The sequence below is a fragment of the Grampus griseus genome (genome assembly GCF_964374135.1).
Source record: "Grampus griseus genome assembly, chromosome: 17".
In the NCBI taxonomy this organism is placed as follows: domain Eukaryota; kingdom Metazoa; phylum Chordata; class Mammalia; order Artiodactyla; family Delphinidae; genus Grampus; species Grampus griseus.
The window spans coordinates 16,820,075-16,964,253 of record NC_139011.1 but is presented as its reverse complement, the minus strand read 5'-3'; positions in this window follow the sequence as shown (position 1 = coordinate 16,964,253).

Here is a 144,179-nt window from a genome sequence, read left to right as displayed (position 1 = left end):
ACTTCACCTGAACCCTCAGTGACCACTCAGTAAGGCAGATCCCACGTTCCCTAGTGTCACATTTCATCCAACTCCAGAGAAGAAGGGTACGTGGCGCCACCAGAGCTCGACCTGAGGCTCCAAATTAGACTCCACCTAACTAATTGGGGAAGCTCAGTTAAGGCACTGGAACAAGCGGCAGTGGTTTAAGGGTGAGGTGGGCGGCAGGCGATGCACGGTCAAAATGAAGCAGTCAAAGATATCAGAGATGGAGCGAAAGGCTTATGATGAACACAGTTGTCTCCTTAGGGTACCACATCTCACGCCTTCCAAAACATCCAGCTACTATACTACAGTATCAGACATCCTTTTCATTTATTCATGTTTTATTTTCTGAGAGGGTGAAGATAACTTTTGCTCCTTCCTCCAAAAGATAATTACATGCCACATCAGATATAGAATGTCCTTCAATATGTTAACTAGTTGTCATGTCCTGGAAGCCAAAGGTGGAAAAAAACAAACAAATAAACAAACTATACTGCCTGCTACCGAGGTAGTTTTAAGGCTGTCATTGGCATTTATTAAGTCCCTCCTCCATTACCCATTTTATTTTATTTATTTATTTATTAAATTTATTTATTTATTTATTTATTTTGTGGTACGCGGGCCTCTCACTGTTGTGGCCTCTCCCGTTGCGGACCACAGGGTCCGGACGCGCAGGCCCAGCGGCCATGGGTCACGGGCCCAGCCCCTCCGCGGCGTGTGGGATCTTCCCGGACCGGCGCACGAACCCGTGTCCCCTGCATCAGCAAGCGGACTCCCAACCACTGCGCCGCCAGGGAAGCCCATCCATTACCCATTTTAGATTCTCCTCACCCTCAGGCAGTATTTGGTGTTTACCATATCCTGAAGGAAAGTGCTCTAAGCCAGCTGGCTGTCCTCCAGCTGTGCCTCAGCTGAACCACCAACAAGCTGTTTTATTATTCCATCAGGCCAGCTGTTTCTGTGTGATTGGGTACACGGTCTTGGGCCCAGAAGTGAATTTCCTTATTAATAAAAGTGTACCTTGGCCCAGAGCAGCATTATGTATGAGAACATATTGATAAATGAGGCATTTTGTAAATCTTTCAATGGTGGAGGCATTTCAGGCAAAAAAGTACCTGTACGTGAAGTATAAACTGAATTCTCTAACTACAAATGGCTCCCCACTCTAAAGCCATTCTATTTCTGGCTGCTTCCTTTGAGGAATGTTGTAAGTCTCTGCTGATGTCTGGTTGGGCATTTTATAGTTGCCATAGTGATGAGTGGATTAAGATGGCATGGAAGTCTGCACCATCTGCTTATGCATTTAGTGATGCCTTTCAAATATCTCAATATATACACTATTATCTCAAATATATTTCCATGGCATGATGGAGTTGCTGCTGTGCAGACTCAATGTTAGGACTAGTGGATCCAAGAGCTCTTAGGTCGCTTAGTCATTTAAAGGTCCATGGTCAGGGGCTCAGTCTCTACTAGCACATCAGGAGCCATATTTCAAATGGAGAGTTGTTTCCTACTATAGAAAGCATGACTTTGATGTGGAATCCTATAGGTTTGCATTATGATGTTCTTATTGGGCCTTTTAAGGACTTATAGCATCCTTATTCAGCACAGATACCTCTTATACTATCACACCTGTTAGATCATACTGGTTAAGGGGTAGAGCCAACTTCAAACTAGCAGCTTCTCATGTTACCCAATGAAGCATCAAATATTCTCCCAGAGTTCCGTTATCTTTTACTTTTAAAATATAAAATGTCCATCGATGGTGGCAGGAAGTACAAAGTACGGCAATTCATATACTTTAGAGAGGACTGTTGACAAGCCCCAGACCAAAGAACTCCGAAATTTTTAATTAGCATAGAGTGTATGTCTTACCAGAACATCTAAGGATTCAATTATCCTGATATCTATATATGACCAGTTTGAGATCCTAAAATCATTTGACCGTAACTTCTCACTGGACAAAGATTTTGAAGGATGTTATTAATAAAATGAGTAAAATCTTGTTTTGTCTATGCTTTGAGATTTTTTTGTTTCCTGTCATTGGCTTGGAGTTATTTTGTTATTGTGTCTAAGCTTTGATGAGCTCTCAAACTGGGCAAGGAATACAGTCTATAGGGATAATCTGATCTAGGAATCAAGACAAGGTTTAAGAGAGTGTCTAGAATCTAGTGACAGAAGACTGTGTGCACAACCTGGCTATGGGGCATCTCTGAAGTTCTAGGTACCTCACACATTATTCATCAATAAAATGGGACTACATGATCTAATTGACCATGTGGTAGGGTTCACGTTGATAGCAGGAATAAAAGTATTTGAATACTTAACACATGATAAACATGCAAGAGATTAAATTGGTTACTAAATAAGCTGTGTTGAATTTCCCAGCTATCTCTTTGTCTAAGAACAAACCATCACTTGTTCTGTGAGTGTATTTCTTGGGATACGTAGGATCAATGTGAGGTTACTCAGAAATGTCCACGTTGTGGAGGCCACATCACTTTGACAAGATAGGTGACTTCCTGAATGAGAAAGTCATTTGTGCCCTCAATGCTCTGGATAGAGGTAGTCTTCAAATAGAAAACCTGTTCTAAGATACCAACCTATTCATAGGCCACAGCAGGAAAATAGAAAAACACTGAGGTATTTAAATGTTCAGGAAAAAGGTCCCTTGTTCTAGGGAACTACGTCTGCCATGTGGAAGGTGACCAGGACCTATAAAATAGTGATAGATCCAGACGGAAGATGTCGTGCTGAAAAGTAAAGTCAGTGTATTTATGTTCATTGGCTTTTCTTCTCTATAGTTATCTTCGCTTCCAGTGCTGTCCTAAGATAAAGATGTTCAGATACAAAAATTGGTATGCAAAGTCAGAGGATAAGCTGTAGACAAATTAGAGAGATATGCACATCTTCTCTGTTTCTCTACACTAAGAAACAGAGGACAGGCTGATCTCTTAAAGGACAGGCTGATCTCTTAAAGGACAGGCTGTGTCTTAAAGGACAGGCTGATCTCTTAAAGGACAGGCTGATCTCTTAAAGGACAGGCTGTCTCTTAAAGGACAGGCTGATCTCTTAAAGCTGGGGTAAAATTTACCAAGGGGGTAAGTCGTCCTCAATGTGGAGTCTGGAAGATAGTGAGAATCAGGAGCCCTCTGAAAGTTCTTTTTTTCACCCTTCGAATAGAAAGACATCCCTCATGGCATTAACACTAGCCTTTTACAAGAATTTATCTCAAAACAGGCAGGAAAGATATTTGTCTTGGGCCCTAGCCATTGACTAAAACATAATTACCTCACCTGATAAACCATTGTATATTTGCCAGGAAGTCATATAAAAGATAGCAGTAATGAACGATGAGTTTTATTCTCTCCTCTATGTATAGCAGAGTTGGAAAGATATCTATTGATGGAGGTCCAAAGGTTGTGAGGTTCTGGACAAGGCAGAGTGTGATGTAAAATTGTGAAATCCCGATTCCACTTCACATGCCCATTATATTTTTGGAATCCACAGAAGAGTGGTGTAATTTCATTCAAAGTTCACCACATCTCTCTGTTACTCCCATTTTTCAGATGAGTGAACCAAGGATCAGGGAGAGCCACTGACTTGCAAAAGTCAACTAACTCTTACATGTAGACCCAATCAAGACCCTAAGCCTTCTGATTCTGGATTTTACGACTTTCCCATATGTACCAGCTATTTCCACAGTAGTAGCTGGGTGGAGAATAAGAGATGAGACCGAAGTCTGTGCTGAAACTTAGTATCAATATAAACATTTCCCTAATATGGCCTTAGAGACTCACAAGTCTCTAAGTCACACGCCGCAAGCAATTTCTCCCAGTTGACTGGAAACTATGTGACATATATGAAAGAAAATAGAGCACAAAGGATCTATAACAGAAATCCAAGCACTGACACTGAATCCAGAACTCCTACTGTACACAGTCGAAAACCATGCCTAAAGTGTATTAGAGACACCATTTCATTCCCCTCCCCTCTGTCTCTTGTCCTCTATATAAAAAAGTCAGTGAGGGAAGCCGGGAAAAGGGGCTGCCTTCAGATTCCCTTTCAATCTGGAATGAACATTGTACAAGTCTGTACTGGAAGAGCTGTGAGGAATCAGGGTGGGGAGCTGAGAAAGGGAATTTGTCCTTGTTCTGCCAAAGCAAGGTGAGCTGTTGACTGTAGTTTGTTGGGGCTCCACTAAAATCCAGGCTGTGCTGGTGTGTTGGCCTAGTGGATGCCCACGTGCTTTTCCTGACACATGAAGGAGGACACTGGAAATATAGCAGAGGAACAGGAATCTGTGCACAGATTAGGTTTGAGCCAGTGCCTGCCTATGGCAGTCGTTCACAGAAAAGACCTACATGTCATGCAAGAGAAGCTTGAAGGGCCCTTGGCTCTAGGTCAGAGCAGCAAGGGATGCAAATGTTTGGTGACTAGTTGGAGTAAATAAAATCTTTCTTGTAGGAAAAAAAAAAGTATTTGGCAGATCCAGTGCCCACAGGATCTCAAAGAAAAAAAATGTGCAGTTAATTAGACAATTCTGAAACAGACCCTAACTCTGGCATTGACCCTACAATCAATGCCATCTTGTTTCCCCTCTCAATTCCCTCAACTGCCTCTTGGATGTAAATTCACTGAGTATATGCATCTTGTTGAATCGGGATTAGCTAATTTGTATTTTTGTTTTACTTTAGCTCTGAAGAAAACATACTTGGGAACCTAGTAGGACGATCAGGGTTGAAAGTATAGCCAGCAACTAGCTTTTTTAGATGAGGAATTTGAGGACCATGGATGTGAAAGACTATTTCCAAGGTCATCTAGACCATTAGTGACTGAGCTAATAATAAGAGCTACGTTCATAGGGTGTTAATAGGCACCAGGGCCTGCAAAGCACTTCACACAATGTTCTCTTAAAATTACATCACAATTCATTTTCTGCAAATAAAGAATATGAGAATTAGAGAAGGGATTTGCCTAAATGGTAATAGGTCACAGAGATGACTTTCAGCCCCAAGATGTGACATGAGCCAGCCATGCTCAAGCCTGAGTATAAACTGAGTTCTAGGTTAGATTTCCAAAGCACTCAGTTTGCTGACTACTTTCCAAGAACAGAACTGGAGAGATATGGTCCCATAAGAGATTGGTTATGGGGTAAAATTAATAGTTAGAAAGAGAGAGGAAGAAAGACTTCCCTTCTCATTTTCACTTTTCCTTTCTCTCTCTCTCTTTCCCTGCCATGTATCCTCAAGCCAGCTGGCCTGGATAATTATTAAGTTAAAAAACAACAACAAAAAGCATATTCCAGGTGTTGGAATTCTATTTTTCAACCTGTTTAATATTTTCACTAACTTCATTTCATTTGGAACCCTTCTAACTTTTGATAGGATCTAAGATTATTAAGCATCAGAGAGAATCTTACATTTTCAGGACTTCCCTGGTGGTCCAGTGGTTAAGACTTCACCTTCCAATGCAGGGGGTGCGGGTTTTGATCCCTGGTCAGGGCCCACATGCCTCGTGGCCAAAAACCATAAGAAAACAGAAGCAATACTGTAACAAGTTCAATAAAGACTTTAAAAAAAAATGGCCCACATCAAAAAAATCTTTAAAAAACAAAAAGAATCTTACATTTTAGAGCACTGCATTATCTCAGCTCCTGGATCATTCTTTGAAAGCGTAGCCTCTGTTATATAACTCCTCTATTAAATAGACTCTCTCCTTTTCCTTTTGATCTCCAATTTAGTGCACTACTCTTAGCCTAGATTTTAGGACCCTCCATTATATACACTCGTCCTCCTTCCCGTCTGGATCTTCTAGTGCCTTGTGACTAGGTGTTTCACATGGGCTCTCTGAACTTTTCAGAGTTACATGTCTCATTACTGATCTCTGAGACCTCAATTATGCTATTTCCTCCTAACATACAGTCGGCTCTCCACATCCAAAATTTCTATCCGTGGTTGGTTGAATCTGAGGATGGGAAACCCGTGGATTCCGAGGGCTGACTGTATTCATTGTACTAACCTGTTACATATAAGGGACTTGAGCATCTGCGGATATTGGTATCCATGGGGGCTCCTGGAATCAATACACAGAGGATACTGAGGGAAGACTAATAATAAATACTTCTTTCCCTACTTCCTCTTCCACACTCTCTTTCAGTTAGACCCCACATATCCATCACACCACAGCACAAACACCATCTTCCACAATCAGCTTTTCCTGTCTCATCTTCCCAAAGCGGGATTTGCTAACTTCCTTTTGTGAATTCCCATAGAACTTCTTTTCCTGTTTAATTACCACTGGTCAGGTTCCCGGATAAGCAGAGTCTGAGATGGGGATATCCATGAAGGAATTTTTCTGGGGAGTTCTCTAGGGGTCAACAGGCCTAGGGAAGTGAAAGAAGAGCCTTGGGCTGTAATAGTGTCTCTGCAAGGGCCACAGCCAATCCCATGGAGAACTTTGGAGCTATGAGGACACTTCAGAATTGTTCTGAATTATTGCAAAACGGACAGGGCCCTAACATCCCCCTGGGGCAAGGATCAAGGGCAGTGGCAGATAGGCAGGTTTAGTGTGAACTGTGAACGCCTCAGGGAATGAAGGCTTCTGCCTGACAAGGAAGGGGGAGGGGTAGAAATGTGAGTGGCACACACACACACTCTCCACTACGTCAGCGTCTGAGGAATCTGGCATACTCTGCTTTGCCGGCCATGTTTTTGGGTCTTGGAAACTAGAAATTGTGTCCCAAATATCTCTTGCAGCTGTTAGTTTAGTACATAAGAGGTGCCGGTTAAATAATTTGCTGAGATGAACTTATTTTGTGCTCTTCCACAGAACTTTCACTTTAGAGACATATTAATGAGGTATTTCAGACATGTACTATCTCTACTTTACACAGGAGAAAATTGAGGCATAGAGTGACCATTGGAGTTGGTCAATGGCACAATTAATTAAAAAGTTTCAGTGAATAAATCTAGGTCTCAGGGCTCTCAGGCGGATTGTCTTTGCAAAAAATAAAAAATAAAAATCAATTAACAAAATATAAATAGTAGCTCAAAAAGGGCTACAATAAGGTCAAAGGTTAATAAACTTGCTCCCTAAACTCCTCAAAAATTTCTGCTTCTGGACCTCCCTGAGGTGCCTCAACTTGATAAGTTATTAGACTTCCTTTTGGCACATGTTCACATGGAAAGAGCCAGAACTTTCAACTGAGATTTAAAACAACTTTGGCCTATTGCCCAGGGCTCATACTGTGGAGAGAACAAAAAGCATCCTTCAAGACTCTTTAAAACAACCACAACGAGGAAGATGACCCAAAAGCACAATTCCCGAAATTATTTTCAAGAGACTCACTACAGTCATAAAATCAGGTGAAGTCGTAAAGAAGCTTTCCTTAAAACAGCAATATCTCTTTCCCTCTCCCATTTCTGTTCCCTGCCCCACCCACCCGCTATAACTACATTATTACACCCGCCCCACCACCATAAATCATAGCTTTAGCAGAGAAAGTCACCTGCAATGTAGCCTATTTCTGTGAAAACACTGGCAAGCACCGCATTGTCGGGCCCCAGCCATGTGCATGAATCTGTTTATGTTGCACAGATGTGGCCTGTTACTTAGACGAGTTTCTCTTTCATTGTCATGCCTGAGAACCCCAGATGATTAGGGCCAAGATCAGATCTGGTTCTACTACCTGCAAAATCAAGTTCTGGGCATTGTCACCTTGGCTGGTTCCCTCCTTTTCTCTGCATTATTGTTGAATGGACAGAGACATGTACATAGAAATCACATACAAGCACTTGTGCCCTGGCCTTATTTTCTGAGTTGTTAGAACAGTTCTATTCTTCCATTCAATATCAGGCCAAGGGTCCTTAAATGAGGCTTTTTCCATGTCATACCCTTGCTCAAAGGCTGTCAAACACTCCTGACCATAAGCATAATACCAAATCCTTAACCTAGACCTCCTGACTCTCTACAAACTAATTTCAAGCTGCCCTTTAAGTTCCATTGTCTACTTCTCCGTGGTACAAGTTCTACATTCCAGCAAAAGCATCCTATGGGTTCAGACATTAGAAGCGCTTCCCAAGATTGCCAGTTCAGGTCTCCTCAAAATACTCTGGCCAATAGCATGCACTTCACGATTCCCCAAACCTGAAAGTGCAATTTCAGAAACCAAAGTCTGTATTCTGTCGTTAGAGAAAGTTCAACAGATTTCAAACTCTTGCTTCTCAATTTACTGATATGTTTCAGTGACAATTAATGCACATTCTAGAAGTGGAGATGCCACTCACAATTTTCACATCAACCATATTCATAATTTATATTTCCATGTACGTCACACACACACACACGTTACATTTTCACAGTTGCATGGCTTTTTGATGCTTTTTTTTTCCCCTGCAGAGAAACCACTTCTTACCTACACTGGTCGAAATTCTGAGACTTCAAAGTCCAACTCAGATGCCATCTCTTCCTTGAAGACTCCTGGTGGCCCGCTCTGTGGTCCATAGGTGGTTTACAGGACTTTCTGCCTTGTATTATTGTTTGTGCTACATCTCATCCTGTCTCTGTTAAACACTAAACTGGACAAGGGCGGAAGCCTAATGTCAACCATTCTTCTGTTCCAACAATATCTGGCACAATTCACTGGACGAAGTCAACGTTCAATGAAAAGTTGAAAAAGCATTAGTCATATCTTCTAATAGTCACTGAAGTATAAACAAAACAAATTTGGGAAATACTTTGAAATATTTTTACCTATTTATTGAAGTTTTACAAATGTAAAAGGTACAACTCTTAAGTATATAGGTTGAAAATTTGCAGAAAGTGGTGAAAGGCTTGTAACCATCTCTGCGATAAAAATACAGAACATTATTTACACTTGAGAAACACCCACCTCCCCTTGCCCCACAGCAACTTCCAAAACTAATTACTATCCTGATTTCTCTCGCCTTAAAAAATTTTTTGTCTGCTCATATGAGTAGAATTGTATGATACGCACTCCTCTGTGTGTCCTTTTTTCTTTTGTTTGTTTTTAGCATATTATTATGATTACAGATTTTATTCATTTTGTTGCTTTGTGTAATCTTATCCTTTTCATTGCTAAATGATCTCCTGTTGTATGAATATGTAATGATTTAATGATGCTGATGGACATTTTGGCTGTTTCCAGTTTTGGCAATTACGAATAAAGTTGCTCTGAACATTTGTGTACATGTCTTTCAGTACAACATGTATGCGTTCTGTGACATATTTGGCAAGGGCTGAAATTGCCAAGGCACTGTGTGTGCACAAACTCAGCTTTACTGGCATTAACTTACAGTTTCCAAAGTGATGTTACCAAACTGAACCACCATCAACATTGTGTGAAAGATCCTGCTGCTTTATTTCTTCACCAACAGGCGACTGTCAGATTTTTTAAACTTTAGTCATTCCGGGGAGTTTATAGGGGTAGGTTAGCATGGTTTTAATTTGCATTTCCCTGGTGATAAATAATGATATGGTGTTCTCTATGACCACTTGGATAACTTTATTTGTGAAATGCTTATTTAAGTCCTTTGACCCATGTCTATATGTATTGTACTGTTGCATTTGTTTCATTAATTTCTAACACTTGTTTATATATTCTGGATACAATTTCTTTGTCAGAAATATGATTACAAATAGCCTCCTCCACTCTGTGGCTTGCATTATAGCTCTCTTCATGGTGTTTTCTTGATGAATAAAAGTTATTATTTTAATTAAGTCTAGTTCATCAATCTTGCACTTTATGATTAGTGATTATGCATGAGCATGTGTGTGTGTGTGTGTGTGCTCTCATTCAAGAGATCTTTGGGAAATTCAAGATAGTGAAGCTTTTCCTCTATATTGTCTTTTAGAAACTTTCTAATGTTACCTTTCAATTTTAGGTCTAAGGTACATCTGGAATAAATTTTGGTGTATGGTATGAGAAAGGTGTCAAATTAAACTTTTCATAAGAGATACAATTAATCTTGAGGTATTTATCTAAAAGACCACTCTTTTTCCATTGTTCTGCCACAGCACGTTATTGTAGATCAATGGATGCTTGGGTCAATTTTGGAGTATTATGTTCCATTTGTATATATGTCTTTCTTTGTGCTAAAATCATAGTTTTAAAGTACTGTCTTATTGTTGTTTTATTTTTAGATCTGTTAGTGCATGTCTTCCAACACTGTTCATCTTTTAGATTTCTTTGATACTTTTAGCCCTTTGGATTTCTATATATATTTTAGGATTTAGTGTGCCAATTTCCACAAAAATAGCCATATGTGATTTATAATTAGAGTTTCATTGATTCTATAAATCAGTGTAGGGAGAATTGATATCTTTTAAATATTACATCTTCAAATATATGAATCTGATATATACATCCATCTATGTAGATGTTTAAAATTTTTTCACTTAGTAATATTTTATAGTTTTTAGTGTAGAAGTATGGAATGACTTTTGTTAAGTTTAGTCTGAGGCAATTCTGGTGCTATCATAAATGAAATGTTTTCTAATGTTCAATTTCTTCTCGTCTGTTATCAATGAATAGAAATGATAATTGAATTTTAATGTCATCTTATATCCAACAACTCTACATCCAGTTATTACATTTGGCTTTTTATCTGTAGAATTCCTTTGCATGTTTAATATATACAATTAAGTTGTACATGAATAATGACAGTTATATTTCTTTTCAATTTTCACACTTTTAATTTATTCTTACTTTGCTGAACTTGTAATGATATAAAAATATTGATTTGATGTGATATTACCAGGTATCCTTACCTAAACTTCATGGATATATTTAATATTTAATAATTAAATAAGATCTAGAGGGTTTTTCTTTTGGTAGCTCTATCTTATCAGATGATTAATGGAGTTTCTTCTTATTTCTATTTATATTTTGTCATGGATTTATCATTGGTGATGAAATTTATTAAAGGCTTTTTTACATATCTATTGAGATCTTCATATGGTTTTTATCTTTTTATGTTAATTTATGATTTATTCTCAAATATTAAACCAACATCTCATCCTGAAATAAACTCAATGTGATCATAATATAATATTATTTTTCTGGATTTCTGGATTTAATTTTCTGAGACGTTGTTTAGCTTTTCTTGCGTGCATGCTCATGAGATGTTGGCCTATGATTTCTTTCACTTTTTTGCATGGTTTTTGTCAAGTTTTCTGTTAAGGTCATGCTGGGCCCATAAAACAAGTTTGCAAATGTTTCTTATTTTTTTGTCCTCTGGAATAGTTTGTTTAAGACTGGTGGCTTTTTTTTTTTCTTAAATGTTTAGGAGAATTCACCAGTGAAGATATTTGACTAGATTTATTTGCAGAAATGTTTTCAATTAAGAATTCAACAATTTTGTTCATATTTTCTATTTCTTCCCATGTTTGCTTGAGCAAATTTTTAATCTAAATTGTCAAATGTATTATAATGAAGGTTTCCCAATAACTATTTTATTTTTTAAACTGTCATATATGTAGTGATGTGTTCTTTTTCATTCTTTAAATGGATAAACTTTATGAGCAGTTTTAGGATTACAACAATATTGAGCAGAGAGTACAGTGAGTTCCCATATATTCCTTGTCCCCACACACATGCAACCTCCTCCAGCGTCAATGTCCTGTGCCAGAGTGAGACCTTTATTCCAGTTCCTGAACTTACATTGACACATCATTATCACTCAAAGCATGTAGATTACATTAGGGCTAATGCAAAGTGTTGTGCAGTCTATGGCTTATGACAAATATATAATGACATATATCCACCACTGTCGTATTATACAGAATGGTTTCACTGTCCTTAAAATACCCTGTGCTCCATTTGACCCCTCCATCCCTTCGAGCCCTTGACTATCGCTGATCTTTTTACTGTCTCCATAGTTTTGTTGTTTTCCAGATTGTCATATGCTTGGAATTGTAGAGTCCGTAGCCTTTTCAGATTGACATCATCCACTTAATAGGCTTTAGGTATTCCTGACAGAGAGAATAGCATCATATTTGCCGTTTATAATATATTTTTCACTTACTTTACCTTTCTTTACTTTCTTTACTTTGGCTTACTGTCAAAAATATAGCCTCCAAGATAAATCTGGAAGAGATACCATCATTCCCTTTTTCTTTTTTTTTTTTTTGCGATACGCGGGCCTCTCACTGTTGTGGCCTCTCCGGTTGCGGAGCACAGGCTCTGGACGCGCAGGCTCAGTGGCCATGGCTCAGGGGCCTAGCCGCTCCGCGGCATGTGGGATCTTCCTGGACCGGTGCACGAACCCGCGTCCCCTGCATCGGCAGGCAGACTCTCAACCCCTGTGCCACCGGGGAAGCCCACATCATTCCCTTTTTGACAGATGAAGAAATAAAGAATTGAGTGTCAGATACAGTAAGTGACATAACCAAGTTTACATAACCAGTCAATCAACAGATCAGGGACTTGAACTTGTCTGTGCTTAGGACTGTTGCCAGAACCTCTAAGAAGATCTTACTGGCGCAAGGCAGGGAAAGCAACTTTGTTGATGGTCATGAAAAGCAAAAACAAAGTACCTCAAGGTGTTGAAATGCTGTAAACAAATCTGAAATTAACAGTAATGAATAAATAGAATGATGAGAGTAATAACAGAGGGTGTTTTATGATTTTAGAAGACTTGATTGTCACTAAGTCTGTCATTTCAGGGTTTATGACCTTAGGCAAGATCATTGTATTCCTTAATTATCAGTTTCCTCCTTTGTGGGATGGTGACAAATGACATCAGCACCACCAACAAAAGCAAAAAACATGGATTGCTCTAAGAATAAAGTGAAACTACATATGCAAGAACGCTTCAAAATTATAAAAAATGTCACTCAATCCCTAGCTAATTTTATGCCAATTATTGTCCCTCTTAGTCTTGCCAAAATTGTCATACTTTAAAACACAGTTGTTTCTTGTTTCTATAAAACAGATTCCTATATAATAGGAGAAGTTTGGCTTTATGCATCACTTTATATCTCTTTGCTTATTTTCGGTATTGAGTAAGTACACATGTCCATGGGCCACAGACTGCTGGAGTAATAAACCCGGTGCTTGAAGAATTATGATTTCAGGTGGGGAGCATGAAGCAACTGTACTGACATAAGTCTGTGTTCCTCCAAATATCCTAAATCATAAATATTGTGGTGCTGAAATTCAGCAGAGACATTACATACACTCTATGCCAAATTACTGTTCAAAATAATTTCCCTCTAGAATTACTGAAAGTTAGCAATAGAATGAGCTAAACTATTCTACTGCTATTATCATCTTTTAAATAATAGTTATAATAGCGTTAATGTAATATAATGAATCTCACATGAACTCATTTTATTAGAATTAGTCCTGTTGACAAAGAACATTAAAACAATATTCAATAAAGACTTCAATAAATGGAAACCTAAATAAAATTTTTCTCCATATTTTCTAATTTAGGTAGTAGAAGAAATAGGAGGGAAATAAAAAGAAAGGAAAACAAACAAAAACCAGGAAAAGAATGAAGAAAGAAAATGTTGATTTTTTATGGAGGATCCATGATAAGAATCTGAGATTGGATGGGCTCAAAGTTTTGGCACATATGAAAAAAATATTCTGAAGCAATAATATGAATGGCAAGTGTTTTCCTCTTTATATAGAATTGGGCAATCATTGTTGAGTTAAGAACAATAATTAACAGGAGATATTACAGAATCACAGGATTGGACAGGAAGAAGGTGGGTGCCCTGGATGAGAACAGTATTCAAAATGCTTTCTATTCACTAGATCATTTAAACCTTACAATTACTCATTTTGAAAGTTATTATTTAAACCATTGCACAGATGAAGAAATGGGGTCCTAAGAAGTTAAATTATCTGTCCAGGGTATGATGGAGCCAGGATTCAGATCCACCCAATTCTGCTTGAATGTAAGTTCTTGCTTGTTTGTTGATATCATACTGAACTAACAAAGGTAAATATAAAATTCATAAAATTTAAATGGAAAGGAGTTTGTGTTTTTTCACACTAAATGCAATATGAAGCCATTAAAGGACTTCAAATAAAATTACATAAATTACTAATATCCATCAAAATGGAACCTAGGATGAATTAGGTATTCCATTTTATAGAAAATAATGTTATTTTATTAATATGTGTAATGTAGCTAAATGACCGGAAAGGAATAGGTAAGAGGCATGATGAAAACAAATAGACATTTCTAAATTAAATTCTGAGATCATCTCAAAATGGATGAATCTGTGAAAAAGAGGGAATTGAAATCATATTATCTTTCTCGACTTAGTGAATTAGATACAATAGAAAAACATAAGTTGAAATAAGTTTGTTACTTCTCTTAAGATAACTAGTAAAGAAAATAAATAAAAATATAAATTTCAAGTGATTACATGAAAATAAAATACAGAAAACTTTATCAATCCAAAAACATGTGAAAAGCAAGACAAAATACTAGAAAAAATGCTAAAATGCTAAAAAGCATGTCAAATAAAAATCGTTAAATAAAATGGCCAGAATAATTTCAACTATGCCAATAAACAAATTAAAGATGAATGGATTATCTGTTTAGTAAAAATAACATCACACTAGTTAAGGAAACAATATTCAACTGTATCTTATATATTGTATAAAAGATAAAGCTAAATAAAAAATTGTAGAAAAGAAACATAAAGGCTGAAGATAAAGGGATACATATTAGTCAGTCTGGAATGACTTGGTGGCTTAAGCAACAGAAATTTATTTACCAAAGTTCTGGAGGCTGGAAGTCTCAGATCAGGGCGCCAACCAGGTTGAATTCTGGTGAGAAGCCTCTTCCTGGCTTGCAGGCAGACACTTTCTCCCTGTGTTCTTTCATGGGAAAGAGAAAGAGGGAGAGAGAGAGAGAGAGGAGAGAGAGAGAGAGAGAGGGAGAGAGGGAGAGAGAGAAAGAGAGAGGGCACTTTCATCCCTCTTCTTATAAGGGCACTAATTTCATTATGAGGACCCCAACTTCATACTTCATCCAAACCTAATCATCTCCCCAAAGACCCCACCTCCAAATGCCATCACATTGGAGGTTAGGGCTTCAAAATATGAATTTGGAGGGGACACAATTCAGTCCCTAACAGCATGTAAACAAGTTATACTAAGGGTGATATCAGTAATAGTATCAGTCAAAATATAATTCAATATGAATTAAAAAAATCTATGTTACGGAATATCCTATTGTTATTAAATGACATAGTTCCAAGTTATTAGAAATGAAAAATATTTGTGACATGTTTTTAAGAGAAAAACACAGGTCATACAGTGCAATGTGTAACATGTGGTTTGATTTATATACATAGATATGCATTTATTATTATATATAAATATATAAACATAGTTGAAAGGCACACCAAACTGTTGACAATATCTATATGGCTGGGTCCTGGCAGGAACTGATATAAAGTCCATTAGTTTCTGTATCATCACGAGGTGATGTCAATTCAGTCACATTATCACCTAGAACATAAGCTTTAACATAACTTAATCACCATCCGTACTCTTTGTATATAATAGCTGGAAAAGTGGGACTTTAGAAACAAAATAACATATTAATTCACTGGTTCTCCCTGCCTTCTCCAGCTGGTATGAAGCCTAAATTGATAATTATAACTTCCTTCTCCTACCACTTGTTTTACATCTCCTTTCCCCTCTTACAGCACCTCAACTAGTCAAAGTTTCTTACCTGAGGTTGACCCTAAACTTTACTTCCAGAAGATGCAAATCCTGAGAGGTCCTATTTCTATTGCATTAAGACAGTTTCCACCAGACCATTATTATCATAGGCACCACAGCTAATTGCCTGCATGCCCCATGCGATCCTCCATGCCATACCATGTATGAGCAACTTACTTCCTCTTGGTAATCGGGATCAATCACCCAGTCCTAGAAAGTTATCATTTCTTAGACTGTTAGTTCAGCAGTATAAAGAGTTCAAAATGCCAGAGATAGTCTTCACTTCTACTTTATAAGAAAAATGGCAGTTAGCCCTGGTGCAATATCCTCCTTGGAAACAAGAACCCCTGAAAGTATCATTTACCAGAGCAAGGAAAGAAAGCAAAAACAGTAGAGTATCAGGTGTAACAATGAAAGTGGCCCCTCCTAATTGTATCCCTTTCACTTTTTAGTGTTATTTTTGAATTCAGTGTTTTATATCCTTTTTTAGGCACACAGGGTGAGCATTTTTGGGTGTTTCTAATGTGCTTTTAATATTATTAGAAAGCACAAATTTAGGACTTTCATAACACTTGTGTGGAATTTGAAATGTTTACCCCAATCCCTTCCTGGTGAATTATTAGATCATTTTAAAATAGTTCCATTAAGACTAATGCTCTAGTGAGTAGCTTCCTACATAAATCTTTATATCAAATAAACAGTATTTGGTGTAGAGAACGTGGCAATTGACTGTAAGAGACAAGAGTACTAGGAACAAAGCCATGAAGGCAAATGGTTACATTTCGGAAAACAATGATTCTCATGTGCCTGAAGTTTGTGCATGAGTGCAGGACTTAGCCTTGCAAAGCATTTGCTCTGTGAGGGTGATAAAATGGATTTGTGAGAGTTCATATGTCATAGTGACAGTAATTAGAACAGCTGGATTGAATCTCTGGCCTCACCATTTACCAACTGTGTGAATGTCGGTGCATTCACTTTCCCATATGTAAAAAGTGGACAATCGTACTGACTTTATTGGAAGTTTATGAGGTTAAATGAGATAATGTAGGAAAAGTGTTAAATATCCGCCATATAGAGAGCTATGAACAAATGTTTGCAATGATTATTATCATTATTACGAACTTCACCATCGTTAGCAGTGTCAATTTTACTATTGATGCCCACTTAACAAGTTTCATGCCCAAGGTTTCCATTAGGCTATGAAGAAAAAAATAATGATAACATTGTTAAAATAATTTTTGCTTTGATATCTGGTAGATTCAATATCAAATTACTCACTCTGTGGCGATGGACGTATTATTCAACATCTCTGAAGTTCAGTTTCTTCAACTGTAAGATAAGAATGTAAACATCAAATAATATACGATTGCTCTGGGAAAAAAGTAAGGTCCTTATTAGAGCACCTGATCTAATAGACACTTGATAGATAATAGTTTTGTGATTAAAAATATTATTAGTATTTTTGCAGTTGCTGCCTTTGTGTGTGTATGCGTGGTTAGAATGTAAGTCTTCCTTCAATACAATGATTTCAGTATAATCAGGACTCCAGAAATCCCAGGAGGATCTCCACTAACAATCCATCTTTATTTTACAATGAAAGATTCAGAGGAGAAAAAGGGCCAACACTCCAGAATTAATATCTCTGAAGGATAGTTTCCCTTCAGTCAATTGAGAGTCAGTTGTAATAAAGGAAAAATGGTTATTTTCCTGATCAGTTTTGCTAATCATCACAGACAGATGGAACATTAGGAAACCTTGCAGGGAAAAGAGCAATGGTCAGATGGGGAAATGGTGGCTTTCGACACCGGCTGCCAGCGCCACCTTGCCTGAGATTTAGACCTTTGTGTGTTTTCCTGCCCACCGGTTTGAGAGTGTGAGTCGGTGATATTTTGGCCTCCTTCAATCAAACTTTCCTTCCACAAAAATGGGAATGACCTGAAGACCATCTTAACTACCCCCCCAAACTTCCCTGATCAGTCTCTAGATAAAGTATCTTTTCCCGGCTCCCAGTTTCCTTTGTTATCTTCCAAAGAGGCAAAAACATATGCTTCATGAAATCAACAATGCATTCCCACTCTGTGGGTTTTTATTGTGGGACTAGATAGAAAAGGGAGACAAAGTCAAGAAATCAGTCTCAGCTGAGCATCGTCCAGCCCTAGGTGGAAATACTTTCTACCTGTGTGTATGAGGCAGATCTCACTGCTGTGGGCATCAAGAGATCACCAACTCACAGGAGGAGCAGCTTCTCTCCTTTTATTACAGCCTCTACAGAGGTACTTGTGACAATGTTCCATTTATAAAGAAATATGGATATTTGCATATTCACTTGTAATAGTAATAATTATAATAACGGGTAACAGTTACAACACTTTCTATGTAGCAGCCTCTGAATTAGTGTTTCCTAAGATATCTGTGATAAAGGATCAGATTTTATATTAAATTAAATAATATAAAAATGAAACGAAAAGACATTCAAAATGCACGTGCATTTTGAATTATTAGATTTAACATACATAAAATTACCACCAAACTCATTAAAAATTTCTGAATGTTTATTTAAATTTCCACACTTTTCATGGAATGGTCACAGGTTGTGAACCAGCTCTATTTGTGAACCATGCTTTGGTGGTGCTGCTGTAAACAGAGTGTGCATATTATAACGTGATTAATCCTTAAACTACCTTATTATGTAGGTGCTTTTATTTTCTCCATTTTGCAACCAAGGAAAATGAAGCATGAGGCATTAAATGACTTATTCAAGGTCATTCATCTTATAAATGTTAGGCAGAATATGAACTCAAGATCCAGAGTTTACACTCCTAACCACTATACTATATTGAAGAAATAAAAGTTTCTGGTATGTTTCTAATACCAAATAATCAAAGACAAGAGTTACTGCAGTTCTGTATATTTGTGTCACACCCTGTACTGTCTAAAGTACTTTTACGTATATTTGATCATTTGATACTGACAGCAGTCCTGTGAGTAAAAACGACAAGAATCATTTTCTCCATTGTCATATGTGGACACTTGGGTCCCTGAGATGTTAACTGACTGGTCTAAGGTAAAAGACATGATTTGAGCTGAATGTCCGGACACCTCATCATCTGTTTTATAAGAATCATACAGTAAGGGATGTGTGGTTTAGACAAGAGAGACTAAGGCACCAGGAACCTTTCCTACTAAAAGTAGCAAAAATCTGTATGGTGGAAATAACGAAACGTAAGATGTATGACTGTGCTTATAAGAAAAAAAAAAAAACAGTTGCTAGAAATCAGAATAAAGATGTTACTTAAAAGCAGAAAGCTAGGCATGTGACGAGGCTCTGGTTGCCTTGGTGCATTTACAGTTGGTTTACTCTAGAACAACTAGAAGTGGACATAGAAGTGAAGCCTCATAGATAGTTAAAGCATGGGTGTAACTTTAAGACCTTTTGTTTTCTAACATGATCTTCAATCTATATAGCTTTCGCATTCATGTCAATTAATTTTTGCAAAAGCAATATTAATTAGAGTGACTATACCCATTTGAGATGAAGATACTGAAAATGACAGGGTTTAAAGAGATCGCCAAAGCTAAGAAGTAAAAGGGTTGGAATTGAGTAGTGTTCTTTTGGCTTGAAATCCCAGATTCTTTCCTATTTGTAGCAGTGTCTACATAATCTTCCTGTTTTATAGATACTTCTATGATTTCCTGCGTCATAAACTGCAGGGACAGTGGAGGTAATGTATAGGGTGGGTAGAAATGGATTAGTTAAATTTCAGCTTTGGTCAGGTAACAGTTTAAGGAAAAAGAATCTAAATAATAGAAATGTCCTTTACAAAGAATATGAGACCTAGGTTATAGCACAAGTTTGACTATCAACTAATCAAGTAACAATAGGCCAAATTTTAATTTTTTCATTAAAAAAAAACTTGAGAGCTTGTTATACACAAATACTGAGATAGGACAGGAGGATAAGATAAATGATATATGGCCTTAGTTTTTTCATGGGATTCATGGCCTATTGCAGTGGGCTCATTAGCCTTTATGAATACCATACTCCTTCAAGAATTTATTGAAAACTTTGGATTCTGTCTACAGAAAACTGTAGAGGTGACATAGACTTGTACATACAATTCTGCTTACAATTTCAAGGGTTTATAGATTGTACCACTTTCTGAAATGAAAGGCATCCACAGGCGCTCTTGGGAGCTCTAAGCATCACCCAGGTAAATCACCTCAATTTGAAGAGGTGGAAAAGAAAAAATGCATAAGCCAATTGGTAATATTAAAGGTATGGATTACTAGTCCCAGCGGTGGCCTACAGAGGAATGGTGAGCTCTGCTAACAAGAAGTCAGGAGTGGCTTCCGAAAAGAGGAGATGCTTGGGCTAGATCCTCAAGAATGAGCTCAGAAGTCACGAAGTCTCTTTGGAATTTCAGATTCTTAAGTTGTAAAATATAGGGTTAGAAGATCTCTGAGGTTTTTGCTAGCCATGATATTTTATAATGTTATGGAGTTCAAAAGATGTTCATAAGCTGATGTCCTCCCACCCACTGGCACCTTTTGACCTCAATCTTTAACACCACTATTATGCTACGGTCTTTCTCCCAAAAAGGCATGGTCAGAACTGGTTTAGAAGAGAAAGGAGATACGTTATAAGACTTCCTTACACGTTTGCAAGAAAAAGTCCATGACTCTTGAATAGAGACAGGAAAACCCTCTTTTTCTCCCCAGTTCCTGTCTTGAGGATGTCTCAATTGGCAGATCTTTTGCCAATAGGTAAAGGAAGGCTTCCATCTATGCTGCTGGAATTGTGGACAGGATCACCAGAGTGCCCACGTAGGGCAGGAACACATGAAAACATTTCTCAGAAAACAGCATTTCTCCCTTCTCAGTTAAGACAATGTTTTGTTTTTGTTTAGGAAACATAGAAACTGAGAATGAACAAGCTGGATTGGGTCATCTAATCTTTCCTCCTGGGAGTGGATGAGTTGCTGCAGCATATTCATTCAATTCTTTTCCAATTTCACATGGAGACTCCAGGGGGGGTTTTCACCATACTCTCTGGACGATCACTCTGTGCTCTAAGTCAATATTGCATGAAGATTGTTATGACATTGGAAGGAAAAGTGAAAAGAACCTCCAACAAAAACATTTGTTGAGGGGGTCAATTTAAAAGGAGTTAACTCTGTACATAGATGTTAAAACTGAATAAGCATAAGGGGCACTATATTTCCCTATGCTGAAAAAAGTAGTTTCATAATTTTGATTAACCAAAGATAAAAATGTAATTATGCTTCTGTTTCCTAATTGCAAGTGCACTATACTGTGTGTGTCCAAGACTGAGAGATTATTGAACTTTGTAAGTTTCTTGATTTTTTAAAAAATTGTGGTTTTTTTAAACATATTGAATATGATAATAAATGCTTTGAGCTTACAAGGAATTCATTATCATGTGTATGTTCTAAAAGGTTAAATGTATCTGTATTCTGAGTTTTGTTGAATATTTGCTCTGTGCCAAATTGTTATGTTAAGCATCTTACATGAATTTTCTATGTCAAACCTCATAAAACAGTGTGATGGATTTTATCCCTTTTCCAGGTAAATAACAAAGAAACAATCAACAATTGAGCTTTACAAAAGCTAAACCAATGTGCTCAATTTCATAACTACATGTGGCTAGGTGGAATTTTGTGGTCAGTTCTATCTGATTCCAAAGCTCTGAGCCACTGTCTTTTACTTTACATTCCCCATTCTACCTAGCAACACATTAAGTAATTATCAGGTATTTAAAAAATGTTTTTCCATGCACTGTTCTTTTAGATAGAGAAGAGCAGCATTTGCTATTGGATTTTATGTTTATAGGAACCTTGCTTCAGTTTAGAAATATATAGAGTGTATATTGCAGGTCCCTCCCATGACTGACTTGTACACCTGCTCCATTTCTTTGACCTCAGGCACGCCACGTAACACTTATGTGTCTGCCTCAGTTTCCCATCTCTAAAATGGAAATTGAGTACATCTTTCATGAGGTTGTTGTGAGAATTTAATGATTGGATATGTGAAAGGCAGTTAGAATATGATTTAGAACTAACATAAAATTAAATATTAATTACAATATATTTTATTAGTACATAGTTATGGTTATACTAATATCTTCATTAATGCGTTCATTGTTCGGTATATGTTTACTATTTATATTATATTATATCCATGTACTTTATTTATATTAATTATTACTCTCAGTACATATTTCACCTGTGGTCATTTGATCTGAAATCTCTTCATTACCTGTGTATTCCTTTAGATCCTAGAATCTCTTTAGTTTCGTACGGTCTGCTAATTGAATGGAAATACCTCTAAGAGGAATATTAGTTTAGTCTTTATTTGCAATCTAATTGTGCATTAATATATCAAGTTGTGTCCTTTTCTACCCAGAGTCTGGAGAAGGGATTCCAGATGGATGAATTTAGCAGCATACGGTAGACACTTGAAAGAAGATGCAAGGGGGGACAATGGGCTAAAATTAGAGCAAATAGCTGCCTAGGAAAAATGAGCGTTCCTTCTTCACAGTTTGGTTCATGTATTCCCTGGATTAACTGATATTTAATATATGGGGTGATTGTCCTTTCACACATGAAAATGCAACTTTCACTCATCCCCTCTGAGTACAAGTTTTTTGGATTTTTTAGCAACTTCAAGGATCAGGCAGTTAAGTTAATAAGCTGACATTAAAGTGTTTTTTTGGCTGGAATTCTATAATTGTATATTGTATCCTATAATTATATATTGTATACATTTTCAATGTTATTTGAAAAATAAAATTTATTTTTATTAAAAATAAAGTCATATTCAATATTAGTACTTAAAATTTATGCTCATAATGGAGTATTGGGAAAATGCATTAAGTGGAAACAAAGGAAAATAGTCACTTACAGTGCCAATATTCAAAGACAAGCACACAACACTTTTTTGTATTTTTATTTTATTTTTTTATTTAAGTATGAATGTTTGTCCTGTTCTCTTGCTCTGTTACTTTTTTATGCATATGATAATTTTGTAATTTTTTTCACATATTAAATATTATACACATTTTTCTTATTGTTACATAATGTGTAAAATAATTTTAATGGCTGCATAAATTTGTTCAGTAGACGTGGTTTCCATATTTTATTTAACCATTTTTCTAATTGCTGCACACTTATTTTGTATGTAGTTTATATATCATTTTGATTTATTGTACTTATAAATAATACTATGATGAGCATTTTGTGTATAAACAAATGTATTGAGCCCTGAATGTGTGCTAGGTCCAGAGCCTGGCCCTGTGGAATCAGTACTGAATAAGTCATGGTCCAGCCTATGAGGACCTTATAATACATTGGAAAAGATTGACAAATAAATCAGTAAACACCTTTCTCTGCACAACTTGGTAAGAGCTTTAATCTGATGTTAAAAATTTGCTTTTGAAGCATAAAGGAAGAGCATTTACCTCCAGCAAGGGCTTGAGACAACTACTTGGATGAACTAATGCCTGAACCAAGATTGAAAGTTGAGTAGAATTTAACTGGAGAAAATAGTGGGAACAGAAGAACTTTTTTTCAAGAGGAAAAGCGATTGTGCAAATGTACATAGCTCTCTGAGCAATATGGACTAGTCCAATATGACAAGAGAAAAAAAGAAAAACAACTAGTAATAAGTTACATATCTTACTTGCTAGGTGCCGTGTTAACCACTTTACAATCATTAGCTTATTTAATCCTTATAACATCCTTCTGTAGTAGATATTATTATTATCTCCATTTTTAGATGAAAAAACTAAGGCTAAATCAAATTTTGTAACTTGCTCAAATACAGTCAATATGCAATGGATCTTGGATTTTACTCCCAAAATCTAATTCCAGACACCAGGTTCAACCATCATTTAATTTAGCGGTTGGAGATAATATTGTGAAGGCCTCAAGCATTAAACTGTGTCCCCAAAGCAAAGAGAACAACTTAAATATCTTCAGTAATACAGTAGTTGTCAGTAGATCTTTTGATTTAGAAATATTGCTAGGCAATTATAAAATTTATATGGAGCATGTAAAAATAAATGAATGGGTCTGAAATTAAGGAAGAGGTTTTTGAAATATATAGGAGAAAGTTTAAAAAGTAGGATAGACTTTATTGGGCTTAGTTATAGATTGGTCATGGATGTCTAAATTCATTTCTTTACAAGAAATTCCTAAAATACATGTGTTTGTTCCTAGGGTACACATATTTTTGAGAATCTTGAGTGTATTTTCAGAGGTTTCGTGTGTGTGTATGTGTGTGTGTATGCCACTTATTAAGCTATTTTTTTCTCAGCCAAAATCCCTTTTATAATCTGCTTTGTGATGCTGGGTCTGGTTCTCTATAAGCCATATTCCTCCTTTGCCAGCTGGATTTCTGTAAGATATTTCACCCTGGCAGGAATGTCTTGTTCTAGTATTCAGCATCTGTGGTGTGTTTTAACTCCAAGAACCAGCCTCACTGCACACTATGGGAAGTAACAGCACCACGTAGGTTCACCTGTTGTCTTGAGTCTGAAGGTCAGCTCTGTAGGGTGTCTTCTCCAAGTTTCAATGCCCCAACAACTTCTTCAATTTGTCCCCAACTCTAGGAAGAGTAGTACATCTTTCAGTTCCTTATCTCTGTGTTACCACAGTATATTTTTTTGGCATTTACCATTCTCCACCTCTTTATATTAAATATGCTCTGATAAAATAACTGGTGTGAGTTTTATATTCCTGACCAGATCCTGACATACTTTTCAATTAGGTGATGACTATTTCTCTGTTAGTAGCAACATATTTCTGAATTAATTAAAGAAAAGCTTATCACAAGTAAAATATTTGTAGAGGATGCTGTAAAGAGAAAAGTCCTCATAAGAACTCTATCACCTTCCATTTTTTCCATTAATCAATACTTAACCATGAACTAATACTCTTACCAATCTATTAACTAGAAAACATTTACATAGTCTATAGCTTTGAACCTAATCTGTTGGTTTTTATTTTGGTGGGCCCTTAAATTTGCATACATATCATCCAGACTTAAAAATCAATTCACTTCTTTGATTTATTAATGTTAAAAATATTTCCAAAATCAAAGTTGTTTGGTTTGGAATTTCTAATAGTAAATTTGTCTTTGGTGTAAATACAGAAGATAAAAAGATGTTTAAACCTCTAAATATTATAATGGAATCTGAAATTATGTTAAAGTGAATGATAAATTTAAATGAAGCAGAAAACTAAGAGAGATATTAATAAGTTTCTGTTTGTTTAAGTACTTCAGCTGGGTCCAGAAAAATTTAAGATAGATAGCAGAGAGGCCATGGGTATCACAGAACAGACAAATAGAGCTGCAGAATGTTAAAAAGGGAGTTAAGCTACAAAAAAATACAGAAAACTGTATTTTTCCTCATTTTAATATTTCTAATACTGGTAAGTGAATTATAATTTATATAATTATTTAATATAGAATTTCTTTATTTTCCTTTAGAATATATTATTAGATTGCTGTTGCATTTTAGCATTTGAATGCATCTTAAAGTCAATGACGTGATGAAAATGAATATATATATTTATGGTCATTTATCCATCATTTTGTATATATTTTAAATTTTGACTACCCCCTTACTCTTATGGATATGACTGATTTATAATAGTACATATCATGTTATCTTTTTTCTACCTAGGTCTTCTATAGTAAGAAACTAACCTAACTCAAGGAAAGAGATAAAAAACTAAAAAAAAAAAAAAATTTTAAATGTTAAGGGAAGGATATAATTTGGGAGGGTATGAATATATGTAATTTTCCATGAAGCCTGATTTTCTATAAATGTATTTTCCCTTCCCAGTTATTAGGAGTTAAGGTCCTTGAATTAATCATGCTAAGTAAATTCCATTTGAAGAACTAAAGAACATCTAGTGAAAAGTATAAAGAATGAGCTAAAATGCGTTTCAGTAGATTTTCTAACATTTTCTTCCTTCGACTTAGTTATTTTCAGATGTTCACATATCTCTGGGACGCAGGCACCCCACCTTGGAGACCATTACATTGCAAAGGTCATGAAAAGATTAGTATAATGATTTCCTTTACATTATGACTCTTGCATTAACAAGATTTTGAGTTAGTTATTAATAATTTTTTTTTTCCTTAGAACTGATGTGGAGGAAAATTTGGGATAAAGTTCAGTTGAGAAGAATGAAAAAAATGAGTAAAAAATTATCTCTGTTTTCTTGAAGCCTAAAATCTAAAGGAACAAACTGACATGAAAGCACTGGAGTATAAAAAAGGCTTAATAGAATACACAAGAAAGAAAAGAACAAATAACTTGCTGTACGAATATAAGGGAGGAAGAAAATCATTCTGCCTGGAGGCCCAGAACCGATTTCAAAGAGAAGAGCCACATTTTCCCACAATATTATCAACCCAGTCCAATCCATACACTACTGTCTAGGTTGTTAGCGGTAGATCCTAGGACATTCTTTATCAGAGACATGACATTTTGATATTCTGGAATAATTAAAAAGAAACCAAATATGTCAGGATCACAGAATTTTTGTTAATTGTATTGAAAAATGGAAAGAATCAGCCCAAGAGTATTTTTACATAAACTAGAGAAAATCCTTTCTCTCACTGCTATATTTCACAATATCACTTCAATGTCAGCCTATTCTGCAGGACATCATGATGGGAGAGGAAACGTCTGAAACCTAAAGAATAAATCTCAATGCTACAGTGTAAGGGCAGTAAGGAAAAGTGAAGAGTTAACTTTGATCAAAGGGGTTTTCTAGTGCCTCTCAGTTCATACCATGCAGTTAACTGTCAAGCTCATCTAAACATTTCAATATAGAAGGAGACAGACATTTCTGTGTATTTAATAAGGAAGTGGGAAATGTCCATTTAATTAAACAAATATTTATAGATTCAAAAATATGCTAAGAACTCTGATCAGAGCTACAATGAAGACCTATTTCCAAGGAACTTAGAATTTACCTGAAGATGCTTCGTATCTAGAAATCATCTGCCTGTCTATATCTATATTCCCAGGAAAAATCAGTATGGATACTTCAACTTCTGTTTTAATTGTACTGGAAAGTATTGCTCATTTAAGTACCAGCTACACTTATAGACCCACTCCAGCCAAGAAGAATACTAGGGGAGTAGGGAAACTGACTCAAAAAAAAAAAAAAAAAAAGAGCAGCCTAATAAAAGATGTTATTGAGTCCCAAGCAAAGTTATAATTCTCCTGAGGTCTAGCTGTTTTGATTTTCAAAAAGTTTTCTTCTTGTTTTTGACCTCCTTGTATATTCTTGCCATAATCCTCAGTTTGTTGTGAACTAGTTCTTGCCAATAAATAGCTTTATAGTTAAGAAATGACTTGCTCTGGTGTTCACCCTCACTTTCTTTACTTGTCTTTGTCATGGGATTTTTCCTCTCCTAAGCCCTGTTTGTACTTGATTTTGTGGAAGAAGGTCCAGAGCAACTCATTTTCTCTTGCCTGCAGGGGAAGGAAGATTTACAAGGCTTGCATCAGTCAGTCAGAGGAGAGGTGTCAACTGGCCGATTGCTTCTAAGTCACTTTCAAATTGAAATAAGAAATAGCCTTTACAAGTTATTGTGAAAGCTTCTGCTATCCAAGGTTACCACTCTCAGTATTTAAATTTACCGCTGAGAGCACATCTGTCTGGCTTTTCTCATAAGCCCCATCCCTGTAGCGCTAATGAGAACCTCATGCCTTCCAGTCTGAGAGCAGGATTTGGAATCATTTCTCCCTTGTTAATGTAAAGCATGTCAATCTGGGCCCTATGCAGTATGATTGGCTTTTCTTGCTGCTGAATCTGGCTCGTAAGTGGTTTTGTATCATCTACAAGGTTTCATGTCTTAGTATCATATTGATTCTTAATTCCCTTAATACGAAGATACTAAGCTTCCTCTCATATCCTGGTGAGATCTGTAAGAGATAAAGGTGAGCTTTAAGAAAAAGAAAAAGTCCTTTTCCAAATGCCTATCTTCTCCCTGGTCTTACAAATGATTGTGTTTGGTAAGAGATTAAAGTTGGTATGGACAGCCAGCAAACACAGGAGTAGATTTATAGCCTCTAAAACAATACATTCAAAGATTTCCTTTCAGAAAGCATAGCCCAGAGGCATCCCTTTGATTTTTCTGAGTCTCTAAGGAGTTGCTTCAGAAGCAAAGACATTATGCTTCTTTCCTAAAAGATTTTGATATTTTATGGCTTTATATGAAAATACTGAGCAGGTATAAATAGTCAAGGATCCTTGCAGCCTTTCCTTGTCTGAACTGTAGGCACGCTCGGCTCCAAAAAAAAAAATTAAAAAGTAGCATCAGCTACTTGTATTCTTGTGACTTTACACAATTCATTATCACAGTTTACTGTGTAAACAGCCATTAGCCGCACACTTTCCTGTTCTCGGGAGAAAAATGAGAATTTTTCGTTTAGGAAATTTTTCATGTGGGAAATTACGTATACCCACATTTTGGGAGGTGATAACTTAGTAGCAGGGAGAAATGAAACCAGTCGTCTACGCTTCCCCTAATATCAAGAAAGGTAAGTAAAAGAAAGATGTCACTTGAGGAAAGCCTTTAAGTCTTTAGTATTTTAGGACTTTGCCTATAATATTTTTACTAACTCTATGTAATTGTGAACAGCTGCTCCGAGAAGAGGTGCAACTTTTGAAGTGTTCTGGATTGTTCAGAAAATTCTAATCTCTGAAGAAAATTCCTTATGCAACACTGTCTTCCTATAATGTAGACAGTTATCTGCGTCACCCTCTAGAATGTGACCTCTATTAGAACAAGAAGCATCTTAGTTATTTGATATTATGTACAGTGAGTGCCTAACATAGTGTGTGCCAGGTAAATAGTAAGTTTAATAAATTCCGGTTGAATTGAAAAATCCTTGTTCAATTGTTGATTTCTTTTTGCAGTATTGTACAAACACAACTTTGTTTCTCTCTGTATGAATAATGAATCTAATTCAATTCTCTGTCCTGGTCACCTATCTAACCAGAGAATGGGGGTGATGGGCTATGCTTTAATGCTATTTTTCTGTGTTTGTTGTCTCCACCCCAAATTGTGGTTTTCTTGAGTGTAAGAACAATGTCTGTTTCAACTTCGTGTCCCCAGCATTGAAGATGTCCATGTAATACTTGTTAAGTGAAGGAGTGGAATGATCAGATAGGATAAAACCATGGTTCTTACACAGGGATTAAACTCCTGACATACGCATTAGCACAAAAGTCTAAATAATAGGCAGGCATAGTAATAGATATGACAGTTATGGCCCATTAATTGGTATCGCATACAAAATAGATGGTGTCATGGATCTATATGGTCCATTTTATAATCCATTGTCCTTGACCTAAACTCATCTGTGAAGTGTTTCGATATTAATATACACCTTGTATAAGTATCAACCAGGCTCAGCAGCGTGAGACGTGCATGGAGCAAGCAATGAACAAGGCAGAAAGAAATAGTCAGTGGTTGATATTTTTTCTAGATCTGTGCTGTTTACCTCAACCGTTCTCTTGTGAGAAAGATCCTTCTTTTCATGGTGAGAATAGCTATTATCTGTTGAGTAATTACACTATATCTGATGATATGCTGAGAACTTTACATGAACACCCTTGTGTAATTCTCTTCTCATGCTTACGAGATAAGTACTATTATAACCTCCTTTAAAGAGAAACAAAACAGAAGCTTTGAGTATTCAAGTATCTTATCCATTGCATAGCAAAAAGCAGGGTTGGAGTTGAAACACTTTTATTTTTCTGATGTTATAGTGAAAACCCCTGAGTCTTCTATGTTAAATTCTGCTGATGGGGCAGTAAAGCCTGTGCTGTGTGATCATAACAAGTATAACTAGGGTCAGTGCCTGAAAGTTACAGAGGGAAGAGTTCCACTTCAAAGAAAGAAAGATATTTCCAAAGACTAGAGCTATCCAAACTAGGTTCTCTTTCTAGCATAATGCCTGATGCGTCATAGGTGCTAAATAAAGATTGATCACATGGGGCAGGTCACCTCCAGATGCAGTGAGATGATTCACTGTAACTCTTTAAATTGAAGCTGAACAAATCTTTTAGAAGTGGGGCCTTGCATCACAAGATTAAAATTAAATAATCTCTAAGTGGTTTCCAAATCTGTGATCTAATTAGCTTACAACTACATGACAAACTAGAATAAAAAAAAATAAGAGAGGAGGGAGGTTGAAAAAGAGAGGGAGGGAGAGAAAGAAAAAGAGAGTTGCAGGATCTAATATTCAATTATTTCTAGGAACCAGGAGTAAATAGCCTAAATTCTTACAGATTTGCCAAACCTGTTTTGATGGGTCATCCTACCTTGAAGGGAGGTAGCAGGAGATATATCCTCGATTTATACAAGAAGTTGAGGCAGTGATGGAACTAGTCAAGCCTCCCATGAATCCCCCAAATAATTCATAATTAGGTTCTCCACAAATCCCCCTTTCCCTATTGCCACATGTAATGCAATGAAAGCCAGCACACAGCTTTCTAACCTCCCAGGGTCTGATTGCCCCATCCTCATGTAAAAGAGTATTCTCCTGGTGGAGTTCTTCAAGAGTTTCAGAGTTTAGAAACCAAATCAACTGTCAGCAAACTTTCTCAAATAGGTTTGAGGTTATATTCAGCAAGCCAGCCATCTGGACAACTGAGAATCAGTGTTCACTTTGCTGTTCCTTTGCCAGTTTTGTGTAACATACACCTGCTTCTGTGCTGATCAAGGTTGACATTTATTCAGTGCTTTTGGATCTTCTTCCAAAAGAAGAGGGTCTAGACTATTTCAATAAAATTAATTAAGCTGGCTAGCATGGCATAGATTATAAAGTACTATATTATTTCTTACTCAGCCAATTCATTGGCTGATTTTCTTGTTTTGATTAAACTACCTTCACCAGAGAAAAGTCTCTTTGATTTAGATTTTTGAAAAGAGACATCATTCCCTCTAACTAGGACCTAACTCCAAGGAACTTCCAACTTCTTAGCATATAACGCCACTTCCCTTTACCTGTTATCTTTGTTGCCAGCCCACTGTGAATGTCTTGATCATGATTGATTTCTTTGGGACCATGAGTTGCTTAAAGTTCCAATTGCTGAATGATACAGGCAGGGAGGCCTTGTCCATTGACTAGCAAGATGTATGATGTGGATACGAATCTTTCCCCAACTCTGGGGAACTTTGCTCCCACAAGACAATTATAAATGTCCAATGCGCTAAGAGCTAAAGTTCAGAACATAACAAAAGTTCCATGTTTGGGTAAGAATATGCACACCAGTGTTGAAAAAATAAAATTTTAGAACAGTGGAAGCTAATATATAAAACCGAAATTTTTACTAGTTACTGAACGGCTATCACTTGCACGGTGCTGTGGTAAATGCTGTGATGTGACACCCAGATCTCCCTTTAGCATGAAGTGCTTAGCTGCTGTGAGTATAGGCTGCTAACCCACAGCTGATTACTTCCCTGGGAATTGCTTCAGTGGAAGCAAGCTTTCTTGCCCAAGTTTGTAGGCTGTCCAGCAGGCCAGACCACACCCAATGAATGGTCCATGCAAGAGTATAATGGGCTGCTCCCTTTGTCTCAAAGTGGGCAACTCTGAAGCTCATTTCTAGAACACCCTGGGTGATGAGCGAGGTCTCCATTGCAATTGTGCGTCATAGCTCAATATTCTTCCTCTGGCCAGCCTTGCTCTCCTACTCCTTTAGAGATCTTGTTGCTAAGACTCTTGCCCAATAATGTCCTGCTTAGAAATATCCATCTGGGAGTTGTTTCCCAAGGAAGCAACTTGATCTAAGAAAAATACTCTTCTTGGTACTAGATGGTAATAGAGTTGGTTTTGCTTACAAAGGTGGATACTGATGTACCTCTGCTTACTTACAATGGTCTGGAATAGACAAAATGATAAGTAACTAACTATTCTATAAAAAAGAAGCCCACTCGTCCCCCTGCAATGCAGAATTCTGCTGTCCCTTTTCTTTGTTTCCGTGGTATTCCATGCAAACTTATACTTCTATTGTATTCTATTCTAATTTCATTTTGTTGTTGTAAGTCTCTTGAAAAAAGTTGTGAGCATTTTGGAGGCAAGGATTTGTCCGTCATCTGGAATGCTGCCTGCAATATGGCAGGTGCTAAACAATTTGTGTGGAATGAGGAATGAATCAATGAACAAGAGATAAGTAAGACAATTTGAAAGTTGAATGCAAAAAAATATGCATATAGAATGATAAAAATTCAGAGAAGAAGTGGAATTTAGATTTGGCCTTGAAGAAATTTAGCAGTTTGGGGGCATATGGGTATTTCAAACTGAGAAAGCAACATTGACTGTCACACAGAAATAGTGATTAAATTACATATTTGTGTCATAATAATGAAAGCCTATTCAAGCTAATTTAAGGAACAAGGCGTCTAGAGACTAGACCTAGAGATTGTCATACTGAGTGAAGTAAGTCAGACAGAGAAAGAGAAATACCGTATGATATTCCTTACATGCAGAATCTAAAAAGAAATGATACAAATGAACTTATTTACAAAACAAAAATAGACACAGACTTAGAGTTGAACTTTTGGTTACCAGGGGGGAAGGATGGGAGAAGGGATAGTTAGGGAATATGGGATCAACACATACACACTGCTGTATTTAAAATGGTTAACCAACAAGGACCTACTGTACAGCACAGGGAACTCTGCTCAATGTTATGTGGCAGCCTGGATGGGAGGGGAGTTTGGAGGAGAATGGATGCCTGTACATGTATGGCTGAGTCACTTTCCTGGGCACCTGAAACTATCACAACATTGTTAATCAGCTGTACACCAATATAAAATAAAAAGTTAAAACAAAACAAAACAAGGAGTCTTTACTGAAATACAACAATGTATTTCTTGGAACCACCAGCCAGTATTTCAATAGCATTCCATGAGGGCTTAGAACCAGGAATTTTAATATCGGAAACATCAGTTGCTTTGATCGTTTCTCTAGAAAACAAGCTCGCATCTCTTTTGCCTGCTCACTCTTTTGTTTCTTTGCAACCCTTTACCTTCAGGCAGCTTTGACCCCTCCATTCAAGAACTGAAAAGAGATTATATGAGGCTGTGACTAGGTGAAGAGAGATAATTGCCCCAGCAGTGGCCAGATAACAATTCCTGATTCAGTTTTTGTGGTCAGCAGGGGTGGTGGGAGATGCTTTGGTAATGGAGCATAAGCTAGTGTATGATGGGCAGAGGAGTGGATATGACAGATGAGGAATTCTGGGAGGCATTTGCTAAGGTGCAAAGCTCATCGTGGTTAGAAGAATGTCCATTCTAAATAGGTAATTATTACGAAATTCAACAATTTGCTTTGTCAAATTTTATAATCCAGGGTGTGTGTGTGTGTGTGTGTGTGTGTGTGTGTGTGTGTAAAACATCTTGGATTAAATATTTAAATTGTGGCAGCAGACTTCTGTTCAAGATTATGTTTAGATCAAACTAACATTACAACCATTCTGAGTTCCTTGAGTGAATTTAAATGCTAGAGAGGAGGGCTTCCCTGGTGGCGCAGTGGTTGAGAGTCTGCCTGCTGATGCAGAGGACATGGGTTCGTGCCCTGGTCCGGGAGGATCCCACGTGCCGCGGAGCGGCTGGGCCCGTGAGCCATGGCCGCTGAGCCTGCGCATCCGGAGACTGTGCTCTGCAACGGGAGAGGCCACAACAGTGAGAGGCCCGCGTAACACACACACACACACACACAAAATGCTAGGGAGAAGTCGTGTTAAATAGAGGACCTAGCTTTGTAAGATGACTTTGTCCAGGCTAAAGAGTTGCCACATATAATCCTCAAAATGGACAGATTTCAAAACGAGCAGCATCTGTAGAAGCTTTATATGTGCCAAGACCCCAAAATATGAGAGTGAACAAAGCATCACTTTCTATCTTCAAAAACTTATAGACTAGCATGTGTCAGTGACAGAAGCTCTAGGGGAGCAGTGACACATAAACAAAATATTACAATATGCTAAGTGACGTGACAGAAAGAACAAAGTGCTCTGGGAGCGACTCTCCCTGTAAAGGTCAAAGATGTCTCAACAGAGGAGGTGGCATTGGATCTTAAATAACAAGTAACATTGGCCAGATGGAGAAGTGGGGGGAAGGAGAATTCAACAAAGGGAACAACATGTGCAAAGCCAGGGCATCATAAAACATCATGAAATGTTTGTACAATGAAAAAAATTTTTTTGGAAAAAATTTAGTAACAAAAACAAAATAGGTTATTTTGGTGTGTGTGAGCATGGTAAAGAACGGGTAGAACGATGTGACAAGAAGGAGGATGTCGCCAGAAGCCACTGAGAGACAGTAACTTCCAGTTGACCCACAAGCTGGACCCCGGCAACTGGAGGCTTCTCATCCCCTGACCTGTCTGTGGAATATCTGCTCTCTCTACCATTTCCACAGTGGGAGGTGTTTCCAAGGATGTGTTCTTTTTTTCTTTTTCGTTGCACCCTGCGGCATGTGGGATCTTAGTTCCCCAATCAGGGGTCTAAGCTGTACCCCCTGCTTTGGGAGCACGGAGTCTTAAAGCACTGGACCACCAGGGAAGTCCCAACAAAGACATAGTCTTGAGAGAGTAAGATGTTGTTGAGACCATCAGGAGAGTGTACATGACTGAACTTTATAATCTATGCCAAACTAGTCAGCTTAATTCATTTTATGAAAAAAAATCTAGACCTTCTTCTTAACCTCTATATAAACTTTTAACATTCTGATGGGCGAATGCAGAGATCTGCTAGTCTTGTGGCTGGCTGACAGAGACAAGAGCCATGTATATAAGTTCCCTTGCTTATGAAAACTACCACCCACCAATCTGGAATGGTTTGCCTCTGTCTTTGGCCTCTCTCTGCCTTTCGTGTACAAGGGCCAGTGTGTAAACCAACAAGAACTTTGAGAAGTTTGGAAGGATAAAAGAATTCCTGTACTTTATCAAAGCACTCTGGATGAAAGATTTTTAGGCTACTGGATGCCAATAAGAGGGAGGAAGGAGGAGGGAAAAGAAGGAGAGAAGAGAGAAAGAGGCGCAGGGAAAGATTTCCAGTATGAAACCGTTTAAAAGAGGACTAAAAGTGAAAAATACTTGAAAAAGTCTGCTCATTTCCATAGAGCAATAGGAAACCACTCCTCTGCAGTATGTGAACCTCCTTGCTGCAAATGGCAACTCAGATTCTTGTTTAATGATATAAATCAAAGGACACTTATGCATTGAAAACTTTATCTATAGGATGCCAAATAGTCTGGTCATATTTTCTCATTGCCTTTTCTTTAAGATCTTCAAAATAAAAATAAAAACAAAAATTAAAAGTTAGCTCAAATGTCCTGTGTGCATAATTCACCCTGAACACAATTCTTTTCAGAAGGGAACAGGTCCCTGTGTACCACCACGGGGCAGCCGGGCATTGTGGAGAAGGACATGTAATCTGGAGCCCTAAATCCTGGGTTCAGAATCCTATAGTTCTTCTCCTTTATCTTCCCCTTGTTGCTGTTGTTGTTGTTTGTATATTATTATTTTTTTTTGATGTAGAATTGACTCACAATATTATATTGTAAGTGATTCGATATTTTTATAGATTATGCACACCATACAAAGTTATTACAATATTAGTAACTGTATTCCCTGTGCTGTACATTACATTCCTGTGACTTTTTTATTTTATAACTGGTAGTTTTACCTCTTAGTCTGCTTCACTCCTTTTTTACAATCACCTGAGCAACATATTAGTCTCTCTGTGCCTCAGCTCCTCATTTATAAAATCAGAATAAGAAAAGTACCTCTTTCCTGGGATTGTTGGGATTAAATGAGTTAATATATGTGAAGGGTTTGGAACAAAGCCCGGCACATACTAAGTGTTAGGTAAGTTTTCCTTATTATTGTAAGGTGAATTTTTATTTTTATTTTTTTTGCGGTATGCGGGCCTCTCACTGTTGTGGCCTCTCCCGTTGCGGAGCACAGGCTCCGGACGCGCAGGCTCAGCGGCCTCGGCTCACGGGCCCAGCCGCTCTGCGGCCTGTGGGATCTTCCCAGACCGGGGCACGAACCCGTGTCCCCTGCATCGGCAGGTGGACTCTCAACCACTGCGCCACCAGGGAAGCCGTATAAGGTGAATTTTAAAAAGCTTTTATTTCCTGCCTTCTTTTCAACATCACTTGGAGTAAGTATAGTTCTTTGTTTCTCCCTTAATGGTTTCTCTGTGTCTTTCAAACAAACCCTATTTTGGGAAGAAATCTTCCAGATAAATGGCTCCAGACTGACTTGAAGAATGTCACTTCCTGCTGGGGCGACAGAACAATTCCTAGTGATTGACCCTCAGTGACTCTCCTTCCCTCCTAACAGTTCTCAGGTTACAGCCAAACCTAGAAGAACAAAAGGTTTAAGGGCAGATGATTGGAAATGCTAATTGTAGCCACTAACTTTGGCACCTCCTTGTATATATGGTCTTATACTCTTCATTAGACATTATCCATAAGCAGGTCTTGTCTTCCCAAAGAATGTCAAATTTTTCACAGGCAGATTCCTCCCTACTTTTCTATTTGCCATCATACCTGTCAGCCTGTTGGCCGAAAGCAGGTGTCCAGCAATACATGCTAAATAACGCTCAATTGTAAAGCTTTGGCATGCAGATTCACTTGTTGACTGATTTATACGATAGCGTATCTATATCTTCTGTTGCACTGCCCGTTTAAATGTTTCAAAGCCCCCCATTTCCTTTAACCACAAACTTAAATTTCTGCAGATTTTCCACAGTCTGCATAATCAATTCTACTGCACCCATAGTTTACTATAACAACAACATAACAGCTAATATTTATTGGTTGCTTACTAGGTGGTGAGCATTGTTCTAAGAAATTTATCTTAATTTTGTTATTTATTACTCACAATAAGTTTGTGAGCTAGGCAATATTATTACCCTCATCTTATAGATGAGAAAACGGAGGCACGGTGTTTTGAAGAAACATGGCCAGTTCAGTTACGCAGTTTAGCAAGTAGAGCTGGGATTTGAAATCTCCCCAACCCCCAAAGAGTGATTCTGGTTTTCCCAACTAAATTACTATCCCAGTGCATCCACAGGCAAACCAGTCTTTTTTAGGAATGTACCATTATCATTCCCCTCTCCCTACTTGTACTCCTATTATTTCCCTGACGATAAAAGACAGGGTATCTCTATGACTCTCTCTTTTTTTTTTTTTTTTTGATTTTTCTTTTTCAGGAAATAACTTTTTACTTTCTATTGGAGTATAGTTGATTAACAATGTTGTGTTAGTTTCAGGTGTATAGCAAAGTGATTCAGTTATACATGACTCTCTCTTGCTGTCTACTACTAACAGCCCTCCCAATACTCAGACCATAAAGTTTTTCCTATTATCTTAAATATTCTGAACTATATTGTTTAATTAAATACCCTCATATATTTCTTATATATGTTCTACCAAGAGTTTCCTTTGCTAGGCTCGTCTCCCTGGAAATATATCCGTCCTTCCTCCACTTTATAGCACTGAGCCCAGTGCTAAACCTGTATTCAACACTCAATACAGACAAAATGTGGTGGATTCTCAGTGTAATTGTAAGCATACTGGATCCTGAATTCCATTATCAAATAGCAACCTGGTGGGATGTTTCCACCCACGACACACGAAAACTCTGACACACTGAAACTACTTTATCCTGTCTCTGTGCAGCTCTCCATGGTGGCAACTGCAGGCACAAAAGTGGATTGCCAGACTGCCGTGAATTGAGGAAAGCACACACTAGTGATGGGCATACTTCCGTGTAATTAAATGACACCTATCATAGAGCGACACATCAATTTCCTCAGGAGTGAAAAAAAAATCACTCATATTTAGAGAGTCTGTATCTTTTCCAATATCTATTCTAACCTAGATGATAGGCAGGCTGGAGATGATGTAACAAAGAGCTCGGAGTCACAATGAGCAAGGTATACACACTGTCTCTAGAATCAGTTTTAAAAAGTTATTTAGTCTTACGTGTTTGCTTTTTCTCTCAGCTCCAGCGGTAAAGGTCTGAATTTCGTAACTGCAATACCCCTGCATCCAGCGTGCCTGTCAGAATTCCCTTTGGTAGCAGTTAGCATTTATTTTACAAGCCTTTATTTGTTGGGAGAAGTTTTGGCTGGAATAAGCTAAAGTAGAGAGTGGGGCAACAATAAATGGATTCAAAGTTGAGCAAAAAATTAAACTCTATGACATTGTAAAGCAAACTAGTCTATGTTAGAGATGTTTCTCCAGAAGCTTCTATTGCTTTTATATCTGATGTTTTTAATCTAGACTCAAGGCCAAGAGTCCTTGCTACCCCTACTCACTGATTCCTCCTTGTGAAGTAACAAACACACAGAATAAAAATTCGGGAACTGCTTTGTAACAAGGTTGACATGTGGTTAATCAAGTATCATGTGGACTTTAGAAAAAAGTTTATACAACCTGCTCAAAAATAACAAATGAACATATATCAAGAATCAAACAAAAACCAGAGCTGAAAAAGAGAGAACTTCAGAGATTCTCTTTTTAAGTGCATTTATGATGAAGAGGATTAGGTTAGAAAAAACACTAGTCTGGTGGGCTTTCGACTGAATTGCAGTTTAACTCAGGGCCAAATCTGTCCCCCTGCCAACTGTATACTGGGCTCTATCAGCGACCTCTGCCACTTGATGGAGTTAAGAGCACATTGGGACATAAGGTTATTGAAGAAAAGTCAAAGGTTGATCTCCATGGTTAGAAACCATTAGGGATTAGAGCAGGAGTGTGAATGAGCAGGAAATTTTAAAAATGGCCTGTGGGCCCTGTCACTTTGCATCTTGTCTTGATTTAATCTCTTTCTGTGGGTTATCCACGCCCACGCCCCATTCCCTCAAGCATTATTCTACTCTTTTGTGTCCTTAAACCATCTCTACTCACATCTGTACCACATAATTGAGACCACATAGGAACCAAGTAGGGATGATGTAAAATTCCTAGGTTTAAAAAAAAAAAAAAAGCGTATGTGACTTGAGTTAAAAAAACAAAAATAGTGCTAAGACAGGATTCAACCTTAAAACACACTGAATCAAATTCTCCCAGGGCAGACGTGGCTTCCTGGGGAAAAGGAAACTTACTGTGTTTACTATGGAAAGCCCTGCCAATTCTTTTATGCCATCAGAAGTGGCTTATGCCTAAGAGTATAAATCATCGACTCTTTCAGCTAACACAGTCATTCTCATTCATGCTTCTACATCTTTATTTATGTTTCTTCCCAATGCCCCTCTTGATTATCTTTCCTGGTATTCTGTATTCCATGCCTAAGCAAAACCTCTCATGGTACTGGAGCATTGCTTCCTCTGGAAAGCTACGTCAGCTCCAGTTTCGTCAGTCTCTGACTCCTCTGAACTTCCAAAGCACAAGTTATTTTTGCCTTTTCGTCCTATGGACACTTCACATTCTGATGTAACATACGAGTCCCTCTTAGAAAGAATGAAAAATGTTTTTTAAATTCATAACACATGGGGGATTATAATAGAAACCAGTGTATGGAAATACAGTTATCAAAATATTTTTAAAATTTGTGATATAATATATGATTCTTTATTAAGGAAAAGATCTAGTTGAAAGTCTAATTACTATAATGTCAAAGTATGGTGGCTTAATACTTTAAAACATCTGCAACACTGAAGTATGATATGACAAACTAGAAATCTAATGACAACTCGCGAGTATTGCTAAGACCACCGTGTGTGTGTGTGTGTGTGTGCATGTTTGTGTGTGTGTGTGTGTGCGTGTGCGTGTGCGTGTGTGTGTGTGTGTGTGTGTGTGTGTGGTGTTTTCCTACATTCATAATGGAAGAAAATGCAAGATTTCAGTTAGAGCCTAGTGAATATTCCTGAATTCTACCAGGTTGAGAACCCCTGATTTATAACTTAGAGAAATTCCTTATCATCTGTCTTATTATTGCAACTAGTTGGTAAAATCATGATACTGACACTCATTTTCTTTATACCTTCTTCAGAGAAGAGACTAGTTCTTAGCCCTTTGTAGTAGCTGAACCAGAAGTTTTTGAGCATAATGAAATGAAATTAAACACCAACTTATGTGTAGCTAAAAATGTGCCAAGCCAACCACAAGCATTCCCAGAATTAGTTTTATTTTTCTTTGACATAATTTCTATTTTGCTTTGTAATATACGTCATTGCTTTCATTCCTGTCTCTTCTGGTAAATTGTGTATTCTTAGGGATGGATTCTGCAACAGGTTCTCTCTGTTCAGGTAATGAGAGCTTAAACTCAAGTGGCCATAATAGGACATCTGTGGAATAGGTTAATATAATATAATGAAAAGGAAGAATTGACATATTTCTCAAGAGGGTAAGGAGAGCCAAAGTTTGATGCAAGATTTTGGACTAGAGATTCTTGGAAAATTAGTAAGAAAGCTAAAGTACAATGAATGTGGTTGGGGGCTCACAACATAATATTCTTCCATTCCTTTCTCAATTGAAATTACAATGTCTTCCTCCTTTAGAATACAGCACAATCTGTAATCATATGAAAGGTGAACTATGATAATACAGAAAATTGGCTTTGAAAATTCTAAAACATGAGTCACATTTCCACATAAGTATTCTGAAGAAACCATATTTTTTTCTTTCAATCATAGTAGGTAAAAACAAGATCAACTAAAATCACCATCTTGTGGTGAGATTTATGCTCATATATTGTACTTTCCATCTTTATTCTGGAAGGTGGCAGGTAGGGGCTTTTGGTGGGAATTTAAAACATAGAAGAAAGGGATGTTGTGATGTTTTCTTCATCTATTCTATGTAGGATTATCCATGTTGGACAATTAGAATTAAAATATATCTTTCTAGGGAGATAAATTTATGTGTGTTGAATTTGCAGTGTTGAGACCACATGCAGATCACTGGGAAGTTAGGAAAAAAGGACTGGAATTCCAAAGAGAATTAAACAATTGCTTCCTTGTCCAAGAATGTAGATATTTTTTGTTTGCCATACTTTACGTAGTGCAAGGTATATTAATCGGAGTTTCTATAATGTAGTCGTTAAGAGCATAGCCTCTGGAATTAAACAGACTGAGTTTATATTTCAACTTACTACCTATAATACACTTAGTATGATGTCTGGACCATAAAAGGTACTCAATGAATATAAATATATTGTTACTGAATGGTTGACTGAGGTCATAGGCTGTGATGAGGTTTTGAAAATCTTCCTTTCAGAAGATAGCTGACTTCTATAAGGAAAAGAAAAAAAAGTAATGCGTAAATTTGCTGAAGATATTGTGGAAAGAAAATGGAATAAATTATCCTTGTGGAAGAAACCAAGAGTAAGATAAAAGAAAATCAGAAGAGAAATTGTAGAAGGAGTTACTGGAGAGCAGAAATGGAATTATGATAATGTGGTAACACTTAAGTCTTATAGAGACAAAATTTCAAGAAAAATTAAATCTGAGAAATTTCACTGAATTTAATAATTGGAAGAATATTGATAAAAGTGCTGGCTTACCAGAGTTCTGGAAATATGATTGAGGAACATGAAGGAAGTTGAAGCAGTAAATATAGAACAAACTCTTTGTCAGTGAAAGAAATTAAAAGAGTAGAGAGTAGATGGACGTGTGGCAAAGTCATGAAAACTTTTTGGTTTTGCTTTTGGTTTTGATTTTGAGACCAAACAAAGGTTAGACAAACCTTTGGAGAAGGGGTGGAGAGGACTAAGGATATGAACAAAAGATGAGATAATTGATAAAGCTATGTCTCAAAAGAAATGGGAAAAAGTGAATGTAGTCAAATTGAAGGATGACTTTTAGAAAGGGGGAGAGACACATATCTTTCTGACTCAAGAAAGAATGATTTAAAAATGGATGGAGTTAGAATTGAAGGTCATAAACTGGTAGATGAAGAAATTCCAACCAGATGACCTGAACGTATTCACTAAGGTGTAAGGTGTAAAATACAAAGAGACGTGCACTGCTGTCCTCCTGGTCCAAGAGCCAACCCAGAAGGGTCAAACTTAGTGCTCTTTCCCATAGAAATTCCTGAGGCCAAAGAAAACAGGTTGGCGTGTAGCTTTCCCGCTAAGTATGAAGAATGGCATGAATGAAGAATAGTGACTGAAAGTAAAAGGGACAATGTACAAGGAAGTACTTCAAAAACAAAAGAAATTTCTAAGCAAATGGTGCATGGATATGGGTCAGTTAAATCAGGTTTGCCTACTTCACACTTAAATATAAATTCTAAGAGTTAATGGATATAAGTGTAAAGTTAATTTCATTAGACCAGATGGAGGGATAGGGTGACGGAAAAGAGTTACTTTACTTTTTTACATGTTGGCATTCCAAGAAGCCACGATTTACAAATGCCCCATATGAAATACAGCTTTTAAAATACTGAGACCCGTTGGACTTCAATAGAATTCTGACACGTACGTGTAGAACAATTCTAATTCCTTCCGGTTTCCCATTCTTCTCTTGCATTATGCAGTGCTGACAGTGCAGCCACATTTCCCAAGAGCTCCCTTTTCCTCAGCCCAGATGTTGCTCCAGTTGTGAATTTTAAAAACTGAATATTTCAGATTTACCCATTGCTTTCTTTTCACGATGTGACTAATTCAAACTATGGCCGAAGGTTTACCAGGTCTCTAAGACAAAGAGTCAAGTAACTGCCTTGCTCTTCCGTCCATGAAGAACTTCTCAGGGAGTCAGGGGTTGTCCCTCAATTACTAGATACTTTTCTGTAACAAGTCAAGTACCAGTTGAGACACATTTTTACTTACAAGTTAATTTTATTTTTTTTATTATTCCTGACATGTGCACCATTCTTTTACCTTAGAGGAAAATGCATTATATTAGATAAGTGCATATTGTAAATTTTATTTTACAGGACATCTTTCTTCTCAGAGTGAAAGAATAATCCTAATGTATTTGTGCTGAACACTCTTTACATGTAGATAGAGGTGTTTTATTTCTGACACTTCCCTGGGTCAATCAGGTGTGTCTTTGATCTCCTTGCAGACTACAGGCTTGAGGTTTGAATGTAAAATGCTAAGAGATATTTACATCCATTCAGATTACTATTTTTAGAAAAGCATGGATGGTAGAATGGGTAAGGGAGTGGAGGAGAGTAAAAAATTCTAAGGAAAACAAATGCAGACCAGATGTTAGTTGGCAAGTTTCCACTCTGCAGACACTGGGCTGCCAGATGAGGTTAAAGAGCATGGATACCAACTTAATTTAATAAAGAATTAGATGCTCTTCAGTGGTAAGGCCAGTGCTAATTGAGACAAATAATGATGATACGAAATTGCATTTTCTTTTCTTCTTTATCCCTGTCCCTCATTTTTATTTGGGAAAAAATAAATATTCTTAGACATGATCAGGATTCACAATGACTCCAACTTGCCTGCACTTTAAACATCGAAAGACTGTTGTAAAGAAGGCTTAATGTCCCTATGATTTCACTTCTCTGGGGTTCCTTCTAAGGATGGGGGCATGGCTCAAGAGCCCCATAGGAAGGAAGAAAATGAGATAAAAGGGAATACTATGCATAATTAACACAAGAACTTGGGTCCATCAATATTCTTTTGAACACATGCTATGTGTCCAGTATGTGTTTCACTCAGGTTCAGAGAAGCTCCATATTGCAGTTATATTTGTTCAGGTTCTAGATGGGAAAACTTGAGTACAGATATACTATGTGATCTGATGAAGTTCCCAGTTCTGAGTGGCAGATGAAAATTTTAATCACAAGTCCCTTTACTACTAGCCCAATGTATTATTCCTCTTCCCCATACTTGTCATATAGCTGGTATCAGCATTGTATTAGTTTCATGTAGCTGCTGAAAATTACCGTAAACCTAGTAGCTTAAAATAACACATATCTATTGTTTTACTGTTCTCTTCATTAAAAGTCTGATACAGGTCTCACTGGGCTAAAATTAAGGTGCCAGCAGTGCCATGTTTCTTTATGGAGACTCTAAGGGGTAATTCATTTCCTTGGTTGCTTTTTTATTTTATCTATCATCTATCTATCTATCATCTATCTATCTATTATCTATCTATCTATCTATCTATTATCTATATATCTATTATCTATCTATCTATTATCTATCTATCTATGATCTATCTATCTGTCTATCTCTATTTTCCATCTATCTATTTTCTATCTATCTATTATCTATCTATCTATTTATTATCTATCTATCTATCTATCTATTTCAGCTTCTGTGGACCAAGAGCATTCCTTGGATTATAGCCACCTTTCTCCATCTTCATAGCCAGGAATATTGCATCTCTCCTTTATTTTTTCATCACATTTCCACCTGACTCTACTAACCTACCTTCCTCTTCCACTTTTAAGAAAAATTGTAATTATTTTAGGCTCATCTGAATCATCCAGGATACTCTCACTATCTCAAGGTCCCTAACTGAATCACATCTGCAAAATCCCTTTTACCATGGAAGGTAATATAGTCACAGGTTCCAATGATTAGCACTTAGACATCCTAGGACATTATTCTGCCTACCACAAACATATAACCTCTCAACTCCTTTAATGAACCTTCCCCACTACCCCATCCAACACTGTTCCCAGGATTCATCTTGCTATTCTGTTTGTGCCCTTTCTTCTTTATTCAGTTCTGCCTACTAAATGCCACTCTTGATTCTTATGTTTTAGAATAGATCCATGGTGAAGGAGTAATCTTCTTGATTCTCTTTATGGCTTGTGCAAGTGAGTGTGATACTTCTTAAGGAGAGAAGGATACAGAATAAGGTCTTTTCTGCGGATAGTTCATAACGCAGACAAAATACGTGGGCAACATTTCTGTTACAGGCTGACTTCTGGGAAAGCAGGCTCTGAGATGGAGTTTAACATGCAAGTTATTCATTAAAAAGTTAGAACCAACATCTGAGGAAGGGATGAAAAGGAAACAGAAGTGAGCAGGGAGAGAAGTTGAGCTGTGAAGTAGGACTCAAAACATCCTTGAATAACCCAGTGGGGCACTCCAGAGCTAGAATGGTTCTTCAGAGGCATCGTGAGTTGGGCTGGAAAAGCAGGTTTTTACTTCTGCAGTGACTGCTTTTCGAAAGCATTGACTCTCAGTTGCTGAGGCTCGTCCTTTCTTTAAGGAGGATCTGGGTGGTACATCACAGTGTCCACCAATTTTCTTCTTTTCTTATGTTCTCCTCTTTTCTCTTCTTGGCTTTGTTTTCTTCTTCCTTTTTATTTTTACTTTGTTGTTTTCCTTCAACTCGCATTTCCTTACCTCCAGTAGTTTTGTGTCTATAGAGTTTTCTGTGCATAAATATTAAATGTGCTCATTTGGGTTATGCAGAAGACACGGGGCAGGTTTCATGGCTTACATGGTATGCCCCTAACTCAAGATATTATACAATAGCATATAATCACATCATAGAAGGTAACTAGGGCCAAGAGTATATTTAGTGTGGTTTATAGCCCTCCAACAAGTTGAAATCTTTTTTTTTTTTTTTGCGCTTCGTGGGCCTCTCACTATTGTGGCCTTTCCCGTTGCAGAGCACAGGCTCCGAACGCACAGGCCCAGCGGCCATGGCTCACAGGCCCAGCCGCTCCACGGCATGTGGGATCCTCCCGGACCGGGGCACAAACCTGTGTCCCATGCATAGGTAGGCAGACTCTCAACCACTGCACCACCAGGGAAGCCCCAAGTTGAAATCTTTTTGTGTTTAATCTCACAGATTTTCCTTTGAGATCTGATCAAAATATGCATGTTTCTCCATATTTTATTCCTTTACTTGTTTCCTTTTATCATGGTATCCTTCTGCATTTCACCATCCACCCAAAGACAACTATTTTAGTGTATGTAATGGGTATAGTTTTGTGGTGCTTTTTGTGTTGTTTCAAAGACAGTATGGTACTGGCACAAAAACAGAAATATAGATCAATGGAACAGGATAGAAAGCCCAGAGATAAACCCACGCACATAAGGTCACCTTATTTTTGATAACGAAGGCAAGAATATACAATGGAGAAAAGACAGCCTCTTCAATAAATGGTGCTACACGTAAAAGAATGAAATTAGAAGACTTCCTAACACCATACACAAAAATAAACTCAGAACGGATTAAAGACCTAAATATAAGGCCAGACACTATAAAACTCTTAGAGGAAAACATAGGAAAAACACTCTTTGACATAAATCACAGCAAGATCCTTTTTGATCCACCTCCTAGAGAAACGGAAATAAAAACAAAAATAAACAAATGGGACCTAATGAAACTTAAAAGCTTTTGCACAGCAAAGGAAACCATAAACAAGACCAAAAGACAACCTTCAGAATGGGAGAAAATATTTGCAAACAAAGCAACTGACAAAGGATTAATCTCCAAAATATACAAGCAGCTCATACAGCTCAATATCAAAAAAAACAAACAAACAACCCAATCCAAAAATGGGTGGAAGACCTAAACAGACATTTCTCCAAAGAAGATATACAGATGGCCAACAAATGCATGAAAGGATGCTCAACATCACTAATCATTAGAGAAATGCAAATCAAAACCACAATGGGGTATCACCTCACACTGGTCAGAATGGCCATCATTAAAAAATCTACAAACAATAAATGCTGGAGAGGGTGTGAAGAAAAAGGAACCCTCTTGCACTGTTGGTGGGAATGTAAATTGATACAGCCACTATGGAGAACAGTATGGAAGTTCCTTAAAAAACTAAAAATAGAACTACCATATGACCCAGCAATACCACTACTGGGCATATACCCAGAGAAAACCATAATTCAAAAAGAGTCATGTACCACAATGTTCATTGCAGCTCTATTTACAATAGCCAGGACATGGAAGCAACCTAATTGTCCATTGACAGATGAATGGATAAAGAAGATGTGGCACATATATACAATGGAATATTACTCAGCCATAAAAAGAAATGAAATTGAGTTATTTGTAGTGAGGTGGATGGACCTACAGACTGTCATACAGAGTGAAGTAAGTCAGAAAGAGAAAAACAAATACCGTATGCTAACACATATATATGGAATCTAAAAGAAAAAAAGAAAAAATTGTTCTGATGAACCTAGGGGCAGGACAGGAATAAAGATGCAGACATAGAGAATGGACTCGAGGACACGGGGAGGGGGAAGGGTAAGCTGAGACGAAGTGAGAGAGTGACATGGACATATAGACACTACCAAATGTAAAATAGATAGCTAGTGGGAAGCAGCCGCATAGCACAGGGAGATCAGCTCAGTGCTTTGTGACCACCTAGAGGGGTGGGATAGGAGGGTGGGAGGGAGACATAAGAGGGAGGGGATATGGGAATATATGTATACATATAACTGATTCACTTTGTTACACAGCAGAAACGAACACACCATTGTAAAGCAATTATGCTCCAATGAAGATGTTAAAAATAAAAAAAAAGTATATTGTTATTTTGTGCACTACATTGACTACTTCTCTCAAATAACCGAGTAAAACGATTCTTCCACTAATGTTGCCATGCTTTATCCAACCCCAGCAGCCAGCACTTAATTACATAAAATCAGAAGTCAAATATTATAACTCTATGCCTTTAATGTTTCTTGCCTTCAACAGTTTTTTTATACCCTCTTGCTAGCTTCCTAGTTCAACCTGTGATTCTCTAACTTTTCAACTGCAGCAACCTCTTTCTACTTCCAATTTCTGCCTACAGTTTACTCCCAATCATTTCCATTCTATAAGTTTCCAAAAGGACAATCATCCTGTTCCACAGGTCTAAATATGCTTGGAAATCTTTAATATGCCTTTGTTGCTTATTTTATTTTCACAAAATATCCTGTTTCTATCAAATATTCACCAAATACGAGACCTTGTAAAACATACAAGTTTATACTACCCAAATGTATCTTTGGTTTTCTTGTTACCATGTCTGTGTCTATGTGAGCCTCTTTGCTTGTCATGTTCTCCCTGAATATGACGTATGAATCTTTCTTATACTTCAGAGATTTTCTCCATAATCCCTGCTCTCTAAATCCTCCCTTTATTTCTCTCCCAGATATCTTCTCTCCCCCGCTTCTGTCTCTCTCTCTCTTTCTCTCTCCCTCTCTCTCATTTTTATAAGTGCTTGCTTTTACACTCAGGTAGTCCAGAACACGTTCTGTTTTGTATCATATGAGCCAATCCAATCAGAATATAAACCCCATGAGGACAAGGACACAATCTCTTATACAGTACACTCTGCACATCTTATACAGGGCTCTGAAAACATTAAATGTTGTATAAATTACTGTTGAGTTGCATTGAAAATGTAAATACTTTTGCTGATTGAACTGAGCTTAGCCTAAAAGGAGTTGGAAATTGTGAAATAAAGAGTCATTAAGTATTTAGAAAATCGCCAGAGAAGAAACTACAGCCAGAGTGTTCATCCTCAGAGGTCATATTTGGTAACTATTTGGTTATTTTCTAAGACACACTCATTATTTTTACAGCTGGAGAAGCCTGAGAAAATGTTCGGTTTGAGAGATCACCTTTTTCACAGGCTGATGCCAAGCTAAAATAAATTTCATGAAAAAAGAAATATTCCAAAGCAAACCAGGAAATAACAAACAGAAAATGCCCTTTTTTTTATACTTGTGAGTTTATTTTCTTAGCATTGACCTTTTTCCTTTCCTCTAGTTTGCTGTGTCTTATTATTAGGAAAAATTGGCACTAATTATTGGTTTATTCTCTACAGATGCCCATTTTTCATATGTTGCAGATTCTGTAGTGTGATTATTTATCAGAAGCACTTTGCTACTGGAAATCTTTTCTCTCTCTATTCCTATTTAGATCCAGATTGGACATATTTCCCCCCTGCCCCCAAGCTCCTTTCTCACACAGCAGTATATCTGGGTGTCTCATGGTATCAGTGACCATATTTTCTCACAAATAGAGTAGAATTTGGTGACATAAATAAAATTTAGAGTGACAAAGAGTTAAAAAAAGAAAGAAAGAAACTCTGGACATTAGTATAGCATGTGTAAACTATAAAAAAGCTTTTGCAAAACTCTATTGTAGAAAACATGTATCCTGACTCCACCATCTACTGGTAAATATGATATATATCCTCCTTGGAGATTAAACATGCTTGTTAGTATTTAAGGTTCTGAGAAGTCCTACATAGAGAAAACCTGTTAAAATATTTTTTCATAACCAGGGCTTTATTTTTGCCTTATATTAATTTCCTCTTTTTTAAAAATGGACAGTTTATTAGCATTTATAAAATACCTGAGAACTGAAAATTTATACCAAATTAGATTTAGCTTCAGATAAAAATGACAAGAATATTATAGTGTTTGTAAAAGATGGCAGTTTAATTCTCTTTTATGGGTAAATAAGTGCAAAAGTAGACATTACATAGCTAGTATGGTGGCTCCATAGTGTTACTGGGGACACAAGGTCCTATTTTTCCAGCCTATCATTATAACATGTTTTTCTTTCATGGTCATTTCATAGTAAACAATGGTTGATGATGTTCTGATGCTTAAATTGGTGCTGGATCCCAGAAGAAGGAGGAACAACAAGATGACAAAACTGGGATGAAATCCTTTTTAAGGGAACTTTCTAGAATTACCACTGGCCATTACTACTTACAGTACTTTGAATGGTACTTGGTCACATGGTTACATGTAGTTCCAAAGGTGGAAGAAAATGTAGTCTTTAATCCTGGGTGGGAGAAAGGACAGTTTGGATGTAGTGGAAAACTATCAATCTCTTCGAAAATTACTATAAACCTAAAGGGTTGAATTAAGTTACCATTGTGCTGATTAGCCTAATTTTCCAGCCTTCCTTTATTTATAACTTCTGGTAGTTTCTTTTTGCATGTGGAAGATAGAATGAAAGGATGATGCAATATTGGAGGCAGGGAGACCAATAGGAAGCTTCTATGCTGTTCTAGGTAAGAAATATAAATGTCTTTGATTGCAGGAGTGTCAATAATGTTAAGTGATCAGATTCAGGATATGTTATGAAGGTACATCCTCCTGGATTTTCTGATTTATTAGATGTACAATATGAAGGAAATAGATGAATCCAAGATAATTTCTAGGTTTTAAGACAGAACAACTGAGTGAAAAAAAAGTGCCAGTTACTTTGATTAATGAAAGCTTGTGGGAAGTCAATCGGGACATGTGGAGAAAAATAGCTCTTGCCAAAATACTTTTGAAATGCTTACTGGACTCCCAAAAGCAAGCATAAAATAAGCATATGCACTTATGACTATAGGGAAGAAATGGTGTCAGGGGACAGAGCCCTGGAACACCCTAAAATTTATTGAAGAGGTAAAAGATAGATAGAAAAAGATCATGAGAAGGAGCATCCAGTGAGGCTGAAAAAGTTTGGGTCACACAAACCAAGAAAGGAAAATGTTTTTAGAACAAAGGAATAAGGTCATCAACTCAAATGAGTATGTGAGTTTTGGTAAGATAAGGACAGAATATTACCCGTGGGTTCTGACAATAACGAGTTCACTGGTGGCCTGGGTGAGGGAGATTTTAGTGAGATGTTGGGATTAAAAGTCCCATCAGAGTGTTCTGGAAAGGGATTGAATGGCAAGGAAGAGGAGTCAGGAAGAGTAGGTGATATTAAAGAGCTTCGTGTTGAAACGTATCAGGGACTTGGGATCCTAGCTAGAGGAATCAGGAGGTCAAGATTTCGTTGCATGTGCGTTTTGTTTGTTTGTTTTAACAGGTCTGCTCTTAAAACATGCTTTTTTATGCCCATAGGAATGACTAATTAGGAAGAGAGTAATCTGTGACACAATAGAGTAAAAGAAAATGGGTGTACTGGTAAATGTCAATGGTACCAAGATAAACACAGAATTATAATCAATTTTTCCAGACCAGAAATACTTCACATAATAAAATAAAATGATAACATAGGTTGGATTTCAGGATGTGGTACAACAGTTAAGACTGACTTAGTCCATCATGCTCCACAATTAATGATGTGCAGTTGATAAAGATGAAGAATTTGCCCTAAAAGAAGTTGAGAAGAGTCCAGAAAAAAAAAAAGTGTTATGTTTTAGCTACTTCTTCAGAAGAAAACTGACACAATTTCTAGAGAAAAAAAACAGAAGAGGGAGGTCATGAAGTGCCCTCCATCTCTAAAACCACTCTAGGGGACACAAAAGTGAAAAGGAGTCTATGGTTTGAGATGATCTTAATCATTTATAAAAGATAAGGGGTCAACAACTATAGAAATGTGGGTAAAGATTCAAGACTGCAGATGAGGCTCTTCTTGAAATCTATAGTATGAAACTCACTATGAGGATACAAGGGAGGTCAACCCCAGTGAATCTCATGAAAGTGAAATTAAAAATATGTGAAACGTGTGTGAAAGCAAAGGTTAAAGCATATCTCCAGTGAAAGTGATACAAATAGTCTGAAAGGAGTTATAATAAAATCAATGACTTTAGAAGGTGAGTTTTTTGGTGTTGGTCCAGCCCTCTCCCCAATTTTGAACAGTTAATAGACAAAATTCCCTATGCAGAATTATCATGTTGCAGAAGGACACTGTGTGACTTGGGGGTATATCTGTGTCACCAAATCAACAAACCATGTTTGCAGGACACCGGGTGACTTGGGGGTATATCTGTGACACCAAATCAACAAACCATGTCACAGATTCTAATCAAGATGCTTACTATGATGGCTTCTCTGTAGTTTCTAGTTCAAGGCACCTAAATGGCTTCAGCATACAAATCGATGGGTCACTAAAAAATATTTGGAAATAATGTGAAAACTAATTCACAAATTTCTGTTCAGATCATTTTGGTTGATAATTTTATATTCTCAAGTACACAAAAAAATATTCCTTGGGAGTTGTTTCTGTTCAGTGTTTGAATTTCATAACACTTATTAGACTTACGCAATCTTTCAAATTCCTCCTGCTCCCCCACACCCTGCCCCAGAGTATTTTCACCTTTCACATGTGGATTTGCTTTTCTCTCAGGACATCTCAGGGAGGTGGATTGGATGGCCATATTCATCTGCATTTTATAAACCAGAAGCTTCTTCAGAATGGGAAGTACTTGAACTCCTATAGCCAAAGAAACCTCCATGAATGGCCTGTGGAAGACCTGTCATTCCAGTTGGAACTACCTATATCTGGTCATATCTGAACTCTTTAAAAACATGTTCTTTAGCAAAATTGCTTCAAATATTAGAGATCTGGCATTTCAGCCATGCACACTTATACATGCAAATACATTGACATGGAAGACATGTTGCAGAAAGGGAGCAAAATATAAATTCATACAGCAGCTACATAATTTATGTGTAAGCTTATGTATTTCTTTATAAGACATAGAGAAAGTATAGATACTTTAAAATATCCTCAAAGATCTCACTTTATCAAAACTAACTGGACTTTAAATTCACAAATAGTTTTCTCTCATACAACAATTAAAAGCTGCTGTTACTTCTCAGAAAAAGAAAGAAAAGAAACAAGAAGAAAATAAATTTGAAAGAGATTTTTCCTTCTTTTAGTTATACTTTTGGTATACTTTTCATTCTGAGCTTTTATTGTGGTAGTCGTAAAATAATCACTTTCTGATTATTTTTCTTCACAGTCTTAATTTTCTTCTCTTTACTTAATTATTAATTATAATTTTCATTGTCTTTTACATAAATAAGAAGGAGTAATTTTGAGATACTAAAATACGACTCCAAAGAAACTTCTACTGAATGTCTTTTCTTGTAAATTAATGTTTAAACAAATTGATCCACAGACATACAGTTTGAAAAATCTCAAGATTGGTTTTGAAAATCTTACTGCATACTTTAGGCCCTAAAAATGAAGCACCAGATGCAGAAAGCTAAATCGCACATTTTGCAATCTAAAAATCTTTACCTCAGAAAAAATACTTGATTCCTTGTCCTCTTTTACCACATAGTTGGTTTATGTGTGTGTTTGTTTTAATATAGAGCCCAGTTATGACATAATATTTGTTTTCTCTTGTATTCTCCCAACTGGCTGAAAAGTACCCAGATGAATAATCTGGCATCAGTTTTCTGTTCCTGTCTCTGTAGCCTGGCATTAGCAGTTGAACTGCTCACTTAACTCTCTCCTCCACTCCAGCTTCAAGGGCTCCATGCAGAACTGTACCTTAGCACCAAGTACTATTTAGTTGCCTACAAGAAAAACTCTTTTGCTCAGAAAAACTCCATTTGTCAGTGAATGCACCTAAATACCATCATTTGTGATCAAAGTGTCAAATGGAATATTTTGGGAACTGTGTGTAAATTTTCTGGCACCCTCTGCTTCTAGGCGAATATTCTGTGATATTGCATTCTGAATGTAGATTTCCACAGAACACAGAAGAATGCCAAAGTCCTAAGTACCATGTGGTCTGGCCAATCCATGAAATAAAGCCTTTTCAAATTGTATAGAAATATATGTTAATTGAAAGCACTTTCACAGTTGTCATATTTTTTTCACAATAACTCTGTAGGATAACGGTAAAGCAGACAATAATTATATCCATTTTATAGATGGAGAGACTCGTGATGATTCCCATCTCAATTTTCTTTTTTCTTTTAATATCACCAGTGTTCTCTCAAAGAACCTTGATGTTTCCTTGGAAGTTCATCTATTCATTACTTTTCAATAGAATCCATTGAGATGTTACTAGGATTCATCTTTACCCTTCCATTTCTGGAGTTAACATTCTAGATTACAGGGCTTCCTTTGTGGCACAGTGGTTAAGAATCTGCCTGCCAGTGCAGGGGACACAGGTTTGAGCCCTGGTCCAGGAAGATTTTACATGCCATGGAGCAACTAAGCCCGTGCACCAAAACTACTGAGCCTGTGTTCGAGAGCCCACAAGCCACAACTACTGAGTCCGTGTGTCACAACTACTGAAGCTTGCGCTCCTAGAGCCCATGCTCTGAAACAAGGGAAGCCACCGCAATGAGAAGCCTGTGCACTGCAACGAAGATTAGCCCCTGCTCGCAGCAACTAGAGAAAGCCCATGCACAGCCATGAAGACCCTACACAGCCAAAAATAACATAAATAAAATAAGTTTATTTTAAAAAGTTCTAGACCACAGATTTTTGCCACGTGCCTAGATTACTTCCATAACTTTCCAGATGTTCTCCCTAGCTCTATTCTCTTCTCCTTTTAAGTGGTGTCCAGAAGTTAGACAGTTATAGGAGAGTGGTTAAATAAAAAATTAAAAAGTTCCAGAGAAAGGGAATGCTAGCTTGTCATATTCTTGAGAAACTATAAGACATTTACTATCACTGGAGACTGGAGTACAAAATCAGGACTTGTGTGAGATGGGGCTGGAGAAGAAAATGGGAGTAGGTCATATAGACATTTACAATCCATGTCAAGGAAGGTTTATCCTGAAAGAAAGGAGGTTTTAAGAGTTTTATATGTGAAAATGACATAATCAAATATGGATGCTTGCAAATTCAATCAACACCCAAATTATAAAATGAGATAATATATTAGTGCATAAGGAGAACAGTACACTACAAAGGTTGAATGATAATTGGAAGACTGTGTCAGTAAACTAGTCAAATGATTATGGTATTCTGTATTAAATTACTGGCAATGGAGTGAATAAAATAGATTGCTTTAAAAATACACAGGAAATAGATTTAAAGTACATGGTTAACGACTGGAAGTAGAAGTAACTATTGAAAAAGTCAAGAATAATTCATAAAGTCTCACTTTAGAACTAGTTTATGATGATGATTTCCCCTGAATAGATAATGCAGTATTTAAATTCCAATATGGAAATGATGAGTTTGAGATGATTGTGTGCATCCAAATGGAGATGTCTTATGGACAGCTTAATGCACAGGACTGAGGTCCAGGAAAGATACAAACTTAGGTGTCATCTGTATAAATGGAGCAGCTGTTGAATGAATACACACATGGCTATAGTAGGACCTCGTATGTGCAGGATGCTAAGAAGCATACTGTTTATACTTCATTGGTCTTGTCTACTTTGGACACCAGTTTGAGGTCAAATATATAAAATAATTCTTTATCCATAAGGGGTAACATAAATTTTATCAAAACAATAAAAAGTGTAGTGCAAAGCATTAAAATTAATATATATGGTCATGTACTTACTATGAACAAGGCATTATTTTATTTTCCAGAAAAGATATTTTATTTTATTCATTTATTTTTATTTTGTTGGAGTATAGTCACTTTACATTGTTATGTCATTTTCTGCTGTACAGTAAAGTGAATATGTATCCTCTCTTTTTTGGATTTCCTTCCCAGTTAGGTTACCACAAAGCACCAAGTAGAGTTCCCTGTGCTATACAGTAGGCTCGTACCTGGTACGATTTCAATTTTCTTAAATTTACCAAGGCTTGATTTGTGACCCAAGGTATGATCTATCCTGGAGAATCTTCCAAGAGCACTTGAGAAGGAAGTGTATTCTGTTGTTTTTGGATGGAATGTCCTATAAATATCAACTAAGTCCATCTTATTTAATGTATCATTTAAAGCTTGTGTTTCCTTTTTATTTTCATTTTGGATGATCTGTCCATTGGTGAAAGTGGGGGTGTTAAAGTCCCCTACTATGATTGTGTTACTGTCGATTTCCCCTTTTATGGCTGTTAGCATTTGCCTTATGTATTGAGGTGCTCCTATGTTGGGTGCGTAAATATTTACAATTGTTATATCTTCTTCTTGGATTGATCCCTTGATCATTATGTAGTGTCCTTCTTTGTCTCTTGTAATAGCCTTTATTTTAAAGTCTATTTTGTCTCATATGAGAATTGCTACTCCACCTCTCCTTTGATTTACATTTGCATGGAATATCTTTTTCCATCCCCTCACTTTCAGTCAGTATGTGTCCCTAGGTCTGAAGTGGGTCTCCTGTAGACAGCATATATATGGGTCCTGTTTTTATATCCATTCAGCCAGCCTATGTCTCTTGGTTGGAGCATTTAATACATTTACATTTAAGGTAGTTATCAATATGTGTGTTCCTATTATCATTTTCTTAATTGTTTGGGGTTTGTTTTTGTAGGTCTTTTCCTTCCCTTGTGTCTCCTACCTAGAGAAGTTCCTTTAGCATTTGTTGTAAAGCTGCTTTGCTGGAGTTGAATTCTCTTAGCTTTTGCTTGTCTGTAAAGCTTTTAATTTCTCCATCGAATCTGAATGAGATCCTTGCTGAGTAGAGTAATCTTGGGTGTAGGTTTTTCCCTTTCATCACTTTAACTATGTCCTGCCACTCCCTTCTGGCTTGCAGAATTTCTGCTGGAAGATCAGCTGTTAACCTTATGGGGATTCCCTTGTATGTTATTTGTTGTTTTTCCCTTGCTGCTTTTAATATGTTTTCTTTGTATTTAATTTTTGATAGTTTAATATGTGTCTTGGTGTGTTTCTCCTTGGATTTATCCTGTATGGGACTCTCTGCACTTCCTGGACTTGATTATTTCCTTTCCTATATTAGGGACATTTTCAACTATAATCTCTTCAAGTATTTTCTTAGTCCCATTCATATTCTCTTCTTCTTCTAGGACCCCTATAATTGAAATGTTGGTGTGTTTAATGTTGTCCCAGTGGTCTCTGAGACTGTCCTCAATTCTTTTCATTCTTTTATCTTTATTCTGCTCTGTGGTAGTTATTTCCACTATTTTATATTCCAGGTCACTTATCCATTCTTCTGCCTCAGTTATTCTGCTATTGATTCCTTCTAGAGAATTTTTAATTTCATTTATTCTGTTGTTTATCACTGTTTGTTTTTTCTTTAGTTCTTCTAGGTTCTTGTTAAACGTTTCTTGTATTTTCTCCATTCTATTTCCATGATTTTGGATGAACTTTACTATCATTACTCTGAATTCTTTTTCAGGTAGACTGCCTATTTCTTCTTCATTTGTTCAGTCTGGTGGATTTTTACCTTGTTCCTTCATCTGCTGTGTGTTTCTCTGTCTTCTCATTTTGCTGAAATTACTGTGTTTGGAGTCTCCTTTTCACAGGCTGCAGGTTCATAGTCCACTCTGGTTTTGGTGTCTGACCCCAGTGGCTAAGTTTCTAAGGTTAGTTCAGTGGGTTGTGTAGGCTTCCTGGTGGAGGGGACTGCTGCCTGTGTTCTGGTGGATGAGGCTGGATCTTGTCTTTGTGGTGGGCAGGACCACATCCTGTGGTATATTTTGAGGTGTCTGTGACCTTATTATGATTTTAGGCAGCCTCTCTGCTAATGGGTGGTGTTGTGTTCCTGTCTTGCTAGTTGTTTGGCATAGGGTGTCCAGCACTGTAGCTTGCTGGTCGTTGAGTGGAGCTGGTTCTTAGCATTGAGATGAAGATCTCTGGGAGAGCTTTCACTGTGTGATATGATGTGGGGCCAGGAGGTCTCTGGTGGACTAATGTCCTGCACTCGGCTCTCCCACCTCAGAGGCTCAGGCCTGACACCTGGCTGGAGCACCAAGACCCTGTCAGCCATGCAGCTTTAACATTTAGGAGTCCAGCTGCTGATGATCAGAGTGCCATCCGTGAAATAGCTCCCACTCCTCAGGGCAGAGCAAGAAATGTCTGCTCGTAGGTGGTAGCAATTTCGTTCTACAATTTCTTTTTCCTTGTTAAGTCACCTTTTCCCTTAAAGGAAACAGTTTACGACTTCTCTTTGGTATATCCAAATTACCAGAATCACTATTCCAACCTTTTGGCCCTGTTATTAATTAAATAATGGTCACTTGAATACAAGCACAGTGATATTGCGATGGCCAATCTGATAACCAAGATGGCTGCTAAGTCTGAATTCATTTTTTAGTTCTACCCTTTCTTGATGGAGTCTTCAGCATTTTCTATATAGAGTATAGTCATTTGCAAATAGTGAATTTTATTTCTACGTTTCCAATTTGGATGACACATTTCTTTTTTGTTGCCTAATTGCTCTGGCTAGGAGTTCCAATACTATGTTGAATAAAAGTGGTGAGAGTAGATGTCTTTTTTCTGATCTTAGAGGAAATGCTTTCAGTTTATCACCATGGAGAATGATGTTCACTGTGGCCTTGTCCTGTATGGTTTTTATTATATTGAGGTACATTCCCTCCATACACTTCGTTAAGGGTTTTCTTTTATTTTTTAATCATAAATTGATGTTGAATTTTCTCAAATATTTTTCTGCATCTATTGAGGTGATCATATAATTTTTATTCTTTATTTTGTTAATGTGGTGTATCACATCAACTGATTTGCAGATGTTGAAACATCCTTGCATCCCTGAAATAAATCCTACTTGATCATGGTGTATGAACCATTTAATCTATTGCTGAATTCAGTTTACTAATATTTTCTTGAGGATTTTTATATCTATATTTATCAGGAATATTGATCTTTAATCTGCTCCTCCCCCCAAATATCTATCTCTCTCTTCCTATCTTCTCTCTCTCTTGGCATTCTTTCCTAGTTTTGGAATCAGCATAATGGCCTTATAAAATGTATTTGGAAGAGTTCCCCTTTCTTTTAATTTTTGGAAGAGTTTGAGAAAAATTGATAATTAATTCTCTTTGAACATTAGGTAGAATCCACCAGTGAAGCCATCTGGTCCTGGACTAGTTTTTTGGGAGGTTTTTGATGACTGATTCAATCTCCTTATCAGTAATCTGTCTGTTCATTTTTCTATTTCATCATGATTCAGTCCTAATAGGTTATATGTTTCTAGGATCTTATCCATTTCTTGTAGATTGCTCAATTTTTTTGTGTATCATTGTTCACAGCAGTCCCTTATGATTCTTTTTACTTCCGTGGTATCAGCTGTGATACTCCTCTTTCATCTTTGATTTTATTTATTTGAATATTCTCTCTTTTTTTTCTTTTCTTGCTGAGTCTAGTTAAAAGTTCATCAATTTTTGTTTATATTTTCAAGGAACCATTTCTTAGTTCCAGGAAGTCCAGAAAGTTCCAAATAAGATGAACCCAAAGAGACCCACACCAACGCATGTTATAACTAAATGTCAGAAGTTAAAGATAGGGAGACAATATTAAACTTAGCAAGAGAAAAACAATCTGTTACATACATGAGAACCCCCATAAAACTATCAGAAGATTTTTCAACACAAGGCCACTCCCTTCTAGGCCTCTTTGCAGGCCTAGAAGGGAGTGGCATGATATATTCAAAGTGCTGGGAAAAAAAAATAATCTACCCAGCATAGTTGTGGCTCAGAATTTAAGGAGATATAAAGAGTCTTCCAAATAAAAACTAAAGTAGTTCATCACCACTAAACCAGTATTATAAGAAGTGGTAAAGGGACTTCTTTAAGATGAAGAGAAAGAGGGGCTAATTAGTAACAAAACACATATGAAAGAATAAATCTCAATGGAAAACTAAATATATTGTAAAGGTAGTGGATTAATTACTTATAAAGCTATTATGAAGGTTAAAAGACAAAAGTAGTAAAAGTAACTATGATTACAATAATTAGTTAAGTAATATACAAGATAAAAAGACATAAAATGGGACATTAAATACATAAAGGAAAGGGGGAGAAAGTAAACATGTTGAGCTTTAGAATGAGATCAAAGTTAATTTGTTATCAACTTAAAATAGACTGTTACAAATATAAGTTGTTATATGTAAGTCTCATGGTAACCACAAAGCAAAAACCTATAGTAAATATACAAAAGATAAAGAGAAATGAATATAAGCACACTACCAAAGGAAGTGAACAAGAGAGTAAAGATACAGATAGGAACTACAAAAATAGCTAGAAAACAATTAACAAAATGGCAATAAGTACATATCTATCAATAATTATTTTAAATGTAAATTGACTAAATTCTCCAATCAAAAGACATAGAGTGGCTGAATGGATAAAAAGAAACAAAATAATACTCATCTATATGCTGACTATAAGAGACACACTTTAGATGTAAGGACACACACAGACTGAAAGTAAAGGGCTGAAAAGAGATATTCTATGCAAATGGAAACCAAAAGAAACCTGGAGAGGATATTCTTATATCAGAGAAGTTGAACTTTAAAATAAAGACTGTAGTAAGAGTCAAAGAAATGCATGACATAACAATAAAGAATTCAATCGAACAAATATTATTTTCATTCATGATAGGAGCAACTAAATATAAAAAGCAAACATTAACAGACCTCAAGTGAGTAATAGACAGCAATACAATAATAGTAGAGGACTTTAGTAACCCACTTATATCAATGGATATATCATCCATAAAGAGAATTAGTAAGAAAACATCAGCCTTAAACAACATGTTAGAAAAGGTTGACTTAGATATTTACAGGACATTTCATCCAAAAGCAACAGAACACACATTCTTCTCAAGTTCACATGGAACATTTTCCAAGATAGATCACATGGTAGGCCATAAAACAAGGCTTAATAAATTTAACAGGGTTGAAATCACATCAAGCACTTTTTTCCAACCACAGTGGTATGAAACTGGAAATTAACTATGTGTAAATAACTGGAAAATTCACAAATATGTGGAGGTTAAACAACATGCTACTGAATAACCAATGGGTCAAAGAAGAAATCAAATGAGAAATAAAAAATATCTTGAGACAAACAAAAGTGGAAAAGTAATATACCAAAATTTATAGGATGCAGTAAAGAAAGTTCTAAGTGGTAAGCTCATAGTGATCAATGAAGAAAGAAGAAAAGTCTCAAATAAACAACATAACTTTGAACCTTAAGAAACAAAAAAAGAACAAGCAAAGCCCAAAGTTAGTAGAAGGAAAGAAATAACAAAACTTAGAGGGGAAATAAATGACAATAAATTTTTTAATAGACAAGATAAATGAAACTAAGAGCTGGTTCAATGTGCCTTTATAAACTGAACAAATAATTTTTAGAAGTTGATTCTCACCTGCTCTGATTCTTTCAGAATCTAACTATAAATTTTATTGGTGGAGGAATGGAGAATACTATACTAATCCCTAGAAAGTATTGTGAGGATCCCACTTTTAGTAGTGTATTTTACAACAATATATTTATGTCATTAATAGATGGCTCATGATCTAATATCTATCCTTGAAGCATAGGTAAGATTCCAGTACATTCAACAGCTATATATCTTTTTTATATATCTTAATATGAGAATTTGAAAGCAGATATGGTATCCTATTCATTTTTGTGTTTTAAAGCTTCAAATCCCACGACACTGTACCAATGTTACCCTGTCCCTCAGAGCATTAAATAGTGTCAGGAATATAGTTGATATTTAATAAATGTTCACTGAATGAATTAATAATTTAATAACATAGTAAATTCGTGCAATTGCCCTGAAAAGGAAGGGAATGAAACAGCCAGCAGTACTTCCAGGAAACAACTGAGAAACACACTTTGGCACTCACCATTTAATCATCTTAGCCTCAGTCTTAAGAAATAAAACTTAGGGCCCAGTAAGCATAGCTCAAGCCAACTACATTTTCACTCCCTAGGTCACTGATTACCTCACTAAATCTCTCACTTTGATGAATATGTGCAAGCAATTATTATTATAGGATGCAAGAAAGTGAAACTTTTTGGAAAGTTGTTGTTTGTTTGTTTGTCTTTATTTTTTTGGCTACATTGGGTCTTAGTTGTGGCATGCGGGATCTTCGTTGAGGCATGAGGAATCTTTTCTTGAGGCGTGTGGGATCTTCATTGTGGTGCATGGGCTTCTCTCTAGTTGTGGCACACAGGTTCCAGGGCCCATGGGCTCTGTATTTTGTGGCATGCAGGCTCTAGTTGAGGCACGCAAGCTCAGTAGCTGTGGCACTCATGCTTAGTTGCCCCGTGACATGTGAGATCTTAGTACCCTGACCAGGGATCGAACCCACATCCCCTGCATTGCAAGGCAGATTCTTTACCACTGGACCACCAGGGAAGTCCCAGAAAGTTGTTTTGATTATTAATAAAATATTATAATGTCAATCCATGAATTACCACCATAAAACCCTACATTTTAGCATTATTTGAATTCAGTAGAATATAGACAGAACTAGATTTGACAAATTATACCTGTAATTGTGTCCCCCATTCCTCTCCATTTTGTTTGTTTGTTTGTTTTTTACAGTACGCGGGCCTCTCACTGCCGTGGCCTCTCCCATTGCAGAGCACAGGCTCCAGACGCACAGGCTCAGTGGCCATGGCTCACGGGCCTAGCCGCTCCGCGGCATGTGGGATCCTCCCGGACCAGGGCACGAACCCGTGTCCCCTGCATTGGCAGGCAGACTCTCAACCACTGCACCACCAGGGAAGCCCTCCATTTTGAACTATTTCTTCAGCTGAACCAACTTAATATTCTCAATAGCTTTTTTTTACAATAGAACAAGACTGTCGGGTCCTAAAAAAATATTTGAGTTCTAGGTGCCCACAGACCCTGACTGAATCTCTCCAGGTCTAGTCTTGTATTCACCTTTGTAAACTTCACAGCCATTTTATTTCCCTGATTGCTGTCCAGTTTCTTGTCCCCTGATTCTGATCAGAGTCTAAAGGCCAGAACACTTTGATGTTTTGTTCATACTATCAGTTCTTGACTATGTGCCAAACTTGGATACTGCTTTGAAGATTTTCTTTATGATTTGATTTCCAGCTTGAGAGTTAGGTTAATTTTACTTTTAGTGTTGTGCCCATCTCTGGCCCTTAGAACCTCAAACCTCATTGAACAAAGAACCAGGGCCCCTTTACTCCCCCAGGAGGAAAGTTCAAACAAACGTATGAATCATCTCATTCTTCTGTAAACAGTGATCTGTGTGCTTTTCCTCACACTCATTCCCCACTGGAAAGCTCTCTCATTTTTCACACAAGGGAGTCTTTGTGGATTATTTCATTCCCTAGATTTCTTTCCTCCTCTGAAACCTTTTTGCACTTACTAATATGTATCACTTTTTTTATTAATCAGGTTTTTGAAAGGTAATTTATATATAGTAAAATTCTCCTTTTTGAGTGTGCCACTGGTGAACTTTGTTAAAGATAGACTGTCATTCAACCAACACTACCATCAAGATATAGAACATTTCCATTACCAAAAAAAGTTCCCTCATGACTATTTGTAGTCAATTCTATATTTGTAGTCAATTCTATAATTCTATAATCTTCCACCCCCAATGCCTGGTGACCACCAACCTTTTCTGTCTCTATACTTTTGCCTTTTTCAGAATTTCATTTAAGTGGAATCATACAGTATGTGTTTTCTGGTATAATGCCTTTGAGATCCATCCATACTGTTTCATGTATCAACAGTTCATTCATTTTAATGGTTAGGTAGCATTCCATTATATGGCTATACCACAATTTGTTTATATGTTTACCATGTGATGGATCTTTGGCTTGATTCCAATATTGACTATTATGAATAAGTTTATACAAATATGCACAAATCTTTGTGTGGAAAATGCTTCTGTTTTGGGGGGGTCATAATACTGAGTGGGACTACTGAATTATAAGATATAGATATTTAACACTATGTAGAAATGCTAACGATTTTTTAAATACCTGCACCATTTTGCATTATGATAAAAAATGTATGAGGGTTTCAGTGGCATCACATACTAATCAAACTTAGTATTGTCAGTGTTTTTTTTTTTTAACTTTAGATATCTAGTAGATATGCAATGATGTCATTGTGGTATTTTTCTAAATTTATTTATTTTACTTTTGGCTGCATCAGGTCTCCATTGCTGCACACGGGCTTTCTCTAGTTGTAGCAAGCAGGGGCTGCTCTTCGTTCCAGTGTGCAGGCTTGTCACTTTGGAGGCCTCTCCCACTGCAGAGCACAGGATCTAGGCACAAGGGCTTCAGTAGTTGTGGCTCACAGGCTCCAGAACGCAGGCTCAGTTGTTGTGGTATACAGGTTTAGTTGCTCTGCAGCATGTGGGAGCTTCCCGGATCAGGGCTCGACCCCATGTCCCCTGCATTAGCAGGCAGATTCTTAACTACTGAGCCACCAGGGAAGCCCCTGTCATTATGGTTTTAATTTGTGTTTTTCTAATAACTAATGATGTCAAACATTGCCATCCACATATCTTCTTAGTGGAGTATCTGTTCAAATCTTTTGCCCATTTTAAAAATTGGGCTATCTTATTATTATTAATTTTAAGAGTGTTTATATATTATCTAAATATGCCTTTACTACACAGGGGTTTGGGTCATGTTTTCTCCAAGTCTGTAGCTTGTCGTTTCATTCTCTAACAGTGTCTTTGTGAAGTAGAAGTTTCAAATTTTGATGACGTTCAATTTATTTTGCTTTTTCTTTTCTGAGTTATACTGTTTGTGTCCTGTTTAAGAAATCTTTGCCTAATCAAAAGTCACAAAGTTTCCTCCTGTCATTTCTTCTAGAAATTTTATAGTTTTAGCTTTTACATGTTTAAGTCTATGATACATTTAAGGTTATTTCTTGTATAAGGTGTGAGGTAAGGGCTGAGATTTATATTTTGCATGTGGATATGTGATTGTTTTAGCACAATTTGCTGAAAAGACTATATTTTTTTCCTTTGAATTACTTTGGTTACTTGTCTGTGAATCAGTAGAATATATATACATGGGTATTTACTTTTCATTATGGATTTGTGGAAAGATCATCATGATTTTGGAGTCATACTAAGATTTAAGGCCTGTCTCTATCACTTTCTAACTGTGTTTTCTAAGGCCATTTATTATGCATCAGTTTCATGATCTAGAAAAAAAGTGATTACAAAATGTGATTTTATGGTTTCTTTAAGAATTCTGTCAAATAAGCAAGATATATTAAAATTCTAGTGGTATCTTTAGTTTATTGTTTTTAACAATTTTTTAATCTTCCCTTCTTAGTTAGATTGGTAGCTCCTTAAAGTGAAGGACTATGCAGGGCACATGGGTTTGTACCCTAGTCCGGGAAGATCCCACATGCTGCGGTGCGGCTGGGCCCATGAGCCATGGCCGCTGAGCCTGTGCGTCTGGAGCCTGTGCTCTGCAACAGAAGAGGCCACAACAGTGAGAGGCCCGCGTACTGCCAAAAAAAAAAAAAAAAGAACCACACAATCTCCAGCATAGAAGTTGTGTTCTATGATGGACAAGACAATGAGGGAGGTTTGAATCCTTAGAGAAGGTAGTGAAGAGCATGATCACTGGCTGTGTAAGCAAATTCTTGAAAAAAATACAGGTCGCGTGGAGATCAAGAGTGTTGAAATATGGCTGCATCCCTTAATCATATACATACTGCATAGCTTTATCCTCACTTTTTCTTTATTCAATAAGAAGAAATAAAACATGAATTTAGTGATTTAGAGCAAGGATCTATAGCATTTTATTTTCCATAAGTCACTTCATTATTTTGCAGGATTCTTATCTCCATTCCCATACACTGAAATTAAACGTTTATTTAAAATTGCCAAAAGTTCAATCCATAAGTCAAGCAAAATTGTTGATTGCTTTAGGGAGGGTCTTATGAAATTAAAAGGAAGCAGAAGTGCATTGCTTTCAAGGAATTTGTCATTTCAAATGGATGTAGCTATGTTTGGATGATAGATTGTTGAACAAGGAGTCAAATTAATTTGGTTAAAATTCCACTTTTGCTTTTGAATAGAAAGCAAATGGTTGAACTGTGGTAACTGTCAACTTTATTATTCATAAACTGTAGCTAATTCACCTCAAAAGGACTTTGCATGCACGAATGAGATAATAAATGTGAAAACACTTTGTAATCACTAACATCCTATACAAATATAAGGCATTGTTATTACTAGGACTCAAAGCCAACTTTAGAAAAGAATATGTTATTTGTTGATCAATGAAAATAACCCTGGAGACCTCCTTCCCTAAATCAACCCACACTCTACTAAGATGTAATACTACCTGTCATTTTACCATGTGTAATGCATTGCTTTATGTTAAGTAAGGCTTCTCAGGTTTCCATTTAAAATGGAAATGACTCCTAAAGCATAACAATAGTTCTCAAGTATGTTATGTTGAATACCTGGCACCTAGGCAACATGTGTCTTTCTCTCCACTCTTTCTGACTAGGGCAGGATAATATAAAAACATGTGTCCTAGGAGACTTAAAAGAGTAGGAAAAAAAAAAACATGTTAATCTAAAACAATGAAACAGCCAGTTATTTTACTAGCAAATGGGTTTATTTGGGGAGGGAACTAAGATACCACATGCCATGCCGTGAGGCCAAAAAAAAAAAAAAAATGCAATTTGGGACATGCAACTATAGCAAAACTCATGCAAGTTTGCGTAAAACAAAAGAGAGGAAACTTTTGTACAGAGAAGGGGAAGTGGGAGGGGCTAGTACAAACAAGAAGTCTGTTGGAGGAAACTGGGAGTTCAAAATATAGTGGCTTTTCATTGGCTGAGTTGTTACAGTCTCTCATTAGCTGACCCACTGTCAGTCAGACAGAACTCTCTCATCCTTCTGCTGAGAGTGGCAAATTAGTCACTTCCTGCCAGAGATGCAGTTTGTCTCTTCCGGTGAAATCTGTATTGAGTTTGAGTGGTAAGTGCATGAGGGCTCCCTGTTCTGGCCTCCCTACTCCATTTTAGTGAGGATTCTCTATATTACTTTTCACACCTAGAGACTGGAGGAGAATATGTTGGAGAGAAGTGAAAAAAAAGTCTATTTTTCCAATTGTTTAGTGTGGGTCCTGTAAATATCAGTAATAAGGAATATATTAACTAATGATTATAATCACAGTCTGTATTTTTAACACCTATATTGTGCTATAATTGACATAAAGAAATGCATTATTTAAGAGCACAGTTTGATGAATTATGACATGTAGACTTCCATGAAACCATCACTATAATCAAGAAAATGAGGGGAGACCTTCAAGACGGCAGAGGAGTAAGACGTGGAGATCAACTTCCTCCCCACAAATACATCAGAAATACATCTACATGTGGAACAACTCCTACAAAACACCTACTGAACGCTGGCAGAAGATCTCAGACTTCCCAAAAGGCAAGAAACTCCCCACGTACCTAAGTAGGGCAAAAGAAAAAAGAAAAAACAGACAAAAGAGTAGGGGTGGGACCTGCACCTCTGGGAGGTAGCTGTGAAGGAGGAAAGGTTTCCACACACTAGGAAGTCCCTTCACTGGTGGAGACAGGGGGGTGGCGGGGGGGCAGCTTTGGAGCCATGGAGGAGAGCGTAGCAATAGGGGTGCAGAGGGCAAAGCGGAGAGATTCCTGCACAGAGGATCAGTGCCGACCAGCACTCACCAGCCCGAGAGGCTTGTCTGCTCATCGGCCAGGGTGGGCGGGAGCTGGGAGCTGAGGCTCGGGCTTCGGAGGTCAGATCCCAGGGAGAGGACTGGGTTTGGCTGTGTGAACACAGCCTGAAGGGGTTAGTGCACCACAGCTAGCCAGGAGGGAGTCCGGGAAAATATCTGGACCTGCCCAAGAGGCAAGAGAAAATTGTTTCGGAGTGCGCAAGGAGAGGGGATTCAGAGCACCACCTAAACGAGCTCCAGAGAGGGGCGCGAGCTGCGGCTATCAGTGTAGACCCCAGAGACGGGCATGAAGTGCTGAGGCTGCTGCTGCCGCCACCAAGAAGACTGTGTGCAAGCATAGGTCACTATCCACATCTCCCCTCCCAGAAGCCTGTGTAGCCCACCACTGCCAGGGTCCCATGATCCAGGGACAATTTCCCCAGGAGAACACATGGTGGACCTCAGGCTGTTGCAACGTCAGGCAGGACTCTACCACCACAGGTTCACCCCGCATTCCGTACCCCTCCCATGCCCCAGCCTGAGTGAGCCAGAGGTCCCGAACCACCCGCTCCTTTTCCCCGTTGTGTCTGAGGTAAGAACAGACGGTCTCAGGTGACCTACATGCAGAGGTGGGGCCAAATCCAAAGCTGAACCCCAGGAGCTGTGGGAGCAAAGAAGAGAAAGGGAAATCTCTCCCAGCAACCTCAGGAGCAGCAGATTAAATCCCCACAATCAACTTGATGTACCCTTCATCTCTGGAATACCTGATTAGACAACGAATCATCCCAAAATTGAGGTGGCGGACTTTGTGTAATTTTGACTGTGTAGCTGTGCTTTACAATTTGTCCTAGGGTTCTGTCTGATGTGGTTTTTTTGTTGTTGTTGTTGTTGTTTTAATATAGTTTTCTAGAGCTTGTTATCATTGGTGGAGACGTTTTTTGGTTGCTCTCTTCTGTCTTTCTTTTATTTCATTACTTTCTAATTTTTCTTTATTTTTAATAATTTAAAATTATTTTATTTTAATTATTTCATTTTAATTTTCTCTTCTTTCTTTCTTTTTTTCTCCATTTTCTTCTGAGCCATGTGGTGGACAGGGTCTTGGTGCTCCAGCTGGGTAGGAGAGCCGAGTTCAGGACATTGGTCCACCAGAGACCTCCCAGCTCCACATAATATCAAACAGCAAAAGCTCTCCCAGAGATCTCCACCTCAACATTAAGACCCAGCTCCCCTCAATGACCAGCAAGCTACAGTGCTGGACACCCTATGACAAACAACTAGCAAGACAGGAACACAACCTCACCCATTAGCAGAGAGGCTGCATAAGATCATAATAAGGTCACAGACACCCCAAAACACAACACTGGACGTGGTCCTAACCACCAGAAAAAACAAGATCCAGCCTCATCCACCAGAACACAGGCACCAGTCCCCTCCACTAGGAAGCCTACATAACCCACTGAACCAACCTTAGCCACTGGGGACAGACATCAAAAACAATGGGAACTATGAACCTGCAGCCTGTGAAAAGGAGATCAAAAACACAGCAAGTTAAGCAAAAAGAGAAGACAGAAAACACACAGCAGATGAAGGAGCAAGGTAAAAACCCACCAGACCAAACAAATGAAGAGAAATAGGCAGTCTACCTGAAAAAGAATTCAAAGTAATGATAGTAAAGATGATCCAAAATCTTGGAAATAGAATGGAGAAAATACAAGAAATGCTTAAAAAGGATCTAGAAGAACTAAAGAGAAAATGAACAATGATAACACGATAAATGAAATTAAAAATTATCTAGAAGGAATCAATAGCAGAATAACTGAGGCAGAAGAACGGATAAGTGACCTGGAATATAAAATAGTGGAAATAACTACCACAGAGCAGAATAAAGAAAAAAGAATGAAAAGAATTGAGGACAGTCTCAGAGACCTCTGGGACAACATTAAACACACCAACATTTCAATTATAGGGGTCCTAGAAGAAAAAGAGAATACGAATGGGACTGAGAAAATATTTGAAGAGATTATAGTTGAAAATGTCCCTAATATGGGAAAGGAAATAATCAAGTCTAGGAAGTGCAGAGAGTCCCACACAGGATAAATCCAAGGAGAAACATGCCAAGACACATATTAATCAAACTATCAAAAATTAAATACAAAGAAAACATATTAAAAGCAGCAAGGGAAAAACAACAAATAACATACAAGGGAATCCCCATAAGGTTAACAGCTAATCTTTCAGCAGAAACTCCGCAAGCCAGAAGGGAGTGGCAGGACATAGTTAAAGTGATGAAAAGGAAAAACCTACACCCAAGATTACTCTACTCAGCAAGGATCTCATTCAGATTCGATGGAGAAATTAAAAGCTTTACAGACAAGCAAAAGCTAAGAGAATTCAGCACCAGCAAAGCAGCTTTACAACAAATGCTAAAGGAACTTCTCTAGGTAAGAAACACAAGAGAAGGAAAAGACCTACAAAAACAGATCCAAATCAATTAAGAAAATGGTAATAGGAACACACATAGCAATAACTACCTTGAATATAAATGGATTAAATGCTCCAACCAGAAGCTATAGACTGGCTGAATGGATACAGAAACAAGACGTGTATATATGCTTTCTACAAGAGACCCACTTCAGACCAAGTGACAAATACAGACTGAAAGTGAGGGGATGGGAAAAGATATTCCATGCAAATGGAAATCAAAAAAAGCTGGAGTAGCAATTCTCAAAAAAGACTTTAAAATAAAGACTATTACAAGACAAAGAAGGACATGACATAATGATCAAGAGATCAATCCAAGAATATATAACAATTGTAAATATTTATGCACTCAACATAGAAGCACCTCAGTACATAAGGCAAATGCTAACAGCCATAAAAGGGGAAATGGACAGTAACACAATCATAGTAGAGGACGTTAACACCCCACTTTCACCAATGGACAGATCATCCAAAATGAAAATAAATAAGGAAACATAAGCTTTAAATGATACATTAAACAAGATGGATTTAATTGATATTTATAGGACATTCCATCCAAAAACAACAGAATACACTTTCTGCTCAAGTGCTCATGTAACATTCTCCAGGATAGATCATATCTTGGGTCACAGACCAAGCCTTGGTAAATTTAAGAAAATTGAAATTGTATCAAGTATCTTTTCCAACCACAACACTATGAGACTAGATATCAATTACAGGAAAAAATCTGTAAAAACTACAAGCACATGGAGGCTAAACAATACACTACTACATAACCAAGAGATCACTCAAGAAATCAATGGAGAAATCTAAAAAATACCTAGAAACAAATGACAATGAGAAAACGATGACCCAAAACCTATGGGAGATAGCAAAGCAGTTCTAAGAGGGACATTTATAGCAAGACAATCCTACAAGAAACAAGAAACATTTCTTATAAACAACCTAACCTTATACCTAAAGCAATCAGAGATAGAAGGACAAAAAACCGCAAAGTTAGCAGAAGGAAAGAAATCATAAATGTTAGATCAGAAATAAATAAAAAAGAAGTGAAGGAAACAATAGGAAAGATCAATAAAACTAAAAGTTGGATCCTGTGAAGATGAACAAAATTGATAAACCATCAATCAGACTCATCAAGAAAAAAAGGGAGAAGACTCAAATCAATAGAATTAGAAATGAAAAAAGAAGTAACAACTGACACTGCAGAAATACAAAGGGTCATGGACAAATTCTTAGAAAAGCACAACCTTCTGAGACTGAACCTGGAAGAAATAGAAAACATAAACAGACAAAGCACAAGCATTGAACTTGAAACTGTAATTAAAAATCTTCCAACAAACAAAAGCCCAGGACCAGATGGATTCACAGGCGAATTCTATCAAACATTTAGAGAAGAGCTAACACCTATCCTTCTCAAACTCTTCCAAAATATAGCAGAGGGAGGAGAACTACAAAACTCATTCTACAAGGCCACCATCACCCTGTTACCAAAACCAGACAAAGATGTCACAAAGGAAGAAAACTACAGGCCAATATCACTGATGAACATAGGTGCAAAAGTCCTCAACAAAATACTAGCAAACAGAATCCAACAGCACATTAAAAGGGTCATACAGCATGATCATCTGGGGTTTATCCCAGGAATGCAAGGATTCTTCAATATACACAAAGCAATCAGTGTGATAAACCATATTAACAAATTGCAGGAGAAGAACCATATGATCATCTCAACAGATGCAGAAAACGCTTTCAACAAAATTCAATACCGATTTATGACAAAAACCATCAAGAAAGTAGGCATAGAGGGAACTTACCTCAACATAATAAAGGCCATATATGACAAACCCACAGCCAACATCATTTTCAATGGTGAAAAACTGAAAGCATTTCCACTAAGATCAAGAACAAGACAAGTTTGCCCACTCTCACCATTATTATTCAAAATAGTTTTGGAACTTTTAGCCAGAGCAATCAGAGAAGAAAAAAAATAAATAAATGGAATTCAAATCAGAAAAGAAGAAGTAAAGCTGTCACTGTTTGCAGATGACCTGATACTATACATAGAGAGTCCTAAAGATGCTACCAGGAAACTACTAGAGCTAATCAATGAACTTGGTAAAGTAGCAGGATACAAAATTAATGCACAGAAATCTCTTGCATTCCTATACACTAATGAAAAATCTGAAAGAGAAATTAAGGAAACACTCCCATATACCACTGCAACAAAAAGAATGAAATACTTAGGAGTAAACCTACCTAAGGAGATAAAAGACCTGTATGCAGAAAACTATAAGACACTGGTGAAAGTAATTAAAGATGATACAAACAAATGGACAGATATACCATGTTCTTGGACTGGAAGAATCAAAATTTTGAAAATGACTATACAACCCAAAGCAATCAACAGATTCAGTGCCATCCTTATCAAACTACCAATGACATTTTTCACAGAACTAGAACAAAAAATTTCACAATTTGTATGGAAACACAAAAGGCCCTCAATAACCAAAGCAATCTTGAGGAAGAAAAACGGAGCCGGAGGAATCAGGCTCCCGAACTTCAGACTATCCTACAAAGCTACAAGAATCAAGACAGTATGGTACTGGTACAAAACCAGAAATATAGATCAACAGAACAGGATAGAAAGCCCAGAGATAAACCCATGCACATATCATCACCTTATTTTTGATAAAGGAGGCAAGAGTATACAATGGAGAAAAGACAGTCTCTTTAATAAGTGGTGCTGGGAAAACTGGACAGCTACATGTAAAAGAATGAAATTAGAACACTCCCTAACACCATACACAAAAATAAACTCAAAATGGATTAAAGACATAAATGTAAGGCCAGACACTATCAAACTCTTAGAGGAAAACATAGGCAGAACACTCTATGACATAAATCACAGCAAGATCCTTTTTGACCCACCTCCTAGAGAAATGGAAATAAAAACAAAAATAAACAAATAGGACCTAATGAAACTTAAAAGCTTTTCCACAGCAAAGGAAACCATAAAACAAGACCAAAAGACAACCCTCAGAATGGAGAAAGTATTTGCAAATGAAGCAACTTACAAGGGATTAATCTCCAAAATTTATAAGCAGCTCATGCAGCTCAGTATCAAGAAAATAAACACCCCAGTCCAAAACTGGGTGGAAGACCGAAACAGATATTTCTCCAATGAAGATATACACATTGCCAACAAACACATGAAAGGATGCTCAACATCACTAATCATTAGAGAAATGCAAATCAAAAGTATAATGAGGTATCACCTCACACGAGTCAGCATGGCCATCATCCAAGAATCTACAAACAATAAATGCTGGAGAGGGTGTGGAGAAAAGAGAACCCTCTTGCACTGTTGGTGGGAATGTAAATTGATACAGCCATTATGGAGAACAGTATGGAGGTTCCTTAAAAAACTGAAAATAGAACCACCATTTGACCCAGCATTCCCACTACTGTGTATATACCCTGAGAGAACCATAATTCGAAAAGAGTCATGTACCACCATGTTCATTGCAGCTCTATTTACAATAGCCAGGATACGGAAGCAACCTGTGTCCATCGACAGATGAATGGATAAAGAAGATGTGGCACAAATATACAATGGAATATTACTCAGCCATAAAGAGAAACGAAATTGAGTTATTTGTAATGAGGTGGATGGACCTAGAATCTGTCATACAGAGTGAAGTACATCAGAAATAGAAAAAGAAATACCATATGCTAACACATATATGTGGAATCTAAAAAAAAAGAAAAACAGTTGATTCTGAAGAACCTAGGGCCAGAACAGGAATAAAGATGTAGACGTAGAGAATGGACTTAGGACACGGGGAGGGTGAAGGGTAAGCTGGGACGAAGTGAGAGAGTGGCGTGGACATATATACCCTACCAAATGTAAAATAGATAGCTAGTGGGAAGCAACCACATAGCACAGGGATATTAGCTCAGTGCTTTGTGACTATCTAGAAGGGTGGGATAGGGAGGGTGGGAGGGAGACAAAAGAGGGAGGACATATGGTGATATATGTACATGTATAGCTAATTCTCTTTGTTATAAAGCAGAAACTAACACACCATTGTAAAGCAATTATACTCCAATAAAAATGTTAAAAAAAAGGAAATGACAAAATCCATTACCTCTTGCTGATAGATATAATCCCTCTTGCTGTTCCCTCTCTCCTCTTCCCAAGCAACAGTTGATCTACTTTCTGTCATTCTATATTACTTTAAATTTCCTAGAATTTTGTGTAAATGGAATAATACAGTCCCATCCCCCCACCCCCACCAACCTTCTGGGAGCGGAGAGTGTCCGGAGATTGAATCAATCATCAATGCCCAAGGATTTAATCAATTGTACCTCTGTAATGGAGCCTCCATAACAGCCCAAAAGGACAGGGTTCAGAAAGCTTCCAGGTTGGTTAATTTGTGGAGGTGCAGGAGAGTGGTGCACCTGGGGAGGGCATGGAAGCTCTGTGCCCTATCCCCATACCTTACCATATGCATCTCTTCCATCTGGCTGTTTCTGAGTTATATCCTTTTTAATAAACTGGTAATCTAGTAGGTAAAATGTTTTTCTGAGTTATGTGAACCTCTCTAGCAAATTAGTCAAACCCGGGAGAAGGTTATGTGATTTATAGCCAGTTGGTCAGAGGAAGCACAGGTAACAGCCTGGGTTTGCAACTGGAATCTGAAATTGCGGGAGGGGTGTGTAGGAAGTCTTGTAGGACTGAGCCCTCAACCTGTGAAATCTGATGATAGCTCTGGGTTGATAGTGCCAGAATTGAGTTGAATTCTCAGACACCCTGCTGGTGTCCAAAAACTGCTTGGTGATGTGTGGGAGTCCCCCCATTTACTGCCTCCAAAACAGACATTGGAATTGGGTCCAGGAACCCAAAAGAATCTGAATAATTATTTTGAAATTGGTCCAGGTTATACCATGTATCAGGAATTAATTCCTTTTAACTGCTGAATAGTATTCTATTGTATGAATACCACAGTTTGTTCTTTCACATTTGGATGGATGTTTGGATGACTCCAATGTTTAACAACTATGAATAAAGCTGCTATGACATAAAAGTATTTAAGTCTCTGTATGGACACCTCTTTTTCTTTATCAGGTGACTATCTAAGAGCCCAGTGTCTGAATCATATGCCTAGTATACATTTAATTTTGTAAAAAACTGACAACTGTTTTCCAAAGTTGTTGCACCATTTTGCTTTCCCACTTGCAGTTCATTTGAGTTCCAGTTCCTCCGTATCATCTCCAACACTTGGTATCATCAGTGTTTTTAATTTTAATTATTTTAATATGCATGTAGAAATATCATTGTGGTTTTGACTTACATTTTGTTAATGACTAATGATATTAAGCATCATTTCATGGACTTACTTGCCAACTACATAAATCTTCTTTGGTGAAATATCTGCTTAAAGTTTTGCCTTTTTGTTGTTTTGTTTGATTTCTTATCAATGGATTTTGAAAGTTCTTTATATAGGCTGGATACAAGTCCAATATCATTACATCCTTCTTAAATATTTTGGCCCAGTCTGTGGCTTGTTTTCTCCTTCTCTTTATATGACTCTTGGTTCTATTTCTGAACTCTATTCTGTTCACTGATCTGTCTATCTTTACATCAAGGTCACATTTTACATAGTCCTTTAATTTTTCAAACACTAAAATTTTATAAAAACCTTTACATACATTATTTTGTGCTTCCAATTTTGTTTGAAATATACATCATTAATGTCTTCAATCCCCAATGTACAATTGTAGGAAATGAGGCTCTGAGACTAAGAGACTTCCTTAAACTCACTTAGCTAGTGAGTGGCTTCATCTAGAATAAAAGCAAAGCCTTCTAATCTCAGTTCAGGCTTTGTTCCATCATGTCATGCTATTCTCACTAGATTCTTGGGAATTCAACCAGATTTAATTATTTATACCCAAACCAATCTCCTCCCACCTGAAAAATATTTGAGATGGGTTTGCATAAAAGTTATAAGAAAATTAAAGCCATACAATTCCTCATGATTTGTTTATACTTGCTCTTGACTGATTCAGGCAGGAGGGAAGTAACTGAATAAAGTGTATATTCTAATTTTAGGTATTCTAAACCATTCTGTAAGTTCTTAAAATGCTGGAACCATATTATCTTATTTTTGCCTATTTTCTTAGCACTTAGCACAATGCTTGGGACAAAACAGACAATTTTTTGTTGTTGTTTTAATAGTTATTATTACGAATGAGATTTGGTGAGTGGAAAAAGCAAAGGCAGAGAGAATTAGCATTTGTTCCTGGAGTTAAATGGGAAAAATTACATTTTTTCCTTTAGCACACTTTGAGCAAATAATTCCTAATCACTTTATGTCCAAGTTTCTAATCCAAACATATAGGTTGGATATAGGCATTGAAAATTGTTGAACTTAAGAAAGTTATTAAATCAATTAGGAATCTGTGGTCCTGTACATGTGCTAAGATGATAGCTGAATGAGAGATTGTTTTTGCACTTGTTCAGAAGCTCTTTCGAGGGGCTCTCAGTCACTTGGAACACAGGTCATTTGAGTACTCAACTTTCCTCTACCTTGCCTGACTTCTTCTCCAATGTAATAACATAGTTCCCACTCTATGGGAGAGAAATAGAACTCAATAACAATCCTGTAACCAAAGGAACATCATGGTGCCCATCCAAGTTCCCAAGTGAGAGTGAGATGTACCAGCATGTCACCACCCAAGGATTAAGGGACAGTTGCACAATGTATTTCATAACAACCAAGACTGATCAACTGCCAAGATAATTTAATTGTTAAAGCTTTGAAAACTCATCAGCTTGAACTTTTTACAGCCTAAATAATGTGTTCTCTTCCAACATCCCATGTGGCAAAAAGACGATGCCCTAAGTTATTATGTTATACAGAAGTTAAGGTTTTGTAAAAAAAAATTCTTTAATTTGTCCCATTAATCTTCTGATTCTCTACAGCCTTATGTGATATTCCTAAGTGTATGACTCCATTAAGTAATTAACACTTTACCTTTCTTTTTTTTATACAGTTTGGAATGATTTTTTAAGTTATTTTTATTCATTGCCTCTGATTGTATAGGAAAATGCGGCTCAGGAATGATAAATTTGGCTTCTGGCCGCGATGGACTAACAAGCAATGTATTTACTCTGTTACCTGAAACAAGCAAATGTTCTAAACAAATATAAGAAACAAAAATGTTGAAGATGTTTGAAATCAACAAACAAAGGATGGTGATCCCTGAGAGATAAGAACCAAATAAGATGTGCACAATGATTGCCCCATGTTACTGCCTTGAGAGACTCTCCAAGCTTCAGTGCAGGGACCAAGAACCCAGTCAGAACCCAGAGCACTTCCTGAGTTGGGGAGACGGTGCTAAGTCCAGGAAGAACAAAGTGCTAGAATATGTAGAGCAGAGTACCAGAGGGGTGACAGCTGAATAGAGAACTCGAGATTCTGTGGCATAAACAAACTAATGAAACAGAAAAGGGAGTATAGAAATAAGCTTGAACATTTGAACAGCTGATTCTGAAAAGAAGTTCAAAGACTTCATTAAGAAATAAGATAGTCTTTTCAACAAATGTTGCTGAATGACTAGTTAACTATGCAAAAACAGTAACTTATTTATACCTTGCAACATATACAACAATTAACTCAAAATAAACTACAGTACTAATTTTAAAACTCAAAATAACAAAATATCTAGAAGGAAACAGGAGAAATTCGTTATGACCTTAGGTTAAGTAAAGGTTTTATAGATATAACCTCAAAAATACGGTCCACAAAAAAACACAGATAAATTGGGAATTCATTAAAATTGGAAGTGTCTGCTCTTCAAAAGACACAGTTAAAAGAATGAAGAAACTAACCACAGACAAGGAGAAAATCTCCACAAATGAGCACAAATCAAATATACGATAAATATATTGGATCAAGATATTGAGTATATAAATCTTAAATATAAAAGAGAGGTCCTGGGGGGAAATATACATTTGGAAGCTATCAGTAAATAGATAATTACTTGAAGACATACAATTTGATGAGATCATCAAGAAGGTGGATAAAGAGAGAGAGTGTAAGTAGTGTAAGGAAATGTCTTGGAGCACGCAGCTGTTAAATATTTTAACAGAAGGGAAAAGCACAAGAGACTGAGAATGAGGGGTTAATGCTGTAGGAGGAAAACAAGGATACTGCAATGTCTTAGACACCATGAAAGGAGTATTTCAGGGAGGAGGAAGTAGTCAACTGTGTTCAATGATTTTGGTAGGTCAAATACGTTGAGGAGTGAGAATTGACCATTAAGTTTAGCAGTGTGGAAGCCATTGGTGACACTGACAAGGGTCACATTTTGTGATGGAGTAATAAAGGCAAAATTCTGTTTGGAGTGGTAGATTTAGGAGAAAATAGGAGGTGAGGAACAGGAGACAGCCAGTCCAGAAAATTCTTTCAAGGAACTTTGCTTTAAGGAGATCAGAAAGTTGGCATGATACCAGGAGAGGGGAAAGTGAAATCAAAAGAAGTTCCTCTGTACCAAAATGAGAGAAATAACAGTGTGTGTGCTGATAGGATTAATTCAGGAGATTGAAACATCGATGATATAAAGAAGAGAGGGTAATTAATAGAGTGACATTGTTGAGTAAATAAAAGGGAATAGATCTCTCACTGAGAGGAAGGGGTTAGCCTTAACTAGGGGTACGGACAGCTTACTGACTATAAAACAGGAGAAAGCAGAGTATGCAGACATTAATACTGCAAAGTGGAAAGTTATGACAGTAGGAGTTTATAAAAGTTCTATTCTGAATGATTCTATGGGAGGCAGTGGTATTTTATGGCTGCTTTTGCCCTACAAAGGCAAAGTTAAATAGCTGTGACACAGACCATATGTCCCACAAAGCCTAAAATATAATATTTACTATACGGTCTTTTCCAGAAAAAAGTTTGCCAAAGAGATTAACGCTTCTGAGTTCCAGCTTAGTCATGTATTCAAAGAAATTTTAACAAGTGTCTACTATATACCATGTTCTTTGCAAGGTAGTGGGATAGAAAGAGCTACTGAAATCGACATGATCTCTCATTCCTTCCCTTGTTCATGTCTGATTATTTTCCTCGACACACAGTAGAAGCAGCTTCTGCAAGCTATCGTAACTTAAATGGCACATACACTAGACAGCCTCTGTCTTACTTGTTCCCTTGGCCAATTTTGAACATATTAACACATATCCCATGTTCTCAAGAGCCTAGAATCATCCTTTCATCTTCTTTATGTGAAAAGTTTCAGTGCATCTTTCAAAAAACCAGGCACAATGACAGACAACTTATAAATTTCTGTCTTAGGAGTTTGGAAGGCATTCACCAAGATGAAATAGAGGAGGAGGTGTTGGGTGGATAAGAAGAAGTTAAAAATAGTGACTTGGGCTAGAGACAAATGCAATTTTAAGAATCATTAGCATATAGATGATAGTTGAACCTAAGGGAGTAGAAAAAAAAATGAGAAGCTTGTGGGTTATTCAAGGAAGTTAAAAGTAACCAGAAGACAACAGTATAGTACGAGTCAATTCAATTCAACTAACTGATAGTTCCCCCAGTGCTCACTATTTGCCAGGATATATAGAGAATTTGAGCAAAGTAATATAATAAAAAATTAAAGAGGAACAAGGTGGAAAATCAACCTGAACCTTCTAGATTACTTAGGAAAAAAATGTGTAAGATGGTACTTCGTTTAATGAATTTACAAAATACAGCATTTAACCATATTTTGAACACATTTTTATGACTAGAAATTATTTAATGTCTTGTCATTACGTTTACACAGCCAAGCCACCCAAGAAGTATATTTATTTAGATTTTCACACAATGGTTTTTTTTTTCAATTTGTACACAATTTATTCAAAATATCACATTCCTTATCTGAATCCATTTTTATTGGAGTTTTTCTCAAAAGCGGCATCTTTGTTTCCTTCAGGCCACTTTTCATATTTTATATCTAACTCAATAAATGTCAAAAGTGGCTATATTTCTGGAATAATGGCCTGAAATTTTTTTTGCTGTTTACAACTTTCCCACTTATTTTTTAGCCTTAAAATATTGTTTCCCATGATAGCAGAGTCAAAACAATGTTGTAAGGTGATAACCTTTCCATTGTCTTGTTTCAACCCATAATAAACAATAAAACTGTCAACTTCTTAATTCTTCCTCTGCCCACCTCTCTCTTTATGACCCTGAAGTTCATTTATAATGGGGGAAGCTGTTAGGGGCACTGTTGGTGGGCTGGGTTCTCAGAAGTATACAGTTTCACAGAGAATGCAAACTTGGGGGTTTCTCTTTTTCTTTAATTTTAAATTATTTCTCCTTTTAAATAAAGGCAAGAGAAGCAGCTAAACATGTGGTTGATCTGATTAGAAAATTAGAAATCATGTGGAACTGATTTTTAAAATTGTGTAAAATAATTTTTAACTAAGAAAAATTTATTTTCACTAAATGTATTTTTAAGCAAATCCTTTTCTAGTATATTTTATAATCCATTACTTTGGCCTTAGTTTCTCAGTTGCAGTATGGGAGGACAAATAGCTGTTTTACAAAATGGCATCCCTTTCTAAAATGATATTAATGTAGATCAGGGTTTCTCAGTCTTGGCACCATTGACATTTTGACTGAGAAAGTTTTGTTTGTGAGAGGCTATCCTGTGTAAAATAGGACATTTAGCAGTATCCCTGCCACTACCCACTAGATGCTAGTAGCATCCCTCAAATTGGGACAATCAAAAATGTTTCCAGACATTGTCAGATGTCCCCGGGGGTGAGGGTGGTGAGGAAGGAGGATGAGAATAACTAAGGCAAATTTAACAAAATCAATATTATTTAATGAAAATTATTGAAGAAAAATTTAATGAGGAGGTTTTGGAGTTTTGGTTTATTTCCCTCCCTCCTTTCCTCCCTTCCTTCCTTCCGTCCCTCCTTCTTTTTTTCCTTGTTCCCTCCCCTCCTTTCTTCCTTCTTTGCTTTCACGCATAAATCCTTATTCAACAAAATTTCACATGGAAGTCCAATGTGCAAAATTTTACATAAAATTCCAATGTGTGAAAGTCTAACGTATAGACTGAACTCCTTGACATGTGTGGCCCTGAGAGTTACTGCATTTATCATGATTTTTATTTTCTGTATTTTATGATGTTATAAAAAGCTTGCTGGCCAGGGAAAGACTGCTGCTCCCAGAGCAAGCCCTTTTTTAGCAATGGGCTCAACTGAGAACACTTCTCTCATATGCAAACCAACCAATCCTGAGTCTACAGCCCCGCCCCCCTCCCCGCCCCCCTCCCTGCCAGCTCCTCATCTAGCTCTCACACACCGAGCCAATATCACTTTGCCTTCTGTCCCAGGTATCAGGCAACCAGAGATCAATCACCCCTTTAGCCCAAAGCCTGCTGGAATTATTCAAACTAGCCAATCCTAAAATATATCCCTTACCTTTCCTTGCCTTTCCTGTGAAATCCCAAATAAAGGCTCTAGTCTAGACTTTGCCCCTTGCTCCTGTCTCCTGCCACCTAACCAAACCCTGGCACTTCCCCGGTGGCCCTGCACGGCGTCAAGTGACCCCCTCTTTGGGGCCTGTGAGTATAATGAATTACCTCGAAGCTTCATGCTCATTTCTCCCTGTGTCCACATCGACTTTACCATAGACATAAACATCCACTTACTTTTACGCAGGAGTCCAATATGTACAATTTTACATGGACAGCTAATATGTGAAATTCTTGCAGATGGGCTGCTCTCCTTGAAATGGTGTGGCCCTGAGATTTACTGTAATAATCATGTTTTTATTTCTGTATTTTATGATGTTATAAAAAGCTTGCTGGCCAGGGAAAGACTGCTGCTCCCAGAGCAAGCCCTTTTTTAGCAATCTGTATTTTATGATATTCGCGAGGTATAAGCAAAATTTACACTCTTAAAACACTGACCCTCTTGACTCTGCCTTATTTTCCAACTCTCCAGCCCAATGACTACTGAAAAGGTGCTGTCGATACTTTGACTTCTTTTATCCTCATAAATGAATTGATGTAGGTATTATCACCTCAGACCGACAGAAGCTTTGCTATTCAGTGGTTGCCCAAATTTAATTGTAATTTTTTTCCATAGCAAAATACTTTCTTAAATTGTATCTTAATTAAGGGTGAGCCACTATTAGACTTGTGTTCTATGTGGTATGTACACTAATGTTAAGGATTGAATGTTGTTATTATTTATTTTATGGATTCGCTTCAACCTCATCCACTGAAGTTTTCCTTGCCATTAATTTGCTCCTCTACAATTGACTGCATTCAAACTAAAATGCAAGTTGAAATGTGCCGCTTTTTCTCAGAACCCCATGATGATTTCTCGTCATTTGCCACATATGAGTTAAACTCCTTAAGGTAGCATATGGAATTCTCCAAGATATAGCCTCTGCCTACCTCTCCATGTTTATAACTCACTTGAATACCATTCTACTGCTCGTAAAGTTCCCTGTGTCTACTCCCACCTTCACATCTATGTGAGTGTTTCTGACATAGATGCTTATGCATCTCTGCTTGGAAGAGACCCTTCCTTTCAGCTAATTCCTTTTCATTTATTACAGCTCAACTCATGGATTATCGACGTTAGTAAAACCTTTCTTAGTAACTCTATTTATTTTTTTTTTGGCCACGCTGCAGGGTATGTGGGATCTTAGTTCCCCGACCAGGGATCAAACCCATGCCTCCTGCAGTGGAAGCATGGGGTCTTAACCACTGGACAACCAGGGAAGTCCCAGTAATGCTGTTCTTAACTCTGGGTTATATACGTTTGTTTCTATTTTTAATACCTTTATAATAATCTGTTATCTCTCTATCACTACTCTTAGAACACAGCAATATAATTATCTGTTTTTGTTTATTTGTTTTGGGGTTGTTTTTTTTGTTGCTGTTGTTGATTTTTTTTGGCTTGCAGGATCTTAGTTCCCTGGTCAGGGATCAAAACTGGGCCCCAGAAGTGAAAGCGTCGAGTCCTAACCCCTGGACTGCCAGGGAATTCCCTACAATTATCTGTTTTGATGCTTATCTCCTATACTATCTGACAAGTTTTTGAGAACAAGGTTGTAGAATTAATTTTAAAATCAATACCTTGAATAGACTGTGAATATGGGAATTGTATAAATCTTTGTTGGCTACATGGATCAATTTCATCTTAGTATCCTCAAATTAACAACTAGGTTACATTTTTATAATGGTGCTAAAAAAATTATCTTTTAAAAATAGGACAGTCTCCTTAGCTTGCCTAGAATGTTCTATTGAGTGCAAATCTCAGGATGAGAAAGTGTGAAGAGACCTACAGAAATTCATTACCATTTTTTGAAAAATAATTACATGACACATTTTTTTCTTATTGATTGCCACAGGCAGACTCATCTTTGAGGACACAGGATGACGTATATATTTTGAGATATCTTAACAATAACAGAAGTAGAACATGACTCATTGAGCCTTTAAGTGGAAGGAAAAATAATTTCAGGTTGCAGCTTTCAATTTAGATAAATATACAAACCACCTGGGAATCATATACGTTTTAAACTCTGAAATTAAAGTAAATAAGTGGGGGGAGGGGAGTCAGGAGTGAGAGAGTCAATGTTTTATAGAAACTATAGATTTAGGCAATCTTGTTGAAGTAAATTGTATTCTTATAAAACTTAACATGATTAAAGACACTATATAAAAGCTTGGGTAATCCTAACTGAAGCCAGTGATTAGAAAAAAAAAAAAAAAAAGGTTTGCAATCATGTAGGCAAAGGTTTCAATGTGGTGTTTGTTAACTTATGATTGTCCTTGCCCAGCTTCTTTGTCCTTTGTGAATCCTCAGTGATTTTTCTCACTCACGTTCTCATTCCCTAGAACTGTTGTTGTTCTGTCTTTCCTTCCCAATGGTCAGAAAACTGCACTGGAAGCTCAAAGGGAAATTATGCCTTAACCAGATAAACTTCTTTATTAGACCCTGGATATGAATTCTAAACTCTCACTTGACTATACCTGTAATTTAAGGGTGACATATCGTTCATCAGGGATAAATGCTAAATGATCTATTCTCAGAAAGCACTTTAAGGCTAAGATCCCTAAAGCCCTGTGTACCTAGTATCCAACAACGATGTAATGTGTGAACAATTATAAAATGAGTCACTGTGATTCTCTACCTTTGCAAAAGCATTTCTTTTTGAAAACTGTGTTTTTCAAAATTATCTTTCCTTCCTCTGCTCAGTATCCCAGGGCTCAGCGTTCTACTGCCAATATTCTTTGAGATACAAGAAAATACCTGAACTTTCCCAGATGGTCATGTTGGAACTTAATTGAAGACACACCTCTACTACAATTAGCTGGGAAAGTTGGAACTAGTGTTTCTTAAAAGCCTATCAAAATGTTAGTCATTGCATCATTATTATAATACTATGAGGCAGAATTATTATACCCATTTTATAGATGATAGGAGTATTAGTACAGTACTGCAATTGCCTTCACCTACTTCTTAGAATAGCCTACATAACAAGCTAAAGGAAAGAAACATTTCAAGGTCAGAGTACAGTTAGGCCCTGCAGTTTGGGATGCTCAGCAAGGACTGGCAGGGATGTCCAGTGCCCACGGAAGACTCTCAACTGACTCATAGAATTTATTCACTCACCCAGGGTCATATAGGTGGTAAAGTCTTTCTGCTTCATCATATTGAATTCATTTCAGACTCACCAAGTACACTCATACTTGCTTCTTTTGATCCCCACTACAGAGATTTACGGTCCACTACTTACACTCTGTCTTTCTAAATCTGGCTCAACATTTTTCCATTTTCCTGTGATTCTTATTACATTTTACATGCTGACTACCATTATACACAAACTCTTGTGCCTGGTCTTTGGCTTTTTATAATTTTTTTGTTCCTTTAAACTCTGTACTCTTATACTTCGAGGCAGAATAGGATAGTGATTAGAAGCACACATCTGTATGTCAGATTGCGCGATTTCCAATTATATCATCAGTTCTTTATAGTTGTGTGATATTGGGCCCTGAATATAAATTTTTTTTTCTTTGATATTTATAAGAAAAACATTTTATTTTTCAAATTTTTATTGGAGTATAGTTGATTTACAATGTTGTGTTAGTTTCTGCTGTACAGCAAAGTGAATCAGTTATGCATATACATATATCCACTCTTTTTTACATTATTTTCTCATATAGGTGCATATGTATATATATAAAATCTCGATGCTTCAGTTTGTGCATCTGTAAACAGGGGTATAATACACATTCCTCAAAGAGTAATTGTGGGATTAATTGAATTAAAATAGATGATCAATTAGAAGAGTGCTTGTCACACAATAAGAACTCAATAAATGTTAATATCATCATCATCATCACCACCACCATAATTATTATATTCATCCTCACCATTCTACCAAAGCTGTTTCCTCAATAACATTTAGGTAACTCTTAATTTTTAAAAGCAATGGATATTTTTCAATCTTTGCTATTTTTGATTCACGTTTGCAAAACATGGTCCTGTTGACCGTTGTGTCTGTCAGAGTCCAGTCCAAACCACTCTACCTATTTCAAGCAGTATGGTACGAATACTGGGAATTAGTTGCTTACAAAATCATTTGATTGGAGGACTGGAAGCCAATCAAATGATTGGAGGACTGGAAGCCAGAAAGGGCACCACTGTACCACTGAGTCCAAGAGCACATCATCACGGATAGGACTCAGAGGTCAGGATGCTGTCTGCGCCGCTACTTACACTATTACGAATGCCATTCGTACTCTTGAAACTAGGCTCAAGCTACCAGAAAATTGAATCTGAAGAGTCAACTGTTTCTAAACAGTCACATTTCATACTATTCCTTCTTAACAGAAATTGTAGCAGGAAGGAGATCTGTATCTCACATCATCCTTGGCAAAGGAGTTTTGGACATGTAGTTTTTAGCTTCTTTTTTTCTTTTTCTTTTGTCCTGAAAGTTCTGTCCTGATAACTTCAACTGTCATCTCCCTTTAGCTAACTACCAAATCCTTACTCACAGCTCTGACCTTCTTTCTTTAATTTCAAATACATTGCTCCAAGAAATATTGGAAATTTTCACATGTCTGTCATACCATAGCCTCAAACTCAATATATTTATAGTGTAACTAAACAAACACAAAATTCAACCAAAATGTCTCTCTGTAGGTACGATTTTAATTAGTGACGCATTTTCTCCAAAGTGTTCAGGTGAAAATTTTTGTTTATCACAACCTAAAAATTCTCCTACTCTTGTTTGATACATAGTTAAATGGTAGAAATTCTGAAAGAGTAAATAGGCTGCATGGTCTTCAGATGATCTTCCATAAACCTCAAATCTTTTATTTTGGCTTTTCCTTTTTTTAATTAATTTTTATTGGAGTATAGTTGCTTTACAATGTGTTAGCTTCTACTGCACAGCAAAATGAATCAGCCATACATATACATATATCAGGTCCCTTTTGTATTTCCCTCCCATTTAGGACACCACAGTGCATTAAGTAGAGTTCCCTGTGCTATACAGTATGTTCCCCTCAGTTGTCTATTTTATACACAGTATCAATAGTGTATATGTGTCAATCCCAATCTCCCAATTCCTCCCACCCCACCACTTTCCTCCTTGGTATCCATACATTTGTTGTCTATGTCTGTGTCTCTATTTCTGCTTTGCAAACAAGGTCAGTAACAGCCGGAATTCATATTCCCTATCACAGCATGATATTACAGTAATGTTTTTAGCTCTGAATTACAGTGGATTTTTACATTTAACCAAATATATCTGGGAATGCTGACCTCCTACTATGGAAATTTAGGAGTCTAACAAAGAGACTCATTGGATGAAGAAGTTGTTACAACATGTGATATAAAATTACTGGCAAGAAGTTATATAAAATCAGATAGATTCAAATTTTATCTTTGACACTGTGTGTTTCCTTGGGAAAGTTACGTAAAATCTCTAACCCCAGGCTTACTTAAGTGTAAAATAGAGGTAAAAATGGTACCTACATTATAAGGAGGTCATTATGAAGAATAAATATGATAATGATGTAATAAAGTACTTAATGCAATGCCAGCCAAAAACAAACAATAAATTTTGGTTAATATTATCATCACTGATATTTATGCCATCCCTCCTTTCTTTTAAATATGTTTTAAGGTAATGCTGCAGTTGGTATAATTTGATAGTCATTATTATAGTTTGTAGATTCACAGATATAAAACTGCTTAGAAGAACTTAGGGACCTGTGGTGTGGATTATGTGTAGAATCCTAAGGTTCATGTAGGTAACAGATGTACTATGTTGAGTAGATTAGAAGATGATAAGAAGTAGGTCTGGCTTTAGTTCCCACAATCAGTTTACAAATACTGGTATTTAATGCAATTCAACTTATAAATATTTAAACAATCAATTTATAAATACTGGTATTTAATATAATTCAGTTGATAAATATTGGTATTTAACATGATTTGGTATTTAACATCCTTTGTGTGTGTGTGTGTGTTGGTGGGGGGGGGGTGGAATATTTAGGCAGCAAACAGAATTTGAAAACCATTGCCCTGAGTTATCAGTAAAAATTTTTCTCTTCTGCTTTTTTAGTTCAGCCACACACTACAAATATGTTAAACTGAACAACATAAGGATAGTCTTACAATACTAGAGAGAATGTTAAACTCTCACTTACACCTTTATTTCTCAGTTTTGATAGTGACTTTGGGTGTTGAAATAGGACTGAAATAGCCCTTTAGAATAATTGATTATAAGTCACCAGGTATTATACAAACTTGCACTTTGGGTCAGGGATTGTCTTACAAAGATATTGCAACTGTTAAGATAAGGAGTTCCCTCTAACTCTATACATGGAGTTGGTGCAATAAAAATTCCTTAAATAAATGAATGAAGGAATTAATTTATTAGTTAATGACTTAATTAACTTGAACTTAATTTGTCATGACACTTTTCTTCTATTTCAATTCTGAAAAAAAACCTTTATTTTTTTACATTAAATTTCAAAATAGTGAATTTTGTCAAATGTGGACAAGTTTCTTCCTTGTCTAAATCAGCAGCTTTTAGAAACTTTTTTTTCTATCAGCAGCTCCTAGATGTACCCACTGCGTGTAACTGCCAAGCAGACTTGGGAGGCCACAGCAGAACAGGGTTGGAGAAATGAGAACATCACGGGGAGGAGGAAGTCATAACCAAGGCGTGAGCACATGCTGTTCCCCACCACACTGAGTGAGCCAGTCCACAGAGCACACCCTGGGACCTCCCACCGTAGATATATTTCTGGCTTCATCTGGGAGAAGCAACAAGTTGACAGTCTCTGCTTCCTCATGGCAGCCAGAGACTTGCTGAAAACTGATATCATTTGGGCCTGTCTCCCTGCAAGACAAAAAGCATAACATCCCAAAGAGCGAAACATGTTCTCCCCACTATGTTAGGGGGAGAGTGGGGAGAGCTCTGCCTGCTTGGAACAGCCAACTTTTAACGGGAAGGCAGCAGAGTTTTGCAAGGCAATGGAGCTGGGGGAATGCTCTGAAAACCACACCTCCGCCTTTTGGCACTGGACAGCCACTGAAAATCATTCTTTGGGGACTGGTTTTTGGAAAACTTTTATGCTCATGATGAAAGCACACATTCTAACAGAAGGTCTGTCGCAGGACTAGAGCGTGGAAAGTAAATGGCAAGAGGACATTCTTAATGAGAAGCCAGTGTTCTCAGGAGACAGCAGCCAACTTGGATGGCTACGTTAGGAATATTGACACTGCCATGATGAAGTTTGCAGCAGAGTAGGGTGGTACAATGCACAGAAATATAACCTTGGTAGAAATTAGTACATGCTAAAATAGAAAGGTACAGATAAATCGCTCATGGGATCAAGGAATGAAAGAGCGATTACTTCCATCGAAAAAAATTACCGAAAGCTTTATAGAAGAGATACAACCTATAAACAGTACTCAGTAAAGCATAAAGATGATGTGCTTAAAAAAAACCTAGAAGAATAAGTTTGAAGCATTCCCATCTCAGGGAAACAATTGTGTGTCGTGTTATTTTACCTTTATTGAATTAAAAGTAATTAGAATCCCTTCAGCTAAAGCATCCTATTGGAATTTTAAATGGGATTATATTACATTTATAAATTAAGTTGGAGAGAATGGATATCTTAAAAATATTTGGTCTTAGTCTACAGGCTTATCTCACTGAATTAACCCCATTTTCTCTAATTTGCCTGAGAGGAGAGTATTGAACTTTCACTTTCTTGTATAATATCCATTTTCCATTGTTCCATCATGAAGTTTGTTTTGTCTTGGTAAGTGTTTGGATTTCTTGTCATTAAAATATTATTGGGATCTGAGTATGGGATAAGGTCGTAGAATGACCCTGTCCAAAAATAATGCCTGCCTCTGTGCTAAGTGTAATAAAGACAATATTACTTCAAGACAGAAAATGTATTTTCCAGTGAGATTCACTCTTGTTGTGTGTTTTCCTAACCTTTGCCACATTCATCTTTCTATACACACTATGCCTTCTAAAGTCTGAAAACAGAAAGCTAAGACTGCCTGATTTAGAGTGGATTAAAGGGATAAATTTGTGGTGAGGAATGTATTTCTCTACCCACCTCACAGGGGCACAACCTTTGAGGCTGGCCATTTCTGTGGGAAATGGTGATTACAGTCAGTTTTTGAATTTCAACTGAAATATACTTAAGAGAAAATTGTTTTTCTCTGAACAAATAAACTATGACTAAATTTAGAAACCAACACCAAAGCATTATGGTTTCATGAAAAAAGAGTAAATGGGTCATCTCCATATGGCTGAAGTATTGAATTAACATAAGATATTTTTTATAGGAGATTATTAATTGTTTGTAAACACTTTAAGAAAAAATGCACAGATATGTATGGTTTTGGATTCCATTTGAGGGGTTTTACTGAGACCTTGATGTCTATTCTTGAACCAAGGGTTGGAGGATGCCAAGTCAGGAAACCATGATCTATATTGTTTAAGATGACCTTTAAAAGTGTAAGAGGCAGGTACAAATGGTGGAATTAAGCCCAACCTGGTATGAGATGATCATAGCATCTGATGAAAATTGGAGACGGTCTGGAGACGAACAGGATCCATGACTAAGGACTCAGAGACAACGTTGTCCCAAACTTCCCCTCAAAAAGAAAGAAAAAAATAAAAGTATTTAAACAAGTCATTTAAGCCATATTTATATGCTTTGAAAATGTACACTTATAAAACAGTGAGAAATCTTGTCAGACTATTTATATCATGTGTTGAAAACCTGGATAATCAAATACCAATGCTAATTTTAACTAAAAATAATTTTAAAAATTATTTTACAAATTCAACAATATTGTTCATTATATTCATCATCATATTTTGCTCGATAGCAGGAAGCTGGCCCCAATGTATAGCGTGGCTTTAAAAGAATTTGATGTGCATTATTATTAATTTTGGTAACATATAAAAATTCATTTGTTTTATTTAAAGATTTCAAATCAGCTTTCATCATTGCTGTTAGAGTCAATCCTGCACCTTTAAGTGACAATGGCTACATACCTTATTGATAAATGACAGGGGAAATTGTTGGGCCAGAAAATAAAGCTTCCAAGAGCAAACAAGTTTGGAAGAGAGATTTGGCTGAAAGCTATAGTTTCTTCTATGGAGTAAGACAAATGCTCAGAGAAACACTTTCAAGTCCTGCTCTCACACTCCTAGGGTCAGAGGAAACTTATTGGAAGCATTTCCTTGGTGTGCAGGCCAATTTTCTTCACATTCTGTCAACCTGCTCCAGCAGTTATGTGATTAGAAAAGTTTTAGGCTGAAAACCTAGAAATCTTGATAACGCGGAGCCCTGGTATTTCTGTCCTGAAAAAATAATGGAGGTCCTAGAGGAACAGCCATCTAAACCCAATGAAGGAAGCTAAGCTTTCACCCAAAACTTTGATCAGAAAAAATCAATGGAGTAAAATTAGCCAATGCCCAATTTGCACAAGCATAGGGCCAATGTGAAAAAATCCAAAGCAATGACTAGCACCAGCGTCAGATCCAGGTTTTGGGGGGCCTGATACTTACATAAATTGTGAGCCCTCCTTTTAGAAAACTAATTTTAAAAAACATACTTTGCAAAATTTACAGGCACAACCAAGCATGCAATGCTATGTTTCCTACAAGAATCTTCGAAAGAGCCCGTGTAAGTTACAGGCCTGAAGCTTAAGCTTCTTTGCCTTCACAGATAGCTACCTCTGAGATACTTACATAATGGAGAAAGAAATATTTGATTTGAATATCTATTTCATGCAACTGTTACAGAGATCGTATATGATAATATATCGCCAAGAGTATAATTAGTACACATTTGAAAACATTTTCATTTCTTTCCCCATCCTTCCTTTGCTATTTTATATAGATATCAACAATTGATTTTAAAAGATAACAAAATGTTAAGAGAACTCTTTGAGATAGTTCTATAGAGGAAAATTCCATAACTTTTTAATGTATCTGAAATAGCAGGTACTTTGATATTGTTATTTTAAAGCAAGCAATCTCTAGCAGGCTGGAGACTTCAACATGTTTTTTTAAAAGCACTTAGATATCACCTAATTAAGTAATTAATGGCTACTATTGCAGACTTGGCTCCTGGCGAAGTAGACCCTGAGATGGAAACTAGCCTGCAGGACGTTTATAAGGGAGTACTCGTAGGACTAAATCTAAGAAAGGGAAAATAGCATAATTGGGCAGAGGAAGAAGTCGGGTAATGATTCAATCACACTGGACCTCAGCCAAGCCCACAGGAGATCTGAAGATGGAATAGTTATTGCCAGTCCTCCTGCATTGGAGTGAAGGAGCAGTGTTTGATATCCCTACATCAAGCCATCATGATATGTAAGTTGCCTCTGGGAAGTAGATGTGCTCTTGCTAAGGTGGCTGTTTTTAAACCAGGCAACTTCCAGGGAGAATGAATAGGTTGGGGCTGTCATTCAGCTGCACTCCCAGGATCTGGGAAATGGGTCTTTTAATCACGCAGCTGGATCTGGGAAATGTGGCAGAGTCCACTCTAGGCTACTCTCTGCAGCATCTAGATCCCCCTCTTTAAACAAGTCCCAGAGCAGCTCCTCCAGGATACTGGCTGGTCTCCTGATGGAGGAAACATATCAAAACAAGTTTAGCAGGGCCAACTACAGGTCTCCTCTCCCAATAGACTTCCTTGTCCAATTGAAGCTGGCATCATGTAGCTCATTATCTCCTTCTTCTCCCATCAGTTCTAGATACATCTTCCCCTTAGCTAGCCCCTCTACAGATCTACAGATCTAGGTGGCTTACCTAGTTGTGTGACATAGAACCTTATTCCTGAAGGGTGTGCGCCTGGTCACCATGCTATTTTCAGGCTGTAAATACTGTACTCCTTCACTTGTAATAAAAATTGGCCAGAGATATAATGAGAGACAGTGATATCGATCACTTCTATGCCAAACATATTCCTCCTTGCTAGGATGGTGACTGTTCTTCTCACATGCTATTCACTAAAGGTAAGGAGCCCAAAAACTCAGGCAGCAGCTATGGCTTAAATTTAAGTAGGACTTTTGCTGTTTTACCTAGTATAAACACTCTTCCTTTAGGAACCAAGACCTCTAGGCCCGGAAAGTGTGGAGAGCCCACGTTTGTGGGTATAGAAATCACAAATTATTCCTTAAGCAAATAATTGAAATAGTGTTAAATGGGTCCACTTCCCATTATCCTACTTCCACACCTTGGTTCCTAGACCTGTGCATTCCTTTTGTTGGGAGCACAGTATCATATAAGTTAACGTACATATCAACCCAGGAGGATGGTTCCCGTTCCTTACGAGACTTTATCTCTGGTGCTCATCTGTGACTTCAACAGGGCATTCCATCATTCTATCAGATCAAAAACTTACAGGCAGTGCAACAGATGGTAGGAACACTGGATTCCATTGTCAAGTGTTCATTACCTCTCCTTTTTGGTGTAAAATGGATTTCATGGTCTGTTACAGTAGTCTGTGGGATCCTATGTTAGTGGTTCAAATACTCTGCAAGCCCTGAAATAATATTAGTTGAGGCTCTGAGGGTAGCCAAAGTAAACTAACGGTACTAAAGGCAACCTTGTACCTATTCCAGTCGATGGACTGAGTCACTGCTCCTTCCACAGTGGAAGAAACCCAATGTAGTCAACTTGCCCTCAAACGGGGGGTTAGTTTCTTGAAGGAATGATGCAGTGTTGGAGAGTGCTGCATCGGTCCCTGCTGCTGACTGGTTGGACACTTGTCAGAGGCAATAGCTAGATCAACTTTTTGTGAATGGGAGCTCGTGTTGGGGCCACATGCATAACCTCTCTCTATGCCCCAATAGTTCCTCCTTCCACATGCTCATCGTGTCAGCACTAGAGTGGCCAATGACACAGGGTGGCAGCTTTAGTCATTAGCAGGTTCCATCATTATATCTACTTGGTTGTTTCTGTTTAAAAGTACTTGCTCTCTGGTGGCTTAACTTGCGGTACAAAGATCTCCACACCTGTGACTACTCCCATGGATAACATCCAAATGCCTCTACTTCAGGCCTCCTTTTCCCTGGTCTTCCAATTTTTCTCCTTCTAAGCCCCTGACAAACTGGTCAAGACATCTGCCATTCCTCATGAGCTTACATATATATACTAACTATGTGTTCCCTTCCTATAAACCTAGTTTTATCTTTTCCATATCCTCTGATGAACTTGGACATCCTATAGCTCCTTAATTTATATGTCTTCCACCAAAGTCACACTGCTTATGGTGACTAATTAAAACTGCTCTGTCTAGATTCTATACTCCTGGGACAGAACCTAATTAATTTAATTTATCCTGAGGAAACTCTGAACTAAAATTTTTTTAACCCAGCCTTCACAAATTTACACACAACCATTAATGGCTGTCCTTGTGGAGGACCCTTAGACTACTGACTAAATTAACAGAAGTTCATCAGCATGCCCTTTTAACAATGTCATAGGTATAATTTTTTTGTAATATTTAGCATTGATAGGAGGGCAATTGTTTTTAACGCAGATGTGCTAAGTTAGCGTCATCAGAAAAAAGCACTACATTTATTCTCTGGGCAGCTCTGTGCAGCAGAAACACTTGCTCTTGCCATATTGATACTGCTGCACAGAAGTGGTTTCTCTCTTCTAACTGGAAGAAGATTGAAAGAGTTCTCGATAGAACTCACAGGCTGCCGAGATAAACTTCAATACTCTTTCTCTTCTGTTGGTCTGTGTCAGCTATTGAGAGAGGGGGAATTCCCTCTGGCTAGCAACTACCCTTTAATATCGAAATCACTGAGATACTTTGCTTAGATTACGTGTTGATACCTGGTCCAATTAGCAATAGCCACTTATAGACAACAACTCATTTGGATGGCCGTGCTTCCGTGAGTACAGGAAGAGTCAGTTCTCATAAAAGTTGGACATGGATTAGGAAGACAACCAAAAAAGTATGTCTGCTGCATACGCAGAATTTACACTGCAGAGCTTCCCTGCTGGCGCAGTGGTTGAGAGTCCGCCTGCCGATGCAGGGGACACGGGTTCGTGCCCCGGTCCGGGAAGATCCCACATGCCGCGGAGCGGCTGGGCCCGTGAGCCATGGCCGCTGAGCCTGCGCGTCCGGAGCCTGTGCTCCGCGACGGGAGAGGCCACAACAGTGAGAGGCTCGCGTATCGCAAAAAAAAAAAAAAATTTTACACTGCCATAAATATGACACTAAATCATAGTTATTTCATGTATTGGGAAAAACCCTAGCAGAAATGTTAAGCTGTTAAAGTCAATAGCATATAAAATATTGGATCCAAATGGTAATTGACCTCTGCTAAACTAGACATGTCTGCCAGAGAGCTCCAAAGAATTGGCTCAGAAAGATGTAACTTTCCCAAGTATTGAAATCCTCTAAGCTTACTAAATTCATATTTATAAAACCACAGAAGTATTTATTTCAGATTGAAGTGTTTTACCTTTCAATCACATGTATATTGTTCAACTGTTCACAATGTTCAATATACATTTATGAGTATCCACTAAATTCTAGCTTCTGTGCTGGGAAAGAGAGGATACAGCAGTAAAATATCATTTTCCCACATCCAAAGGGCAAACATTATGATGATGGCTACCACCACGTATTGGCAGGGATTTGGGGAGACAAGTAATCTCTTGCACTGCTGGTAGCAGTGTAAATTTTAGCAGTCAAATTGGTAATCAATCTTGCAACATTTAGTGTAAATCAATATTCATAAACCCCGAAGCCCAGTATTAAACTCCTAAATCAAAAACAAGTCTTTTAAGGGAAATGGACAAACATGTTCACCATGGCATTAGTTATATTGTGAGGATTAGCAGGCAAACTAGGACTGTGTTAGTAGGCAAATGTGCGGTGGTTAGAGATACCAGAGGTACCTAAAGTAATAAATATAAAAAATATAATTCTGAGTGGAAAGTAAGTGAGAAATGTATATCACAATACTCTTCCTGCATATCAAAAGCTATATAGATATGAAATACCAAAATTATTGTTTATGTATATGTACATATATTATATATTATGTATATAATTTGAGTAGTTATCTCTTATGAGGAAATGGGACTAAGGATTAGGGACAAAGTAGGAAAATCAAAGAAAGCCAATAGGCTTCCCTGGTGGCGCAGTGCTTGAGAGTCCGCTTGCCGATGCAGAGGACGCGGGTTCGTGCCCCGGTCTGGGAAAATCCCATATGCCGTGGAGCGGCTGGGCCCGTGAGCCATGGCCGCTGAGCCTGCGCGTCCGGAGCCTGTGCTCCACAACGGGAGAGGCCACAACAGTGAGAGGCCCGTGTACAGCAAAAAAATAAAGAAAGAAAGAAAGCCGAAGTAAAAGAGAAGAGTGTGTCCTTGTACAGACCCAAAATACCAGAAGCATAGTTGATTTTTCTATGCACCTGTGTACATTTCCGCCTTCCATACACACACACCAAAGACATTTTTTTAAAGTGAGAAAAATAGCATAACCATGACCTTCCCAGAATTTTCTTTGTAGCAAAGTAATTTCATTGACTCTGGGGATTGGAAGAATAATTTTACACTGCCAATATAATGGTTACCTTACCCATTCTGCCTGGAATCCTCCTGAAATATATTAGTAGAAAATCCAAAACTAGAAGAATTGGGTATATCAGCCAGTCCTCCCTTGATACCCTTTTTTCTTTGGTGGGGTGAGAGATACCGTTTCTTTCAAAGTTCTCCTCAGCATTTCTCTTGGCGTCCTTTCTTTTTTTTCTTCCAGCCCCCTTCCTCAAACACTCCTTGGGTGGTGTTCTTGCCTCTCAGGTAAGGATCTTAGATAAATGTGTTACTCATTGCTCCAGGAGCACTTGGATTGACATGTTTGGAAGTAACCTAATTTATTTGGTTTTGTGACAAGACAGCAGTTTTTATTGAGAAATGAATTTAAACCAGAATGATTTTGTGGACAGTTAACCCACACATAAGATGGACATATAAGATGTGTCCCTGGTAAGGTGAGAAAATGGTCTCAGGCACTCTTTCCTTTGTGTCCTCATATTCCGAATATCCTCCACCATACTGTACTGCAGTGATTAGCTGACAGCCCTTCTAAGGCTTAAAGATCTGTCAAAAATGGCCTTAGTTTCAGGTTCTGATGCAGTAGAAGGGGTTTCTCATGAATTCCACACTTCTTCATGCTTCTTTCAGCTTTCGTGTTCTGACATCCTTGCTTTCAGTCTTGGCTGAGTTTCAAAGTCATACAATGTGGAAATGAGGCCCCTTCACCACTGTCCATCAGAAATCATTCTCGGCTTTTCACTAGTTCAGAAACATTACTGAGAATTTCAGGATTAACAGGGCCAGATCACAGTGATAACCTTTCAACATTTTGCTGACACTCAATTTACCCTTTTGCAAAATCTAAGTTCCTGAAATATAACGGTCACATTTTACATCCAACCACCTAAAAATCTTATCCCTTTGATCAAATTGCTTCTTACATACCACTGACAGTATGTCAACCACACTGTTTTTATCTTACAATGAATCTAATCATTTGTTAACATGTTGATCCTTTCATTATACTGGGCACACCATGGTAGCAGAGATATTTGCATATTCATCTTTGTAACCCCAAACCAAAATAATAGGCACTCATAAATGATTTGTTGGGTTAATTAATTGATTAATTAACAAAATACTGATTGCCAAAATCAAAAGGAAATCAAGAGTAGTTAAATATCTGCAACATGAGGTATTACAGCAACAGACTTCTGAAAATTTTCAATAGGCTTCTTGGCCAAATATACTGAAGTCAAATCTGAAGAAAACAACGAATACGCAGCCGTTTGCACAGTCCCAGCCTATAATGCAATTTGTTTATAACGCACTTTGCTTATAACAGAATTTGACTCATATCGAGCAGCTCGTGCAGCTTAATAACAAAAGAACAAACAACCTAATCCAAAAATGGGCAGAAGACCTAAATAGACATTTCTCCAAAGAAGATATACAGAGTGCCAACAAACACATGAAAGAATGCTCAACATCACTAATCATTAGAGAAATGCAAATCAAAACTACAATGAGATATCATCTCACACCAGTCAGAATGGCCATCATCAAAAAATCTAGAAACAATAAATGCTGGAGAGGGTGTGGAGAAAAGGGAACCCTCTTACACTGTTGGTGGGAATGTAAATTGATACAGCCACTGTGGAGAACAGTATGGAGGTTCCTTAAAAAGCTACAAATAGAACTACCATATGACCCAGCAATCCCACTACTGGGCATATACCCTGAGAAAACCATAATTCAAAAAGAGTCATGTACCAAAATGTTCATTGCAGCTCTATTTACAATAGCCCAGAGATGGAAACAACCTAAGTGTCCATCATCGGATGAATGGATAAAGAAGATGTGGCACATATATACAATGGAGTATTACTCAGCCATAAAAAGAGACGAAATTGAGCGATTTGTAATGAGGTGGATAGACCTAGAGTCTGTCATACAGAGTGAAGTAAGTCAGAAAGAGAGAGACAAATACCGTATGCTAACACATATATATGGAATTTAAGAAAAAAAAAATGTCATGAAAAACCTAGGGGTGAAACAGGAATAAAGACACAGACTTACTAGAGAATGGACTTGAGGCTATGGGGAGGGGGAAGGGTAAACGGTGACAAAGCAATAAAGAGGCATGGACATGTATACACTACCAAACGTAAGGTAGATAGCTAGTGGGAAGCAGCCGCATAGCTCAGGGAGATCAGCTCGGTGCTGTGTGACCGCCTGGAGGGGTGGGATAGGGAGGGTGGGAGGGAGGGTGACGCAAGCGGGAAGAGATATGGGAACATATGTATATATATAACTGATTCATTTTGTTGTGAAGCTGAAACTAACATACCATTGTAAAGCAATTATGCTCCAATAAAGATGTTTAAAAAAAAAAAAAAGAATTTGACTCATATCGTATACTGTATATTTTCATTTGTTAATGATTTTCAAAGCAACTAATTCTACAGGTCACATGTGTCCTCTGTACTCTAATTCTGGCTCAACCCCTTAATATTTGGTAGAATCAAATTTATTTTCCCGAGTCACCCTCTCAGTAGAGCAATATTAAAAATAATGTTCTGTCCACTTACATCTACCCTGTATTATGCTTCCTTTGTATGGCAATCAGTTGGGAAAACAATAATAGTTTGATTTTTATAGTGTTTCAAAGAACGTAACGTTGATATCTGCTACTTCCTTTCTATTTTTCTCATAGACTTTTGTGCTAGGGTTTAGTCTAAGTGACTTGCCTAAGCTTTCATAGCCCGTCAATAGCATAAAGGGATCTTTTCTTCAAAGCATCATGTAGAATCTTCTTTCTTTAAAAAAAAATTATTGATATATAATATATAACATTGTGTAAGTGTAAGGTGTAAAATGTGTTGATTTGAAATGTTTACATATTGTAATATGATATATAATATACAATGCCCACTGTAACATCAGCTAACACCTCTATCACATCACATATGTAATTATCATTTCTTTTTTGTGGTGATTATAGTCAACAATCCTATATTATAAACTTCAAAATGGAATCCTCTTCTAGCCAAGATTTCCCAAAGTAAGATTACCTAACATATCTCCATTAAGAAAATCGCGTTCCATAGGCCTTTTAGAGTGGAATGTTCAAGACAGTTTTCTTCTTTTTGACCTTGTTGGTGTGTGTGTCCGTGTGTGTGTGTGTGTGTGTGTGTGTGTGTGTGCATAAATCAAAATTTACATTCTAAGAGCAACAAAATATATGCCATTTACTACTCTCTTCCTTTCTATTATACTTTTCCATTTGCTTTTTATTTTCCATGTTCCTCTTTAGCTCCATTCGTAGACTTTTTTCCCATGCTTCTCTGGAAGCATAGCCCCTCTCTTTTGTTTAAGCCACTTTTTCCAATCAGAAGGTGAGTTCATGCTGCTTCCTGGATACTGAAAATAGCCCAGTGCGACAGTAGGACCATGTCTATTCTAAATGCTTTACCAATTCTTCCACTTGCCATGTTTCTTCCTATAAGTCCCTGAGAAAGGAGGGTACTTTCCTTGTCATCACAAGGTGGCTGAGTCTTAGAGTTAAAACAGAGCCCCAAATGATACGTAAGCAAGTTCTTACTCTCTTACACCTAATTATTCCTCCCTTGGGTTCCTGGAGCACTTTCTACTTACATATAGTATATTATATTTATCACATTACATCCTAATGTATTTTATCTATGTATTAAACATATAATTACTCTGTGTTTACTATGTGGCAGGATTAAAACAGAAAAATATCCCTATTCTCAAAGAGCTTCTAATCTAACAGGAAGAAAGAAACAAGATATAGCACAGAAGGGGTCACACATGCTACATGTCATTTATTTTTGATTAAAAAAAAAAGCATTAAGAATCATGGTCATTTCTAAAAGAGCAAGCTTCAGGCCCATATAGGGATCAAGAGAAAATTCCCCAGGAACAAATAAAGAGAATTCTAATGAAACTATAATCACAAGCCAACAAAGATACTTTCATCTATTATTTAGAACAATCCTGTCAGAAGATTTTTAATATATTCACTTATCACTTACTTATTTAAGTAAGAGGCCCAGAAAGATAAAGACACATGTGATCAACTTGAAAATTATTTTGAAAATCAAATATCCCAAGCTCGAACCATAGAATTTTAAAGCAGCTATTCCAAAAAAAATACTAAAAAATCTGCTATATTGGTCTGTGCTATGTTATCTCAGATATGGATAGTCTAGTAGGATCAGCGATTTCAATTTCACATGGGATATACAGCTATATTCTTGTTACCACCTTCCTAAGGAATAGGAAAATTAACATAAGAATTTTCTCTTTTCTTCACACAAGCAGCTCATCTCACTTCCACCTCTCACAATTCCACAAATCCTGGGAAAAAAGCAGAGACACCTAAACGTTAACATCTTCATCAGGCAGGTTTCTTATGCTGGATAAAATAAAAGGTTGTGAATGAACCTGAAACGAAATACTTCCAAGTAACCCACTCTGCCCTCTGACACCTACACCACCAGTTTCTCCCACGTAAGAATGAAAAATGCAGCATTAATCCAGACAGAAGCTTGGATTAAATAAAGTGGGAACCTTTCCCTGGGAGGTAAGCCAGCCAGTTGTCAGACCTTCTATCAGGGCATCCTTGTGGTTCCAAGTGGGTTGTGAGGTTTGGACAAAACAGATTCGTGCATATGTGGAACAGGTTATATTTCTTCTCAGGCCACGTAGTTTTCTGCCATAAAACTCACCTTGGAGGAAGAGTCCTGGCTGTTTCCTGAATAGCTGGTAGAAACATCTACCACACAAGGTCTAAGTGATTCTTTGTCACATGGTGTGTGAGAGATCAAATATAGCCCACAAGAGAAGAGCATTAGGGATATCAGGACAGTATCTTGTGATCAATGGCAACAAACTTTTTAAACTTGAGTAATAGGGGTTCCACTCTCAAATCTTAGCTCATGGACACATCTTATTGATACAACCATTTTAAACATACGGTCAACACCAGTATCATTGGTCTCCTGCAGGGCCCCATGGTGTTCCTGCCTCACTTTTTTTTTTTTTAATTTATTTATTTATTTATTTATTTTTGGCTGTGTTGGGTCTTCGTTTCTGTGTGAGGGCTTTCTCTAGTTGTGGCAAGCGGAGGTCACTCTTCATCGCGGTGCACGGGCCTCTCACTATCGTGGCCTCTCTTGTTGCGGAGCACAGGCTCCAGACGCGCAGGCTCGGTAGTTGTGGTTCACGGGCCTAGTTGCTCCGTGGCATGTGGGATCTTCCCAGACCAGGGCTCGAACCCGTGTCCCCTGCATTGGCAGGCGGACTCTCAACCACTGCGCCACCAGGGAAGCCCCTTGCCTCACCCTTGATTATCACTCAGTTCAGTGATTTGCCTTCCACATTGTCGTTCTTTCTCACAGCCTTGCCCAGGAACATTACCCTCAAGTAAAATGCATCATCAGTGTAGATCATTTGTTTTTCTTATTATGATTATATATGATCATTAGAGAAAAATTAGGCAAAAAAAAAGAAGAAGAAACGGAAATAAGAACCAATGATAATAAAATCACCTATATTATCAATTAGAAATACCAGGTATAATTTAGGTTAACAATGAGGCTGCCACTGATGTCCATCATGGACTTATGGAGGAGTTTCTGGGTACCATTTATCAGTTTCGAATACTGTTTTCCTTTCCTTCTACGAACCAAATACACATAGGATTCTGTTGATGGTCTAAGTAATCTTTTATCAAGGATTCAAATAATAGTACCAGGAGGAGAGGAGAAAGAAATAAGAAATAAGCCTCTGGTCTAATTATCTTATTACCTTATGCCTCACTAAGGAAAAAAGCTCATTGCCTAAATCTTAGAGGAGATCCATCTGGGTGCTTTCCTGCTCCCTGACTCTTAACTTTCACTTATCGTGACCCACAGTCTTCTAATATAGTCTTTCCCATTTGCTGTACTCGTACTGTACACCCTCTTCTGAAATGTGCTACATTTCCTTCCAGAAAGAGTAATATTCCAGTTCCCTACTTACTATCTATTTTTCAGATGCTCAATCTCAAGAGCTACCGGAAGTCTCTGAGTGACTTCTTCTGCCCATTTTCTGCTGGTTTTATGGAGGGAATGAGGTAAAGATATGTCCAGCGTGTCCAGTGTCTATCTGCGGAAAGTCAGTGGAGAATTCCCACTCTGGGAACTGTTTCACATTTTCTTAAGGTGTCTGAAGTCATATACCGTATAACCGTCAGGATTCATTGCCTTGTAAAATGTACCTATCTAACTTCCATGATATAAGTCATCGCATTTACTTAACACAGTCAAACCCTATTTTTCCTGCAAAGTAATAGCTCTGACCCAAGGAAACATTTTCACCATCCCCCCTCCTACACACACACACACACACACACACACACACACACACACACACACACACAGAGACACACCCAATTCAAGGTTAATTCACAAAATTTTCCCATTTTAAGTGGAATCACTTTTTCATAATTCGAGGCTTCTCCTTGACCACCTTGAGGAATTCCCAGTTCACCTGCTATTTTCTCCTTTAAAATATTTGTCATAACCATCACTGTTGGTTGTTTTGTATTCCCCTACATTACTTCACCAATCTTAGAATTCTCAAAATATTGATAGTCTCTCCCTCTCTGTCTCTTCCCCCCCCGCATCTGTCTCTTTCTCTCTCACTTTATTCTAAACAACGCTGAGATCTTTCTCCTCCTAGCTAAATCTTTTAAACTATCTTCAATTTTGGCCTTTGAATGGTGCCCCAGAAGTGGAATTGCTACATCAAAGACAATGAACTTACAGGAATATTAATCTGTATGGCCTAATTTGCTTGGGGGCAGATCACATCCGTTTTGCCCCTAACAGCCCTGTTTCAGAGTATGTATTTTATGGAAAACATTGGACATTCTGACTTGTTGAAAATTTTTGTCCATTTGGTAAACAAAAATAGCATCTAATTGTTATTATAATTCATGCAATTATAAATAAAAGAAAACAAGGAGAATGGGTTTGGGGGGGAAGAGAATTAAAATAGGAATAAAGTAATGCATGTGATTCATATTGTGTGCCTAATGTAACTAGAAGAATACCTTCTAATATTTATAATTAAAAAAAAATTCAGAGTCCAGAGCTTAATTTTTTCTCAAGAATGCTGTTTTTCTCAAATCTGCTGGTTTAATCTATACAAACATATTGGTTTTGATTTAGAAATCCTGGTAGGCAGAACCACACTTTATATTTCTATGCTTTGGTGAATTATAAAACATGCTTTCAACCGGGCCACGTTTGTTCGATGCATGATTTTGCTCCTATTTAAAAATGATGGTGAGGAAATCGGGGTCTTCAAAAGTTCAGTGACTTCACCGCAGTCACATCCTAGTAAGTGCCTGTTCCATGGCTGTAGAGGAAAAGAAAAGAGTCAGTGCTTCTTTTTGCTCTACCTCCTGGGAAATTCCCACATTAACACTGGCTCAGGGAGTAATGAATAGATTCTTTCAGAAATAGAGTGGTCACAGTCTGATCTAAGTTAGCAAGCTTTCATTTCGTGTAGACAAAGAAAACAAAAATGTTAGGCTAGCTTCTCAGCCTGAGGGCCTCGGAGCAAAGGAAGCTGTCTAGAGCAGGGATCCTTTCAGCTACAGTGAGCATGAATTAGCGACTAAAACACACACATTCTGCATGAATATGGGCACATCCGGATTGCTGTTTACCTTCACTGGAGGGCAGGTAACCCGATGCGACCACAGACTCTGCAAGTTTTAACAGGCAGAGGAGAAGAATGTGAATTTGGATCTTACATTTGTATAGTATCTTTCAGGCGAGACGTTCCCCAAAGACTTTGGGAGCCAATAGTCAAAACTACGATGAAGCTGTGAAACACTAGCTGTCCATCCGTAAACAGGCAGGAGACCCTGGAGGACAGACGCCCCCTCTCTCCTTCGCAGCTGAAGAGGAAATATCATGAAGCAAGGCTCATAAATAACTACCCATACTCGATTGGGGGAATAAAAGGTCCTGGAAATTATGTTTACACACCTGAGGGCTGTAATTTAAAGTTTTCTGAAACCTATTTGAGGAGAAAAATCTCTAAGGTGGTTCAGTCCTAACCAGTATTTCAGGGTTACATGCAGTTCCTGACCTCAGTGCTTCGTACAAACATGAGCACATCCGATTTACGCTGAACACAACAGGGTAAATACTATTGTCCCTACTTAATGGGAGAGTGATAGGAGCTTTGTACAACTCGAAAAAGAAATAATTGTCAAATATTGATATTATTACTTTCTTTTTAAAAAAATTTTATTGGAGTATAGCTGATTTACAATGTTGTATTAGTTTCAGGTGTACAGCAAAGTGAATCAGTTTTATATATATATATATATATATATATATATATATATATATATATATATATATATATATATATATATACTATGTCCACTCTTTCCTTTTTTAGATTCTTTTCCCACATGGGCCATTACAGAGTATTGAGTAGAGTTCCCTGTGCTATATAGTAGGTCCTTATTAGTTATCTATTTTATATATACTAGTGTGTATATGTCAATCTCCCAATTTATCCTTCTTCCCCCTTACCCCCTGGTAAACATAAGTTTGTTCTCTACATCTAAGACTCTACCTCTGTTTTGTAAATAAGTTCATTTCTACCCCCTTTTTTTAGATTCCACATATAAGCGACATCATATGATATTTGTCTTTCTGTGCCCGACCCACCCCACTCAGCATGACAATCTCCAGGTCCATCCATGTTGCTGCAAATGGCATTACCCTGCTCTTTTTTTTCTATGGCTGAGTAATAGTCCATTGTATATATGTATCACATCTTCTTTATCCATTCGTCTGTTGACGGACTCTTAGGTTGTGCCCATGTCCTGGCTATTGTAAACAGTGCTGCAATGAGCACTGGGGTGCATGTATCTTTTTGAATTATGATTTTCTCCTGGTATATGGCCAGTAGTGGGTTTGCTGGGTCATATGGTAGCTCTATTTTTAGGTTTTTAAGGAATCAAATACTGTTACTTTCTAATGGAGGTGGATCCTGGTAAAAGGAAGGCCATCTTGTTTTAGTGTACACTGCAGTGGATTTGGATGTAAGAGGGAGAATGCAATAGTGGTTTACAGGGACTGGGAGTTGGAGGAGATGTGGAGTTACTGTTCAAAGGTATAAAGTTTCAGGGCTTCCCTGGTGGCACAGTGGTTGAGAGTCCGCCTGCCGATGCAGGTGGACACGGGTTCGTGCCCCGGTCCGGGAGGATCCCACATGCCGCTCCGCAGCTGGTCCCGTGAGCCATGGCCGCTGAGCCTGTGCATCTGGAGCCTGTGCTCCGCAACGGGAGAGGCCACAACAGTGAGAGGCCCGCGTACCGCAAAAAAAAAAAAAAAAAAAAGGTATAAAGTTTCAGTCATGCAGGATGAATACGTTCAGGAGATCTGCTGTCCAACGTGAGCCTATAGTTAACAATACAGTGTTGTACACTTCAAAATTTGAGAGGGTAGATCTCATGTTAAGTGTTCTTACCACACACACACACACACACACACACACACACACACAAATCAAGGGACACGAGGAAACTTTGGGAAGTGTTGGATTTGTCTATTCTCTTGATTTTGGTGATCGTACTGGGTGTGTACATATGTTCAACCTCACATCATTGTACACATTAAATATTTACAGTTCTTTGTCTATCAATTATACTTCAACAGAGCTAGCTGTTAAAAAGAGAACAGAAAATTTTAAAAGAATAAATAACAGAAAAATAAAAAAAAAGGATTTTGGAAACCATCTATAAACAGTTTTTTCAAATGGGCTGGTTGAAGGTAGTTTTAAATGTAATGTGCAAGTAACATTTATTTGTTTTTTTGTGTGGATGTGATTTAAAACCATATTAATCTTTAGACACTCAAGAGATTCTTTAAGAGGTTGTTCTAGCACTTGTAAATAAAAGCCAGAGGGTAACCAGGTGAAAAACTTTTTTCCCATAGATAACTGTAGGTCAGATTTAGGTCTCACAATGTTTTGAACTGGTTGTTCAGAACACTACTATCTATATTTCCAAAGTGACCCCAGAAAACAACCAGGCCACACTCAGAAAAGCAGTGTATCTGTATGTAAGATATCTGAAGAAAAAGAGTGGGCTGTTTCTCACCTGTTTCCATGCCTCTAAATCTAGGGCTCTACAATCTAAAATGATTATTTCTAATTGATATCCATTTTCATTTCATTTCATTTATTAAGTGAAGTGATGTTTGTGGCATGGTGCTATGTAACCTTCAAGGTATTTGCATTCAGTCATTTCTGTTTGTAAAATTTCTGCCCACTGAGATATCAATTGAGAAAGTACTCTGTGCTTCAAATTATATTAGAGTGATATAGTGGTGATTAAGATATTCATGATCTTTACCTTTTCTATTGAGGTCTCCTAAAGGAGCATCTAATAAGAGTGCATTGGGGGGCATGGTAAAAGGCTTTTAGTACGAAGTTATATCTGAGCTGAGCTGTGAATAGTGAGGAAAGTAGAACTGATGAAAGTTATTTCTTGGTAGACCAGTCAGATACTTCTTGAGTCTCAGTAAAGCCAAATTAGATCTGCCTACAAATATTAAAGACAGTAAAGTCATGCTATTGGTTTTAGTTGATACATTTTTAAAGGATATGGTTTAGTGCTAGAGTTTTGTCTATGCAACGGAATTTTTTTTTTTTAACTCACCCCACTGGAATATTTTTGCTAGAACTTTGTAAGTGGTAATGATGACCAATATTTTTGCTAGAACTTTGTAAGTGGTAATGATGAAGGAAAAATAGAGGAAGAAGAATTTTTTTTTTTTAACTCACCCCACTGGAATATTTTTGCTAGAACTTTGTAAGTGGTAATGATGACCAATATTTTTGCTAGAACTTTGTAAGTGGTAATGATGAAGGAAAAATAGAGGAAGAAGAATTTTTTTTTTTTAACTCACCCCACTGGAATATTTTTGCTAGAACTTTGTAAGTGGTAATGATGACCAATATTTTTGCTAGAACTTTGTAAGTGGTAATGATGAAGGAAAAATAGAGGAAGAAGAAGGAAAGTTAAGGGGGAGAAGGAAGAATAAGAGGACAAGGAGAAGAAACCACTGCATTTTATCATGGAGAATTTTGGCTTCTTCAGGCATGACTTCAGATTATCACCTTTAACTCTCTCAACAGTAAGACATCGTTAAAGAGAATTGGCTGTCAAATTACTTCCCAAATTAAACTGCAGCATAACATATCTCTCTGGGAACTAAAGAAATGAGAGACCTAATTGTTTATGACATTAGAGATTATTTCATCCAAATTTCTCATTTTACATATAATGAAACTAGGGCTGAGAGGGTTTAAATGTCAACTGCCAAATTCCACAGTGGATTTGCAACAAAGTCTAATTGAAAAATAATAGTGGTATTCCACGGAGACATAGTGGTAAAATACAATAAGAGATGAACGCTAAGAAACAGAAAATTTGCAAGTATGTCTGCTTTCATTCTCTACAATTTTTCCACAAACCACAATGTCTTTAATTTTTTTAATGGTCTTATATTTGCATAATACTTTTCTTTTTCACCTTTTTTTCTATTTGTTGTCCAAAGTAAATTAGAATACAGTTTTCATTCCATGCCCTTTCATATCTTTCCCATCTTTGATCAATGAACCTCAGTCACCCATAAAATTTAGGTAATTTGCTTTAGAAACCATAATGTGGAGCCTATTGGATCTTGTAAATCATTGAATGTCAGTTGAGATGAAGGACATGGAAAACTCAGCTTATTGGTTCAGTTTCTTATATGTAGTGTCACAGTGACTGAAGAAAAAGTGGTTGAAACATAGCAATATTTTAGTGTTAAAGCATTTGTAAAATCGTTTCTCTCTTAAGTTGGTTATAGCCTGAGATGTCACCTGACTACCAAACTTAATGCCATGCAACCAAAAAAGAAAAAAAAAAAAGGCTTAAGATTTTTCACATAAACTAGGTCAAATTCTCGTTTAAGTTATCCTAGAATTATAAAAAAAGATCATGCTTACTAAGGAAAATGATGCTGTCCTGATACTGAGGTTTTGTTTGTTGGTGTTTCTTTTTGCAGTACGCGGGCCTCTCACTGCCGTGGCCTCTCCCGTTGCGGAGCACAGGCTCCAGACGCGCAGGCTCAGCGGCCATGGCTCACGGGCCCAGCCGCTCCACAGCATGTGGGATCCTCCCGGACCGGGGCACGAACCCGTGTCTCCTGCATCAGCAGGCGGACTCTCAACCACTGCGCCACCAGGGAAGCCCTGTTGGTTTGTTTTTTTAAATGGCCTAGGACTACTAAGATTTTTACATGCCTTGTTTTGTTTAATTCTTATATTGATTTGCGGAAAGTATTTTTATTTTAAATATGTGGAAATTGAGGTTCAGAGACAGAATCACCTTACATTAGGTCACATAGATTCCTTTTGTATTTAACAATAAGTGTCTTGACCTTGGCTATCGTGGCCTACACGATTCTCAGTAAATCTAGCATGACCTAAATTTCCACCTCTGTTCCCAGTCTTTACCATTCTTTCTATGTTTTGGTAACACTGGCTTTCCAGATATCACAGTTTTCCCATTTTATGGTCCTTGCATCTGTTCTTTCCCTTTATCTCTTCATACGGTAAACTTTATCTCTAGTTCAGGTTGTGGTTTTCATGCCATCCCTTCAGAAAGCCTTCTATGAATTTCTCAACTGAAGTAGGTTGGAAATGTTTTCACCATCTCAGCAACTTCTTTTTTAATACTTAACACAATGTATAATTATACATTTGTACTTTTATATCACAATCTCTATGAGGACAGAGATCTTAGAATAGTACCTAGAAGAAGCTAGGTGCTCAAAAAACATGAAGAAATGAACACATTTAAAAATGGGAAAAAATTGATGAAAGGAATTGAAACCAGGGGAGTTTCACAATGCCCATTCTTCCCCTGCCCTGACGCTGTTTTATTTGTTATACTCCATTGCCAACTAAGCTGCACCTATATTTGCGCTCTGAACTCTGTAATCTGAAGCTTATTATGAATTAATTAGACTTATTGGTCAAATAATTCATAGGTTTAGCTTATCTTCCCATCTTGATTGTAACCTGTGTAAGCCACATTTTGTGTCTATCATAGTACAGCTAGATGATTTTTCACCAGTGACACCCTCATATTTTATTGACCGGTACTGGACACAGGAGCCAGTGCAACTATCTGAGGGCCAGGAAGCGAAACCCACCATGTCTCCAGAAAGGAGAAGAAACAGAAATATTTGTGGATATAAGAAAGGACTCCATGGGAAGAATGAAGTAAGAGAGAAAAGAAGAAAAGGAGAAAAAGAAAACAAAAGGAAGAAAAGAGCTAGAAGAGGATAGTGAAAATGTAATTGAGGATTACAATTGTAACAGCTTTTTGGTTGAGTCAACTTGGTTGAGCTAAAGTTCCCAGTTATTCAAACACTAATATAGGTGTTGCTGAGAAGAGATTTTCCAGATGTAATTAAAGCCCTTAATCAGTTGACTTTGAGGATATCCTGGATTATCTGGATGGGTCTGGTGGAAAGTTTAAATGCAGGACTGAGGCTTTCGCTAATAGACTTACAAAAATTGCTTTAGTTATAACCAGTTGAATAAAATAAACTGCCTCTCTTCCATGAGGGAGGCACATTGAACAACATTTAAAATTTGTGAAAATTCCCATATTCAATTAAAATCATTGAATGATTGTTAACTGCAAAAAGTTGATGTGGATTGAATCCTTGATCACAGTATTTTATGAAACTAGTCAAAGGCAGTATAATTTTCTTTTTTTTAAGTAAAACTACAAATTAGAAAGGAAAGTGTGAGATCCAATCAGGGAAGTTGAGAAGATATTTCTCCCCATTCTCTCAAAAAAACAAAAGCAAAAGTAAATGGTACACTAAAATAGAGTACCTTCATAAAATTATTAAAAAATACTTAAGGGGCTTCCCTGGTGGCGCAGCGGTTGAGAGTCCGCCTGCCGATGCAGGGGACATGGGTTCGTGCCCCGGTCCGGGAAGATCCCACATGCCGCGGAGCGGCTGGGCCCATGAGCCATGGCCGCTGAGCCTGCGCGTCCGGAGCCTGTGCTCCACAACGGGAGAGGCCACAGCAGTGAGAGGCCCGCGTACCGCAAAAAAAAAAAAAAAAAAAAAAAATATATATATATATATATATATATATATATATATATATACTTAAGGAGGAAGAAAAATAATGTCAGAATAAACACAAGAGATGAAAAAAGGAAGACTAATTGAGAGAAAAAAGTAAGCAGGTGACTAACTCAAGAAAAATTATGTTATTAAACAAAAAAACAATAACAATTTAAAATATATTGACAATAAAATTTGTTTTGAATTTGCAGTTTATAAAATTGAACTTAATCACTCAACTGCAATAGCATTGGATTCAGGAGAACTACAACTCACAAGAAAGTGTTCTAATATCTTTGTATTGTTTGGAAGAATAAAACTTTTTTTTTTATTTTTAAACTTTATTTTTAATTAATTAATTAATTTTTTGGCCGCACTGCGGCTTGTGGGATCTTAGTTCCCCAACCAGTGATCAAACCCGGCCCTTGGGAGTGAAAGCTCAGAGTATGAACCACTGGACCACCAGGGAATGTCCAAAAACTGTTTTGTTAAACTATATATGAATTCTGTTAAGCTTACTATTTATTTAAATATATCACTTATGTAAATAGGATGTTAATTTTAAAGGTAATAAAGAGAAAAAATAATAAAATGAAAAAGAAAATACTACATCTAAAGAAAATGTGCATTAATTAGAGGACAATGAAACATCTTTTTCTCAAATGTTTCATTTGGGCTCCCTTCCTTAGCAGAAAGATTGCCTCTTCCTTTGCTCTGTTTCCTTTTGCCCTTTCAGTTTAAATTAAGGTCTACAAGGTGTACCCTGCCAGACTCCATCCCTGGAGCCAGTTTACTTGTGAGTTTGTTTCCTACCAACTCTGTCTTGCTCTTGAGTGAAGCTTAAATGACTAACGTTTAAATCAGTTGGCTTGGATGTCACCAAGTATAAGATACAGACAAGCCCTGCAAATGTAAAATCCTTTTATCTCTTTCTTGAAACACACAGACCCAACCACACAGTATGCATCCTACTGTAAAACCTTTGATAAAATTGCCCACAGGGAAATGACGCCTGGATTTATTAGGTGAGTAACATACCAAAGAAGTGACAGTAGCACCACCATGAGAAGAGCAAATCTTCAGGTTAGGACCATTTGGCAAGGACCAGCTGTGCCTTGGTGTGATGATAAGCTATGTCTTTACAACAGAGTTACATGTCTTGCTGGGTTGTGTGGAGTTTTGTGTCTTCCATAAGCAAGAAGAAAAACAAACTCTATGGAAACTCACCAAAACTCAAGCCTAGATTCCCATTTTTTTTCCTATTCCTGCTGACTCAATATAACACAGCCATCCAAGAATTTTTGCATCAGATTGTCTTTTTTTTAGCTATTTCCTGTCTAGATTTCTGACCAAGTGGTTTCTCCAAGAACAAGTTCTGAAATCTAATCTTTATTTCCTTGACTGTGTACCTTGTTTTAGCCTTACTGTTTAGCTTTGGCCTTTCCAGCCTGGCAGTATCCGTGGTAACAGGAAAGTGATAAAGAATTCTGTAGATAGAGCCAAATCGCTTGGGTTGAGATTTGACCTTTGCAACATCTGAGTTGTGTGTGTAATATTAGGGCAAACACTGAATCTCTTAAATGTCTATTTTTTGTTATCAGAACAGTAGAGAAAAATAATCCAAACCAGAAAAACAATCAGAAAATAGAAAAAGTTTATAGACATGGAGTTCACGAAAGAAAAACTTCAAATGCTCAAATACATAAATTACAGAGTTGAATTTTTCTAGAGATGCAGTTTTATCATATATTATTAGAAATGATAACTATGGTAATATCTAATGTGGGGATGTGAGGGTACAAGAACTTTAATAAATTCTTGTTGTGAATGAAAAATAATTCTTAAATTTTTGAAAATAATAGTATTTCTCCAAAGAGATATTTTTAAATGTAGTTTATAGATATATTTGCACATGTGCAATAATATGTAATAAGACGTTGCTTTAAAATTTCATTATATTAGCCAAAATTTTGAGACTATCCTAAATTCATCAGTAGTAGAATAATTAATACATTTATGCTATAATAATACAATCATGCTACATATAGTATATGATGAACTTAATATCTTCCCTAAGCTCTGCAGGTCAAAGAAGAGTTGGGTATTGGCTGAGTTATTTAACTGAGTTAATCATAACTCAATTAAAAAAAAAAGAATTCCTCCTGTGATTCTAATGGGAAGTCAGAGTTGAGACTCATTGGTCAAACTTTTTTTTTTAATAATGGGAAACCATCAATAAATAACGTGAATTGTAAGTATTCACCTTGAGAAATATGTTTGAAACAGAAACGAAATAAACAGAAAACAATAAAGACATGAGTTTTTCAGAAGTAACATTTGAATATCTCATTTTGCCCTAATAAACTAGTGATCAGATAATTTAAATGACTTAGAGTTTCAGTTCCATTTAAACATTGATATCAATGCAAAGTAAATACATAAATTTTTCCTTGCCTTTGCAGATGGTTAGTATTTCTTCTAAATATTATTATGGTAATTATAATTATTATACAATTAAATATAAAGGTAATTAGAAATATTATGATTACAATATCCTAAAATTAATGAGGTGATCTCACAAACTGATTTTAAGGTGAAAAAGTAAGAGTTACCTTTTAAAAATACTTATTCCTCATGGGAGAGATGTATTAGTATGGGTCAGGGATATATTTCCTGAATAGTTAGAATTTGGGGACAAGTCCAAGACCTGGCAAAAAAGCAAAGTGCACTTGGGAACTGATTCTCTCCTTGAACAAAATACTTTAAATAATTTTTAGGGCAGTATTTCTCAAAGCATGATACTATAAATTACACCTATATTAGTATAATATAATACTTTAAGATGCAGATTCATTGTCTGGCGTGAGATCTAGAGCCAAAATTTCAGAACCATTGCTCTAGTCTGAATCAGGTGGCCTCAGGAGCAGGCTTTGAAAAACATAGCTCTATTTAGGATACATTTTTTAAAATTTATAAACAATTAGCCTATTATGCTCACATGGGAGTTGAATGAATTATTCAGTACAGGGCACCATTTCTGAGTGGGGTTTTAGCTAAGCCCCTGCAGTGTGACTCCTATTCAGAAGTGGTGCTGTGGAAATCTCAGTTCCATTACGTAAGATAGCTGGTGCTTACTGAGTAGGGAGATTAACAGGAGAAAACACCATCTTTTAATCTTTTCTAGACTTCCAGACTCCTGCCACCCAAAATTCATCCTTTCCTGCCAAAATAAAGATAAAGAAGCTTAATTGATGCACAATTCTAATTTTTCTGTGGCTTTGAAAGTTCATATTAGGTCTTGGTCCTTGAGTACCTGTTCAATAATCTTTGCAGCTGCTATATTTCTATGTGGATGGTGAGGAATTCCTAAAGTTACAGGACTATTGCAGAAGTAGCTATATAAAAAGTAGGAAAATATTACTGTAGGAAATCATAGTTACAACAGAAAAATCAAACCCAATTTGATTATCATCTTGCTTAGAATTTGTGGAGTACCTTTATATCTGTAATCACTGTTTTTGTAGGTAGGAAATGAATCATACAAGTGTTCAGAAGAAATTAATTTAATTTCTGTTTTTTCACAGTCAAAGCAACTGTGTCTATATTATTTCCTAAGTCAGTTTTCTACTCTAACCAAGTAAATACCTACTAAGTCCCCAGATATCTCATTTTTATTTGTATTTTCAATATTTTCTTTGCCTTCTTAAATTTGATTTTCAGAATGCAGCGTATTCTACACCTGGGTGCAGCTTCCACTGTATTTTTCCACTAAATTGTTTGTGTTTCCTGGAAGGGATAATCTACAGGAAGAACTTAGCGGGACTTCTTATACACTTCCACTCACAGAGCCAGAAATAGTGATGCAGTGAGTATAGGAGATTCTATCATAGGGCAAACAAAACTCAATATAAACTGGCATTTTATTTCTGAAAATGAAATTAGGCATATATATTACAAAGACAAAAATATCTCTGCTTTTTATATAAATAATTCTACTTTTAAAAGTTGGAATTAAAGAAATAGTCATAAAGCCTATCAACATTATAATTGCAAAGATGTTCATTCAAATTGATATTTTAATAGAAAGAATAGAAGACCTATAAATATTCAGCATTAAAAACATTTATATAAATTATGGATTATTTATTTTAAAGATTGTATGACTTGTAAAGTTATCCATTTAATAACACTTGAGTACTTGATAATTGCTCCCTACATATTAATAATTATGAGATAGAAAATTATAAATATAATTTATGCTAATCATGTAAAAAGTACATATATGCCTGACACTGTTCTGGGCTCTCAGGATGCCACAAAAACCAAAAATGGACCACTCTACTCTTAAGGCATTTATATTCTAGGAAGATGGAAAGGCAGAGAAATGTTAGGTGTTAGAAATCATCAAATAAAAATACAAATAAAGAATGTAATTTCAGATATGAACAATAAATAGGATAATCTGATAGAGAAAAATTTGTGTACTTTAGAAATGATCAAGTAAACCCTATCTGATACAGGATTTTTAAATTTTTAAAATTAATTTTTAATCAATTTTATTGAAGTGTAATTTGCATATAATAAATTGTATCCACTTACAGTGTACAATTTGATGATTTACACCTCTGAGACTACCACTACAGTAAAGTTACAGATTAAATGCATCATAAACTTTTCCTTGTGCCTCTCTGAATGCAATTCCTCTGCCCTAAGACCCATTAAACTACTGATTGACTTCTCTTATTATAAATATAATAATATTGCATTGTCTAGAGATTCATACAAGTAGAATCATACAGTGTGTGCATTTATCATGTTGTGGTACATATCAGTGCCTCATTCCTATTTATTGTGGAGTGGTACTCTATCATGTGGCTATAACAGTAAATGTTTGTTCATTCTCTGTTGATTGATCTTTACGTTTTCTCAGTTTAAGAGCACTCTGAATAAAGTTGCTATGAATATTTATGCACAGATCATTGTGTGGGCATACGCTTTCCATTCTCTTGGAGAAATACCTAGGAGAGAAATGATTGGGCTATAATAAATTTGTTGGTATAATTTTTAAAAATAAACTTCTAAACTGTCTTCCAAAGTGGAGGTGTAATTTTACATTTCCTCTAGCAATGTATCAGGGTTTCAGTTACTCCACGTTCTTGTCAACACATGGAATTGTCAGTCCTTTAAATTTTGGCCATTGTTGTCATTTGTCATTTGTGAAATACTGATTTAGATATTTCTCTCCTGTGTTTGTAGTGGTGTGGCATTGATTAGCAATTTCTGATGACCATTGATACTTAGCTATCATTTTATGTGCTTATGTTTATTTGTCTATGTTCATTTGTGTAGTAACTGTACAAATCTTTTGCCTGCTTTTTAAAAAAATTGTGTTAGTTTTTCATATTGAACAGTAAGAATTCTTTATATATTCTGGCTATCTTTGCAGATATATGTATTGCAAACATTTTCTGAGATTGTGCTTTGCAAGTTTTCTTAACAAATCTTTGCCCATTCTAAATGTTGAGAAAGTCCAATTTTCCTTTTTTTTTCTTTTATGGTTTGTGCTTTTTTGTGTCCTATCTACAAAAATTTTACAGAGCTTTTCTTTCATAATTTATTCTAGAAATTTGATAGTTCTGCCTTTTATATTTAGGTCTATTCTGCCTTTTATGTTTAGGTCTATGATCCATTTCAAGTTAATCTTTTGGTATGTCGTGAGGTAATGTTTGATCAAGTGTACTTCTGCAGTGTCAGTTTTAACTTCTCCTTTTTGTTTTCCATACAAACATCCAATTTTATGTACCATTTGTTGAAAAAGTATTTTATCCCCTTTTAATGGCTTCAACATTACTGTTGACAATCAATTGACTTCATATGTGTGGTTTTAATTCTGGACCTTTTTATCCTCCATTAATCCATACATCTTATAATTTTATGCTATTGATTCTTGTAGTTCACAGTAAATCCTGAAATCCAATTGTAAAAGTTTCCCATTTTGAAAACTGATCTGGCTACCTTAGGCTATCTGCCTTTACAGATAAATTTTAGAGTAAGTTTGTCAATTTCTATTTTAAAAACTGCTATATTTTTATGTGGATTGCATCAAATCTATATAGATCAATTTGGGGAAAATTAGCACTTTTACAAAACTGAGTCCTCCAATCAATATTTCTCCAATTATTTAGGTCTTCTTTAATTTTCTTCAGCAATATTTCATATTTTTCTGTGTAGAAATGATGTATATGTTTGTTGCATTTGTCCCTACATACTTTTTGATGCTGTTGTAAATAGGACAAAGTTTGAATTATTTTTCAATTTTTGTTGTTAGCATATGAAATATGGTTTTTAAAACATTAACCATGAGTACTGTACTACTGCTAAATTCACTTATTAATTCTAATAGTTGCTTTGTAATTCCCAGGGTTTTCTACATACATAGTTCTGTCAAGTGTAAAAAGAAACTTTATTTCCTTTGTTCCAAACAGTATGCCCTATTCTTACCTTAATTGCTTATTTACTTTTTATTCTCTTACTTTATTGCACTGATTAGGATCTCCAATAAATGTTGAATAAAAGTGGGTGAGTGAACATTTTTGGCTCTTTCTCAATTTTATGGAATAACGATTAATATTTCATCATACTAAGCATAGTATTTGCCTTAGATTTTCACAGATGACTTTATCACTGAGAAAATTCTCCTCTATTCTTAATTTCCAAAGAGTCATTATTATAAATTAATTTGCAGTTTAATAAATGTCTTTCTACATCAATTAAATTTATCATATGATTGTCTTTATTCTGCTAAGGTGGTGAATTACACTGATACTCATATATAAAGAAAACTTTACATTCTTTTAAAAAACACTTGGTTATACTATGGAATTCTCTTTTATGTTGTTGAATATGATTCACTTATAATTTAAAGATTTTTACATCGATTCATACAGGGATATTGGCCTGTACTTTTCTTCTATTTATAATGTCTTTATCAGGTTTTGGTATTAGTTTATCATTTGTGTTATTACTGGGATTATAAAATGAGTTTAGAAGTATTTCATCTTCCTTTACTTTTTGAAGAGAATTGTATAATACCAGCCTTATTTCTTCAATTCACCAGTGAAGCTATTTTGCTTCAGTTTTTCTTTTGGAGAAGATTTTTGCTATAGAGTACAATTTCTTCAATAAATCTTCACATTTTTATTAAATGTAAATTTTGGTAAGTTGTATATACAAAAGAGTTTAGTCATTTCATTTAGGTTGTTGGGATGGTTGGTGTAAAATTCTTCATAACAATTTATTTATTTATTTATTTATTTATTTATTTTTTTAATTTTTGTTTTTTTGCGGTACGCGGGCCTCTCACTGTTTTGGCCTCTCCCATTGAGGAGCACAGGCTCCGGATGCGCAGGCTCAGCGGCCATGGCGCATGGGCCCAGCCGCTCTGCGGCGTGTGGAATCTTCCCAGACCAGGGCACGAACCCGTGTCCCCTGCATTGGCAGGCAGACTCTCAACCACTGTGCCACCAGGGAAGCCCACAATTTATCATTATCATTTTAATGTCTGTAATATCTATAGTGATTTTTGAATCACTTCAAAAATTTTTGAATTTATTTTACCCTTATTTTCTAGCTTCTAATATTCTTCTAATCTTAGGTCTGTGATTTTAAGACTTTCTTATCTTCTTGTATAAGTGTTTACAACCACACCCTCTAAGCACTGCTTGCTTTAAGCATTCAAGACTTGTAATATGTTGTAACTGGATTATTATTCTGTTTGAAATATTATATTATAATTTGTTCTTTGACCCATAAACTTTTCAAAAATGTTTTGCTTAATTTACAAAAAGAATGAGTTTTATGAAATATTTTATAGTTTTTAATTTCAAATTTATTTCTGTTTTGTCACAGATCATACTCTATGATTGCATATCTTTTACAATATTTGAACTTGTTTTATGGCCAAGATGTGGTCCATCTTGGTGAATTTATAATGTACATATGAAAAAATGTGTATTTTGAAGTTCTTGGGTATAGTGCATCATAAATACCAAATAGTGGTTGAGAATGTTGTGATTATGTATTTCTTTACCAATTTTATTTTGTCTAGTTTTGCTACACTGCTAAAAGACTGGTGCTACAATCTATGCTTATTTAATTTAATTAACTTATTTATTTGATTACTGTTATATTTTGCTTAAATTCAGGCTCTCTCTATTATTAAATATATACATAATTATGATTGTCAATTCTTCTTAATGATTTTTTTATCATTATAAAATTTCTCCTTAATCTTAGGTAATACTTCTTATCTGGAAGTCTATTTTATCTAATATTAAAAATCCCACTCCAGTCTTGGGATAAGTACTTGCATGGTATAACCTTTTCCATTTATTTATTTTTTAACATAGCTGTATCTTTATATTTAAATGTGTATCCTGTTAAGAGTACATAGCTGATTCTTACATTTTTGTTCATTCTGAAAATATCTCACTTTTTATTGGAATGTTTATTCCAATTATATTTAATGTAATTATTGATATGAATCTAGGTCTTCCAATTCATTATTTGTTTTCTGTTTGCCCCTCTATTGTTTTGTTTTGCTTTATTTTGTTGTTTGATATTGTTATGCCTTTGATTCCCTTTCCTGACTTCTTTTCAATCATCTGAATGATTTTTTGAATTCTATATTAATTTATCATTTGATTATTGACTGTATTTCTTATTTTTAATGGTTTTAATTTCACAACTTGTGTAATTCTAGTTAATATTGTACCCCTTAACATAAAATAAAGAAGTCTTGTAAACATATAGGTTCATTTATCCACACCCACCTTTCTTTGTGCTATAGTTTGCAGTTCTCTTGTCTTTAATTGAAGTGAAGTTTGCCCCTTGCAAACATGTTTCAAGGATCAGCCAGAAACTAGGGCAGAGTTTACACACAAAACATGTGCTCTCTTTCTCTGGTTCCTTCTTTCATAAGAGTCTCCCCTCATTTCCTGGCATGTTTAGCTGTGCCAGGATTTATATTCTACCCACTCAGAACTTCAGCCTTTTTGTGCCATATTTCATTTATGGTTTATTGAGTTGGTGATTTTTAGCAGATACCTAAATAACAAGGACAATGGAGTTATGTGTAGGCCCAGAGGAAGAGCAAACAACAAATACAAGGACACATGCAAAAGTCTTATCTAGAATGGAACCAGGCAATTGCAAAGAAAAGAACGAAATCTGGAAGTGACATCAGCAAAATGGTGGCATAGGCACTTCTAGCACTCTGTCCCCTCTCCACACACTCAAGAAACATCAATTTGAACAACTATCCATGCACAAAAATACCTTCCCTAGAGCCAAGGGTTTCAGGTGAGGGATTACAGCACATGGGTGAAGAACAGAAATAAGAAAACATGCAATGGGAGAGTAGGAAAGATAGATTCACACTAGTCCCATGACCCGTCTACCAAGCACCTCTTCATGGAAGGAGATTGAAGTGAGCACCCAATTTCACCATGGACCCCAGAGCCGGTCTTCCCAGAATCAGACCCACTACAGTGGACCCAGGTCACTACTATGGACCCGGGTGGCTCCCACCGACCCAGGCTCTCGGCTCACCACTGCACTGGCCTGCTTCTAAGGCCATGTGCGGCTTCTGTAAAATTGTCTCTACTTGCAGATGATATGATCTTATATATATAAAACCCTAAAGGGGTCATCAAAAATTGTTTAAACTCATAAATGGATACAGTAAAGTTTCAGGATAAAAAATCAAAATATAAAAATCAATTGTGTTCCTATACACTAACAATGAATTATCTGAAAAAGAAATAAAATACTCTTATTTACAATAACATCTAAAAGAACAAAATAGGAATAAATTTAACCAAGAAAGTAATGATCTGTACACTGAAAATTACAAGATACTGATGAAACAAATTGAAGAAGACACAACTAAATGGAAAGATATTCTGTACTCGTGGAGCTGAAGATCTGTTATTGTTAAAATGTCCACACTACCAAAAGCCATCTATAGATTCAATGCAATCCCTATAAGGATTCCAATGACATTTTTCACAGAAATAGAAAAAACAATTCTAAAATTTATATGGAAAAACAGAAGACACCGAGTAGCCAAAAAATCCTGAGAAACAAGAACAAAACTGGAGGCATCACAATTCCTGATTTCAAACTTTATTACAAAGCTATAGTAATCAAAGCAGTATGGTACTGGCATAATAAGACACATAGACTAATGGAACCAAATTAAGGGCCCAGAAATAAACCCACACATATATGGTCAACTAATATTTGAGAAGGAGCCAAGAATACTCAATGGGAAAAAGATAGTCTCTTCAATAAATGGTGTTTGATGATGTTTGGAAAACTGATAGTCACATGCAAAAGAATGAAATTGGACCTCTATCTTTCTCCATTCACAAAAATTAACTTTAACTTGAAATGAATTAAAGACTTAAATGTAAGACCCAAAACTGTAAGAGTACTAGAAGAAAACATCGGGATAAATCTCCTTGGCTTGGTCTTGGCAATGATATTTTGGATAAGATGCCAAAAGCACAGGCAACAAAAGCAAAAATAAACAATTGGGACTATATCAAACTAAAGGACTCTTTCTGCAGAGCAGAAGAAACAATCAGCCAAATGAAAAGACAACCAACAGAATGGGAAAAAATATTTGAAAACCATCTACTTGTTGAGGGGTTAATATCCAAAAGATATAAGGAACTCATACAATTCAACAGAAAAAAAAATCTGATTAAAAATGGAAAAAAGATTTGAGTAGACATTTTTTCCAAAGAAGACATACAAATGGCCAACAGGTACATGAAAGGTGCTCAGCATAATTAATCATCAGAGAAATACAAATCAAAACCACAATGAGACATCATCTATTAGAATAGCTATTATCAAAAAGATGAGAAAACAATTGTTGGTGAGGCTGTAGAGGAAATGTAACTTTTGTGCACTGTTGGTGGGAGTGTAAATTAGTGCAGCAACTGTGGAAAAGAGTATGGAGGCTCCTCAAAAATTTTTAAGTAGAACTGCCCTATGATCCAGCAATTCAACTTCTGGGTATATATCCAAAGCAAATGAAATCATTGTCTTGAAGAGACATCTGCACCCCCATGTTCATAGCAGCATTATTTAGATTAGCTAAGGCATAGAAACAACTTAAGTGTCCATCAATGGATGAATGGATAAAGAAAATATTAATATCATATATATGTGTGTGTGTGTATATATATGTGTGTATATATATATATATATATATATATGGAATGGACTATTGTTCAGCCAAAAAAAGAAGGAAATCCTTCCTTTTGAAACAACATGGATGGACCTTGAGGACATTATGCTAAGTGAAATATGTCAGACAGAGAATGACAAATACTGTATTTTCTCATTTACATGTGGAATCTAAAAAAGCCGAACTTATAGAAATAAATAGTGGTAGTTGACAGGGGCAGGGTGGGGACAGGAGGAAATGCATTAGTCAAAGGGTACAAACTTCCAGCTAAAAGATGAATAAGTTCTGGGGATTTAATGTACATCATGCTAACTATAATTAGCAATACTGTATTATATACTTGAAAGTTGTTAAAAGAGTAAATCTTAATGTTATAACACACAAAAATGGTAATTATGTGAGGGGTTGGAGGTATTAACTAACCTTATTTTGGTAATCATTTTGCAATATATATGTGTATCAAATCAACACACTGTACACTTAAATTTGCATATGTTATATGTCAATAACACCTCAATTAAGCTGGGAAAAAAAGAGAGAAAGGAAGCCACTGTCTGAATCACAGGTATGCAATTAATTATACACAAATATATATGAAGTTAAAAGATTATAGGGGAAACAGAGTAAAATACCTCAGTGGTGGGTAATTACAGGTAATTTAAATTTCTTTTTTATATTTCATATATATATATATACACACTTGATGTTTAAGTATTGTATTTTAAGTCCTAAAATAATTAAAAGTGAAAAAGCTAATTGACTTTATAACATAGTGTGGTAAAGGTATCTTAAATATTCCTATTCTCAGACCAAACACATCTCAATAATCAACTTTGTCAGTACACAACTCAGTATCTAGACATAATCAGACACTCCTTTATAAGATAGGGTTTCCAGATGTCAAATGTGTTCAAAGGAGAGATGGTTTAAGGATAGAAGAAATATTAAGATGAAGAAGAGAATATTGGACAGGATATGTCTTCAAACTCCTAAAGCCTCTCATTTGGAGATGGTATATGAGTTTATGCAGTTTGCCTCATGGAGCCAGGAAGTTAACATTAAAAACAGATTTGAAGCTCTTTAAGTTCCAGTTTCTTCCAATGAGATTCAGTGGTTCTAATTAACTGGTTCTAATTAACTGAAGAGGCAAGAAGAATATAAAACTATGTCAATGGGGAAAAGACATAGCACACATATAAAACAACTTTATATTCTCCATTATATTGTATTGTAACAATACAATACAAATGTTAGTCTTATACCAACTAATTCTCAATCATCTCTCCCTCCCTTTTCATGTCACTGTCATCATTGTATTATGTAAATTTAAGCACTATTTATATCTATTCATGGCTTCCTTTCCCATATCAACCATAACTAATGGATCACCAAGTCTAACAAATGTTCTCATTTCAGTCCTCTCGTAAATAACTCTACTGTTAATCTCATGGGTCAAGATTCTTTTGAGTCGTTTTGCTTAGATTTAGATGTTACACTTATCTACCACAGGACTGATAAATTCTATACAAACTGTCTCTCTAAAGTGCATATCTCATTACTTCATTCTGTTTCTTTATATAATTTGATAGTTTACCATTACCTGGAACTGGTTTTTGCAACTTTTAAAATCTTAGGTTAATAAATGACAAGTGCTTAGCACAATGACTAGCACTTAGTAAATGCTCAACAAATATCAACTCTTTTTTACACAAAATAATTTCCAGACCTCCTCCATATTATACTGATTGTGGCTGCTTCTATTCATTGAGAACATGAGTATTGAGAAAATAAAAACTATAATGTGATCTGTAGTGAATCTACATTAATCCCAGGAACATCTATACACATTTGAAAAACAGTAAAATAGATCTGTGTGTGCAACACAGCTCATGGATCATGCTTGGTGCACTTACGTGGTAAGTCTGTGTCCACTCCCTACCACTACACTCCCCTACAGCCCAAATTAAAGAATCTTTCTATTGTAGAGCTACGATTTCTTAACATGTTATCATAATTTCTACCCAGCTAAGCTATAATCTTTCAATTCCTCTCTAACCCCATTCACTTTCCATAATATGTAATCTCTAGCTGGTTATACATCACTGATTTGCCTTTTTTTTCCCTCCTTCTAAGACTCCACCAAATTTGTGCTTAATGGAACTCATCGCATTGTAGATTTATCATGTGTTTATTTCTCTTTCTCTCTTTATAATACACTAGTGCAGGACTGTGGCTTTTATAATTTCAAATATTATTCCACCATCACATCCTGACACATTTAGAACTTGGTCTACATGGTACATTTAGTACATGGTCCAGATTTCCCACACAGGAATTCTCACACTTAAACATACAGCCTGTGAAAAAAAATCAGTCAAGCAAATATTAGGAAGAGTAATTAAGTTCCTTACCCATAGAAGCTGTGTATGTAACCATACATAGATAATGTATGTTTATTTTTTTAAAGAGTAATTTAAATGTTTTCAGTTTTATTTTCTAATTTGGGCCATTTCTAATGCTCACCTGGACCATTTGTTTCTTTCAGGTGCTAGAGAAACAACTAACATTTAATTTTATGACTAAAACACACATTTGGTGACATATGAAAATGTCATCAAGTGGCAATTTGGATCTGTTTACCGATACGTGTCCAATATCATTTGTTATGGGACTAATGACAATTTTGCCTTTTGCCAAAATTGGGCGTATGCCCTGATCTCAATTGTAGTTGGAAGCAAAAGACTGCAGAAAAATAAAAGTGTCTCTGATGAGACTCAGAAATAATTTATTTCATGTATTTGAATAACTTTACAATTTTAGCTAAGTTCCTGCTGCTTATTCTTATTACAAAATGACCACGTCCAGTTGGCATGTTTGTACAACATAATTAATAGCACCTGACCTAGAAGTTTTGTACAGCAGGGCCCTACGTGAATCCCAGCATCAGCCATACATGACATGAGCTCAAAATATTGAATGTCCCCATGGAAAAAGCAGACAGAGGCTGACAACACATTTGAGGCGTAATTCCCCTCTGGAGTTCACAGTGAGTCAACAAAGAAGTCATCAGAGGAATGACTATACTTTGAAATCACTGCAGTGGTTGGGGGATGCTTTCATCATTAAGTAAATTATAAGAAAACAATATATAGATTATATATTCTGAAGATCTTCTTTGAGCAAAGTACTGAGAGGAAATGAGAATATAACCATTCAAAATCCATGTGAGAAGTAGTCTCTGTCCCCATGGGAATTTCAATCTATGGGTAACTCAGTACCTTACCTACTATCTTCACTCACTCACTTCTCATTTATCCTTCAATATCTGTAATTCAGTTTTAGCCCCTATGTGGTTGTAGACACTGCTACTTGTCTACTTTAATGTCTGTTCGGCTCCTTTCCTCAGTATTACTAGAATTTTCATTTTTATCTGACTTACCAGGAAAAATAAAAAGATTATCTTTCTAGGAATGTTTGGGGACAGGAAACAATTAAACATTCTTTTCAGGTTTATGCATTTTCTTTCAAAAATGGCTAGCCAACCTGTAGGTAAGGTAGGTGATGGACTTTGTGGTTTGATATGAAGGACACCTCTGAAGTGGTACCCTTACCTAAAATTCCCTTTGTGCTTTCTAGACATTCTTTTAAAGTGATTGAAATGTTACCATTATTGATACATTCCGCTGACCATAAAATAAAATGTGTACTCCTTGTCCAAATTGAAATAAATATATGTTTATTCTTTTTAACTTTTACCAGCAATAACATACAATATCTTATCAAAATAATGGGGAAAAAACCAGATTTTATTAGTGGAATGGAAGAAAATTAAAGATATTCTGACTGTTCCTAATTCAATTGAACAAGATCAATGTTTAACAAAATAAGATCAAAACAGTTTATAACTGTCTTCCTGAATTAGAAATATAATGTCTTGGCTTGTTTATGCACTAAGGAAAGAGTTTAAAATTGCAATTAAATAATATTCCTTTCAAAAATTAAAAAAATCTTTCTTTGCCTAAGCTTTGGGAAATGGAGGTATTAACCGCAATGATGGGGAAGAATCCAGAGGGGTCTCAAAAGAAACAAACAATACTTTAGTCTGAGAACCCAGAATCCTAGGAAGGAATGGTTACTGAGGAATCTACTTTCAGTATAATCTTTTGGAACAAGAGGATAAGTCCTCTGTCAGAGTGGTAGAATGAAAGTCCTTCCTATTCAGAGGCAGGATTTCTTTTTATCACATATATTTAAAGAAAGGATTAGCGAAGATGTATTGTGCTGATAATTTTAGGGGCTAAAGAATATATGCATGAATTTAATAATACCCATGGAAGTGGGGGGTAAGACTGGCACTTGAAAACATAAGTGATGAGTAAAAACATAATACATCATCATGAACTAAGTGGACTGCTTTCAGGCACATACAAGATGGAATCAAGCCAGGCACTTGTCCTCACAGATTTAGGCTTAACTCGGTATATATATTTTTTCCAGTTAATCCATCTCTTTCATGCTCTTTCAGAGTTTCCAACAGGCATATCCAAACTTTAGTGCTCTTCGCTAAGACACACTTCACCCTCAATAATATTAACATTCATATTCTTCTCCGACAGAAAATGGTCATTTGCAAATCACAGAATCTAGAGTGGGAACGAGCTTACAGCACATTTAAAGTGTTTCTGAATTTGAAGTCTGTAAAAACAATTAACATGTGTTCCTTTGGGAGTCTGATGAAAACTATGGACCCTCTTGTTCTGAAAAATACATGTATCTGTGTGCACATATGCACAAACATACAGATACATACACATTTGATACAACTGTTTTGTTCACAAATTGCCTGAAACCCTTCTACAGACCCCTTGGATTACCAGATTCTCAGAGAACAATTCTAATTGTAGGGAGTTTACAGCCCCTCAAAGTCTTCTTCTATTGCTTCATGCCTGGATAGTCTCAAACAAGCTGCTCTCCTTTATTTCTGCAATTTGAACTTACATTATTAAAATCTAAAATTGTCCTGTAGATTGAGGTTGGTTTTTGCCTGCCTTTTGAAAACCTAGTTTCCTCTCTCTTTTTCAACATTTTTAAGATTTTCTTTTGGATTTGGCAGCTATGGCATAGTAGTAACTGCTGTAATTGATAATTTTTTGGAACACAATTTTAGAGAAGAATCTGTCTATCATATTAAACTAGAGAAAGAACAAATTTGAAAATGAGAATCAATTCATAACTTCTGGAGTTTGTTAATTGTAGGAAGTTTTATATTACAAAGGAATGATCATAAGACAGAGAATAGGAAATCAAAGCCTTATTCTTTTTTAAGTTATTTTTTTATTGAAGTAGAGTTGATTTACAATGTTGTGTTAATTTCTGCTGTACAGCAGAGTGATTCAGTTATACGTATAAATACATTCTTTTTCATATTCTTTTCCGTTATGTTTTATCACAGGATATTGAATGTAGTTCCCTGTGCTATTCAGTAGGGCCTTGTTGTTTATCCATTCTAATATATAATAGTTTGCATCTGCCACTCCCAAACTCCCACTCCATCCATCTTCAACCCCTCTCACCCTTGCAAACACAAGTCTGTTCTCTATGTCTGTGAGTCTGTTTCTGTTTCGTAGAAAAATTCATTTGTGTCATATTTTAGATTCCACGTATAAGTGATATCATAACAGTATTTGTCTTTCTCTTTCTGATTTACTTCACTTAGTATGATAGTCTCTAGTTCTATCCATATTGCTGTAAATGGCATTATTTCATTCTTTTTTATGGCTGAGTAGTATTCCATTGTCTATACGTAGCACATCTTCTTTATCCATTCATCCGTCGTGGACATTTAGGTTCTTTCTATGTCTCAGCTATTGTGAATAGTGCTGCTATGAACATAGAGGTGAATGTCTCTTTTTGAATTATAGTTTTCTCCTGATATATGCCCAGGAGTGGGATTTCTGGGTCATATGGCAACTCTATTTTTAGTTTTTTGAGGAACCTCCATATTGTCTTTCATAGTGGCTGTACCAACTTATATTCCAGTGTAGGAAGGTTCCTTTTTCTCTACATGCCCTCCAGAATTTATTATTTTAGACTTTTTAAATTATGGCTATTCTGACTGGTGTGAGGTGGTACCTCACTGTAATTTTGATTTGCATTTCTCTAATAATTAGTGATGTTGAGCATCTTTCCATGTGCCTGTTGGCCATCTGTATGTTCAAAGCCTTATTCTTGATTATACTGTAACACCCTAGCCAAGTATGTCTAGAAGCCCTGGGTTTGAAATATTCTCTCTTTCTTTCTTTCTTTCTTTCTTTCTTTCTTTCTTTCTTTCTTTCTTTCTTTCTTTCTCTCTTTCTTTTTTTCTTTCTTTCTCTCTCTCTCTCTTTCTTCCTTTGTCCAGTCTGTGGTAGCAGCCTTAAATATAATATCATACAGAAGCCCAAGATATGAGGTGAAAGTGCATTTTATTAGTATAACTTTATTTTGCATATACTGAATCAACCACTATTTTAGAACATTAATTTCATGAAAATAAATATTTGAAATATTGAATTATGGAATGTATTGTATTTTTATTCACTCTTAGAAGCAATGTCCTTTGAATGAAAGATTTAGCAGAAACTCTGAAGCACTTGATGAGCCCATAAAGAGGAATGTTCACTCTGTCAAACTGTTTGTGTTATAATAAGAAGGTGACTATTAAATCAAATAGATTTGAATGTCAAATGTGGCTCTGCCACTTGTAAGTCACACGAACTTGGACAAGTTATTTAAATTTCTTATTTTTAAATTTTGTGTCTTTGAAATGAAAAAAAATAATACTACCTTTAAGAGTGATGTGAAAGTTAAACAAATCTTAAAAGTAAGCAGCTCAACCTTTAATGCCTAATAGAAAAGCAAAAATTAACATTTCCTTTTTTCTCTGAAAGTCCCTCATATTCCTTGAGTTTAAATTTCACAATATGTGAAATGAATGTGATATACTAGACTTATTCAACCTAACAAGCTCAGAATTCTACAACTAGTTGACTCAACAGCTAATGTGGACTTTTCTACCTGCCTTGTATTACTCACATGTGTGCTACTTCCATTGGCATACGAATATCACTTAGAGACATAAAACAAATCAGGTTCCCATGCATTTTATCAGTGTCTGTAAGTGGCAGGAAGAACTGCAGAGATTGATACTAAAAACTGGACAAAGCTTAGGTTTCTTTAAATATCTCTGTAAAGGAAGAGGTCATTGCAGAATCAGCATGCAGCCCATCTCTCCATCATTATTTCAACAACATTCTGGTAACACATAGCATTACTTACTACAAGGACTCAGTTCCCTTTGGTTAGAATGTGTTCTTGGGCTAATTTTTCTTATGCTGAAAATTAGTTTTGAGCACCAACCTTTGTCAACCATGATTCAGATATCAGCCTGACCTTTAGAGATTTTATAAAGAGTAGTTGCCCAATAGTAGAAACTAAAGAGGAGATCATTCAGCTCTGTCTAAGATATAGTAGAAATTCCTGTGGTTTCAGACCTCTGTGGCCTGAAAACGAGGCTTTCATGTGGGCTTAGCATTCCCTTGGACTGCTGATTCTTTTGGGAATTCTATGTGATTCACTGCCCCGATAGGACATTTCAAGCACTTACCAAAGAGTTGGTACATAATCATAAAATTAATTTAAGTATCATTATTGTTCCTTACCTCTGCTCAATTTCAAGATGAGGAAGACTTAATGGGAATACAGTGTAGAACGGGAGAGGAGCAGTTATCAACACCCTAAACTTCATTGGAATAGAGGTCACTTATAACCCAGAACCAAGTTGTCATGAGCAGAATTACTCTGTATTTTAGGCTAAGTATGGAAGATGAGAAAATATGCACCACCAAAATCAGGCCCAAGAAATTCTTGACATCCTAGGTGAAGCAGAGATAGAGGATGAGAGTGAGAGAGAGAGGGAGGTGGTGGTGGAAATTAACAGTAGAAACTTAGTATTGCATGGCCTTGGGAAAGTCAACCTGTTGAAATACAAATTAATATTTATTGATTTATTTATAATCTGTTAAGTAAGTAAATTTGAGACATAACCCGTGAGTTCTGTTTCTGTTTTCTCATTCTGCTCAGCTTCACCCTGTTTTAAGGCTCTACTCTGCTGATTTTTTAGAAATTATTTCTTTCTTCTAGCTAAAAATTATTCTCTTTTATGTATTGTGTCTATGAAGAGCAACATGGACAATGCATTATACTAGAAAGAGAGGTAGATTTGTAATCAAGAGATATTATTTTCTCTCCTCCAGCTTGGCCATCAGCATGCACATTGTATAGTCTGGTGGGTTCTAGTTTTCCCACATGAGGAAAAATTTCAACCCTCCAAAAGCTAACTCATCAAAGCATCATTTTGCTGAAAATCTAACTTGATGGATATAGTAATCTACATTCATACATAAAATCTTCTTTGATGATGATTTGTATTTTCATAGATATAAAATCTTATTATCTAAAGGATGTTCTTGAATATATTGAATCAATATCAGCTTATAAAAACATTTTTAAGGGCTGTTCAGCTTGTCAAACCTGGAGATTACTGAATGACTTAGTTTTTCTCTTCAATTTTATTTTCTTATTATTATAACTGAAATTTCATTTCATACGTGATGCCATTTTATATTGATTTTTAAAAAATCTTTTTAAAGTTGTTTACAGTTTTCCCAACACTTTGGCATTTTTTAAGATTCTTTCCAAATTTTGCTGATTTAAAATTTTTCCATATTTTCCTCTTTACTTACAGAAAAAAACTTGTTCATTTTAACTAAAAATACAAGGTTTAATATTAATCTGGATGGTTTTAACTGTGTTTTAAGATTTTTGCAAAGGATCATTAGGCTGGTTTTTATTTTGTTGTCACAACAGCTAATTAAGAACACTTTTCTGCCCAGCTCTCTACTGATGGATCTTGAAAACTGGTGCAGAGCGAGGGGCCCCTCTGCTGGAGAAAAGACAGACAAGAGATTCAATGAAAAACACTGTCTGGCTTTTCAATCCCTGAGAAGCTTTGGTACAGAGAAGGAAGGGAGGCTGGTGGCAGGAGGAAGATTCAAGGCATTCATATCTTCAGATAAAAGCCCCACACCTCTCACTTTAGCCTTGCCAATCTATCTTACCTGAATTGACTTTAGAATCAGACTAAAGTATACATTTGAGTAAACTTGAATTAAATGAACTGATTGTTTGGCTAAACGATCCTTTGGGCAATGGACCTCTCAGCAAATCAGTCTCAGAATATTAATTTTCGTCACAAAATAAAAAGTTCTCTAATACTTAAATTTTTTATGACTGAAATCAGCATCCCTCTAAGAATATATTTTATGTTTTCTAAAGTAGTAATCTCATGACCTTTTCTCATTAATTTATTTATGCATTCAGCAAAAAGTTCCTGAGTACCTATCATATGCCACCTATTATTTTGGGTGCTGGAATGCATTTTGTTAAGATATTTACAAAAGCATTTTAATATTGCAGGTAACAAGGCAGAAATCAGCATAAAGTACAGAAAAAGGAAAAAAAGATGGTATTGGTCATATCCACTGTCTCAATAGAAGTGGGAATTTTAGGAGGTATGATAATGTCTGGAAAAAGTTTCACAGAAGAGACGCCTTTTGACATTATTATTATTATTATTATTTTTGCCAGTTGAAGTTGGAAAAGCAGATTCAAGAGGAAAGGGCACAAAGGATAAGGAAATACACAATATGTAGATATTTATATCTAATATCTTTTTTAATGTTACTTGAATTTCAAAATTCCTCAAGGGGCAGAGTGCAAGGATGATGTGAGAAAATAGACTAGAGAGGAAGACAGTAGCCCAATTACGAAGAATCATGAGCAGCTATGCAGGGGTTTAGGTGGGAGAAGTCTAATAAACAATTTTGATCATAGGAATGCAATATTTTCAGAACTGTGGTAGAATATTGGAGTGCACTAGGGTAAGATTTTTGGCAGGGACCAGTAAAAGTAGTATTGTGTTAGATCATCATGACCTAATGGGGTCACCCCTGATGAGCCTAGGGATGAACTTGGTAGTCATCAGGGATGAACTAATGCAATAGCTTTCATGTTGCCATGTGCAAACTGATGAGAGAGATATTTAGGAGGTGTTCAAAGATGACACTTGGTTTATAACATGGTCCAACATCACAAGGAAAGGAAAATAAAAACAGTAGCAAGTTTTATGGGGAAGAAACCCTTTCTAACTTGGTTATGTTGGTTATAAAGGTCTGGGATATACTGACAAAGTCTATGTACTATTCATTGGGTACTGACCTAGTTATAGAATTGTCTCAGACTTTCAGCATTCAGCTGTGATTATTGAACACAATCACATTCTTTGAAGATATAGACTTTCAGGTAAGTGTCTGCATTACATACTTTTACTGCTTATTTTTATTCCTGCCTCTTGTATATTCTTGATAAGAAGGAAAAGAGAGGCAGATCCTAGCTAGAAGATAAATCCTCCCAGTATTAGAAATCTTGTATTATGCTAACAGAGGGGAAGAAGATTAGGTGTTCAACTCAGTAGCCTATGAACCCCCTAGGCTAATAGAATAATTACTTCTGGTCAAAAGAGAATCTTCACTTCCAAGCAGATCCCAAGATATTCCAACAGATGAAACCAGTGAGTTGAGCAGGGTTGACCTTTTCCTCAAAAAAAACTGTTTGTATTCATGGTTTTTGTCAGTCACCACCAGATGTGTCTAGTTGAATCTCTCTCCACCCCATTCTTAACACCATTACTTCTACACACATTCCTATGTCATTAAAACCAGTCATTTTACTATTTTTAGAGTTCTACTAATTTAGTCAGTAGTCTCATGACCTTCTGCAGGGAGATTAATAAACTAGTGAGAGCAAAGTGTACTAGTTAGTGTACAGAATATGATGATATAAAGCAAAAAGTCACTAAAATAATTACTCACACAAGATAGAGGTTTTATCTAACACTCTTCTAACAGCCCCAGATTGGCAGGGACCCATGGTGGGCAGGAAACTCTGCCCTATAAGGGTATCCAGGGTTCCAACTTAATTCTATCTATGTTGCTCCATCACTCTTTGGGATTTTGACATTGTCTTCATAATTGAATCCACCACCTTATCACCCCATGTTAATGTTCCAGTATTATGGAATTAAGTTATTAAAAATGAGAGAGGAAAAGGAGGTACCAGAGGAAATGAGCAAGGATTATATTTCTGAGAATGTGTAAGTAGAACTATCTAGTGGCCAGTATTTCACATTAAAAAAAATGCATATCTAATATCTTTTTTAATGTTACTTGAATTTCAAAATAAATAAATTATCATACAAAAACTTGAAGAGAGAATATAAGATGATTACGTGGACCAAGCATGTGTAGAGAGAGCTGGGGATTGAATTAAGTAAAATGAAAAAGCTGAATTAAATATATCAAGACCTGGTGGCTTTATATTTGTTGCATGTAGAATCTTGCTAGTTTTTACTGCATTCTTGACTTATTCTGATGGGGTTAAATTTTATTTTGAAGATAGTCTTTGGAGAAGTTTTCTGATAAACTTGGTCCTTTCCTCATATCTAACTGAGGAAGAAATGATATTGCATCAGAAATGCCCAGTCATTCTGCCTTTCTGGATCATGGCTACCCTGTAAAGAGTGAGTTAAAGTAGTTAATACAGGGTTAACTTTTCAAAGGTCTAACTTGAAAGCTAAGGAAAGAGATAATAGAATAGGAGGAGAGAGGCATAACAACTCAAGAGAGATTGTTTTTAAAATTATTTTTACTTTAGAATGAGAGCATGTTTATTCCCTAAAAGAAAAGAACCAATAGAGGAGAGATTGAAAATACAAAAAAAAAAAAAAAAAGAGAAATGAAGCAAGAGGAAGAAAGAGAGAAGGGGAAGAGAGAAGAGAGAAGGAAGAAGGAAGAGAGAACAAGGGAAAACTCAGTGTTCAGAAGGGAATGCTTGGAGTATTGAGGTAAAAAGGATAGATGAGAGGAAAGGTTTATCAGTTAAAGAAAAGCAGGGAATCCCCTGGCGATCCAGTGGTTAAGACTCAGCCCTTTCACTGCAGACGACCTGGGTTGGATCCCTGATCAGGGAACTAAGATCCCACAAGCGGCGCAGTGCAGCCAAAAAAAAAAAAAAAAAAAAAAGTTTAAAAAACATAAAAGGGGAGAAGATGACAGAAGAGTAAGATGCGGAGATCATCTTTCTCCTCACAGATAAACCAGAAATACATCTAAACATGGAACAACTCCTACAGAACACCTACTGAACGCTGGCAGAAGACCTCAGACCTCCCAAAAGGCAAGAAACTCCCCACATACCTGGGTAGGGCAAAAGAAAAAAGACAAAATGATAGGGACGGGACTTGCACCAGTTGGAGGGAGCTGTGAAGGAGGAAAGGTTTCCACACACTAGAAGCCCCTTCGTGGGTGGAGACTGAGGGTGGCGGAAGGGGGAAGCTTAGGAGCTGCGGAGGAGAGCACAGCCACAGGGGTGCGGAGGGCAAAGCAGAGAGATTCCCACACAGAGGATCGGTGTGGAAACCTATACAACCCACTGAACCAAACTTAGCCACTGGGGACAGACACCAAAAACAACGGGAACTATGAACTTGCAGCCTGCGAAAAGGAGACCCCAAGTTAAGTTAAGCCAAATGAGAAGACAGAGAAACACACAGCAGATGAAGGAGCAAGGCAAAACCCCAGCAGACCTAACAAATGAAAAGGAAATAGGCAGTCTACCGGAAAATGAACTCAGAATAATGATAGTGAAGATGATCCAAAATCTTGGAAATAGAATAGAGAATATGAAAGAAACATTTACCAAGGACCTAGAAGAACTAAAGATGAAACAAGCAATGATGAACAACACAATAAATGAAATTAAAAATACTCTAGAAGGGATCAATAGCAGAATAACTGAGGCAGAAGAACGGATAAGTGACCTGGAAGAAAAAATAGTGGAAATAACTACTGCAGAGCAGAATAAAGAAAAAAGAATGAAAAGAACTGAGGACAGTCTCAGAGACCTCTGGGACAACATTAAATGCACCAACATTCTAATTATGAGGGTCCCAGAAGAAGAGAAAAAGAAAGGGACTGAGAAAATATTTGAAAAGATTATAGTTGGAAATTTCCCTAATATGGGAAAGGAAATAGTTAATCAAGTCCAGGAACCACAGAGAGTCCCATACAGGATAAATCCAAGGAGAAACATGCCAAGACACATATTAATCAAACTGTCAAAAATTAAATACAAAGAAAACATATTAAAAGCAGCAAGGGAAAAACAACAAATAACACACAAGGGAATCCCCATAAGGTTAACAGCTGAACTTTCAGCAGAAATGCTGCAAGCCAGAACGGAGTGGCAGGACATATTTAAAGTGATGAAAGAGAAAAACCTACAACCAAGATTACTCTACCCAGCAAGGATCTCATTCAGATTTGATGGAGAAATTAAAACCTTTACAGACAAGCAAAAGCTGAGAGAGTTCAGCACCACCAAACCAGCTTTACAACAAATGCTACAGGAACCTCTCTAGGCAAGAAACACAAGAGAAGGTAAAGACCTACAATAACAAACCCAAAGCAATTAAGAATATGGGAATAGGAACATACATATCGATAATTACCTTAAATGTAAGTGGATTAAATGCTCCCACCAAAAGACACAGACTGGCTGAATGGATACAAAAACAAGACCCACATATATGCTGTCTATAAGAGACCCATTTCAGACCTATGGACACATACAGACTGAAAGTGAGGGGATGGAAAAGGATATTCCATGCAAACGGAAATCAGAAGAAAGCTGGAGTAGCAATTCTCATATCAGACAAAATAGACATTAAAATAAAAACTATTACAAGAGACAAAGAAGGACACTATATAATGATCAAGGGATCGATCCAAGAAGAAGATATAACAATTGTAAATATTTATGCACCCAACATAGGAGCACCTCAATACATAAGGCAAATACTAACAGCCATAAAAGGGGAAATCAACAGTAACACATTCATAGTAGGGGACTTTAACACCCCACTTTCACCAATGGACAGATCATCCAAAATGAAAATAAATAAGGAAACACTAGCTTTAAATGATACACTAAACAAGATGGACTTAATTGATATTTATAGGACATTCCATCCAAAACCAACAGAATACACATTTTTCTCAAGTGCTCATGGAACATTCTCCAGGATAGATCATATATTGGGTCACAAATCAAGCCTTGGTAAATTTAAGAAAATTGAAATCATATCAAGTATCTTTTCTGACCACAATGCTATGAGACTAGTTATCAATTACAGGAAAAGATCTGTAAAAAATACAAACACATGGAGGCTAAACAATACACTACTTAATAACGAAGTGATAACTGAAGAAATCAAAGAGGAAATTAAAAAATGCCTAGAAACAAATGACAATGGAGACATGACGAACCAAAACCTATGGGATGCAGCAAAAGCAGTTCTAAGAGGGAAGTTTATAGCAATACAATCCTACCTTAAGAAACAGGAAACAACTCAAATAAATAACCTAACCTTGCACCTAAAGCAATTGGAGAAAGAAGAACAAAAATCCCCCCAAAGTTAGCAGAAGGAAAGAAATCATAAAGATCAGATCAGAAATAAATGAAAAATAAATGAAGGAAATGATAGCAAAGATCAATAAAACTAAAAGCTGGTTCTTTGAGAAGATAAACAAAATTGATAAACCATTAGCCAGACTCATCAAGAAAAAAAGGGAGAAGACTGAAACAGATAGAATTAGAAATGAAAAAGGAGAAGTAACAACTGACAGTGCAGAAATACAAAATATCATGAGAGATTACTACAAGCAACTCTATGCCAATAAAATGGACAACCTGGAAGAAATGGACAAATTCTTAGAAATGCACAACCTTCCAAGACTGTACCAGGAAGAAATAGAAAATATGAACAGACTAATCACAAGCACTAAAATTGAAACTGTGATTAAAAATCTTCCAACAAACAAAAGCCCAGGACCAGATGGCTTCACAGGCGAATTCTATCAAACACTTAGAGAAGAGGTAACACCTATCCTTCTCAAACTCTTCCAGAATATAGCAGAGGGAGGAACACTCCCAAACTCATTCTACGAGGCCACCAACATCCTGATACCAAAACCAGACAAGGATGTCACAAAGAAAGAAAACTACAGGCCAATATCACTGATGAACATAGATGCAAAAATCCTCAACAAAATACTAGCAAACGCAATCCAGCAGCATATTAAAAGGATCATACACCATGATCAAGTGGGGTTTATTCCAGGAACACAAGGATTCTTCAATTATGCAAATCAATCAGCGTGATACACCATATTAACAAATTGAAGGAGAAAAACCATATGATCATCTCAACAGATGAAGAGAAAGCTTTCAACAAAATTCAACACCCATTTATGATAAAAGCTCTGCAGAAAGTAGGCATAGAGGGAACTTTCCTCAACATAATAAAGGCCATATATGACAAATCCGCAGCCAACATTGTCCTCAATGGTGAAAGACTGAAACCATTTCCACTGAGGTCAGGAACAAGCCAAGGTTGCCCACTCTCACCACTCTTATTCAACATAGTTTTGGAAGTTTTAGTCACAGCAATCAGAGAAGAAAAAGAAATAAAAGGAATCCAAATCAGAAAAGAAGAAGTAAAGCTGTCAGTGTTTGCAGATGACATGGTACTATACATAGAGAATCCTAAAGATGCTACCAGAAAACTACTAGAGCTAATCAATGAATTCGGTAAAGTAGCAGGATACAAAATTAATGCACAGAAATCTCTGGCATTCTTACACACTAATGATGAAAAATCTGAAAGTGAAATTAAGAAAACAGTCCCATTTACCCTTGCAACAAAAAGAATAAAATATCTAGGAATAAACCTACCTAAGGAGACAAAAGACTTGTATGCAGAAAATTATAAGACACTGATGAAAGAGATTAAAGATGATACAAATAGATGGAGAGATATACCATGTTCTTGGACTGGAAGAATCAACATTGTGAAAATGACTCTACTACCCCAAGCAATCTGCAGATTCAATGCAATCCCTATCAAACTACCACTGACATTTTTCACAGGACTAGAACAAAAAATTTCACAATTTGTATGGAAACACAAAAGACCCCGAATAGCCAAAGCAATCTTGAGAACGAAAAATGGAGCTGGAGGAATCAGGCTCCCTGACTTCAGACTATACTACAAAGCTACAGTAATCAAGACAGTATGGTACTGGCACAAAAACAGAAATATAGGTCAATGGAACAGGATAGATAGCCCAGAGATAAACCCATGCACATGTGGTCACCTTATCTTTGATGAAGGAGGCAAAAATATACAGTGGAGAAAAGAGAGCCTCTTCAATAAGTGGTGCTGGGAAAACTGGACAGGTACATGTAAAAGTATGAAATTAGAACACTCCCTAACACCATATACAAAAATAAACTCAAAATGGGTTAAAGACCTAAATGTAAGGCCAGACACTATCAAACTCTTAGAGGAAAACATAGGCAGAACACTCTATGACATATATCACAGCAAGATCCTTTTTGACCCACCTCCTAGAGAAATGGAAATAAAAACAAAAATTAACAAATGGGACCTATTGAAACTTCAAAGCTTTTGCACAGCAAAGGAAACGATAAACAGGACCAAATGAGAACCCTCAGAATGGGAGAAAATATTTGCAAATGAAGCAACTCACAAAGGGCTAATCTCCAAAATTTACAAGCAGCACATGCAGCTCAATAACAAAAAAACAAACAACCCAATCCAAAAATGGGCAGAAGACCTAAATAGACATTTCTCCAAAGAAGATATACAGATTGCCAACAAACACATGAAAGAATGCTCAACATCATTAATCATTAGAGAAATACAAATCAAAAATACAATGAGATATCATCTCACACCAGTCAGAATGGCCATCATCAAAAAATCTACAAACCATAAATGCTAGAGACAGTGTGGAGAAAAGGGAACCCTCTTGCACTGTTGGTGGGAATGTAAATTGATACAGCCACCATGGAGAACAGTATGGAAGTTCCTTAAAAAAGTAAAACTAAAACTACCATATGACCCAGCAATCCCACTACTGGGCACACACCCTGAGAAAACCATAATTCAAAAAAGTCATGCACCACAATGTTCATTGCAGCTCTATTTACAATAGCCAGGACATGGAAGCAACCTAAGTGTCCACTGACAGATGATTGGATAAAGAAGATGTGGCACATATATACAATGGAATATTACTCAGTCATAAAAAGGAACGAAACTGAGTTATTTGTAGTGAGGTGGATGGACCTAGAGTCTGTCATACAGAGTGAAGTAAGTCAGAAAGAGAAAGACAAATACCGTATGCTAACACACATATATGGAATCTAAGAAAAAAGAAAAAAAGGAAAAAGGTCATGAAGAACCTAGGTTTAAGACGGGAATAAAGACACAGACCTACCAGAGCATGGACTTGAGTATATGGGGAGGGGGAAGTGTAAGCTGTGACAAAGTGAGAGAGTGTCATGGACATATATACACTACCAAACGTAAAATAGATAGCTAGTTGGAAACAGCCGTATAGCACAGGGAGATCAGCTAGGTGGTTTGTGACCACCTAGAGGGGTGGGATAGGGAGGGTGGGAGGGAGGGAGACGCAAGAGGGAAGAGATATGGTAACATATGTATATGTATATCTGATTCACTTTGTTATAAAGTAGAAACTAACACACCATTCTAAAGCAATTATACTCCAATAAAGACGTTAAAAAAAAAAAGAAAGAAAAGGAAGACACCTTTCTCTAGAACGAGATGAATTTCCACTCAAGAAATTTTCATCATTCATCTCAACACCTTCCTTCAAAGGTGAGAAAGCTGATACTTAGATAGCTGTAGCAACCAGAAAATATCTGAGATAGATCCTTTCAGGCTTTTTTTAGTGGTTTACATGTTTTTCATAATTTTGTCATTTTGCTACTGAAGCTCGTGTGCCTAGAGCCCATGCTCCGCAATAAGAGAAGTCACCACAATGAGCAGCCCGCGCACCTCAACCAAGAGTAGCCCCCTCTTGCTGCAACTAGATAAAGCCCGTGTGCAGCAACGAAGACTCAACACAGCCAAAAATAAAATTAATTAATTAATTAATTAAAAAAAACATTTTGCTTTGCATTCTTTCTAGGTCCTACTAGCCCTATTTAAATTTTTGTGTCCTGAGTCAGTCATGAGTTTCTAATGGAACAAATTGAATAAATTGTTATGGGACATAATGAGACTATGCTCCTTTTAGCATATCTCCTGGTCATTTTTTTGCTTTATTAATTATGCTCTCTCATAACTTATTATATTTGTAAATCAGACATGACATATCTCTAAACCCCCAAATCCATCTCTGTTGTCACAGAATATTTAGTGCTCAGGCTGAGAAGTTCTGGATGCCCAATGCAGCATCCAAGGAAAACACACCATGTCTTATCATTATAATAAAAACAATGAAAAAGAAAATGAAACAATATTCTCTGCATGGTCAAAGCAAATCTTTACTTTCAAGTACAATGAAAGCTTACTGCTCCTTTTTCAAAAAAGTAAGTCTAGCCTCATTGTATTGAGCCCCATCGTAGTGACTCAGTTTTTTACAGGCTTGCTCATCAGTTCTGTTGTTCCCCACTCACTGACAACTGAAACACTCACTATTTACTCCACCCCAGGGACTTCTTGAGAAATATCAGGCAGCAACAGATGGGAGCTATTGGGATCCAACCCAGAATCTGCTTTTCCAGATCACTGCCTATAAAATCTTGAGTGTCATGAAGAGAGTGGTGCTCTGCTACATTTTTCTTAATGGAGAAAGATAAAACAATCATAAAAGGGAAAGATACTGACTACAAAATATACTTTTCTAGCCAGGATTGTTACACCGTCCAAAGTCACTAAAGTGTCACCAGCAGAAAATCTACAACTGGTTTCCATCAGCACCTAGCATATTTATAATGCTTGGCTTTGAACTCTCAGCCATGGGGTGGGGTTAGCTTCAGGTGCAACCAGTTGGACTGTTATTCCTGGGGACTCTAGGCATGACTTCTAGAGCTTGCAACGTTTACCTGAAGGAGACCCATATAAGAATTTCAGCAAGTGGCCCAGAGAAATACACAATCTTTTCTCCCATCTCTCAGCACTCCTGGAGACACATCAATAGAGAGCACCCTGACAAACAAATGGGACCTAATCAAAAGCTTTTGCACAGCACAGCAAATTATCAACAAAATGAAAAGACAGCCTACGAAATGGGAGAAAATATTTGCAAATGATGCAATGGACAAGGGGTTTATATCCAAAATATACAAACAGCTCATACAACTCAATATCAAAAAAACCAAACAAACAACCAAATCAAAAAATGGGCAGAAAACCTAAACAGACAGCTCTCCAAAGAAGACATACCGATGGCCAACAGGCACATGAAAAGATGCTCAACGTCACAAATTATTAGAGAAATGCAAATCAAAACCACAATGAGGTATCACCTTATACAGGTCAGAATGGCCATCATCAAAAATTCTTCAAATAATAAATGCTGGAGAGAGTGTGGAGAAAAGGGGACCCTCTTGCACTGTTGGTGGGAATGTAAATTGGTGCAGCCACTATGGAAAACAGTATGGAGGTCCCTTTAAAAAACTCAAAAGGTGGACTTCCCTGGTGGCGCAGTGGCTAAGAATCCTCCTATCAATGCAGGGGACACGAGTTTGAGCCCTGGTCCAGGAAGATCCCACATGCCACAGAGCAACTAGGCCCATGATCCGCAACAAAAGAAGCCACCACAACGAGAAGCCCACGCACTACAATGAAGAGTAGCCCCCGCTCCCAGAAACGAAGACCCAATGTAGCCAAAAATAAATAAATAAATAATTAATAATAATAATAAAAAACCCTAAAAATAGAGCTACCATATGATCTAGTAATCCCACTCCTGGCCATGTATCTGGAAAAGACAAAAACTCGAATTTGAAAAGATACATACGCCCCAGTGTTCATAGCATCACTATTTGCAATAGCCAAGACATGGAAACAGCACAAATTCTTATCAACAGACTATTGGTTTAAGAAGATGTGGTACATATATATAACAGAATACTACTCAGCCATTAAAAAAGAATGAAATTAATGTCATTTGCAGCAACATGGTTGGACCTAGAGACTATCATACTCAATGAATTAAGTCAGACAGAGAAAGACAAATATAGATATTACTTATATGAGGAATCTAAAAAATAAGTACTAATTAATCTATATGTAAAACAGAAACAGACTCACAGACATAGAAAACAAACTTATGGTGACCAAAGGGAAAAGGGTGGGGGGGGGACAAATTAGGAGTTTGGGATAACAGATACATATTACTATACATAAAATAAATAAACGAAAAGGATTTATTGTTTGGCACAGGGAACTATATTCAATATCTCGTAATAGCCTATAATGGCGAATAATCTGAAAAAAAAAATATATATGTATAACTGAATCACTTTGCTGTACCCCCAAAACTAACACAATACTGTAAATCAACTATAATTCAATTAAAAAAAGACTTAGTCCAAAAAGAAGAATGTAAAATATTAATAATGTTTAATACTGATTACATGTTGAAATGATAATATATTGGATATATTATGCTATCTAAAAATATTATTAAAAGTATTTATAACTAACAAAAAAAAATACAGAGCACTGTGTTGTGCCCTTCTGTCAGAGAAAGGCCCCAAGCTGGACTAGACCCAGCCATCGATTTCAGTTCTCTGAGTATTTGGATTATTATTTTCTTTTTTAGTTTATTGACTTTTATTGATTCTAAAATTAAGTTAATTTTATGTTAATGATAAAGAAATTAATATTACCCCAAACCTAACTACCCAGAAATAATTATTTTAAAGATGTTAGTGTATTTCTCTTCCCTCCATCTCTTTTCCTTTCACTTAGAATGAGAGAGAATATGATATATTACAAGAAGTGCACATAGTTTAGGGTGGTGTGACAGGAATTTGAGGGTATGGGTAGGACTCATATATGTTGAAAATTTTTTCTTTCCCCAAAACATACCAAAGACTTTAGGGAAAAGAGATATCCTTTACTGATTAATGGAGCTTACAAATCAAAATGAAAAATAATGTTTTAAAGCTCTTGAGCCATATTGGCAAAGTGCTGCAATAATACTGAGAATGTGTTGAGAACATTTTAGTGGCAAAAAAAAAAAAAAAAAAAGTTGGTAAAGAGCACCAGAAGTGCACACACACACACACACACACACAATTATATATATATACATACACACATATGTATATACATGCACAATTTATACATACACATATATAGTATTATATACAGAATATATATTTGTTATATATTCTATATATATGCAACATAATATTGGGTTTTATTTGCATTCTGTTGATCGATGATGAGTGGACATCTAATGCTTCCTTGTGAATTTTGTGTGAGTGCATATGTGTTGTCTATTTATGCTCTTTTACCAATTTTATTTTTGGTATAAAAATGTTATATGCTTTGATCCAGTAAATCCATGCTTAGGAATCTGTTCTGAGGGAGTACTTAAAGATGAGGTCTGAAATATATATTCAAGCATATGCATGAGAGCATTATTTAAAGTGGTGAAAAGTGCAAAGCAGTCAAGTCAATAAAATTAAAGGAATAACCAATTTTTTAAAAATCCATCCAACATGATATGTTACAAGTTTTGCTCCTTCAGCCTTCTCCTTACCGCTACTTATTGCTCTATAGGTCCACATTTACAGAGTCTATGACTGAGTCCCTTCCTCCACGTTTTGTTGGCATTTTAATTACCACCATTACCCAGATTAAGGAACTTTCATTGGGTAAAGCAAGAAGCCATCTCCAAACTTCGATCCATGTTTAGTGATGAAGCATCTCCCGTGTTAATCAGAGAAAGTTCCATTCTCTCCATTTGTTCTTATAAGACACCACTAAGAGAGACATAAAGAGATAAGATATGGTACCTACAATAGCAGTAACAGGTGAAGTTTTTTTTCTGTCTTCCTATCCTTTGCTTATTCTATCCTCCTTTCCACTCTCAATCTGCATCCCCCTGCCACTTCTGCAAAGGAATTTTCATCCTGTTTGTTGACTCATTGACTTAGCTCACAAGGTCCCTTCTAAAACATATCATGATTCAGACCACTTTTTCTTCAAATTTGTTTTATAGACTATCTGCATCTGCATCACCTACTGTGGGCTGGAATCATGCCTGTACTTAGAAGGAAGCAGAGCAAGAGAAAGTTCTCAGGATTACTTGCATCTTAAATCCAACTAGCCCCCAAAGTTTCTCTACTCCTGAATTTCCAAGATAAAAGAGCTAATAAATCCTCCTATTTTAGCTAGCTTGAACTGGATTTCTATTGACTTTCAAATCAAATAATTAACAATATATACAAAAATTGAGACCAAGATTTTTGGTTGGAAGTAACATACTCCAAAACAAGGAACAAATTGAGATAGGATAAATAGGAGATGTTTTGAAGGGAGAATTAAGAGGGAGCTCCATTGGTCACACATTAAGAAAAGAGATGATTACACTTTTATCTAGATTTCAGTCCATGTACACACCAAACATGGAAGGGTAAAGAATTTGTCAGAAATATCTCAGGATGTTGGGATATGTTAGTTGTTTCTTATGGTCTTCAGTAGAATCCTGATAGAAAAGAATCAATTTCCATCTAAGGTATCATGTCTGACATTGGAAAGAGAATTACGTGCACTTCTTTCTTTTTTTTAAGAGAGGCCATTTGCTATCTGATGATAACAATCCTAGAGTATGGAGGATCAAATAAGCTTCCGTCTCCAGGACTTTAAACATTTTTCTCTAAGGTGATGGGCAAATAGACAATTAGGCAACAAGTACAGTGGAGATTAATTTTTGGATACAGGAGTTTTTATAAAAATGTGTTACATTGATTCTTTCTATTCTGCCCTCCATTATCTCCTGCTCTTGACTGCACAAGGCAGAAGCAATA